This window comes from Enhydra lutris, unplaced genomic scaffold (genome assembly GCF_002288905.1).
Source record: "Enhydra lutris kenyoni isolate GAN:26980312 unplaced genomic scaffold, ASM228890v2 scaffoldscaffold3, whole genome shotgun sequence".
NCBI classification, from domain to species: Eukaryota; Metazoa; Chordata; class Mammalia; order Carnivora; family Mustelidae; genus Enhydra; species Enhydra lutris.
In genome coordinates, this window is record NW_019154087.1 from 74,517,989 (window position 1) to 74,662,167 (window position 144,179).

At 40.2% G+C, this 144,179-nt stretch overlaps 1 protein-coding gene across 2 annotated transcripts; it reads right to left on the minus strand.

Moving 5' to 3' along the window:
* Positions 1-5,082: 5,082 nt before the first annotated feature.
* On the minus strand, positions 5,083-93,504 carry LOC111154797 (PIN2/TERF1 interacting telomerase inhibitor 1). 2 transcript variants are annotated; one of them, XM_022514718.1, is made up of 7 exons: positions 88,658-88,697; positions 87,762-87,871; positions 85,982-86,074; positions 84,137-84,215; positions 69,995-70,087; positions 64,050-64,126; positions 5,083-5,806 (listed from the first exon to the last, which is right to left on the minus strand). In XM_022514718.1, exons 1-7 carry the CDS (start codon positions 88,686-88,688, stop codon positions 5,336-5,338), a joined length of 954 nt encoding a protein of 317 aa, XP_022370426.1. In that variant the 5' UTR covers positions 88,689-88,697; the 3' UTR covers positions 5,083-5,335. The 2 variants fall into 2 exon arrangements, with proteins under 2 accessions (XP_022370426.1, XP_022370434.1); XM_022514726.1 differs by lacking the exon at positions 88,658-88,697 and adding an exon at positions 93,334-93,504 and having other exon boundaries at positions 5,336-5,806.
* Between the last annotated feature and the right edge of the window lie 50,675 nt (positions 93,505-144,179).

Genomic DNA, 144,179 nt, shown 5'->3' on the forward strand with positions numbered 1-144,179 from the left:
ATAGACAAAGTTGGTAAAGTTGCAGGATAGAAAAATCAATACATAAAAACCTGCTGCATTTTTCTCCACTAATAACAAATTACCAGAAAGAGAAATTAACAAAACAATCCCATTTACAACTGCATCCAAATGAATAAAATACCTGGAAATAAATTTAACCGAAGTGAAAGGCCTGTATATTGAAAACTACAAGATGTTAATGAAAGAGAAGAAGACACAAATAAATGGAAAGATTTTCTATGTTCATAGATTGGAAGAATTAATATTATTAAAATATCCATACTACACTACCCAAAGCAATGTACAGATTCAATGCAATCCCTATCAAAAGTCCTATGGTATGCTTCATAGAAATAGAAAAAACAATTCTAAAACTTGCATGGAACCACCAAAGACTCAACAGCCAAGCAATTTTGAGAAAGAAGAACAAAGCTGGAGGCAAAACACTCCCTGATTTTAAAGTCTATTAACAAAGCGATCGTAATTAAAACTGTATGATATTGACATAAAACAGACACACAGATCAATGGAACAGAGAGCCCAGAAATAAGCCCACAGATACATGTTTAATCAATTTATGACAGGGGAGCCAAGAATATGAAATGCGGAAAGGACAGTCTCCGCAATAATTGGTACTGAAGAAACTGGATAGCCACACAGGAAAGAATGAAACTGGACTACTCTCTTACACCATACACAAAAATTAACTCAAAATGATTAAAGACTTGAGCAAAAGACCTGAAATCATAAAATTCCAGAAGAAAACATATGCAGTAGCTCCCTGACAGATCTTGGCAATGATTTTTTATATCTGATACCAAAAACTAAAAAAAACCAAACATAAACAAGTGGGACTATATCAAACTAAAAAAGCTTCTCCACAGCAAAGGAAGCCATCAACAAAATGAAAAGGCAACCTACTGAATGGGAGAAAATAATTGAAAATCATATATCTGATAAGGGGCTAATATCCCAAATATATAAAGAACTCAATGGCAACTCATACAACTCAATAGCGGGGGAAAAAAAAAAACAAAAACGAAACTAATTAAACAATAGGCAGAGGATCTGAACAGGTATTTTTCTAAAGACGACCTATAAATGGCCAACAGGTATGAAAAAAAAAATAAAATGCTTGGCATCATTAATCAGGGAAATTGGAAATCAAAATCACAATATCACCTCACACTGGTTAGAATGGCTATTATCAAAAAGACAAGAAATAACATGTTGGTGAGGAAGTGGAAGAAAAAGGAACCCTTGTGTTCTGCTGGTAGAAAGAAATATAAACTGGTGAACCACTATGGAAAACAGTATAGAAGTTCCTTAAGAAATTAAAAATATAACTATCATAAGATCCTTCACTTCCATTTCTGGGCGTTTATCTAAAGAAATAAAAACACTAATTTGAAGATATATGACCCCCCGTTTTTATTGCAGCATTACTTACAATGACTAATATAGGGAAAAAACACAATTGTCCATCAATGAATAAAAGGATAAAAAAATTTATAAATACAAATAAAAGAGTATTATTCAGCCATAAAAAGGAATAAAACTTGCCACTTACAACTACATGGATGGATCTTGAGGTCATTAGCTAAGTGAAACAAGTCAGGGAAAGGCAAACACCCTATGATCTCTCTTATATGTGGCATCTAAAACCCGTAAGGAAACAAAAAAAGAAAGAAAACAAAACCAACCTCATAGATATAGAAGACAGACTGGTGTTTGCAAGATGTGGTAGGTAGTGCAAGAAATGGGTGAACTGCTATTTTTTTTTAATAAATTGAGAATACATAAATAAAAGTAACAGTAACATGCAAAGTTAAGAGCACCAGCAACAGAAAATTTTGCTAACAACAGGTAATACTGGATGTGGTCAAGTCAAGGACCAAAAAAGGGACCACGGGTTTGTGACCAGGGTAGAGAGGGGACTGAATCATCTGGTTATCTGGGAGCAGCATTTAATCTAGCTATACAAATTAAAAGAGGCCCGCTTATAAAACAGAATTTATCTGTAAAAGGGAATTACAATAATGATTATTTTATGGGTGGTAATACACGAGTTGATTATTTAAACTGTTTGGAACAGGGCCAGGCACATAGGATTTTATATAGTAGTAATTATTATCTATTAAAATTAACCAAAAAAGGAAAAAAGGGCACTATAAGACAACATTTAGGAACCTCCTTGTTGGATAAATCTCCTGAGAACCTGCTTTACCTCTTAAAACTGAAGAAAGCACAGCAGAATACAAAATTAACATATTTCCACTTAAGATAATTTAAGGCAAAAAATAGGATTCGTACATGAACAATTTTAAAAACGTGCCTATGAAATGCAGTCCTCTAAGTCCTCCACTCAGATCCTTAGTTTCAGAAAACTAAGTATCCTGAAAAAGAGACTCTTGGGAAAAATGAAAGCTAAGGCTGTCTGGAGAAAATAAAGATTCTGTGTCCTTCAAAGCAAATGGTCACACTGTTTGCTCTTTGTTGAAGATGTGCCTTTTACTCAGGCTACCCATTTGGCCATTAAACTCATTTAGAAGTTCTTTCCGCAGCCCATTAATATAATCATCGTCATAGTCTACAGGCTCAATCTATGGAAGCTGCACTTCCCCTTTTGGTGCAATTGCCTTTGAATTCCAAAGAACGTCCCTTCAGCACCTCTGGCCTCTGGTCTTCCCAGTTGGCCCCTTCTCCCCATTTGACCTAGAAGCACCACACCTTCTTCCTAAATACCCATTTGCTTCCTCCTTCTGCACACAGTTGAGTATATTCTCCTGGCACTGATTTTTATCAGTAAGAGAAGTTAAAGTTTAATAAAAAGCAAAAAAGAAAAAGACTACATATAATAAACATACATATTTATATACATATATTATGTATTTATATATACATATGTGTGTAACATAAATATACACACATACATACATATCTGGGCTCAAGCGATCCTCCTGCCTCAGCCTCCCGAGTAGCTGGGACTACAGGCACGCGCCACCGTGCCCGGCTCCAATGAGCATCAGCACTGAGCACCTTAACCCGGCATTAGACTAACCCCAATTGGCTCCAGTTTATAGCCCTTAACACACGAAATGAGTGAGGGAGAAGCCCCACATCTATTATGAGGAACGGAGAGATGAAAGTCAGCGTCCCCTTACTCTCTGCTTGCCCCATTCCTTCAATCATAGCAAACAACACAACAGACAACAAAAAGACAACACAAAGTCAACCACAGACCCAGCTGTCCTGCCACCGGTGGGGATTTTCTCGGTCCCCAGTGACAGCCTAGGGGGACTCGAACCCACAGAGACAGCCCAGGGGGACTTGAACCCCCTGACCATCTAAGGGGACCGAGAAAATTTTATTATATAAACATATAAACATTATATGTTTATTATATGTAGTCTTTTTCTTTTTTGCATTTTATTAAACTTTAACTTCTCTTACTTAAGAAGTTAAACTTTAACTTCTCTCACTGATAAAAATCAGTATGTGTGTATATATGTATGTATGTATTTAAAAGAGAGTTCACTTTAGGTTTTATACATTCTGACTCCCTTCTGGAACCCTAATTTCATTGACAAGCTGGGACAAGCAGAGATAACTGGAGCATGTGCCCTCTGATAGAAAACTGACTTGAAAAATCTTGGGTGTTTTATTAGCCTGGACCATAGCCTGGGATTCTAAATTCTGGAAACCAAAATAAAACTGAGAAACTAGACCTCAGACTCTGAAGTCGTAAGACTTTTCTCTGTGGGATGTGTGCGTATGTGTGTGTATTTAAACAATAAGCACTCTTCAGAATCTTTAAGGGATTAAAACCAAACATTCTTCATATATTTTCTCAATCCTAAGTATCTCAAGGCCATGGTTCATATGGAATGTGTGACCACAAGAGTTAGAATCAAGGGCCACAGGTCATCAGACCACCTGGGTGTTCTAGTTCCTGCTACTCCTCAGCAATTAGGGGAAGAGCACAGAGCCTGTGAAGGCCCTCCTCTCCCTACACCTACCATCACAGGTCCCGCAGAACAGGCCAAGCAGTGGCAAACTACAAGAGTGGCATGGGGAGCAGGCAGCTAAAAGGAGGTATAAGAAAGCTGGGGGCTGAAAATAAGAAGAGAGCAGGGAAAAGGGAGTAAAAGGGGAAAAGGATGATGAAGAAGGAATAGATGAGGAGCAAAAAGAAGGCAGAGGAGGGCAAACAAGCAGGGAAACAGTAGGGCTGGACCTCCAAACTTCAAGCAAGCATTTGTTTTTCCACTGTGTCCCAAAGAGGGCATGAAGGGGTCTGAAGTCAAGCCCCACAGGAAGAGATTAACCAGCACACAGGGAGACTCGCCAGGGCGTGGTAGAAGGCAGGATAAACACAATGAGGTGATGCCATGTGCTTTGAGCAGCACAGAAAGATACTCTTTTATTATGTATGCAATGTTTATACTTTTAGGTACTTTTATAAGGCAGTCCCAATCTAGAGACTGGCTGATTTCCAGAGGAAATTACTTTCATGACCTTAGCTTCTCGGGATTTTTGAACCTCCTGAGGACCTCCTCCTCATTACAAATAAGGCAGAGCACATGACAGGGGACTATCCCCAAGCACCACCACATGGAAGCAGCTCTGACTTTCCACACTCTGTGAGGGACAGCTGGCTGAGAGGCCTCCTGGGAGACCTGGAAGATTAAGCTGTCTCCAGAGTCAGCTCACTTTGTTGTCTTGGGGAGAAGACCTCCGAATACACAGCCACCATCACTTGGTGGAAGAGAGGATATTAAAACAATCTCCCCAACCCAATCAAACTAAACCAAACAACACTCCAATCTGGGAACGTAAGCACATAATACCTGCTTGGCAAAAAATGCATGGTTGGCTATAGAACAGAAAGAACTATGTAAATCCAAACTATTGCCTCTTAATCCTTTAATTAGACTGAGTCCTTGAGAAGGAAGCACAATTCATTGTTACTGAAGGAAATCAAGAGCAAATACAGACTGTGACACACCTACACACACATGTGCCCATACACATAATGTAGCGTATTCAAATAAATATGAATAAACACTCAGGCTGAAGGGCTCATGGTCTAAAAAGAAATTTATTTGTTTATGAGAGACATGATTTGGGACAACAGAAAGTTCTCCAGGGATGTGTTGGGAAAAATGTGGTGAGAGGACGAGACTCAGCAACCCACGGGCATGTCAAAAGTTGTGCACAAACACTCTTGGGTGAACTCTGCTCTGACTTCAGACCAAAGGTGTTTGCTCACAGGGCTCTGACAGCTGAATGGCTAGAAGGCCCTGGCTCGAGGAATTTATTCGGAACCTTGCTTCTATTTCTTCTTCTTCTTCTTTGTCTTCTTCATTGGTGTGTCATGTAATATAGCTTCCACTGCTTCCTCAACTTGCTTTTGCAGCTTTTTCTTTTCTCTTCTTTTTTTGGGCTTTGGGGTAATGTCCTGGTCATCAGGGGGCCACACACAATCCTCTCCATCCTCAGCAGAAACACCAGAATTCTCATCCCGACAAGGGTCTCTGAGCTGCCATTCAGCTTGGTCTCTCTTCTTCTTGGCCTGCAGTTCGGTGTAAGTCTCCACATTTTTATCTTTTGCCTCTTTTTTTCTCTTCTTTCCCCTTTTTCTTTCAATTCGGGTCTCTGCAAGGTCAGGCCCTGTTGCTAAGACCTGTGGCTTATTCTTTAGCTCTGCCATCCGCTTGGCAAAGTACTCCTGGATGGTGAAGGCACTGGTCGTTGTAGTGGAAGACGCATTCCCATCTGGAGTGGCGGGGCTGGAATCATCATCCTAAGGTGGGGAAAAAAGTTAAAACCAATTAAGCATCAACTGTTGACTCTTCACAGCATCCCAAAGAGCTACACATGGAACTACTCACCCTAGGCAGTAGAAGACCAGGCTAAGTGCCCAGCTTCCACCTTGGCTCTGTCTCCCTTTTGGTAGAGCTCAACTGCAAAGCACAGAACAAAATGGCCAGACACTTGGTTGAATACTGTATGTATTCAAACAGACAGAAGCTAACTTCGGGCAAGTCACCTACAGGGAATTGTGAGTAAATAGCTGCTTAGCAACAATGTTATGCCTGATGACTAAGTACCCAGAAGCTCCCTTAAAAACACAGGGACACTGAAGTTCTCCAGCTTTGTGATTTTATTGGACACCTATTTCAGCTCTGTTATGGATTACACAGGTCTCTGTGCATTGACCCGGAAGCACAGATGACACAGGTATATGCTAGCCCTTCCTGTAACAGGAGCCCAATGCCAACCCAGAATCTGGTGTGTTAGGAACACCTGTCTCCTCCACAGACAGGGGTGGCCCTCCAGAAGAGAATGCACCAAGGCTGGAAGTGTAAGTGTTCCCTCTGCCACACATAAAGGGCAGGTTATCATGGGGAACCATTCTTCCCTCGGCTGGGGTAGGGGAGAAGGGAAATGGCCCCATCCTTACTCCAACATGGATTAGATACTCATGGCTGTGTTAGTCTTGTTTCCAAATGTGAAGAATTACTCACTCATAACAGCTGGCATTAAGTGAGGTTTACATTTTAATTTTAAATAAATACATTCAGCTGTAAGGCTTTAGAAGTGAGAAAATTCCTAACTTGATAGCTTGGCATAAAAAATGAAATGCTACCATCATCATATGGGTTTTGGCTGGCTGACAGGAAGAGGATGAAAATGTGTGAGAGAAAATAAGTACCTACAAGATGAAGAATATAAGGACTATGGTTTATGTAGTCAATGTTTAGAGTAACTATGCCCACAGAAACTTCTGAAATAAGCCCTTAGACAATAATGCTAAACCTGGATTTTCATAATAACCGGGCTTCTTTTCATCTTTACTTACTTGCACGGAAGAGACTGGTTGACCCTTTCATGTTGGAAGGGTAGAAAAATGGCTTTCTGAATAAATTCATTTCCAAATTAGGATTCTACAAATTTTTCTGAACTTGTCAGGCAAAGTTCTGCCTATGCAGCTAACTTTATTACAAACCAACACATATAAATGGACCTTGCATTTTCTTGACACAGAACTCAAAAACCAGCTCAGTGGAATCTACGTAGCATTCTTTTTCAAATTCCAGCAGAATCAATACTCCATCAATGAACAACTGGGTTTTAGTGGCTATTGCCTCAGAGAGCTTCATGAAAGGATACCATGCCAACAATATCACAACTTATCCAATTAACACAGACCTTATTCTACTCAGGGCTAAAAACACAAAATCGTGTGGTCAATTTTTAAATTTCAAAATGTAAACAGCAGAACGTATGGAATAAACCAACTAAGTGCTGGAACAACTTCACATGTTACCTATCAAGCATTCAATTCTGGCTGCAATCCCATCATGTAATTTTGCAAAATATTTAAAAACAGCTGCCCCAGGAGAGCAAAACAAGGTCACTTGTCTTTTTAATTCTTTAAATGTTGAAAAAGCTGAAATTCTGCATAGCAGAATGAGAAATCTTCTCAAGGTGCCCTGATGCCAGCTAATCCCAGTTTGATGGGCAAGAATGCTCTTGCCTTCCATTTAAGGTACAAAGCCACACCCAGACAGGAGACAGTCTGTGAAGGTGTCCTGTTTATGTAAAGCAGGTCTCATTTAGTTTCATGGCACTAAAAGGAGTTTATTTTATGCAGGCCAGCTCGTCTGGTGTCTGAGGAATTGAAATTTAAATTGCATCCTATGGCTCCTTACCTTGCTCACCTATGTATTACCTCCTGAATTCCTGCTTTTAACAGTTAAATCACAGGAACTAATTGCTGGCATTAATCACACTTTTAATTATTAGGAAATATAAGACTATTTTTGAGTCACTTGTTGAATTCAGCAGGCTTTTCTAATTCCAGAAAATAACTATGATCATAATCAACTCTTTATGGTGATAAGGATTTTAATAACCACGGGCCATTGCACACCAAGCTTGGCAGGGCATGGAGACAAGCAAAAGGTGCCAGCACCCAAATCATATTTATCTCAAAGAAAGTGTAGGCAAAACAATGACTTGCTGGGGAGAGCCATTTAATGCCAGGGGCAGCCACCCTCCCACATCACAGGAATGTATCTGTTTTAAAAGCCACAGAAACAGGAGTAATCAGTTGCAGATCTGACTCTTGTAAGGGCAGTGCCTAGGACTCCTACAGCATAAGCTCTTATTTTGATTTTATAAAACATAAACCTAGTTTCTTACTATAGCAATTGTCATCCCTGTATTCTATATTCTTGGCCAAGAATATGAAAAATATATACCTTTTTAAGAAAACTGTAACTTTTTTCATGTTTGGTCTTTATTTCAAAGTAAGACTGAAAAAAAGCAACAGTTGCTTCTAGTCGTTTGAAAGAGAGACAACTTGCATCTTTCCACATTTCCATTAATCACATAATACAACCTCAAAAAAAAATTTGTAATGCCACAAGTGACTTCTACTGTTTCGTAAACTTTGAGAATGCACCAATTTGCTAACAGTGTTCTAAAAACCAGCCAAATAAATGACCAATACCTTGAAAACTTCCATTTCCATACAAAATGCTACCAAGAGAGGTACAGTTCTTATTAAACATTTGATTTACGCTTAGGGATTCAGGAAACTTTTTTTTTTTTTTTTTTTGAATTCTAATCCTTGCTGTTAACTAATAAAGGTCCTTAAATGGATCCCATAGACTCTCTAAGACTGTTACCTATTATCAAGTCAAAGAAGTAGGTTAAAGGAGGTCACTTCCAAGGTGCCTTGGAGGTCTAAAACTTACTGATCTCTGAAGAGACATTTGTGCTGCCCATATCACAGAGAAGGTACAGTGAGGCAGTATAAGCAGGCAGAAGAGATGAGCTCTGTTCATAGCAAAGCACCACCCCAACTGTCAAGCCAAGATGCCACAGTGACACCAATATACATGCAGTCTACCCATGGGAAAAACATTTCTACACCACCTGTAAGAGAGCAGGCAGTCAACAAGGAGATCGAGTAATACCACTCAGAAGAGCTGAAAGAGCCAAATACTATTTTGTACTGAAGAGCTGTTAAGAATTTGTTTAAAAGAACAGACACTACATAGAGGATTAAATCAGTGAAAGCAAAAAACTGGAGTGACTATTAACTGAAGGCTAAATCTGTTTTATACCTATATCTTGAAAATCATCCCAAATACTTCTAAGAAAGGTCATAAAATCTAAAACTTTTTTCCCCATAAAGCAAATACCCACAAAGCTTTACTTAAATCTGCTATGTTTAAGCTAATTTAATTGTCTCACTAATTTACAAAGTAAAGGAAAAACAAAAAAAATTGTCTTTCACTAAGTTCAATATATAGCTTTTTTTAAAACCAAGGACATATTACTATTTTTTTCAATTTTATTTTTCCAGTGTTCCAAGATTCATTGTTTATGCACCATACCCACTGCTCCATGCAATACGTACCCTCCTTAATACCCACCACCAGGCCCTCCCAACCCCCCCACCCACCCCAAAGTCCCCTGTTTCTCAGAGTCCACAGTCTCTCATGCTTCAGCTCCCCCTCTGATTTCCCCCAGTTCACTTCTCCGTTCCTTCTCCTAATGTCCTCCATGTTATTCCTTATGCTCCACAAGTAAGTTAAACCATATGATAATCGACTCACTGCTTGACTTATTATTTCACTCAGCATAATCTCCTCCAGTCCTGTCCATGTAAAAAATGATAATAAATTCTCTTTTTGTACTTAACAATTTTGAAGGTTCTCTTTTTCTATACCTTGGCTTCAAAATCCCCACCGATCCTTCACATACCCTAAATTTGTGTTCTCCAAAGGCAGAGCGTGGGGGAAACGCTAATGATTTTACCCAACTGGAATTAAAACTGGTGGGCTTCTGGAATGAATGATGGGCAACCTCTCCCTTGGCTTTTATGCCTTCACAGCCCAAGATTCTTTAAGTCCTGGCTTGAGTGGGCCAAGACTTTTCATAGCTGCCTAGTTATGGCATGCTCAAGGAGAAATGCAGGCTTTCACTTTGGTCCAGTGACGGATACAGGTTGTAGAGTCGTCTGTGTGGGAGCTGGGCTCTGCCTGTGGAATTCCCGCAGGCTTTACGCTAACCACAGCCTCCTGTCAGTTCACGCGGTCAGGGACATGTCCGAAGTAAATGTGCATGTCCAGGACCAAGCAGGATACCTAAGACAAAGCTTTGCAAAGAAAGAGGTCCATGAACAAGGAGGGGAAATAAGGGAATAACAAAAGCAGTTTTAAAACAAACCTCTCCCTAAATTTGTAATATGTCCACTGTATTGCCTTCCTTTCTGTCAATTACTCAAAAAGACCCAAGGGTACATTTAGAGACTTGAAATCTTTTCCATGTATTTTAGAACCTACTCTTTTTAAAATATAAAGTGCAACAGTTTCTTGTGTTGTTCTGTTTCCTGAGTTAACATTGTCTGTTCTCAGAAAATCTCAGTCTTCTCATTTCTCTGAGCTTACAAAAGTACATGTTAACCAGTCAGAATGGTTAAAATCAGTAAGTCAGGAAATGACAGGTGTTGACAAGGATGCGGAGAAAGGGGAACCCTCCTATACTGTTGGTGGGAATGCAAGCTGGTACAACCACTCTGGAAAACTGTATGGAGGTTCCTCAAAAAGTTGAAAATAGAGCTACCCCATGACCCAGCAATCATGCTACTGGATATTTACCCTAAAGATATAAATGTAGGGATCCGAAGGGGCATGTGCACGTGAATGTTTATAGCAGCAATGTCCACAATAGCCAAACTGTGGAAAGAACCTAGATGTCCATCAACAGATGAACCAATAAAGATGTGGTATATACATAATGGAATACTATGCAGCCATCAAAAAGCAAAATCCTGCCATTTGCAACAATGTGGATGGAACTAGAGGGTATTACGCTAAGCGAAGTAAGTCAATCAGAGAAAGACAATTATCATATGATCTGTCTGATATGAGGAATTTGAGAGGCAGGACAGGGATCATGGGGGGTATGGAGGGAAAAATGAAACGAGATGAGATCGGGAGGGAGACAAACCATAAGAGACTCTTAATACCCCAAAACAAACTGAGGGTTGCTGGGGGGTGGGAAGAGAGAGATAGGGTGGCTGAGTGATGGACATTGGGGACGGTATATGCTATGGTGAGTGCTGTGAATTATGCAAGACTGATTAATTCACAGACCTGAATACTGAAGCAAATAATATATGTTAATAAAAAAATACACACTGTTGGGGCGCCTGGGTGGCTCAGTGGGTTGGGCCTCTGCCTTTGGCTCGGGTCATGATCTCAGGGTCCTGGGATCGAGCCCCACATCGGGCTCTCTGCTCAGTGGAGAGCCTGCTTCCCCCTCTCTCTCCGCCTGCCTCTCTGCCTCCTTGTGATCTCTGTCTGTCAAATAAATAAAAATAAAATCTTTAAAAAAAAAATACACACTGTTTTTAATTTGTAGTTAAAATAATGCAACTTTGGAGAATTTCATTTGAAATGTGAAGCAAGATACAATTAACAGGGGAAATGCATGTGCAAATTAATGGTTGTTTTCATGAGGGATTTAATCTTCATGTTCATTTAAAAGTAGGTGTTATTGTGTGTCTAAAATTTTACTGTGAGAAAATATTGGTCCTAAGTGTACAAAATAAAGAATTCATAATGTTTAAACTAAAAAAAAAAAAAATCTGACAATCAGTTTTCCCAAATGATAGCTGGGGCCTTAATTTCTACCCAAGCAATAAATATTCTGTGGGATGTAACTCAGGAGGGCCTGTTCCTCACTTCACAGAACCTCAATGGTTTAAAGCTAGAAGGTCCCTGTGGGAATGCTGCAGTCAGTCACAGAAGGAAACTTGACCCAACAAGGCCATACCTGATGTACTGAAGAAAGCAGCCACTATTTCTCAGATGCCTTCAAAATGCCAGTCACTTATTACCATAAGTCAGCCCATGTGACCCTCACAGCAACCCAAGGAAAGGAACTGTCTCCATTTTACAGAGCAAAGCGCTTAACTGCAGAAGGTCTTGGGGCCACAAGGCTGCCAGATCAAAGCCCTTTCTCTTTCCACTATGGCATCCTAACTTTTGGCCTATGTCACACAGATTCACTTGTTGCTGCTGCCATCTTCAGAAATCATCCTAATACGGAAATGTGTATCAGCTGGTCATATAACCCATGGACTAAGATCCACGCTCAACTTTGACGAGGGCAGAAGGTAACTGATGCAAAAGCTTCACGTAGAAAAAATGTCACCAAAAATAGATACTACTTTCTAAACAGAAAAAAAAAAAAACAAAAGCAAAAAAACAAACAAGCCCTTATGTAGTTTACAGTTTATATAAATAAAAAATAGCCTAAAGCCAGGCTGAAGAGGTTTATAATTGGTCAAATTAGCATGTAAATTCATTTAGCAAAGTGTGAGGGTTTTGAAGCAGGAAGTAAAAGTTGAGTCCAAACTTCCACCTAAGGTAAGACTCCCTCATGGACAGATGTCTTACAACTTCCAGCCAGACACCTCTAATACTGAAAGCGATTATTTGGGGAGGTGGGCAGTACCTCCTACTGTTAACTTGCTTTGTCTCCATTTTCTCAAAAGCAATAGTTAGATTCCAGTGGTCAAGCCTATGTATATTTGCGCCATTCTGAGGACTGGAGAATCCTAGGACCTAAACCGATCTCTGGCAGTTCTGAATTACCATTGGGATTGGGAGCAGAGGGACAGAATGGATGTAAAGGAAACAAGACCTTGCAAAGAGAGATCCTTACAACATCAATTATAATACATCACAATCATCTCAGGTGCCTGAAGGATGCCCAAAACTATACATGTCAACTTTTCTCCAGTATCCACAGAATTCTGAGTTTGTTGGGTGTTTCTCCTACATAATTCTCTCTAGAGGCTCTGCAGCTCAATGAGCTATCTGCTCAAACACCTCTGGGTTCACAGTCCTCTTTGCCTTTCAAACATGTATACTAAGGTGGATTAACAGCAAAATGCCCAAATAAAAAGGATTCTCCTTATTGTTCTCAAAAGGATGTAGTTAGTATCTTTCAGGGCAAGAAAACAGAACAGTCTGGGTTGAGAATTCAGTGAGATGTTTTGGGCAAATGCACTCTAAATATAAAATCTTAACTTACGACAGATTAGTACAGCAATGGGCTTTCAAAGGCAAAAGTCTTTCACCTCACTGGCCTCTCTCATATGTGACATCTTAAGTGACAAGATGACTGGAGCCTTTTGATTTCCATGTTAAAACACATTCTACAACAGTAATCCTTCAACTTTCCTCATTGAAAGTAAAAGTAGAGGCCCTGAGCTCGAAAGCAATGGATTTAGCAACTGGAATTATTATCTCTGATAGCTAGTGCCTGCAATGAGCAAATGCTCACTTCCTCTCTTCTCTGTCCTCAGCTTGGGCTGGATCAGTCTGTGCAAAGTTAAGAAAGCTTGGAGAGTGAGTGCTCTGAAAGAATATTTTGTATCTTTTCCAAATATTTCAGCAGGACAGTTCTGACAAACACGAATTATGTCTTGATGTACTCCTGGGATGTAGAAATTGTACCCATTCATTTTGGACAGAGGTAAAGTTATGAAGTGATTTCATCACTTACAGGATGAGGCACTGCTGGAATATGTACGCGCTACAGCCTCTGCCAACAGATGGGGCAGAATGGGCTGATGCAGTCACTCATTATGCGGGGCCTAGGATGTTCTTGTAGAGCCTTTCCACATTGTGAGGTGCATCAGCTTCTGGAAGATGGAGTGCAAAACTGCCTCCTTCAACAAGGCTGATCACTTGTGACATATCCCCTCTTGTTTACTGTCTGTGACTAGCAATTAATGAGCTACTTTTATTTTCTGATTTTGTATAATTTGCTGTGTAAGCATCTTCCCAGGGAAATGTTAAGTTCCTTGAGGGCAGAGACCATTCCTATTTCATTTATATTCAGCACACACTCTCCAGGGAGGAACAACCACATGGTAGGTGCTCAAGGAAAGCACAGAAGATACCAAACCCAAGCCGATCAAGGCTGATGCTCTCCCTACCACACACTGAGCCATAAGCTTTGTATATATTGGTAGAGATCTGTTTGCCTGCTGGGCAGGCCTAATGACTAGAAGGTGCTTGGAAGGGTAGGAAGGAGAGAGTCAGCATTTTGCAGTATACATTCTTCCCATCCAGATGAAACCATTTCCTTCTCATCAGATGCCACTGCACTTCATGGTGCACCCTGCTTCTCTAACAACTTAGAGAGATCAACCAGTTACTTCCTGTGGCCCTTAGCGATTCGGAGGAGCTCAGTCAACAGATGCACACACTTCTCCTCTGATCTGTTACTCCACATGTTACCACAGTCACCTCCCAGGAAATAAGTAAATTGGAAAAAACAACAACAAATAGGTGCTGTGTTCTATGAGAACTGTCACATGCATTCCATGGGACTAGTGGAACAGAGCAACAGAACAGCCTGGATGGGCTGAATAGCTCTTGTCATCAAAAGAAAAGGGCAGACAGCAAGAGAGTTCTAGGGCACATCAAAGGCAAAGGTAGGAGCTTATTTTAAGAAGACAAACAGCTGGATGAAAGTGCCACTATAAGCCCCTGGCTGCAAGTTGTTAAGGTTCATCCTAGGTTGTATCCTGAGCTGAAAATACAACCTGGGAAAGCCTCTTATTCTAGAGAGTCATTAGAATGGGTTTGTTTCCAAAGGTTAAGTTAAGCAGTGATCAATATTGTTAGTCAGAAAGCAGGAACTGTGCAGCCATGCCAGCATTTCTCTTCTTGCTTTCCATGTACCTTTTGTTTCCATATAATTGAAAACATTTAGTGTTTTCTTGACAAAGAGTTGTTTCTGTGCTCACAAAAAAATTTATTCAAATGTGAAATTGTGTGTGTGTGTGTGTGTGTGTGTGTGTGTGTGTGTTTTTCAAGATCTTCAACACTCACATCTGGAGATAGGCTACACACACAAAGTTTCAGTTGTAACCAGTCTTAGGGAATCTGCTTGGGAAACATAATTGCTTTTAGTATCAGAAAGCATCACAAGAGTTAAGAACAAATACAAAACTCTCCCTGACTGAAGAGAAAATCTGACTAAAATTAAAAATAAAAAAATAGAATATCGGCAGAGGTGGAGAAAACCTATAGACTCTGCGTATTGGGGGGGCAGGTGTACACACACACACAAACAGGTTCTAGGAACCCATGGCATGTATTAGAAGCACACTCTGCAGGGGCTCCAGCAGAGTACTCTCTGGAACAGCGATGACAAACTATGGCCCATGGGCCAAATCCAGCCTGCTGCTGATCTCTAAACATCTCACAAGTTAAAAAACAGGTTTACATTTTAGGGGTGCCTAAATGGCTCAGCTGGTTAAGTGTCCAACTCTTGATTTCAACTCAGGTCATGATCTCAGGGTTGTGAGACTGAGCCCTGCTTGAGATTCTCTCTCTCCCTCTGCCCCCACCCTCAATAAATAAATAAATAAATAAATAAAATCTTAAATTTTTTTTTTTTCATTTTAAATGGTTAGGGGAAATCAAAAGACTATCTTATGACTTGTGAAAATTATATGCATTTCAAATATCATTGTCCATAAATAAAGTTTTGAATTGCAACAGTAAAGAATTTGTGGAAGTTTGTTTCTCCCTAGAGAGAAATAAACATAATAGATGCTAAGTAAGTATTTGCTGAACAAATAAATTTATTATCAAATATCTGCTTTTGGAAGTATTAGATGCTCTGAAGTATACACATATACACACATATACATACAGACACATCTACATCCACATTTATACGGAACTGGGGGGCTTTGGATTTGATGGGAGTTCTTAATGTCAATCACTTGCTATCTTCCTGAATTAATGCTGGTGAATAGTAGAGAGGCTGCTAACTGCTATCTGATTTCAAGTGGCAAAGGATGGTAGACAAGGAGAAAGTCTGGTGATGAAGTGATCAGACATCAAAGAGAATTCTCAACACCCTACAAACCTACAGAGATATCTTTCTAATAATTAGGCATTAGAACTTTCTTGGAATTTATAAACTCAGACGAATAAACTGGACATCCTCAGAGAAGATAATGGAAAACTAGAAGGGACAAAATATCTCGCTCTGCACTGAACAACAGGAGAGCAATACAAATAATGCCAAATTCCTCATATGAAGGCCAATGCTAACAAAACTGTTCATGTCTTCTTTTTTTTTCTTTTGTCTTCTTTTTTTTTCTTTTGCCTCGACAGCTGCTCCAACTGCCATCCATTAAGAGAAGCCAACATAAACGTGTTTCAAAATGATGGTTCTCTATGGCAACAATTTCTCAAGTAACTGACATCAAAACTCCTGACAAAGGTCATACAGCCTCTGGGGAAAATGAGGAGAAAGAAAGAGGAGCAGGTTTCTTGCCTCCCCGAAAGGTCCTAAGGCTCAGAAGTTGCAGTGACTCATGTGACAACATTTCACAACATACTAGCCCTTAGAAGATAAACGAACCTCCTGCAAAGCTAGAAATGATCAATGTGACGTAGACACCAACTTCTTTAAATAAAGTCTAAACTTAATCCAAACTGACTATATTTTATAATTCTAGGTCAACTGGTTCTCTTTGCTATTCTCTGGAGGCAGGACAAATAGCTTTTATCCATAGTTGAAGGGTAGTCTCTGAATCTTTTTTTTTTTTAAGATTTATTTATTTATTTGACAGATACACAGAGATCACAAGTAGGCAAAGAAGCAGGCAGAGAGAAAGGGGGAAACAGGCTCCCCGCTGAGCAGAGAGCCCAATGCGGGGCTCAATCCCATGACCCTGAGATCATGACCCAAGCTGAAGGCAGAGGCTAACCCACTGAGCCACCCAGGCGCCCCTAGTCTCCAAATCTTAAAGAGCAAAAGCAGAGGCTACCTGAGAATCAGATTCTTCCATCCTTACTCCAGAAAAGACATGATAATTGCTTAGGAATCATGAAAACTCATACTCAGCTTCCTTATTATAGAAAGCACAGCATTTTTTGAAGAGTTCAGAGAACCTAGTACTTTGAAACTAGGATTAGAGGAAGAATAGTTATCTAGAATAGTCAAGATTACTTTTTTTTTTTTTAAGATTTTATTTATTTGACAGAGAAGAGACAGTGAGAGAGGGAACACAAGCAGGGGAAGTTGGGGAAGGAGAAGCAGATCCTACACTGAGCAGGGAGCCTGACGTGGAACTCGATCCCAGGACCCCGAGATCATGACCTGAGCTGAAAGCAAGATGCTTAAAGAATGAGCCACCGAGGTGCCCTCAAGATTACTTTTAAGAGAAAGGTAAATTAGGTAAATGAAGTCACTAATAAAAGAAAGTCCCTCAGTTCTTATATATTATATAAGGTTAATAACCCTTCTATACTCTTTTTAATTGACCAGAAATCAAAATAACAATTAAAAACATTTAAAAATACTTTTTAGGAGTAGATTTGGTAGGGCAAAATAATTCCATTTTTAAAGGATATTTAAGTTATTAGTAAGAGTAAATAAATAAAATTCTGAACTCGGTGAGTTACATAATGTAATAAAAGTAAATGACACAAAAATATGACTTTGAAAAGGCTCAGGTCCAATGATTTGGCCATTTTGTCCCTCATGAACAGCCACTGAGCACCTATCATTTACCTGACCATGGTTGGGATCTTGATAAGAAGCTCCCATCCCGAGGGAGACAGATTGAAAAAAATAATATCAATAAAAAAATAAGACCGGAGTAGATCTCATGTAAGTAGTCTTCCCACCACCACATCAAAAATTAAAATTAAAAAAAAATGCACTGTATATCAACCTTTTGTCTGTACTGTCATTTGCAAATATCTTCTCCCATTCCGTGGGTTGCCTCTTTGTTTTGTTGACTGTTTCCTTTGCTGTGCAGAAGCTGTTGATCTTGATGAAGGCCCAAAAGTTCATTTTTGCTTTTGTTTCCTTTGCCTTTGGAGACATATCGTGAAAGAAGTTGCTGTGGCTGATATCGAAGAGGTTACTGCCCATGTTCTCCTCTAGGATTCTGATGGATTCCTGTCTCACGTTGAAGTCTTTTATCCATTTTGAGTTTATCTTTGTGTATGGTGTAAGAGAATGGTCGAGTTTCATTCTTCTACATATAGCTGTCCAGTTTTCCCAGCACCATTTATTGAAGAGACTGTCTTTTTTCCACTGTATATTTTTTCCTGTTTTGGCGAAGATTATTTGACCATAGAGTTGAGGGTCCATATCTGGGCTCTCTACTCTGTTCCACTGGTCTATGTGTCTGTTTTTATGCCAGTACCATGCTGTCTTGGTGATCACAGCTTTGTAGTAAAGCTTGAAATCAGGTAACGTGATGCCCCCAGTTTTGTTTTTGTTTTTCAACATTTCCTTAGCGATTCGGAGTCTCTTCTGATTCCATACAAATTTTTGGATTATTTGCTCCAGCTCTTTGAAAAATACCGGTGGAATTTTGATCGGAATGGCATTAAAAGTACAGATTGCTCTAGGCAGTATAGACATTTTAACAATGTTTATTCTTCCGATCCAAGAGCATGGAATGGTCTTCCATCTTTTTGTGTCTTCTTCAATTTCTTTCATGAGCGTTCTGTAGTTCCTCCAGTACAGATCCTTTACTTCTTTGGTTAGGTTTATTCCCAGGTATCTTATGGTTCTTGGTGCTATAGTAAATGGAATCGATTCTCTAATTTCCCTTTCTGTATTTTCATTGTTAGTGTATAAGAAAGGATCTATAAAGAACTCCTCAAATTCAACACACACAAAACAGACAATCATATTAAAAAAATGGGCAGAAGATATGAACAGACACTTCTCCAATGAAGACATACAAATGGCTATCAGACACATGAAAAAATGTTCTTCATCACTAGCCATCAGGGAGATTCAAATTAAAACCACATTGAGATACCACCTTACACCAGTTAGAATGGCCAAAATTAGCAAGACAGGAAACAACATGTGTTGGAGAGGATGTGGAGAAAGGGGAACCCTCTTACACTGTTGGTGGGAATGCAAGTTGGTGCAGCCACTTTGGAAAACAGTGTGGAGATTCCTCAAGAAATTAAAAATAGAGCTTCCCTATGACCCTGCACTACTGGGTATTTACCCCAAATACTACATACAGATGTAGTGAAAAGGGCCATCTGTACCCCAATGTTCATAGCAGCAATGGCCACGGTCGCCAAACTGTGGAAAGAACCAAGATGCCCTTCAACGGACAAATGGATAAGGAAGATATGGTCCATATACACTATGGAGTATTATACCTCCATCAGAAAGGATGAATACCCAACTTTTGTAGCAACATGGACGGGACTGGAAGAGATTATGCTGAGTGAAATAAGTCAAGCAGAGAGAGTCAATTATCATATGGTTTCACTTATTTGTGGAGCATAACAAATAACATGGAGGACAAGGGGAGATGGAGAGGAGAAGGGAGTTGAGGGAAATTGGAAGGGGAGATGAACCATGAGAGACTATGGACTCTGAAAAACAATCCGAGTGTTTTGAAGGGGTAGGGGATGGGAGGTTGGGGGAACAAGGTGGTGGGTCTTAGGGAGGGCACGGATTGCATGAAGCACTGGATGTGGTGCAAAAACAATGAATACTGTTATGCTGAAAAGAAATTTAAAAAAAAATGCACTGGGAGAAACTAAATGATAGAGAAACTAAATGATAAGAAAACCAACTGCAAAACAACTCAGTTCAATAAATTGCTAACCTATTAAAGGGAGACCACAATTCTAAAGAGTTCATAGAAAATAAATTAGCCATCACGGAAATTCATATCAAAACTACAATGAGATACCACCTTACCCCAGTCAGAATGGCAAAAATTAACAAGGCAGGAAACAACAAGTGTTGGCGAGGATGTGGAGAAAGGGGAACCCTCTTACACTGTTGGCGGGAATGCAAGTTGGTACAGCCACTCTGGAAAACAGTATGGCGGTTCCTCAAAAAGTTAAAAATGGAGCTACCTTCCCACCCAGCAACTGCATTACTGGGTATTTACTCCAAAGGTACAGATGTAGTGAAAAGAAGGGACACATGCACCCCAAGGTTTATAGCAGCAATGGCCACAATAGTCAAACTGTGGAAGAAGCCGAGATGCCCTTCAACAGAGGAATGGATAAAGATGTGGTTCATATACATAATGGACTATCTATCACTCAGCCATCAGAAAGGATGAACACCCACCATTTGCATCAACATGGATGGAACTGAAGGGGATTAAGCTAAGTGAAATAAGTAAAGCAGAGAAAGACAATTATCATATGGTTTCACTCATATGTGGAACATAAAAAATAGAACAGAGCATCATGGGGGAAGGGAGGTAAAACTGAATGGGAAGAAATCAGAGAGGGAGACAAACCATGAGAGACTCTGGACACTGGGAAACAAACTGAGGGTTTCAGAGGGGAGGAGAGTGGTGGGATGGGGTAGCTGGGTGATGGGTAATAAAGAGGGCATGTGTTAGGATGAGCACTGGGTGTTACAGGTAACTAATGAATCACTGAACACTACATCAAAAACTAATGATGTACTATATGGTGGCTAACTTAACAAAAATTAATTAAAAAAAAGAAACATTATTGCTACTATTAAACATATAATCCTGTGTTATTATGCATATTAAATATATAATCTCTCAGTTTTATGTAAGCTATAATTTTTCTATTTGATAAGGAAGAATGATAATATCTTAAAAGTTTAAGTAAAAAAAAAAAAAACAAGTAATGCTGCCTCCCTACCTGCTGAGAACCCAAAAAGGTTCTGTAAAGTAAGACCTGCTTCTTGTTATTGTCCCTAACTGGCTCTGCCTCTGCGGAGATGCAGTGCCCTATACACAGTGCTTCTCAATCTGTCAGGGGTGAAGGGCCCACTGTTTTGTTCTGTTTTAAATCTCCAATCCATTGTGGACCAAGACTTTTGTAAACAGACCAAGGCTATTTATTAAGCAAAGAAAATAAAGTAAAATAGAATACAATAAAATATTAAAAATACTTAGAAAAGTGAAATTTTAAAAAAGACCTAAAAAAACACAAGTTCCAATTTATGAAATTTAATATCAAGCTACAAAAGTCCCTAAATACTTACTCTAATTTCTGTCTCCTTGTTATGGGCTGGTCTGTGGACCATACTGTGAATGGCAGTGGTATATATTGTTAGTGACCAAGGGAAAGAAAGAAAGGTACGGAGTTCAACATAGTGCAAGTAGCAATCACCCAAGTGTCAAAAATATTTGACTCACATCTGACAGAATATGTTATCTTGGACAAGTCACTGGCCTTTTGCACCTCAAAGTGAATTATTTGCAAAACATGAAAGTAGGGCTACTCAATGACTTTTCTCCAACACAGCTTTGCACTGTGTGCTGTTCTCCAAATGAAATCTTAAACAGAGGCCAACATGTAACACACCAGAACTGTGGTAGAGGTGGGTTAGGGGAACCCAAAGCTCCTGTCTTAAACCTCCTTTCCCCTGGTAAGGCTCCTGAAGCATCTCTAGAAACTTTGAGGGCTCTATGTGGAGTTGGAAAAAAGACAGCTATGTTTTTTAAGATCTATTACAATTCTAACATTCTATCATGCTATAGCCTTGATAAATTTCACAGCACTCAGAGTCAGGAGACTAAGAAGCTTTCAAGAATACAACCAGGCCTTTACTATTATATAATAACCACAATTCTTAAAGTTGTCATTAACGTTTATAATTCCAGCAACTGGCTGTCGGAAGTGTCCAGTGAACAATTTCTTCCAAAATTGGTAACAAAGCATCAAGCCTGGCCTCCTTAATGCTGTAAAGTCTTGCAAACTGGGTCCTGAGGATCTAGAATATTCAGAATGATGTCATTCTTCCTGCTTCACCTGGTGAGGTTCCAAAGAGGACCCAGAGGGGAGATGGTGATGCCCAGACCCACATCACCAGTGTCCTTGCAGACTATTTCACGAGAAGCGAAGCATCACCTTCTCACAAGCCATGGCCATGCTCTAACCCAAAGGAAGGTTCCTTTTCATCCTATTTTCGTTACATTACAGGATGAAGATCTGGGAGAGAATGTTATGTTTTCCTGGCAGGAGAGAGGGTTAGAAGGAAAAACGAGCGAAAAACGAGCCAATATTTCACTCTTCTCTTCCAAAACTGGGCCATGTGTATGTCAATTTCTTATTATCACAAAAGCTCTCAAAACCATTTGCTTGATCTGTCAACAAACAAAAAGCCAAATCTAATCCTTTCAGTCCAAACCTACGCCCTGGCAAAAGTCTAACTAAACAAAACAGTCCAGTGACTTAACAACTCTTGGGTTATTTTGGTAGTTCTTCCCTTTACCCCCCCCCACTTCTTTTTCTTTTCTTCTTCTTTATTATGAGTGTCTTATTATAAATTGGGTTTGTGAACTATAAGACAATATAAATTTTTACTGTACTAAAACAACTTTCAAGAAAGCAATGACCCACTTTCTCCTTTCTGGCTCTTACAGAAAGTAGAGGCAGGCCCCCAAACCCTGTTTGAAGTCCTTGCTGCCAGGAGATGGTCGGTTTATGTCTCTTGTCCTAGGACAGGAAAAGGATGCACTCTCGGCACTGTGTGCTAGGGAGAGATAAGGCCAGAGATTTCTGTCCTCAGCACCTTATCAGCTTTTCCTGCTACTTTCCAGAGCAGACAGCACCATGACTGGCAATAAACTAAACTAGTCTAAGGGGTGTGTGTGTGTGTCTGTGTGTGAGTGTGTGTGTGTAGCTTGAGATTGGTGGGGGGAGGTAGGAAGGGGTATAAAATGAGGAAAAGAGATGAGGTTTTTAATATATCTTAAAATGGTTTGGTCCAAATAAAGTTGCCCTTCTCCCTCACCCCCCAAAGACATTTGTTTTCGATCTCTTTCTGCTAAAACTGCCATTAACAGGGATAAAAGCTTTTATAAGAACTTCCTTTCTGGTTGGAATGCACTACCACTTTCCTTGCTTTGAGCCCTGCCCCTAACTGCCGTATGCTACTGGCTTCTGGGCACGTAGCACAAGACCCATCTGCTGTCTATGCTCTGACGGGGGCCTATAAACCACAGACTGCAGAGAGAATGTTTTCTTGGGGCACATGTGTCACATTGAGACAACTGGTGTTTTCTGTGGCCAATTCCACTTCCATCTTGCAGAGGAGGAAGCAAAGCTGTGAGAGACTCCTCCAAATACAGAAGGATATCACTGGTAGCCTCTTTCATTCTGCAACAAATCACACCTGTAAATCCAAAAAGGCTTCTATGCTTTAGAAATCCCGGTCTTTTTCCAGCTGGGGAACACAGACAGCTGCGGGGGAAGAATCTAGACTAAGCAGGGAAATTTAAAATTAGTTATGGCCTTAGTTATTTCTAATGAACTCATACAGAAGTTTTACATATTTAGCAGTCTTCTTTTTAAAACTTTTACCATGGAAATTTCCAAACATAGAAAAGCTGAGAAAACAGTAAAATGAACCCAGTAATATCCAATACTGAGCTTTAACCATTATCAACACAAAACCATTACAAACTCTACTGCCATTAATTCAAAGCAAACCAAAGGTATCATGTATTTTCATCTACAAGTGTTTTAGTATGTGTGTCTACAAGGTAACAGCTCTAAGAAAAATCCATACCTAGAATACTATTATCACATAAAAAGATTAACAGAAATTGTTTAACATCACTAAATATCTAGCCCATATTCACATTGGTTTAATTGTCTTTTAATTCTTTTATTAATTTCAATTCAATTTATAATTGTCTTTTATTTCTTATTACAGTTCATTTGAATCAGTTTCCAAATAAGGTCCATGTATATATTGTGATTAGTTGGTAGGTCTCTTGTCTTTTAGGCTATTCATTCTCATTCTCTCTTTTGCTTTTTCAATTTCTTACTGATGAAACCAAGGCATTTGTGCTACTGAGTTCTCTCAGAATCTGAATTTTGCTGAATGGATCCCTGTGGTTAAGATGTCCCTGTCTCATAGATGTCCTGTAAAGTTAAATCTAGAGGCAGCTTTGTTTTCCAATGTAATACTCCTCCAATACAGCATGTTGCTTTATGAAAAAGTGGGATGGATTCATGGTTAAATAAGCTTGGGAAACAAGCCTATGCTATTCCTCCCTTTGATTCATAAAGCACACTGTCATCTGAGATATCTAGTAGTTGTTAAACTTCAGAACTTACCAAAGTTATTTCACTTTGGAACCCTTTTTGGCATAAAATTCATTGACACCCCACGGAATTAGTGTTCTGCTGAACCTGCTTTAAGAAGGTGTGTTTACACAGATACTGCCATGGTCTGGATAAGATGAGTAGTTCTTCTGATTAAATCTTAGAGCTAAATCTTTGATTTCCCTTGTCTAAGGGGGCAGGCTTTTCCCAATGAACCATACATTTTATGCAAAACTGGCAGACACCTGGAAGGGAAGTGACAAGAAGACCAGACATTCTGTCATGAACAACCAGCTTGCTAGGTGACTTTGGGAAGAGAGGTTAGCTCTTCTCCAGATACCCCATTATTGACATGTAACTATCCATTCCCAGGCTTAGTAAAAAATATCACTTCTCCATCTTGTAATGGAAGGTGATAGAGGAATAACATGTCCTAAATCATACAAGTATGTATGTATCAAGTTTTAAGACTACCTATACTCTAATCATTTTCTTTATAGAACTATGTGCAAGCATTAAGAGCTATATGTTCTGACCAATCAGATAATCTGGGTGAAGAAAGATCTTAGAACCAGGTTCCACTTAAAAGTTTGTGCAGAGTTCAAACTACAGAATAATTAGTAATTTCTAATATAATTAAGAGGGTAAAAATGGAGAACATAATCAAGAATCAATGAACATATAAAAAAATTCATATTTAAGAAAGTAATTCCTGGTGCACCTGGGCGGCTCAGTGGGTTAAGCCTCTGCCTTTGGCTCAGGTCATGATTTCAGGGTCCTGGGATTGAGCCCTACATCGGGTTATCTGCTCAGCAGGGCGCCTGCTTCCCCGCCACCCCCCCAACCCCTGCCTGCTGCTCTGTCTACTTGTGATCTCTCTCTCTGTCAAATAAATAAATAAAATCTTAAAAAAAAAAAAAAAAGAAACCAATTCCTAAAAACAAAATGAAATAAATACATGTGAATATCTACGCAGAACGGAATTCCAAATGACCTTAAAACACCATAATTTGACTGTACATATCCTAATGGGATTCACCCTAAGGAAAAAAAGAAATGGTAAAACAACAAAAAACACTTCAGCCTTTTTTTCTTTTCTTTTTCTCTGGATAAGTTATCGGTGTTCTTCTCTAACTATCATGTAGTTGGGATGGAAAATGTAATGGGAAATAAACAAATAAATAAAATAATAGTATAATGCTTTTATTTCTAGAATCCATAGATTCTAAGAATTCTTACTGTGGGCAAATAAAGATAAAAGATTAATAATGTTAAGTCCTATGGTCTTGAATTTGAACCAGTAAAATGAATATAAACTCATAATTTATTTTATTATTTAAAAAATACAGTTTGGGAGCCTGGGTAGCTCAGTTAAGTGTCTGCCTTCAGCTCTGGTCCTGATCTCAGGATCCTGGGATCGAGTCCCACACAGGACTCCCCGCTCAGTGGGAATCCTACTTCTCTCCCTCCCTCTGCTGCTCCCCCTGCTTGTGTACATGTTCTCTCTCTCTTTCTCTCTGTCAAATAAATAAAATCTTTTAAAAATATATAGTTCTATCTATGCAATAAGGGCTAGGAACAAAGACCAACCTAATGGCAATGAGCAAACCTACTGCCCAGACTGTGGTCTCCAAACATTATTTACCACCAAAAGGAATAGGGAGAAATGGATGACTCCAAGTCTGAGGCAGCAAACTTATATAGTAAGCCTGGAAAATCTCTTCCTAAGAAGGAATGATCAAATACCATTATAGGGTCATGTCAAAAGAATTCAGGAACCAACCTGAAGAGGTTTCCACTGGGCAAAGATGGAAAATCTGATCATTAAAAAAATAAATGCAACACACTGAAACACAACAGATGTATTTTACTCCATGAGTGATACAAAAAAGGAAAACTCATTGGTCACTTTCAGACAATGCTAGAGAATCTATTCTATTTAAAAACTGGTAAATAAAGGAAACAAATAAAATATCTATTATTTATTTATTACCTCAGGGTAAACAGATATGTGGAAATTTTTATTCTAAATTTCATTCTAAAATTGAAGGAAAAAAAAAAAGAACAAGATATGGAGGGAATCCACAGACTGAAAGAAACTTAAAAGCCAAAATTTGGGGCTTCTGGGTGGCGCAGTCAGTTAAGCATCTGCCTTCTGCTCAGGTCATGATCTCAGGGCCCAGGATGGATCACAGTCCAGTCCTGAGTCAGGGTTCCCTGCTCAGTGGGGAGTCTTCTTCTCCCTTTCTTTCTGCCCCTCCCCCTCCACACTCCTGCTAACTCTCGCTCTCTCTCATAAATAAAATCTTAAAAAAAAAACCAAAAAACAAAATCGGTATCATTCTGAAAACTGAAACTGAACACTTACTGATGATGGTACACAATTATCATCAGCTTTTATAGAATAACGGTCTTGGAATCGTACATTTTTAAAAAGTCCTTTAACCTTTAGACATATAAGCTCAGTACTGAAGTATTTATGGATAAAATGTTATGAGTTCAGGGATTTATTTCAAAGTAACACAGAGAGGATAAGTGTCTGAGGTATTTGCCTCTCTCTATCCATTTTCACAGGCTAGCCATATCAGTATGCTAGCTGTCCCCTAAAAGGCCCTTTGCTTTTTCAAGGATCTGTGTCTTTGTGGAGATGTCTCTTCTCTCCTCCTTGCGAGGCCTTTCAACTTAGCCAACTATGACTCCTTTAAAACTCTATACATGTGTTACCTTCTTTAATCTCTGCAAGCTGAATTCATCACTACATCACATATGTCCCCAGCAATCAATGCTTTTGCTCCAGTTGATTGTGTAAACCTTGATTTACCAACTAGACTCTGAGTAGGGACTGTGTCTTACTCATTTAATCATTGGTCATGTGACAATGCTACTGGGCGACAAGGACAAATACCCGAGTTAAATAGAAGAAGGAACTGGAAGTCTCAAGCAGGGGAAGTACTTAAGAAGAAAACCATTAAAATAGTATCTTTTAGAAGAAAAATGATGAAATAATGAGAGATTATTACACTGAAGGAGTCACAAATAAGACTCTAGGCTGAGCCTGATTTATAGTTTCAAAGCACAGATACACAGAAACAGGCTCTGCTTATGGCTTACTCGGAACTCACAGACATCCAATTTTATCTATTTACTTTAAGAAAGTGCCAAGGTATCAGTTCTAGATCTTTATAAGGAAAAAGGAGTCTAAAATAAAATGAAACCAAATAATGTGCTATGTATCATGATTAATCCAATTCCAAGTAACTGGGATCCATTAAAAAATAAAGTAATATGAATGCTACGCTTTTACCTCCCTAACAACATATTTATTCCCTTAAAAGGGAGGAAGGGATGGGATGAGCATAAGGATGATAATCCAAAATTAAATGATTTTTTTTTCTTACCGTGAGAGAGAGACAGACAGGCAGTAACCTCTTTGACCTCAGCCACATCAACTTCTTACTAGACTAGTCTCCAAAGGCAAGATAAACAAAGGCAAAAATGAACTATTCGGATTTCACCAAGATAAAAAGCTTTTGCACAGCAAAGGTCAACCAAACCAAAAAGACAACCTATAGAATGGGAGAAGATTTTTATAAATGTCTTATCAGATAAAGGGCTAGTACCCAGTGAATGGATAAAGATGTGGTATACATATACAATGGAATATTACTCAGCCATCAATGACAAATGAAATCCTACCATTTGCAACAATGTGGACAGAACTGGAAGGTATTAAGCTAAGAAAAATAAGTCAATTGGAGAAAGACAATTGTACGATCTCACTCATGTGGAATTGAAGAAACAAAACAGAGATCATAGGGGAAGGGAGGGAAAAATAAAAAAATATGAAATCAGAGAGGGAGATAAACCATAAGAGACTTTTAACTATAGGAAACAAACAGGGTTGCTGGAAGGGAAGAGGGTGGGGGGAATGCAGTGACTGGGTGACAGGCATTATGGAAGGCATGTGACATAATGAGCATTGGGTATTATATACAACTGATGAATCGCTGAACTCTACATCTAAAGCTAATAACACACTATAAGTTAATTAATTGAACTTAAATAAAATAAAATAAAATTTAATAAAGAGAGAGTGTACATGCATGCATGAGTAGAGGCAGGAAGCAGGGAGGAGCAGGGGGAGAGGGAGAGAATCTTAAGCAGGTTCTGCACTCAGTGTGGAACCTGATGCAGAGCTTAATCTCAAGGCACTGGGATCATGACCTGAGCCAAAATCAAGAGCTGGATGCTTAACCAACTGAGCCACTTAGGCACCCCAAAATTAAATGGCTGATTTAACTAAGTGAAGTGTCAATATTTAACTTTAAAAAATACACCATATGAGCAAATTACGTCAAGCAGAGAAAGTCAATTATCATATGGTTTCACTTGCTTGTGGAACATATGGAATAGCATGGAGGACATTAGGAGAAGGAAAGGAAAAATAAAGGGGGGGAAATCGGAGGGGGAGACAAACCGTGAGAGACCATGGACTCTGAGAAAAAAAAACAGAGGGTTTCAGAGGGGAGGAGGTGGGGGGAATGGGTTGACCCAGTGATGGGTATTAAGCAGGGCACGGATTGCACGGGCACTGGGTGTTATACACAAACAATGAATCTTGGAACATTATATCAAAAACTGTACTGTATGGTGGCATACATAATAAAAAAAAATACAGCATAAATTTAAAAAGATTTTCTGAGGATCACACAGTAAACAGGCACACAATTTCCAATCTGGAACTTCAACTTTGGAATAAGGATTAGGTAAATATCTAAAGCTCACACTCTATTTATAAGGTTTACTGATTCGCAGAAATAAAACTAACTTAACTGATTTCCAGAGTCTGCTCAGCAATTTTCTATAATTTAAAGCTACCTTCCTTTTAGAAAGGGTGTTGATATGAATGTTCAGATTTTACTTAAGTTAAGTAGCTTCCTCAGGTTGGCTTTCTTGTTTGTAGAAATAGAAACCCCAACAAATCTAGGTTATGGAAATCAAGACATAAAATAAATGTAAACACTTATTAAAAAGTGATTTGGAATCCAGGCTCACAAAATGCTTCATGACCAGTCAAGTAGAACTGAGAACCTCCATATGATTTTAAGAATTGGAATGAATTACAGAAGTCCTGGATGTCGGGGGGCAGAAGCGACTGGAGACTGGCTCTCATTACTACTACTACTCTTCTTGAAACAACTCTGATGCAGAAAAGATAAACCTGTCAAAGAACAGCTGACAAACATTTCAGCCTTGTGCTGTTTGCAGAGACTGAGTGCCACTCGAAGAAATAAACCTCTGAGTGAACTTCCTAGAGGTTCAGTTGGCTTCAGATAAGAATTAACAGAACCCTGACAATCAGAAAGACCTACCAGCACTATGATTCCTAATAAACACAGAGAACTTACAATTTAAATCTTAGGGAAGAAAAAAATAATTATTTGGAAAATTCCCGTAAAGGTTAAAATTCCCTTTAGGTTAAAGACTGAGTTTTAAACAGAATTTTCTGGTTGTTATAAAGCAGCTCCAACCGAATTACATAAGATTACAATTTAATGACTGATAAGCATCAAAAAACATGCTAAACTACACTTAGAGAGCTATTAGTGAGATCCTACTAATTTAAGGTTGGGTTTAAGCCTCTCACATTATCTCTATGGAAGGACTGGCCTAGCAAATTAACAAATAAGAATCTTCCTTTAGCATTTAGTTTAGAACCAAAGTCTATAAAAGAAAAGATTCTTAGTTCATCCGATGGTATTTCAGTGGTAAGTTATCCAAACAACATAATTAGAAAATAGCTTGAATTACAAAGAATTCCCAAGGCTAAGGGAAATACTTAAATTACTTAAAAGAAAGACTTTCAGGTAGCTTCAAGCAATTTAGTAAGGCTCATTTATATGCAAACATTTGCTGTACTAATTTACAATTAGTTCTTATCAAATAAGCAGTTTTCCCCCCTCTTTTGGCACAACGGCTCTTCAACTCCAAATTTCAACAAGAAATATAAGAAAATGTTGAATGTAAATACTTTTCACAACACTGAACAAACTAGGTGTTGAAAGACCCATTTCCAAGTACCTAATATAGAATGTACGTTGCTTGTGTATGTGCATCTCCATCTATACTCACATGCACCCTGTGCAAGGCTGGACTAATGCATTATCGTAAAGGAACACAAACAATGCAGAGTGACTACTTCCTTCCTCCTTAGCTAGACAAGTATTTAGACCAGTTGCCAGGCACATCAAATTCCAGATGGTAGAATTAGTTACCTAAAAAGATTCTGGGCCATGCTTACTAATAGATTAAGAGATTTTCTATGGCTAACGTGGCAGGACTAGAACAGAGTAAGTAGAAAGATAAGGCTGTCCATTTTATCACTGATGGCGCACAGATCTCACGTGAAATGAGATGTTCGGATTATACTTAGTAGTAAAGTAGCTTCCCCAGGACAGCTTTTCTGTTTGTAGAAACAGAAACCCCACCAAGTCTAGGTTATTGAAGTCAGGACCGAAGTTTAAGCATTTGTTAAAATGCTATTTGGAGTTCATGATCCTAGTCATTTTTTCCCCATTTTCATTCATCCAAAATGCCTTGTAATGCTATAGAGTAATCCTTTGTCACTTGTTCCTTTGTCAATATAGTCATTAAAAGTAATTAGACAGATGAATTTGTTGATGGTCAGAGAAACCTAATATTTTCTCAGTTTTTCTTGTTTTGTAGTAACTAACCATGTAAGTTTGTGATAGCCTGGTGGGAGGGGATGAATAAATTAGGTAAAATTTATCATGTGCCATCATGGGAAGAGCCTTAAACTGTAGGTGACTTTCTTGAGGCAGTTAAATCTGGTAATTAGCAGCCAGGCCTGAGTCTGTGAATGGGATAGACACTTTCTGAAGTCAATGAAAATGTGAAAAAGCCCTGATGCCATTGCTTACTCTTCTTACCTAGTCTGTTCTGTGACATCTGTTTCTTCAACACCAAGTAGCTTATTCATCACTGGTAAACAGGGGAAATAAAATGTGGAAGCTGTGTGATTCTTCCTAGGTCAGGGGAAGCAGGACTGTTTGGGCAGAATCACATCCCTAGAAGGAAAGGGAAAAACCCCCAAACCTCAAACCTCTCAATTTGGCTGTTGTGCCGGCAGGATCCATTCAGTTTTATTTTTAGGAAGTTAAACTGAGCACAGGTAACGAATGCTATGCTGTGCCCCCTAATCCAGCTGAACAGACTGAAGGGTCTGTTCCCCGAGGAGCTGAACACTCTCAGCTGTCAGTCCTTTCTGGGAATAGCCACCTGTCCTAAAGTCACGCTCCCATTCCTAGGGGACAGGGAGGCTAGACCCAGTGACTGGTTAATGCAGGGCTATAAAACCCAGCTTCTGCCAAATACGTAGGGTGGCTTTGAAGAGGCCCCTGTGGAGTCAGCTGAGGACTTGTGACTATATTATAGCAGGCCAACTTCTCTCCTTGCCAATCCTGCTTCCTCCCTCTTTGCACCCCCTCCCACCCAAGGTAGTAGTCCTGAAAACACCTCCCAACATACTTCCTACCTGCTAATTAGCATCCATTTTTAGAGTCTGCTTCCCCCAACAGATCTGCAACAACACTGGCATCCAGGGCTCTCTCTGCAAAGAGCTCTCTGCTGGTAGCAGACTGCATGTCACTGTGTCCACCAGAATGGCAGCCCACAGCTCAGAGCTCCACTTCCATCCTTAGTAGCCAATGTATTCATTCAATATTGTTTTTGAACATCTTTAAGATTCCCTAAGTAGTCTCTCTGGTCTGAGTGAATTATCTCATGAGCCAATAATTACTGTGTGTGTGTGTGTGTGGTGTGTGTGTGTGTGTGTGTGTAAGAGAGAAAAAGAGGTGGTAGGGGGAGGTAAGCAACATGTGTGTTCTTGGTTACAAAACTGAAGAGATTTTAGCAGTCTACCTCTTACCTGATTTTTTCCCATAAGCTCTGTTGTTCTTAATGTGGAATTTGCAAAATGAGATATTTTTCATGAATACATATCTTCTGTTACAGCAGAAATGACTAGGGGTGCCTGGGTGGCTCAGTTAGTTGTCTGCCCTCAGCTCAGGTCATGATCCCAAAGTCCTGGGATCCCATTGCCAAGGTCAGGCTGCCGGCTCCCTCTGCCCCTCTCCCTGCTTGTGCTGTCACTCTCGAATAAATAATGTCTTAAAAAAAGAAATGCCTATAATTGATGTGATATTTTATATTATTTATATTGGACATTATTATTTTGGAAGAACTTACAATACTAACTGCTGCCTATCAGATCACACTGTAAATTATATAAGGCAGGAACCATATACCTGGTCAAGAGCCACACAAGGAAAATTAATGACAAAAGCGGGTCCAGCAGGGATAGTAATTTATCCCTTACTATAATTTATCCTTACAATATATTGTAAAATGATCCAGTGTAGCATTTCTTTAAAAAAATGAATGTATTATTAAAAAAAAAAAAGTGAATGTATTAAAGGATACTATAAAGATAAAATCAACAACATCCACAATATGGAAAATTCTGTAAGACAAGGAACCCAAGGTTTCTTCAATAATAAATTTTAAGGAAAAAAGAAGAAATGGGAACTTATAGGTTAAGAGAGTAAAAGACATTATCAATCAATTATAATATATAGATCTTGTTAGAATCCTAATTCAAACACACACGTGCAAACTAAAAAACTGTAACACAGCTGGGGAAATGTGAACGCTAACTGGATTTGATGACATCAGGAACTGCGGTTAATTTTTTGAAGATATGATGGTACTGTGGTTGTGTGTTTAAGAGTCCTTATCTTTTAAAAAAAAAGTCCTTATCTTTTAGAGATGTATAATGAAATGCTAAAATAAGATACTAAGATAAAATGATATGATGGCTAGGAATTGCTTCAGTAACTGGGGAGAGAGTGGAGAACGACTGACGCAAGACTGGCTATGAACTCATCACTGTTAAGCTGGGAATGGGTACGTAGGAACTCTTATTACTTGACTTTTATTACATTTTAAGTTTTCCACAATACAATGTTTTTAAAAGTGCATGTACATCTGCCAGTATATAAGGAGAATTTTTCCTGGAGTGCAGTAAGAAACCCAAGGCATCTGTGCATAAGTGAAAGTGATCACTAACTAGCTGGCCTAATTGATGCTGGCAGTTCCATTATCCTAAGAGAAATCATCGCGGACTCCCACCAAAGAAACAAGGCCGAGGGGAACCCAACCAAGGCAGCAAGGTAATCCCATCTGTGCGCTGACTCAGACGGGAACAGAGAAGCCAGCAAAGCGATGTGTTTCCCATATGAGATCATGGATTGGCCACCAGCAGCCGCTACTAATGTTAGAACAGGGTTTTTCCCTGTAAGAGTCACAATTCCTCTAGCTAGCATAACAGGAACTGATTCTAACAGGAATATTATGTAATACCAGGGGCCTGAAGAGACTGGGAAAAGCAGGATGAGGGGTAGAGAAGAGCGACAGGATGAAGGTGGAGGCAGGAATGGAAAAGTCTCTCAGGGGCCCTTAAAGGGATCAACCCCAGGACAATTCCTGCTGCCTCAGCCCTTCTAGCCAGTTCTTTCCCTCGATTACCAGGCAACTTACAGGCATCAGAACATGACAAGGGAATCAAGAACCTTGTCTTCACAAAGAATGAACAGGATTAAGGAGATGTTCGGTAAAGAAAAGAATAATGGGCCAACCAAATGGGCGGCATGCTGGGCAAGCTCCCTTTCACTGTAGAGAGAGCAGCGGTCAAGAGGGGAGCATTTTAGGAATGCAGCCAATCAGCAGAGAACTCATAAGCAACACACTTCAAAGGCTTAGTGGCAGAGCTAACAATGCAAGCTCCTAACAAGATGGTAAGTGTGAATTTTTAAGAGGTCATAACACAGTACGTACATTATGATCCTGCTTCTAAGATAGCCAGGAAACGCCAGACACTATTACTACCAAACCCACTTGCCTCCACATGCCAAGATTTTCACTACTGTTATCCCTGGGTATCTGGATCACGGGTTTTTTGCCTCCTTCTTAGTGCATATCTGTAGGCAATAATTTTTCTGTAGTGACTATTAACTGCTTCCACAATAAAAAATCATTTGAAATTTACACACAAATGCAAACAGGAAAAAACCTACAAGTTTAGCACCTGGAGGGTGCGTTCCTCCAGGAAGATCATTTAGGTCAGACTGCTGTCCTGTCCAAGAGGCAGGTGAACTAGTCATAGGGGGTGGCATTTTCGGAGCTCCCTATGCCACTAGCTCCATGCTCTTTCCCTCATCTCTTTCACTTTCAGATGGTCCTAATGCCTCTCTCAAGGTCCTTCCCCTGTTAAACCACACCAGCTTGTGTCTATAGGAATTTTAGTAAGGCCAAATGAAAAAGCCTTCTGTCACATGTAGTGATAGGAGAAAGTAGCCAAATGAGAATAAGGAAGCTTACAGAAAGACAAGGTTCAAGGGGAGAATGGGTTCTGGCAGATGTGGTTGGGTCCATGAGAAAAGTCAAGTAAGAAACTCATGGTATCAAATGAAGTGTGAAAAAACTAGTTAATAGTAATGGCAATGAAATGATAGGGAAGAACGTATTGTGAGTGGAAACGAAGTAAAGGTGTGACCCCAAGGAAAGCCCAGGGTGGCGCATACATTTTGCTAGCTAATGTTTCATTACTGATCAGTTGCTACAGACTTGCTCTTCCCTTGGATCTTTCCAAATTGCAAAAAAAAAATCACAACCCCCGGCCCCAAGCTTCAAATCTCTCCGTTATTTCCAAATGCATGCAGAGACTATAGTCTAAGCTCCTAGCATGTGTCCCACTAGGGTTCTCCAGGAATTTACAACCACCTTCCAACACCCGGTCCAAAGGTCAAAACTAATTTACAGGGAGACTTTCTTTTCTTTTGATACCAAGCCCCTCAATAGTGGTTTCCAGCCCTTTTTGATGGAGCATGCATTGCCAATAATATGTATACAGCATCTGAGGGTAATGCATGCAGTTGCTTGCGGGCAGCAGCTGCAGGAGACAAGCCCAGGGACAGCAGCTACTCCAGCCCCCCGCCCCATGCCTCCCCCCACTCCAAGGGCTCAGGGGATCAGTATGTCGGCACACCTGCAATTCATTCATGAAACACTGACGACAGAACTTGGCCTCAGAAATAAGCCGGCTGGTGAAATCGCTTGTAAAACTACAATCAGAATTGAGGCTTCAGTGCAAAGGTGGAAACATACTATATTCTTCTAAAGGGATCAGTGGAGTATTTCTGTTTGGGGAGCCCCAGCTCCTGTCTTTGTGGTTACCCTTGCTATGCCTAGGAAATCTGTTGGTCCTGTTCCAGTAAGAGTCTGGCTTAGCAGCTACAAGAAAAGCAAGACTGGTCATGGGCTCTCTCCAGCACTGACCAGGGCAGAAGGACTTGTACTGGCCTGGGATACTGTTGTAGTCTCTGCTTGGGCTCCCTGGTGGAAGTCCTCTTCTAGCTGAAAGCAGCTAGGTTTTGGAAGACCTGTGGCTCTCAGAACAAACTCTTTCAATCTCAATCTCTACCCAGAGATGCCATTTACACCTTGCCTGGTGTAGGGAGAAACTCCTGGCCAGCGTTTCCCCTTTCTTCCCTTCTCTCAATCAGAATAAACAAGAGATAGTAATGAAGCTTATTTATATTGTATCATATTCTGAGTCTGAGTCTCTGAATAAAGGTCCACTTATTTAGAGAGCTGGACAACCAGTTTCTAATCAGAGTAGCACATCTGCCACACAACTCAGCTCGTGCCTCACCTCCTAATGCCCTCTCCCTGCATTCTACAGCTCTCCCTGCTTTCTTTCAACTTCGTGTTTGCACATGTTGCTACTTCTGCTTGAAAAACCTTCCTTGTCTCTTCTCTTACTAACCCATTTGTCCTTGATGGATAAGCTAGGACAACACCAGGGAACTACCACCTCCAGGAAGAGGGAGCCCACGTGTGCACCTCTAGCACAAGTTACGAAACTGCACTGAAATGATAAATCACGTCTCTCTTCCAGGCCACTGTGAGCTCCATGGGAGGCTGCACCAGGTTTTGTCTTCCCAACCCATTGTTTTGAAGAGTGCCCAGCACACTGCAGGTGCTCAAGAACTGCCTATGGAATTCATGAACGAGGTAAAGCAGATTTATAGTGAAAAGAAAATCTTGGTGACTGAGTTCATGAGACATTGGCAAATGGTATGCCCTATGCAGACCACAGGAACTCAGGTAAGGTTTAATGATATTTTTGGGATCTTCAGATTAACAGTTGTATTGACAGGTGAATGTAGTAGAAAAAAAAAAAGGAAGTAGTTGAGGGACGTGATGGCTTTAATGTTGTGATGTATGGTTCACAGTATATACAACTCAGAATTGAAACAAATGGCATTCAAATAAATCTGTATCTGTAAGTATATATATCATAAATCGTGTATCATATATGGTATGATTATAGCTTCAAACTGTATTAATTACTAACGTGTAAGTTGTACTCTATACAGTTTTAATATGTAATATGCATGATTAAACAAGATAAGCCATTATAGTATTTGAGACTCCAATCATACAGCCCATTTTAGGTATTGCTTAGCCTTTTCCCCTATCAAGCATCTCTCATTGCCGTGTGGAAGCAGATTCTCCATTCACACTCGAGTTCTGTTTCACACCATCTTCTTCCCACTTCCATGTATTTGCCAAGTCACACTCTCTAGATTGTTCCACAGCAGACTATTCCCCAACCCTTGTTAACATCTATTGAGTGTGTACTATGTGTCAGTACTTGCTAGGGATGGATATCTTAGCCTTGAGGAGCTTCTAGAAGCCTAAGTTTGAGGTAATTCCTGCCCTCAAATCTTCTATGAGTGTCTGCATTCCTTAAACTACTTTAAATAACATTTTATCTAGAGAATCCTTCTATTTGCTGGTCCACCAAAAATAAGCAAATTATTATTTATGGCACAAGACTTTTCTGAGCCAAGAGTTGTTTTCCTGAGCTTTGTTTGTTCAAATGTTTTGACCTAGACACTTATGTCCCCACTGAAAAGCTTCAAATGGGCTCATGCTTAAGGAAGAATACATGTGTCCAGTAGAATGGAGGCACTTGTTTTAATTTTTATTACGAAAGGTTATTAATTTCAATAATAAAACAAAAAGGACTCTACTTTCCAAAATAAAAGTAGAGTGTGTTTATAAGTCATTTAGCCTCAGGGATATCTGTCAAACCAATATGAACACAGTTAATATTGTTATAACAAATCATGATAATGTGAGTCACTTATGAGCATTTTAGTGTATTCCTTATTGCCTGCAGAGATTTAACTTAAGATAAACGTAAAACAAATATTATTGCAAGGAGTATCTATTAACAGATTCAAACAAGAGGCAAAAATAATTCAGTTGGGGTGTGTGAAAGCTATGCTGCCTAGAATAGCTTTCACATAAGAGGACAACTACACTCAAAGATTTACCAATGGTTTTAAATTTGAACAAGTGTAAACTGTTAAAAAATCAATTTGCTAATTGCTTAGCAGTTGTCATTAACATAATAACTACTAATTTTTCTCTTCAAAAATGAGAATGCTATGGGAAGGCAACAAAGGGTTATTTCCAGGAATGGGCTCTCAGAAGAACCAAAATATTAATGCCCATTCACTGGTAATTTAACATCAACTAAAATCCGTAATTACAAGTATATTTTAAAATATATAGATCTTAGGGGTGCCTGGGTTGCTCAGTTGGTTTAGTGGCTGCCTTTGGCTTGGGTTGTGATCTCAGGGTCCTGGGATTGAGACCCATGTCAGGGAGTCTGCTTCTCCCTCCCCCTGCTTGGGCTCTAATAAATAAATAAAAAATCTCTTAAAAAACTAAAAAAAAAAAAAAAATTATATAGATCCTATAAACATTCACAAACACTTCCACTAACCTATGAAGAAAGCAACTTTTGTTTTCTCACAAAAAGCAGCTTTATTACATACTGGCTGAAGGCTGAAATAGTATTACAGCCATACCTTGTTTCCCTGTATTTCACTTTACCCTACTTCACAGGTACTGTATTTTCTATAAATTAAAGGTCTGTGGCAACCCTGTGGAACAAATCTATGGGTGCCATTTTTCCAAAAGCATTTACTCACTTCATGTCTCTGAGTGTCACATTTTGGTAATTCTTACCATATTTCAAACATTTTCATTATTTGTTATGTTGATCTGGAATCAGTGATTACAACTCATTGAAAGCTCAGATGATTGTTAGCATTTTTTAGCAATAAAATATTTTTTTAATTAAGGTATGTACGTTTTTCTTAGACAATGCTATTGTACACTTAACAGACTACACTATAATGTAAACATAACTTTTATACCTACTGGGAAACCAAAAAACTCATTTGACATGGTTTATAATGATATTTGATTTACTGTGGTTATCTTCAACCAAAGCCTTAATATCCCTGAGGTATGCCCATACAAAGTAAAAAGGACCACACTTTTTGCTTGTTATTACTTTTAAATGAGAAGAAAATGGATGACTTCAGATCATACTTTTAGGATTTAAAACTAAAAACTGAGTGCATAAATATTTTTAAGGTAATTTGTTTTTAGTGACCTCGGATACATAGAGTGCTCTGAATTCTTCCCAGGAACAGAAAGACCATTTATCTATTGTATTTATTCAGGGTAAGCTTCCTTGTCCATGTCAGAATGGGAAATTTAACATCACTGAAGAAGAGAAATGGTGATAAAGGAAGTAGAAGGCAGAAATTAACACATCATATGTTCCTGAATATTCACACAGGGTAAATGTTAATGTTTTGTCTAGAAAGTGGGCATTCATTTAGAGAATCAGAAAATAAAACTCAAAAGTATCTTGATTTTACAAGTGCAAAATTCCAAGATGAATTCACTCAACAACACAAATAACTTGGGCTGGGTGACAGTGCTAATATCAAAGTAAGAAAATTCACCAGACCTGTGTGACTAAGGCCTATCAAACCTCCACCCCAGCCAATTAAGTTCACAGAATTTCTCTAACTTGGCCACCGACCAAGGACTTGGCTCATTCCCATGCTGTCTTTCTTAGCTGCTATAATCAATGAGGCAGAAAAGGTCCTTTCTAAAAGTGCCAACAAAAATTTTCAGCAATCAGTGTCACCTCAAGTAAAAACAAAGTCTTTACTTTGTAACTTCATGACTTACTTTATAGTCACTGCTTTTAACAAAAAAGCAAAACAAACAAACAAAACAAACAAACAAAAAAAACCCCCCAAGACTCTTAAAGCTACTTTATTACCCTAAACAGGTAAAGTTAAAATGAACATGTTCTCACTTTTTAAAATCTACTCTATGGTAGGGAGTTCCACATATTATGACAGTCACCAAAAATCAACAAAAAAGCCCTTATTTATTCACAAACATCATTTGCATCTTTTTCATGCTGCCTAAGCAGTCGTTCCCTTTCAACTGAACACAGAATTTGTATGGGTAAAAAAAACAGCAACTGCTTTCATTGCCTGAGGTATTTAAATCCTCAACAGAAGACAGTAAAGGTATGTCATAATGGGAATTGGCTAAGGACTTTGGATGCTAAGTGGTGAAAGAGCTCTGAAATTTGGAGAACTAGTGGGTTCAAGTGAGAATGAGACAAGATTTCTAGGGTTACAGATAATGATGGTGAGAAAAAGCACATTCATTAAGTGCTAAATGCATGGAAGTAACTTGTCTGCTCACATAAGAAAGGCTTCTTAGGAACCGCAGGGAAAAACCAGGTAGCAGGGCAAGGAGTGCTTCCTCTGAAGTCAAAGACCCCAGGCAGGCAAACGGCACAAGTATCCTCTGGGCGTAATGGAGCTTAAAGATCTTTTGATTTGGTTAACTTCAGAGTGGGGATAATCTGTAACAATCTGATGCATTATATCTTTTATACTTTGTATTCCAGCCTCCATCATAGTGTCTGTCACTTGGCCATCATATCAAGTTTCAGAGAGTAGAATGGGAAAAAGAATGACAGTAATTCTCTATTATATTGATGATTCAGTTAGCTAGGCATGTCTCTACTTTGCTTTTCTATTTGTTTTGTTTTGTTCTGGTAAGACATTTTCCTTAAAACCATAAAATGTTTAAGACACAGGGAGACCAAGAAAACTAACTTGTTGACTTCTGATAGGTTTTAAAAACTCATTATTCTACCTAAATTTTTAATTGGTAATTTCTTCTCTTAGTGACCTAGAGCAGCTTTCCTAAATGTGTTCTAAGAGATATAAACAGGTAGTTTTTCAAAAGAAGGGTCCACAGTCCAATAAGTAACAGAAGCTTTGGAGATGTACCATATTCATTACCACATAGAAGTCTCTAAAAGGATGCAGTTTAAACAAACAGTTACATAATTATATGTTCAATCTATTGTTTCCCAAGTGTGTTTGAACACATGACATGACAACCATCAGCCCCCACCCCTCCTTCCCCCACAACATCTATTAATACCATCTCCTGTTCCATGGAACACCTCTGGAAAACCCTGCCCTACAGCAATGCTGAGAGAATTAATCAGAAGAAAGAGTACCACAACTTGAACTGAAGCTGATCCAGTCCCAGTCTCCCTAACCCAGCTGAGGCCCACCTAATCAATTTGCAACATAGTAAAGCAAAACAACCGCAAGAATGCTGCTGAGCTATACTCAAAAAGACCTGGTTTTTGAACATAGTCGTGACACTTACAAGTTACTTACTTAACCTCTCTGAATCTTCCTCGTATTTAATACCTGTCTTGTGTATCTCTTAGGTTTGGTGCTTAATAGTGAACAATGTTGAGACTGTCCTCTCTACACCAAAATGATGATTATTGTTGAACCACTTTCTGTCTAATAAAAAAGCTCCAGTTTAACACTACAGACCTTCTGCATTTAACTCAGGTTTGAGGTCAAACCTGCCAGGCAGAGCTTGAAGCAGCCTACAGTGGAGCTCTACTGATCTTCATTAAAGTTCTGAACACATGTTTTATGACTTATAGGAGGTCATAAAAATATAGCTGTTAAACAGCTTTCAGAAGATAAACATGGTCTAAATCATGCAGGTTACTGCAGTTTGGGGAATATTAATAAATCATTATTTTATTCACAAAAAGAGAACTTCTGGATCAAAGATTTAGAAAAAAATCTAAGCACAGACACCTAGGAAAAGGGACACCTGGAATTCACTTTTATTTCTAGTGTTTCATCATCATGACAAAAAGCTCCCCAAACCATCTTTTGATATTTTCCAGTATATGCATTTAAACAAACAGCATATAAAATAGTCATAGAAAGAAATTCATAGTAATTTCTTTAAACATTTGGTCACTTAGTCAGTAGGAAATGGTAAAATAGCAATTAATGTCCTTTCAGTTTCTGATGGAGAAAAAAAATATGCATTAATATGATATGCATTGGATTATGTCAGAAAAATGTCAGTCATCTTAATAATGCAATGAAGTATAAAGTTCTAAATGATGAATTAAGTCAAAACAACAACTGCTATTTTTATTTAATAAGAAATAAAAGCAAGTAATTTTAGGGAAAGAAAAGTGTATTTACCTTGACTTTTCAGGTATAAAAGCTACACTAGAAGGGAAGAATAGATCAAGTGAGACAGAATCCATTTTGGATTTGTCCTTCTGAGTGCTTCTGAGATCATTGCAAGTGATGTGCTTCTGAGATCACTGCAGACACAGACAGACTTTCTTTGAATAACCCAGTCAGCCAAAATTTCGGAAAAGTTAACTGAACTTCTCCTAGAGTACATCTGACCACGGTATGGCTTGTTAAGTGCCCACAAAAATGTGTTTGTGTGTGTGCATGTATTGTTGAAATACAAAGAGAAGCATAATCCCCTGCCTCAAGAAGTTACCACTTAAAGTTGAATTTCATGCCCTCCCAAATCCATTTGCCTTTAACTGGAAACAACTCAGAATGAATTATTGTGGCTACATACTACTTTTACCAGTTTTTAACCAGCACATGGTTAAAAAGCCAATGCATACTTTCACTCAGTATATATAAAGGTAATACAAAATGGAAATTATTAAAGAAGAGAAAAATATATAATTTCTTGTTATAAATCAAGCTTGCAGCTAGGACTCCTGATTGACCAAAGCCAATCAGGCAATTCAAAAGCTGTATCGGTGGGTATTTCGAAAAAGTCCTTTGGCAGTAAGCTGGTTAAAACTAAAATCCCTCCATAGTCCCATCAATTGTTTTTGTTAAGTCTTTCAAAAAGGGAAAGCCACCCTTTCTAACTTCTTAGAAGTAAATTCTTTTGAGTCTAAGACCTAGTCAGTGTTTTTGAAACTGCACACCACAGTCACCTGGGGCTCGTTGAAAATGCCTATTTCTAGAGTCCAGCCAGCCAGAGCCTACAGTAAGCATTTTTGACAAGCTCACCAGGTGATTCTTCTGCCTAACAATTTAAGAACTGGAGGCAGTGAATAAATTACTGCTCAGTAGCTCCTCCTAGTGTCAGCTTTTCAGAAAATACTCCAGTTTCCCCAAATTGGGTGTAAGAAGCAATTACAGTAGTGCTCCCTTAATTGTGGCTACTTCCAAGACCCTCCCCCCAGGGGATGCCTGAAACTGCAGAGTACCAAACCCTGAATATATATGTTTTTTTCATATACCTATGATAAAGTTTTATTTATAAATTAGGTACCGTAAGAGATTAACAATAATAATTAGGAATAAAACATAACAATTTTAACAATATACCACAATAAAAGTTATGTAAATGTGGTCCCTCTCTCCTTTGCTCTCCAAAATATCTTACTGTACTGTACTCACCCTTCTTCTTATGAGGATGTGAGATGCTAAAATGCCTACGTGATAAGATAAAGGGAGGAGGATGTGTGACAAAAGCACTGTGACATAGCAGTAGGCTCCTGGTGACCCTCTGAAGATCCATCATAAGGAGGATCATCTCCTCTGGAACTGCAGTTGAGCATGGATAACTGAAGCCATGGAAAGCAAAGCCAAAGGGGAGGACTACTGTATTTCATATCAGAACAGCAATCAATCACCACCCAAATCTTTAGTTACCAGTGGTCAACCCGGATCAAGTCCCACATCGGGCTCCCTGTTCAGTGGGGAATCTGCTTCTGCCTCTCCCTCTGCCCCTTCGCTAGTATGCTCTCTCTCTCTCTCTCTCAAGTGAATAAATACAATCTTAAAAAAAAAAAAAAAGTTATGTTCACTCCTTGAAGTGTTTTGATGTTGCTGCTTTTACATTACAAGACAACCAGTCCCCTTCAGGCTCCAGAGGCCTGGCAGTTGCTGGGGAGATGATGAACAGACATGTCTGCTCCTGTTTCATTTTTCTCCAGCCTGGCTCTGGCTCATTCACCTTATTCTGCCTTCGATAGCTGCCAGAAAAGATTTCGGTTCTTTTCCCAACCAAATCTGTCTGGCTCATGAAAGCCCATGTTTGATAAGGTCTGAAATGCACAGGTGATGAGCCTAACCTGGAGCAAGTGTGCAGGCAAGGATGCAGCCGCTCAGGCCAAAGCTGGGTGGGTAGCAACACCAAGAGCTAATCCTACTCGCTAGGGTGCAGTGGACATAAAACATGGCGTCTGCAGGCACCTGAGTGAGGATGCACGGCATCTGAGCAAGCAGCCATGGGCCATGAGAAGAGTCAGCCAGCAGGAGAGAAGAGAACAACATTTAAGGACTATGGATTTGAACATGGATCTTAGGAACTTTCCTGGGCAAAGTAGGTTTTTATCCGAGTTAGAATGACTTCGGATGAAGCTGAACAGGAAACTTACTCTGAATTAGGGTCAAGGTTATTCCTTGCTGGGCAATTTGTCACTAACTGCCTCCTGAGGTTCAGAGAGATTAAATTCCTGCCTCAGGCCACATGAGTCACAAGAGCCTAGGCAAGACTGAGACCCAAGTATGCATACAGCCTGTACTCTTCCCACCATCCTACACTGTTTTTGCATCTGTTACTTCTGTTCTTTAAGATTTTTGTCCTTCTTGGTTTGGATTTAAATTACATTTTTCTATTGACATTGTCACTTACACAAAGTGAGACCCTAGATGCAGGAACATTACCTAATAAGAGTCTGACATACAGAACATGGTATGGATCTTTCTTAGGGTTTAACAAAAGCTTTAACACTCCATATGTATACACGCATCTGTCCAATTTAAGAGTGACTTGTTGCTCAACTGTACTGACACAATCAGATATTACTGCAGGGTTTTAGCCAATGTTCATAATAATTACTTAGTGATTCTTTTATTGAGAGTGCTGTTCTGAGTAAACTGGGTTTTTCTTGGTCATGGTTAACTAAAACAATAAAGTGGAGTTTATCTACATGATCTGGTTGAGAAAAAAGTACAAATTCCTAGTGTGACACCAGTCTTAAAAAGAAAAGGACACTACTCTTTTCTCTGTGCTTTCCCACAGCCTCCAACCACAGCACCTGACCAAAGTGCTGGCGTACAGGACCCATGTATCTGAGTAAGTGGACAATGACTCTGGCCCAACTCTCCTTTCTGCACAAGCAAACCCTAAGTTTGTAAAGACAGCCAGCCAGCTCCTTATTGGATCCCTGGCGTACATCTCTTCAGCTCTACATTTTATTGTGTCAAGCTCAGCGAGATACATATAAATACATGTCATGTATGTAGTCGTACTAAAAAAAGGGAATCCTGGAACATATCAACACATAAGAGAATTCACAGATGAATCATGCCTCATCCTGCAGAGAGCAAAGAACGGTGAGAGGAAATAAAGAAATGTAATGGGTTTCCATTGGTAGATTACAGAATTGCCCCTTAAACTCTATCTTTCATATAGTAGAGTAGGGGAAAATAAGCAGGATCCCGGTATTTGCTTGGACTTATTTCCTATCCTTTCAAAGACAACTGGACTCTTTACATCTGCTTTATGACTTAATGAGTCTCACAGTGCTATCATCCAAGTTATTTTACCCATCATTTCTGGGTGAAGCAGAAGCCCAGAGCAGGTGAGTGGCCAGGTAAATGGTGTGATGCCTTTATCCAGAAGTTAAGGCTGGAATTCTCTCAGCCCAGCCCTTTGCTGGTCAAGCTCAGACTCTATGGACCTTAGTATCCTTTTCTTAAAGTCAAAAGGAGAACCAGGTAGTCTCTTTCAGTTCTAAACTTTTCCACTTGTCCAAAGTCACACTGAGGATGAAGTGACAGAATTGGGACTTTTACTGGTACTGTGGTTTTAAAACAATCAATACTCACTGAACTATGCTAAACCAGTTCTAATGAAATGGAACATCTGTTATCATTGTAACCTCCCGTTCTGAATGCTATGTGCTTGGAATCAGTATCTCAAGAATCCCAACAGCTAGACCAATAAGTTTGTCTAAAAGATAAGGCACATCTATCACTGAGCATAGATACCATCATATTCCCATGAGAGATTCTGATGGTCACAGACTGAAAGTGGTAAAGAAAACATCATATCATGTACCAAGAGCCACTGAAATGCGGCCAACTTATGGCGCTGTTCCTCCAATGTGAAAGGGAAGTAGAAGATATTCTATATGCCTTACAAGTCACAACTGTCTCCTACCAATAAACTGAAAAATGTACATGGAAGAGAAAAGAGCCCAAAGACTTCCAAGTAATGAACAAATAAAAAGGCAGCTTAGGAGATAGAGGAGGGAAGAAAGAAGATTTAGAGTAATTAAGAAACTCCTTGGAACAAGTCATAAATCCCTTAACAATGATGCTCTGAGCATCCTGCTTCTCCAGAACAAATAGAATGATTTCAGGAATAAGCTCACGGAGTTGACAACAGGCTGATGAGACAAACCTCTGTGACTTACACAAAGTGAGTTACTCACACACTAAAGACAATTCCCTCAGAACTCCTCATTACACACATACACACACAACTCCTCATTACACACACAAGGATAAAACTTTACTCTATGAAAACAACTTTCAACCATGGAAAACTGATTAAATTTGGATATTCCAGATCTGGAATAGCTTTGCATTCCACTCCTTCATTCCATAAAACAACCACTTTTTGAACCTGACCCCATTCTGGGACTGCTATCTCTTGCCAGAACCCAAATGATGATGTAAACCTATTAGTGACCCTGTATTACTAAATCTTCCTTCCAGATCTAGATTTCCCAAGCACTCACGAGTAGACAGATGATAGTGGACCCAGGAGGAATCAAGTACTCTGTCTCCACATCTCATTCTCTGTCCCATGCAATTGGGATGATGAACCATACATAACCATACATAAGGAATATGGCAGACCCATAGGTGTGGGAAGATGAAGTGCTCAAAGAACAAGGAACTTATATTCTGTGAGAGACTCAAACTAATCATTATCTTTCATCCACTTTTATTCTGTCTCTCTGCTGGCTTCCATCCCTGATTTCTATTAATATTAATATAGATGACAAGAAGACTTATTGAAAGGACTTGAGGAAGAAGTAAACTAGGACATAGGACAAAAATAAACTGGGCACTAACAACTTTGCACTTGAAGGATGACCCTGACATTCTTAACCTACTATACAAAATAATTACACCACTCTTTGAGCAAAGCTAAATAAATGTTAAATAATATTATAATTAGGAGATTCTTTACCAAATTTTAGGTTGTGAAAACTTTTAATTATATACACAATCAGTGGACCCCCAATATTATTATCAACAATTAACAAGGTTTGCCACATTGCTACATCATTTCTTTAATCTTCGTGTATGTACTTCTAAGCAAATTCTGGATAATGAGTCATTTCACTCCTCCTTCTTTCTAGATGTCTAAAAAATAAGGAAATTTTCTTACATAATCACAATGTCATTAGCACATCTACCAAAACTGACAATAATCCTTTGACATCATCTAATACACAATCCACAATCAGATTCCTCAATTGTCTCATGTGAATCGTCTTATGGTTCAAATGAGGTCCCACAGCAGGCTTACATATTATGTCTAGTGACTTCTATCCCTTAGAGTCTTTCTATCTACAGTCTCTTTCCACCTGACAATCCCATTTGTTTTTTCATACCACTGACTTACTGCAGAAATTGGGTCAGTTGTCTTAAACAAATTTTCACATTATGGATTTTTATTTGCTTCCTCAGAAGGTCATTAAGCTTGTACCACCAAACACTGTATTTTTTGAGCGAAAGTTACTTCTAGAGACCCGAAAAGATTTTACTTTAAAGCCAAGAATACTTCCTAGATTCATATGCATATGTCAGGTACACACAAGTTCTGATTGTTCTACTTTTAGCAGTACTAAGATTGATCAGTGATAGTAAGTTCTTTTTTAGCACTGGAAAATAATTTCTGGTGTTGAAAGAGATTTCCACAGATTACCATGGAAGTGAATTTTAAGTAACTCTTAATAAAGTGGATAATGAGTAAGGTTGTTATGAGTAACCAGAAACTTAAAACAGTCCTTATATAAAGTCATCAATTAAGAAGCAGGAAAATTAACCTGCAATTAAAACAATACACTTGATTCCCATGAATATTATAAAAGTTCTATCTACCGACCCACTGAATTATACCAACTAACTCACAGTTACCTAGTTTCCTAATGAGCAACTACTAAAGACGCTGAGCTAGTGCCGATGAAGTGACAGTCATGGCCTCTGCCTCAGGTAGAATAGCAAGACATATTCTATTAAAAGGATAATAAAAGAGATTACAAACTAAGAGCATACAGTGACAGCAAACTCAGACAAATGCAGAGTTCAGTGAAGGGAAAGACCATCGTAGGAAACCCTTTCAGGAAGATGTTACTCCCTTGAGGACAGCGATTCTTGTCTGTTTTGCTTACTGCTGCATTACCAATGTCTAGAAAAGTGCCCAGCAAAGAGGCATTTAATAACAATCTGACTGAATACATGAATGAGCCAGGACTTAAAATACCAATGCTTGTTCGACTAAACAACTGTCCTTCTCTCCCTACTTCAATGGCGGGAGGCTAGACTTGAGCTGCACTGGAAGACTCAGGCAGAGTGGACAAGGCAAGGGCAGTGAAAGCGGAGCCAATGGTGTGGGGAAACAAAGATGTGAGAAGACAAAGAATGTCTGGAGCTGACTGAGACAGTCCTGGTGATCTCATTTTGAATCAGCAGGCATTAGCTCCTAGACACAGACCAGGCCAGTTGGTAGAGGGCCTAGTATACAAGGCTAAGGACAGTGCATTTGTTAGACACAGGAATGATTGGAGCAGGGCAGTGATGTTACACAAGAGAGAGTTCATGAATATAGGTAAGAGAATACCCTGAAAATAGGAAAAACTAGGGTCAGGCAGACCAGTTAGGAAAGTAATTCAATGGTAATAACAACTGGTAGTAATAATGGCCATGATTTTGGTAAAATGGAAAAGCAGGATGAATGCCATAGGTATTAAAAATATAAATAAAATCAACAAGAGTTGTTGATGATCTGACTGGACATGAAGGTCAAAGGAGAGAAAGAAATCAAAGATCATACTCAAGTTCATTATCCAACTATGCTGGGCAAATACAACATATAGTGATGGAAAAGGTATTGGCGTGTTTACTTTGTTTACCCTACAACGCTGGGTACATTTAATCTACTCGTCATCATTTTCACAAGAAGTGATCCCACCAGTACTTCAATCTAAAACTCAGGACCAGAGAAAGGTAAGGCTTGGCTCAAAGTCACAAAAGCAATTACCAACAGATCTAAAGACCTAAATGGAGATCTTCTCTTGTCCCTCAGTCCATTACTCTTTCCATTTTGACATCATAGCTAGTTTCCATTAATCTTTCTCAATAGTACAATTATAATTTCTAAGAAAGGCAAACCTGTCAGGAGGTGATGCCTGTCTCTCCTGGCAGAACACCTTGCATTCTTTTGGTGGGAGATGAAAATGGGAGTCAGGGGCAAGATGTCTAACCTACGCCTTCCTACAATGTGTGGAGAAAACATAAAATAGATCTAGCTTGCTGGCTACAGGAATAACACCCAAAAGGCTTCCATGTCAGGGTGTTAATAACATGTATGTCTGGAGGCTCAGGGTACTTTCTGCAATCCACTCACACATTTGTATACAATAAATTAGGAATTACATATTTCCATGATATATAGTTGTCTAAAGTAAACTGAGAAACTCAGCAAATTACCCATGCTTAACCAGTAAGAACCAACACTAGAGCTGAAAGAGGGGTGAAGAAAAATATGCCACTTTCTTCACTTCAAAAGGGGGACAGGCTTCTTCAGTCTTCCTCAGGCATATATTCTGAAGGCTGTAATAGGAGATAGTCATGAGGGGGAGGAGAAAGAGTGAAGTGGAGGAGAAAGTCCACATGAGAGACCAGGGATAATGTAAAATTTAGAATATTTCCAGGCCAATCTTATCTAAATGTACCTTATAAGGAAGTAAATCTTGAGGAGCAAATAAGTTTTTGTTTGTTTGTTTGTTGTTTTAAAACACAAATAATGCTAGGGCCAGGAGTTGAAAACAATCCCCACCCCTATCCCACCCCTGGCCCAAGTCTTTTGAGATAAAATAGTTTACATTTGAAATTAATGGATGAAAGAAAGGGTTGTTAAATTTCCAAACAATTTTTCTTCTGATGTGAAAGGGTTCCATCTTAATATTTCTGACCTCTTCTTTAGTGTTGATTTGGCCAATATCCCTGTGTGTTAGGCCCTATCCACTTATAGAATGGAAAACAAGGGCTATTTTTCTCTCTAAAATAAAAATGTGTAAGAAAACAAAGGGTTTAGTCTCTGGAAAGACCAACCTTGAGAAGTTCTGCCAGGTAGGACCAAGTTGCAGCTGGAGGGCAAGGCAGCCAGAGTATGCATGCAATGTCCTCCTCACCCCATCCATCACCAGAACCCAGGCCCTGTTCCCCAAGCAACAGTGCCTTTCTAGAGAAACTGAGCCTCACTGAAGGAAAGCAGTGGTGCCTGTGCAAACAGAGCTTCCAATTGGTGGGCTACCAACGGACTCAAGTAAGAGTCAGACAGCAAAGGGACATCAGACTACGGGGAAAATCTCCAACATGAAAGAAACCAAAACCAAAAGGAAAAATGAGCTCAGAAGAAGAGAAAAACCACCAGGAGCTCTCATAAAATACTGTGCTCAGAGATAAATGTATCCATGAAACAAGAATAGGGGGGTACTGAAAAATAAACAAAAAGGAACAATCGGATCATGAGAAATAGCTCTTGGAAATTAAAAATATGAGGGCAAAACTTAAAATTTTAATAGGGAAAAAAAAAAAACCACAAAAATTTTTAGTAGAAAGACTGGAAGAAAAAATATCAAGAAAATATCTCCAAAAGTAGAAGAAAGATATAGAAAAATAGAAGACAAAAGATGAAAAAAATCCAAGGGATAATTCAAGATGCTCACTGTGTAATAGTGACCTCTAAAGAAAACAGAGGAAAAAAATACCAAAGAATGGATAAAAAGGTTAAATTTCCAGGACTGGTAGAAGGACATGGATCTTCGCACTGGAAGATATGTCAAGTACCTAGTGAATAAAAATACCCAACCAATCACACTTCCATGAGAATTTAGAAATCCAAGGATAAAAAGATCCTAAAAACTCCTAAAGACAAGACAAAGAAAACAGATCTATGTAAAGGACTGAAATAAAAACAGCAGGAATGGAAATCAGAAGGGACCTTCAAAATCCTGCAAAGAAAATGGTTTTCAGCCCAGAATGCTACAACCCACCCAATCTGCCATGGTATTAGGATAGAGATTTTGAGAACTGTACTCCTTCTCAGAAAGCTGGCAAAAGATGAAGGGGGACAGAAGAGGTAATGGGAGCAGAGCACAGGGGAAAGTCTGGGATGCCAGTGACAGAGCAAACCAAACAGCCAGTCAGGGTGATGAGGAAGAAGGGGGTCCTAGGAGGGCAATCCCTGGGGAGAAAACTGCACTGATTAGCTGGTGTGCTCAACATGGCAGAAAGTTGGATATTAAAAGGTTACTAGGGGGTACAGAAAAAATTACATGGACACGCCCTTTGTTCCCCACCAGAAAACAATGCAAAATTATAAAAGGCAATGTACACTTATAAAAGAAATTAGAGTATACTATTTGGCTTGGCAAGGAACAATATTTACATAGTCATGAAAATGTAGATACCAAATACCAAATTAGTAATTATGTCAGTACTTTGAGTGGTAAGAAGGCCTAACCTACCAAAACAGAAGTTCAGATGATGTTAAAAAAAAAAAAAAAAAAAAAATTAACGCATCAAGAGTGTCAATGTAAGATATTTTAAAATATGAAAATAAGTACCAGATAATTTTAAAAGAACCGGAGCACTTGGGAGGTGAAACAGCATGGGATGTGATGGAAGAATGTTGCTTTTCTTTAGAAGCCGATGAGGGCAACTTAATTTTTAAAATCAGTATGCATCTATTACTTTGATTAAAAAATAATAACAGACATTCAGTGAGTACTCACTATCACTGCATGCCAGGGACTATTTCAAATGCTTTACAGGTGACCTCATTTAATCTCCAATCTAACAATTCTTTTAGGTAATAAATACTATTATTATCCCATTTTAAAGATGAGGAAATTAAAGCAGATAGGGGTTGGGTCATTGGCCCAGAAGCTCACTGCTAGCAACTTGATGGAGCCAGGATTCAAATTTAGGCAGTGTGGACCAGAATCTGGAGATCTTACTAACTTCTGACGAAGCCAAGAAAATGTAATTCCATAAATTATTTTGGAAAAAGCAGATTTTCACCTATCAATAAACGTAGACAGTCATAACCAATCAGACTAACAGACATGAGTAAGTGGAAAGCATTTCTTTTCTCATATCTAAAATCCTATATTTTTCTATCAACAATAAAAAAACGTAGCCCAAACAGCAAGAGCAGCAGAAAAGAAAAAGTTGGAAAAAATTGCAGTCACACAAAGTATAGTTAAAAAATGACTAAGTTTCCTTGATATATGAATTTGCTGGAAAACCATTTATCAACAGCCTGTTTCTCTCTACCAGAGTCCCTCAAGCCGAGAGCCATGTCATTCCCCTTTGACTGATTAATTAGCCAATCAGGGGACATTTTTCATTGTGAGGCATGATGGTTTATTCCAGCTAATGTTTGGTCTCTAATGGCGACATATTAAAGCCAACTCGGCTATTTTAGCCCTGTGGAGTGACCAAAAGAAAGGGATAGAAGATAAATCAAAAGAGCTCCCTTCAGTTTTCCTTCAGTCCTTAACAAAACCCCCAAGGAGCAAATGGCTGGAGGAAAGATCCTCTACCAATAAAAGAAAAAAACAAAGAAAAGAAAGGTAGAAACGCCTTCAAGCCAAGGGGATCCTTTCCTGTGTCTGAGGAGCAATAATTTATCCTCTGTTGATTAACAGACCACTGATAGAATAGGCACTAAAAAGTCAATATCTAGCTCTTCTTCCTTTTATCAAAAGCTGTGCTCAATAGAAAATCTAGCTCGGCAATGCTTCTTACTCACTTGGAATGATTTCACCACTGAATTAGAAGAGGCCAAGAGTAACCTGATCTTGGGCACTCTTCACACTACGATCGCACTCCAGTCAGGCAGTTGCCCATTGTGGTGCAAGTTCTCCAAGCTTCTCTTCCATCCCTATGCCTGTGACAGGCACCAAAGCACAAAGATCTTTGTATAAGTTCAAATATCAGAGGAATACAAGTTCCCAAAGAAGAGAGATGTGAATATTCACATACCCAGGAAACAGGAAGCACTTCTCAAATATGTATAGTATACTGCCTAGCCCGTTCAGCAACATTATTCTAAGCAGCTACTCCTTGCTACCCAATTCCACACTTATGTACATAAAACTAACTGGCTTTCTCACCTCCAACTAGGCCAAAGATTACAAATTAGCAGTTATGTCAAATGAGATCACAAACATGTTTTACTTGTCTGGAACAAGATCTACCACCACCACTGATTTCAACATCATCATTATCTTATAAATCTTGGGAACTTTTAGGCAGGATATCAATTTTCCTGATTCCCTGTCATCTTAAAATTAGACTACTTACATACACATTTACAGTCAGATACCTGGACTCCATGGACATTTGAGACCCAGGATAAGCTGGCAAATAGAAAGAAAAGGCATAGAAAAGAAGATGTACCAAGTTATGTAACAAGTTACATCTTCTTTACAATACCTTGTCCATTCAGAGACTCTTGCCCTTTGTACCAAGATCAATCATCAGTTCTCTGTAGATTTTTCTCGCATCATGGTAAAAATTAATGGTTCTCTAGTCTGTTTCCACAATGTTTAAAACATACTTCAATAACTGAGTTCAATTCAATAAAAACTTTACTGAGAGCCTACTTCATGCAAGGCATGGTTCTAGATGCTATATCGAGTACAAAAATTCCTGCCCTCATGGGGCTTCCAAACCACTGAGGAAAGACGGTAAACAAACAATTCAATGTATTGGGTGGCAGTAACTGCTATGGAGAAGAATAAAGCAAAGGAAACGGTATAAGAGTGTCAAGGTTTTTGTTTTGTTGTTATTGTTTGTGTTTTCAATTATACATAGGGTAACATTTGTACAAAAGTGTGAAAGAGGCAGGGGTAGGCCATTCCACACAGAGGAGCCACCAAGTACTTAAACTTGGGGTGGGAGCAGTCCTGAAATACTAGAGGAACAGCAAGGAAGCCAGTGTGATGAGGGCAGAGCAGTTACCAAATACCCAGAAGATGAGGTAGGGCAGTAGTGAGTGTGTGTCTATGTATATATGAGAAAGAGAGAGAGAGAGAGAAAGAGATAGGGTGGGGGTGGGTGGGTATGACATACAGAATTCTAAGCCATTGTAAAAATTTGCTTTTTGCAAGGTTTTGAAGACAGTAGTGACATGATCTCAATTACATTTTCCAAAGATCACTCAAGTTGCTATAGAGAAATACACTGTAGAAAAGACTCTTACACTTTCCTAAAGAATCTGTTACATTACATTCAAGATATTTCTATAACTGTGTCCTCTAGCAGAGGACCATGAATTCCATGAAGGGGGCCAAGTCCTACTGTCTTTGCAGCTTTAGCAATCAGAGCAATCATCAGGACACACCACATAAATTTTTATAACCTTTTAAGTTTCTCCAGCTTTTCCATTATTAAATAAATGCCAACCAACTATGTTTACTGTGGAAGAAGTAAGAAATCAGAACTGTACATAACCTGTAAAAGGATATCTTTTGTGTCTGGCTTCAAAAGTATTAACAGAAGGAAAGATTGTACTAGGTACAAAATATCACTTTGGTTCAAATTCAATATCCTTGGTAAACTATTCACTATTTTGTCCTTTCATACCTCCAAGTATGTTATGTTGCTCAGATGAACTTCAGTGAAAGAAAAGGGGAGGGTAATGGTCTCCTGGTGCTTCCTAAATGGATTGTCCCTCAATTTTCTTAGATGGCATTTAATTCCACTTGTAAATCTCTCCATGCGTTAAATTTTCTATGACCTAAGTATCTGAACTGTCCACTCCCTGTCTGAGGAACATTTTTTATATCTAAATCTCTGAAACTCACATTAAAACTCTGTTTTCCCTTGCTACTGTTAATGGAATCAGACTAATTTCCATTGTGATGACAAAAACAGTCCTGCTTGGTGCAGTGGCATAAACTGGATGATCTGAAGAGTCTACTTGTCCTTGAGATCCTATTATCTTTCCATAAACAGACTCTAACAGTACTAAAACACTGTAAATCTTTGGGGAACAGGGATAGCATCAAATACATTTTGAAACTTATTAAATTCAGTACCATCATCTCCATGAATACTCAATACATGTTGATGATGATAAAGAGGTTTTATCTCAGTTTTCGCTCATTTATTTTAAAGCAATGAATTCTTTACACACTGAACAAATGCCAATACATCTACCCCAAATTGTATAGGACATCACATTAGAAGGAAGATAACTGCTTTAGTTATTACTCATAATAAATACCAATTCTTAAAAATTGATATGCTAAGAAATCCACTATAATTGCTGTAATGGCAAAATGGCAACAAAAAGCCTCCTTGCTGGAAGACTATAAAAGGGAGGATTTAGGGCACCTAGGTGACTCAGTCGGTTAAGTGTCTGACACTTGATTTCAGCTCAGGTCATAATCTCAGGGTCGTTAAGACTGAGACCTGCACTGGGCTCTATACTGGGCGTGAAGCCTGCTTACGAGTCTCTCTCTGCCCCACTCCCACCCAGGACACACGTTAAAAAAAGAAAAAAAAAAAAGGAAAGGAATTATTGGCAATGAGTAAGTTTACACAGTACATTTATATTAACAAATATTGCTCAGCATGTGACTATGCACACATGGATTAAAATTTTCTCATTACTATGTTAAGTTTATTATTCACCAGCTTAAATTTGAGTGTGTTACCAATTATAATGATGACAGCGATCTTAGCAGCAGCAACTAAGGTATGTTGGGCACTTACTGCATGCTAGAGAATTGCTAAGGCTTAGCTTAATTCTTGTTAGATAATTTATTACCCCATTTTATGACTGAAGAAGCTAAGCTTTGAGAGGTTAAGTAACTTGCCCCAAATCAGTCTTCACACTACCCATGGGCTCAAAAACAGGCTTATCAAATTCTTACAGTGCCTGCTCTCAATGCCATACTCCACTGAATGAGCCTCCCATTAGAAGAAGCGAGAGAAATAGAACAATTCATTAGATGACATGATTTCCTCATTCCACTGGTTAAGACATCTACCAGGTTCACCAATGCACAATCACAGAGCCAGAGAATGACAGCTCCTTAGAGAGCCATTTCAGTTATCTAGGTAACAAACCACTGCAAAACTTAGCAGCCTAAAACAACAATCCTTTCATTATCATACACTACTTCTGTGGGTCAGCAATTTAAGAAAGAGCTTGGCAGGGTGGGGCTCTGGCCCCAGGTTTCCCTAATGTGGCTATGATCAAAAAGTGATTAGAGCTGGCATAGCAATGGGTTGGCCTGGACCTCTTTCTCTTCACAGTCGTGGGAACCTTTCCACATGTTTCATCCAACAGTACTAGTTCTTTTTTACAAAGCATAATAAACAAATCTGTTTTTTTTTTTTTTTTAAAGAATATTGGTAAAACCATCTGGACATTCAAAGTCAGGATTTCTCTTTAGGCAAGGCAGGGTTGTTTTTTTTTTTTTTTTTTTTTTTTTTTTTCCCTTCTTCTCTTTTTATTGTATTATTTTAGTCACCATACAATACATCATTGGGTTTTGATGCAGTGTTCCCAGATTCATTGTTTGTGTATAACACCCAGTGAATTGCCGATTTGCTAGTTCCTGTATATAACCTGCACCTCCAGATACTTTCGTTCCCAATGCCCATCTCTGAACACACTCTTAAAATATGGCACCCAGGCCTCAAAGAATAGTTCAAATACAGTCACCAGTGCAGAAAATGAGCAAAACACCTGTTGCCTTCAGCATGCAGGCACAAGCGTTCTGATACAGCCCAGGCCTGTATGTGGGATAGCTGCCGTACTTACATACTCTGGCTTATGTAAAGCTGAGGTCAGGTTACAAATCCTTGCCTCTAAATTAATTCTCATCTAACTGCTATCAAATGAGATCTTTCCAGGATTAAATGAGACTTTACACATCTTCATAAAATTTCATCTATTTAGTTTTGGTTAAATAAAGTGTTTTCCAGTTTAGGGAGATTATTTTGAATCTTGATCCTGTTATCAGTGGTCAAGGGGCGCCTGGGTGACTCAGTGGGTTAAGCCTCTGCCTTCGGCTCAGGTCATGATCCCGGGGTCCTGGGATTGAGCCCCGCATCAGGCTCTCTGCTCAGCAGGGAGCCTGCTTCCCTTCCTCTCTCTCTGCCTGCCTCTCTGCCTACTTGTGTTCTCTCTGTGTCAAATAAATAAATAAATAAAAATCTCTGTTATCAGTGGTCAAAATGATGATGAGAATTATGGAAGTCATCAGAGCTGGCAAAAAAACTCCAAACTTTAGACCTAATTAAATATATTATTTGGCTTGTTTGTGGGCTTAGTTTAAATTTATCACTAACTAAACGGTTCTTCATTAGAAGACTGCTTTAGCAAATACTAGGCTGGGAAAGCTGTGTAGCTTTTGAATCCTGATGCCCAGATCTGGGGTAAGAAGGGGGAGGCAGAATGACAGAGGCTGTAGGAAGGGGGAGAGGTTTAAATTTAAGAGTTCACATCTGGTAAACCATTTACAAAACTCAACCTAATTCATGAATATAGGTTATTAACATGAACATTTGGAACAAAGGAGGAGTAGCTTTGATTCAAGGACATTTCAAGCAAAAATTTTAAAAAAGGACTCTTCTTTTCCCAATGATCTTCCCTTATGAGGTAATAAGGGCAGTTTAGATTTTAATAGTTATATAATACTTCACTGTACTAATAAAAGCATATTTTATGTAATGATATTCTATTTGGTATTTCAGAAAATACATTTAGATTCTATAGAGTGTATATTTTTGATATCATTAATAAAGTTATAACTGTAAAACAAAACAAAACAAAAAAAAGTAAGGGCAGTTTATAGAGCTAAAACAATGGTCAAAATATCCCATGAACTCAACTAGCCAAAAGAGAAGGGTTTGCTTAGAAGTGTAGGTTCAGATTTGACAATCAGTCAGAAATGGAAAAGAAAGGAGATTCATGATAACTGACAAGAAAGGAACATAAATCATGCTTTGGTTCAAAAAGCAAAAGCCCTCAGGTTATTCAAGCAAAGTAATCATTAACTGGGGTATATAAGAGCATATAAGAAATACAAGGTTTCTAATTCAATCATGTTACAGAGGTGAAGAAATTGACAATTATTTTGCCAAGAGCCTATGTCAGAAACCTGCTGTTGAGAGAAACAAAGTAGGAATGCTGGTAACACAGTCTTAATCCTTGATATGGTTTAGGAGTATTTTCTGTAGTGATAAGGCTGAATCAGGAAACAAGCTGGATAGAGGAAGGAAACTGCAAAAGTGGGGGGAGGGAAAAAAATGAAAGAAGCAAAAAAAAAAAAAAAAGGGAGTATCAGGAAGTTCAACAAGATAGGAACTAATGGAATTTGTTTTTCAGTGTCTCCAACTCCAACTTGCACATCAAGTGAGAAAAGATACACACACATACACTCTTGTATCTATAACTCCTGGCAGGCACTGGCCAGCACAAGTACCTGCTGCAGGTCTGGGGGCCCTAGTAATTTCAGTTCAATATGTTTGATCATTTCTTTGTCTCCACAGGAAGTGCATACATCTCCAATTTAGGTGAACTCCAATCCAGAGTTATTATCTCCTTAGTACAAAGATGATGGGGAAAGGAAATGAAGGACTTGGAAATTAAAAATGTACAACCAACCATTCCCACACAGAGCAGTGTGTTAAAAGTTTTCTGAGTAATTGGTAGTTTGTGATGATCTTTCACTATTTAAGCAAGTAGTTCTGAATAGCCAGATTCAGATAGGGCACCAGTGCCTCTAGATAGTCTCTGTGGCTGGAGAAAATACTGAGCACCAAGAAAGTCAGAGAATAGTTCCTAGAGACAGGAAGGCTCTGTTCCTCTACAAAATACAAAGTTCACTCCTACTACCCTCACAAAGAAAATTTCCATTTTAAGTGATTTTTTTAAGGAAGAGATTTATTTTTATTTTAATTAATATTTTAAAAGATTTTATTTATTTATTTCACAGAGAGACAGCTAGAGAGGGAACACAAGTAGGGGGAATGGGAGAAGGAGAAGCAGGCTCCTCCGCTGAGCAGGGAGCCTAACATGGGGCTCCATCCCAGGACTCTGGGATCATGAGCTGAGCAGAAGGCAGAAGCTTAATGACTAGGCCATCCAGGTGACCCTTATTTTTTTATATTCATATTTATATTTATATTTTTGTTTTTTTATTTACTTAGCACAGTCCTAGATTTTGATGATTATTTTCAGATCAAGAACTCTCTGGAAAATCTGATACAAGTTTTGGACTTACATATCCATACCTACATGTACATATACCCACAAATTCTGCATGCAATTTAGAGGAGTTTACCAACCAACTATAATGAATGTACCCTGACATACTGCCCAAGGAGCTCTCCTATACTGACACATGATAATTACATCACTTTATACATATACATCACTTTATAAGTTATGTATACTTCTGAAATTTCTAAAGTAAATGACTTAATCGTTGTATCTGGACTTGAAAAACATCAAACAACCTGATTTTTTACAAGGCATTTTCTAAAGATGTGTAAGATAAAAGACATAAAACCCAGCAGAAGACATAAAATCTAGCAGGCATTAAGTGCCCAAGGTAGATCATGGAAACTATGATCAGGCCTTAAAACCTTGGTACTGATCATTACTGATGTGAGCTGACTCAGCATGTAACTATGCGAGATCAAGTGGTTCATACATATAATATTCAATTTTGAATTAGACAATTCTGTTGACAGCAGCATCTGCTGAAGTCAGGGATGTGTGGGGGAGGGGGTGACTATAACTGAGGTAGTATGAGGGAAATGCTTGTGTTGAAGGTACAGTTCTGTAATTAACTGAGACAGTGGTTATAGAATCCACAAATGTCATAAAGTGGCACAGAACTACACACATGGATTGCTAGCAGTGTCAATTTCCTGGCTTTCATCTTGTGTGATAGTTATGTCAGATGTAACTACTGGGATAACTGGGTGAAGGGTACAAGCAACCCCTCTGCACTATCTTTGCAACTTCCTATACATCTGTAATTACTTCAAAATAAAAAGATTTAAAGCAAAAAAAGGTCAAAAAAATCTGTTATTAATCAAGGGCTGCAGCTATTAGGTATAAATGTATTCAGATTCTTCAAATCCTATGAGACTAGAAAATGCACACGTTAACACAGCATCTATGCTTCAGAAACTCAAGCTAAGTCTTTCTTAATTCAGTTCCAACAGCAAAATAAAATTGTTCCCAAAGCTGGCCCAGGCATTTGTAATCTGCTTCCTGAACCTATCAGAGTTCAGTTCTGCCTGAAGGCAAGGTAGTGATTTTGAAAGCTGAACCACTATTTTCAGCAAAATGAGAATATAAAAGTCAACCAGTTTCCCACAAAGTGATGATAAAATATTAACTACTTATGCCTTTGACAAAATCTCAAAGAAAACTTCTAAGGCATAACTAAGATCATTTAAATGTAGATATTTATTTATTTATTTATTTGCAAGAAAGTTGACCTATGGTACAGGGGAAAGGACAATGACTCTGGAGTCAGAGGGACCTGGACTTAAATCCCATTTGTACCACCTTGGACCTTCATAACAAATCCTTCTGAGCATTGGTTCCCTCACTGCTAAAAAGGTGATAATGCCTCCTTCACAGAACTGTTGGGGACAAATGAAATACTATCTGAACTGGCCAGCACCGTGTCTGGCACAGATGCTTTATAAGGTTGTAGTTTCTTTTCTGTCATTACAACAGTCAGGGGTTGTAGAAATTAGTAAGTTCGGCTTTAACTTGAGAGGTTGGATGTCACCCAAACAAGATGTGGTCAATGTCCAAGGTTCTTTAAATCTCGATGCAAAGACAAGATCAGTATCAGCTCCTTATCCAGAGCACCCACAGAGAATACCTATGCTAGCATTCAATACTGCCATGATGTCTGAGATTCTTCCGGTATCTGACCTCCAGGAGCACCTTTACCTTGGCAATGCCAACTACAAATTCAGGCCAATGTTGCTATGGGGGTCAAGGGAGTAAAAATAAAGTGATACTCCTTCCAACTGCAACCAGGAGCCAAAAGAGGTGGTATTTCAAACAAATCTGATCAAAGGCCTCCTGCCCTTGGCTATAAGGACTGTTGTAACTAACACGATAAGGTTTCATAGCAACAATTTATTCAGGGAAGGTACAGGTGTGCCTCAATGAGAGCTAACTCTCTATGTGAAAATCGACACACATCTAAAACAAATTTAAAAGTGACTCTGCTTTACAGGGAGAAGTAAACCAAGAAACAGCCTCTCAACTACGGAGAACAAACTGATGGTGAGCACCAGGATAGGGGTGTGGGGGTAGATGGGTGAAATAGGTGATGGGGATCAAGGACTGCTCTGTGATAAGCACCAGGTATTGTATGGAAGTGTTAAATCACTATATTGTACACCTGAAACTGCTAGTACACTGTATACTAACTGGAATTAAAATAAAAACTTAAAAAAAAAAGGGACTCTGCTTTACAGTAATATTTTTTTCCTTGGTGTCTTAAAAATGTGATTAGGTTTCAATACCCTCCCATCTTATATATACGTGTAGCTATGTATTAGATGTAAAATACCACAGAGGCCCTGTCGACTTATGCAGGGCACGCAGCAGTGTGACCAGCAGCATTAGCATCACCTGGGAGCTTCTCAGAAACGCAGACTCTTGGGCCCCACCCCATCCTCAAGAACTGGAATCTGCAGTTTAACACAATTTCCAGATGATCTGCGTACGTATTAAGATTTCAGAAGCTCTGTCCTAGGCAGTATTCGTAACCCTAAAGCCAGAAGCTCTCCCAAATGTTACATAACAGGGCTTCCACTAGTGGCTCTCAATCCTCACTCCTAATAGTCACCCAAGTCATCTGGGTAGGCTTTATTTTAAATTAAAAGTATTTTTATTCTTCTCTTTTTAATACCTATTTCTGGACCCTGACTCCAAATTTGGATTTAACTGGGCTGGGCTGGCACCCTGGCATTAGCATTTTTCTTAAAGCTCCTTAAGTGACTGAGTGGAAGTGCTGCTGAGGACCACTGCTACAGACCACGCACTGCACCCTGATATAACACTGCCTCACCAAACAATCAGGATTTCAAATGCATCTACAAGAGGAAAACCTTAAGCCAGAGTGAGAGATTAAGAAGTGCCTGGATATAAATCTTAAACAACAAAACACAGTATTATATCAAGGCTGGTCTTCTCCACACCAACTACACTGAAATAGACTTTCCCTGGGCTAGTACCAGGGAATTGTTGCCGAAGATCCTCAAGTACAGGCTCACAGCAACATGGTCATGAATGACTACACCACCAAAAAGCCAAGAAGTGCTGGATAGTGTTGAAAAGTTTCATGGCACCTAACATCAGGACTTACTGACAGACATCTGTCAGAGGATTAGAAACCTCTAATCTCCTGAAACAAAAAGCTTTCCTGTGCTTACCACTTTAGTTTTTTTAAAGTTCTACCAAAAGCCCATAAATAATACTTCCTTCCCTCATCTGTTCAACTGTAAAATTTCAAAGAGAGTACTAGAAAAGACCAGGGTCGCAGGCAGTAGGGGCTGGCAGCAGGGAGAAAAAAGAGGGTCAAGTAATCCAAGAATGCAAGGATTTGGAAATGCCAGCACAGTGGGAATGCAAGATTGAGAGAGCTGGAAGAGTAAGGTTATCATCAGAAATCCAGTATGGACTATGGGGCTGATGCAAAGGTGCAAGGTGTGCCAAGGGAGAGGGTAGCTAGGGCAGAGTGGAGGTGATAGAACATCCTTGAGGATACTGAAATTACTGAGGATGATCAAAGGAGAGTGACTCAAGAGAAACACTCAGGTAACACAGATGCAAAGTCTTGAGTGAACAAGGCAGAGGGCCTGATCCAATTCAGGTTATGCAGTAACCACTGAAGGGGAGAGATGTAACCAGAAATAGCGCTGTCTGATGATCCTCAGCTCTTCCAACAGCCTCTCCATGAATGCAGCATCCAGTGTGGCCTGATGTCAGAACACCTCCTCCCTAATGACCCATCTGCTTTTGACATGACTCAGCAGAGACCTACAGACACCACCCCTCGGTGAGCCAATGGGGCCCAGGCCTGCATCCTCAGTCTTTACCACTGAAGGTGCAGGGGCAGAAAAAGTGCTGAAAGATGGAATTTTCTCCCAACCCGCAGAGGAAATCACCAAGCACAATCCCTAATAAGTATAGTCTTCGAAAATAATATTAAGTAACAAACAGCTACTGCCCTGGAAAAATTCCCATAGCTCTGGAGAAATATCAGAAATAAATTACACAAGTGTTTTTTTGTTCTATCATCATCAAGGGCCTTGGCTAGGAGCCAATAAAGAAACTATAAGGAGGACATATCGGATTAGTTGAGTAATAGCTATAGCAACCATATTACAGATTTTTGGAGACAACACCAATTTTAAATTTTTATCTCTTTATATCCAGAAACCCATATTTCAAAACTTCAGTTTTGAAATCCAAGCCCAGAACTGTCTCTTACTTTCGAAATGGCACAAAAAACTTTGTGCTGTATTATACAGTCCAATGACCTAATGAAGACTCTGAATTATGGACTCATTCCATTTAGGGTACAGTTTAGTCACCCTACTCCTATCTAATTTTGAAATAAACATTGTACAATGGAGGAAATACAAAACCAAATTCCTTACAGACTCTCCATGATGATGCAACTTTCAAAATGCTTTTTAAAGGTAACAGGCCAGAATAGGACTACATAAATGATATCGTCCCTCCCCAAGCCATTAGCCCAAACAATTATGCAGTCCAAGCAGAGCAAACAAAACCGATGCAAGCAACCACCCTCTCTTCTGGCATGGGAGAGACATTTTTCCCTTTGAGTATACCAGGAAAGGCATTCCTCCCGAGTTTACTCCAGTCCTCACACAAGGGAAAAAGCAGGTAACACATATTCTTTCTCAGAATCCTTGTAAAGCATATTATCTTCCAACTATTATTATTAAAAGGATCATATTTAGCCTTTGTATAAAGCCTCTCAAAGCTTTTTTGGTAGGTTTATCTAAAAAGTACTACCAGTAATAGATTTAAATAGTTCTACTTAATCGCAAAAAATCAAGCGGTGTTGAAACGAACATATATCAACTGTATGTGGCTTAATACCTCAGGAGTCTTCTTACTCTGTCTTTTCCCAAAAATGCAGTCAAGATCTGTTTTGCTCCGAGATGATAGATCCTTCCCTAGAAAAACAACATGATGCCTTTCAGTAATACCATCCTTTCTAAAATAAGGAGTATGAATATAAACTATGACAATCCTGAAAACAAAATGGGTTTTGGAAAAGAAACAATTTTATAAGCTACTGACTTTCTGTCTCCCTTTCACAGACTACAACTCCTTAATTAAACATAAAATTAATTAAAAAATCCCTTATAAATCAAGTGTTTTAGAAGCAGAACCCCTGACATTCTCTTATTTGTAGAAGCAACTAAGAGCACGTAACACGAGAGGAAAATAATTTTAAAGCAAGCTCTTCTACTGGTATGACTTCAAGGTATAATATCTGGGTCTCTGGGTTCCCCATTTATAAAAGAATTATCATTTATTCTAAGGAGACGTGAGTTACTTAGGATTATGAAATGCAGACAAAAACGCTGCTAGCTACATAGCTTTGAAAACACACATGAATGAGGGCACACTGTATTTGACACATAGGAGCTCTATAATTAACTGAATGAATGAAAATTTAAGAATATATGCAAATAGCTATATTAGGATGAAAGGATTTCAGATTTTTCTCTTTAAAATGTTCTTTACTATTACAGCTCTACCATCTTTAAGTAAAAGGATACATAGTAAGAGCAGGAAATTTAATGGCTTCTGGCAAAGCACTACCCGAAGGGTCTACAACTCTTATTAAAAACACTGAACTCTTTCACTTAATTTCAAACCCACAAACCAACTAATTTAAAATTCACTTCTTTGGAATTTCCACTTCTACCAAAAATACTCTGTGAGCAGTCAACCAAATCTATTCCCATTTATCAACCACATGGTAAATGCATTTTAGAAAAGTAACTGCTACATGTAAAGTCTTGAGGCTCTGGGGGAGTGAGGCTCCGGGTCAGACACAGGAATGTGTGTTCTGAGTAGGAAGCCTGAGTTCCAATGTCACAGACTCACTCGTCTTCTTAGTTCCTGTAGCAAACTCACTTGGCAACGTAATGGCATGACCCAGAAGGTTCTAGTTCACTGACTATCACTGGGGCATTCAAATATGATATTGCTCAGTGACTCCATGAAATTAAAAAACAAAACACCCTTAGATTTAATGCAAAGTGAGGCACCATAACCAGCTTCATAGGCAACAGTACTAGATTCAATGGTCTAATCAGTACGACCTGTTCCTATCAGGGACATGGTCTTCTGTGGCTCTGTGCTACTCTCTCCTTTCTCCCTGAGCTAGAAACAAAGCTTTTCTGTTTCTGATTATTAAGCAGACCCAGACAACAGATCCTAAAGGAAACTTCCTCAAGAATAAAACGAAACATATCTCACATAGGAACTCAGAAAATGAACCTGAAAAGTGGGGAATAAAATTGGTCATGGTGGGGAGAAGTGGGAAAACCCTTAGGAGGTCTAGAGATCTATTCTTAGCTTTGTCATCAGCATAACACCATTTTGCACTGCTGAGCACATTCAGGATGGCAGTTTCTATTTCAGAAAAAGGAGTTATGCTTAGTTCAAAATATGTATCGGCCATCTTTCCCTAACCTGTCTTCTGGAATGGAACAGATACCCTCAAAGAAATGCAAATTAAGATCTTTTAGGGACGTTGGAGGGATTTAGAAAGGGAGGGTACATGCAAGATCGCAATTCTAGGACAGATGTCAAACTATGAACGCGCAGAGATTGAAAACAAATCTAAACATTACAGGAAAAACTGCCAAGCTGGTAGAGACAGTAAGCTGTACCAAAGAAGATGCAAGTGTTTCTAAGGTTTTGGTGATAGGTTCTTATATCAGAAATTTTTATCCTTTAGCAAAGTTCACTTAAGTAAGTGTAGAAACCAGGATTGTTACAGGCCTTGCTCTGGATTTGATCTGGAAAACAAAACACAGAGAAGAATTAAGAGTCAGAGACCAATGGAAAGGAGCTTAAAGATAGATCAAAATGTGAAGACAGAATTGGTACTGAAACAGTTGTTAGTTAATGATCCTGGTTGAATAGTTTATGAATTTTATAAAATCATGGCCACTTTTAAATAAAATATATAAATACTAAAACTGAGTTTGAAAGCTTACTGGTTTCAGTTCTAAATTAAGGTCAAATGACAGCAAATACTGTTGAAAAACTTAGATGTTAGGGAAAATGACAATCAAAAGCTCAACAGAATAAGAACTTACGTTATCTGTCTGGGTTTGGTTCATCTACCTTTCAGTCTTCCATTGGCCGTAACACGGCTTCCAGTAGCCAAGCTGATGTAACTATGTCCATAAAAGGATAAGCAGGTACTTTCAGAGAAGAGTTCTTTATGATCTTTTTAGCTGTTTTTCTAACAGTCATGATTATCCAGTCCATCAGAGTGGCAAAGAAAGGAGGAAGGTTACCACTGTGGCCAGATATACCCATGATGCCGAGAAGTCCACATGGGAAGCAAATGAAATTACAAAAAACAAGAATTAAAGAAGCACAGAGATCTGGAACTTCTTAATTTAAGGGCAAAAGTCTTATAGAACCCAACAAGTTCTTGGGAAAATACGGTATTATAGCACCGTATTAAAACAAAGCCTGAAAAAAAAAACCCTGAGCTTTCTACTGGGAGTAAAGGGGTGAGGGCCAGGAAATGCATGGTAGGTGAAATAGGTTTTGTTAAAATTAAAAACAGAAACAAAAACAAAACAAAACAAAAAAACCAACCCACTTCAGGTGTATGTAGTTAGCCTCACTTACTTGGAAAATTCATTTGCATATCACCAGTCATGAAGAATACAACACATACTGTATCTTGATTTTTGTTTTTGACAAAAATACATGGGACCAATAATAAGCCGGGAACAGAAGATAATGGTGGTGGCACTGAAAGGTGATGTCAGAGCACCAGGCAAGCTGCAGGGCTTAGAGTGGGGTTTGAAATAAGTGAGACCCTCACAACCAATAAGACAGCCAGAATTTTTTCACAGCCTGCAGTGGTGCTAATTTATATTTAAATGGCAAAAGAATCCAAAGAGGAAACTAGACACCCATGACTAGCAGAGTCCCTTGCCATGGTGGGGCAGGGTTTGTGGGGGAATGTACTAAGAGTAATACAGTCTGTGCATCCAGCCTAGGGAGCCAGCCACCAGGACATGTGCTGTCCAGGCAGTTTCCTCGTTTAAGAAGCAAATACTGCCAACGGTCATGTGAGTAAGAAGTCTGAGGAAAATCACTAGGATGAAGCTGCGCAACCACAGTTCATGCCCCCTTATTTCTTCCACCCACTGCCCAACTGAGGGGAGGAAGAGAGGAATACTCTCCTGATAACTCTGCACTGTGTAGGTGAAAAACTTTAAAAATGTTTTTGTGGAGTTTGATCTTTTCCTCTCCACAGATGCGCCTCAACAAACATTTTTTGAATTGCAAGAAACTGCATGGAAGTTGGGCTTTTAAACAAATATGGATGATACAAACTTTTGAATTAGAAAATAAGTTGTTTCAAATTCAAATCATAAGTCTGGGACTCTAGAAAGGAGTAAGTATGTATCTCAATGAAAATGATATAGCCAATATTTAGGCAGTAGCAAATTTTTATAATGCTATTTGCTACCGGAATCTCACACTTTTAAAGTCAAATTTTTGTCCTCGTTCTTCCCATGTAAAATGTCATCTTCCCATGTTTTAGTCTCTGGATCACAGGCAGGAGTTACAGCATGAATCATCCTCATTGAATAAGCAAATTAGTTAGGCTCACTAAGAGCCTACCGAGGGCTAAAAAGCTTATCAAACATTATGCTGAACAATCAAAAGTTCCATAAAATGGGTCATTTCTGAAAAGTCATAAAATGCAACCTACTTTAGAACTCAATAATGACTTAAAAATCTTTCCTCATGTTTAATAGCGGAAGCGGAGTCTGGAAGAAGGTCAGTGCTAAAGTGATCTGTGCGAGAGGGTAATGCAGCACCCGGGATCCCTGTGATCTAAGATCATCCACCTTAGGGATGACTCAGAGTTTATCATTCACATCCAGGGACAACTGCTCTACATGGAAAGACTTCTTTTATTAAATGAAAGAACTCTAAGATATGCTTTCATCGTGGCTTGTTAAGATGGATAGTAAATAATGACTTTCTTCATTACCTGGATTTCTGCCTCTTTTTCCCACCTTTTCTACTCATTCCCCAATCTGCATTTCCTCTATTTTCCCACTTAATCTCCTCCGCTTCCTTCCTGACAATATATCTTGAACCCTCTTCCCTGTATACCAAAGCCCCCTTCTCCCCAAGCAAGGCTAATACTAAGAAATCAGTAAACCTCATTCCAAGAAATTGAAGGCACAACACACCAAGCAGTTTGACAGGATCACCTGGCAGGGGAGTGGCTTAACTAGAAATAGAAAGCAGATACAGCCATCCATCAGATTAAAGTAGATTACAGAGGATTATCCCGGCTGCAGCAAATGGTTTAGGTGAAATCATGCGTGTAGTCAGGCACTAAAGGAAAACTAGATTTGCTAACTTGAAAGTTTCAAAGGCTGCCCTACCATCTAAAAGCTACAGGCCGTTTTTAATGTCATCAATTTGTTCAGCATCTTTCTGCTATATCTTTCTTTTCCTTTAGGTTCTAATGAAAAAAGACTGGTTATAAAGTGGCAATTTAGCCTCCCCTCAGAATGACTGAGGAGCCAGCAGGGACTGTCTTCTGTTCTGCAGCAGGTCAGGAGTGGAGACAAATCCTGATTAGAGACCACATAGGAAAACAACAAAGAAGGTTCCAGCTTGAGAAAAGAAGAGGGCATAACACGAAGAGCCACAGAAAAACCACACCAGCTGGGAGAAAGAAGCAGGAAGCGTCCATCTCTCCTTGTACACATTCCTGAAGCTATTCGGCTACTGACTCCATTTAGCTCTGCCACAGGCTCCCACTTAAATCAAACCCAGACCTACCTTTCTGGGTGCTACCCCCAAATGAGAACCACCATTAATAGCTAGAGTAGTGGAAATTCTAGCTCCCACTGCTATTCAACTTCTAGGAGTCAGGGAATTCCCAATCATGACAACTAGACTAAAGCAAAGGGATATGTGTTTCCCAGCAGGTAGAAAAGTACATTCAATCTCCCATAGGAAGAGCCAACATATGGTAACTAGACTAGCACAACAGGATTACATTCACATTTATACCTTAAGTATAGTACATAATAAATAGGCTTCTGTATCTGGAAAGTGTACTTAATGCACAATATTGTTCTATGGGAAAATACTTGGGGGAGTTGAAGGCTAGTTAAATTGTTTCTTACCAATACAAGACTGCCACCTCGTGGTTACACCGTACAACTGCACTTGCAATTGGCGGCAGTACTGGGAAGGGAGCGGGAGGAGATGATGGAGGACCTTAGGACTCACTCACTACCCAGTTCTCAAATACATTTTCTAAAGCTACTTTGCAATGACCATGGAACGCCTATGTTAACATTCCATGCAATGCCAGAATGGCTTGGAATAATGCAACTCAGTTTGGGAGTGAGATTTCTCAAAAACAAGAAATGTAACCAAAAATGTTGAACAACATATTAAAATTATTTTCTGACCTAGCCACATAAAGTCTCTTTTCTCCTCTTCACAGCAGATTGACTCCCACTTCCAGCTTTGTCAAAGGACTTGCACATAGTCTAAAGTCGAGTGTGGGGTCCCACCTCAGAGCTAATGAATCTGCACTTTAAACAGATCTCTAGGTGATTCACAATAAATGTTGAAACTTGAGCACTGCTTTAGATCAAACCAGTCAGGCCATCCATACTTGTCCATTTTGCATATAAAACAAGAAATAATGTTGCTGAAAGCTAAAAATCCTTTAAGAAACCTAGTGTGAACATAGAGATTTCAGCAACAAATAAAGAAATGCTTAATTTTACCTTTTGTGAATTTCATATAGTGAACACGGTTTTTGGAGATTTTAGACTTTTCTTCAAGGCTGAAAGTCTTCTTTTCTTTGTTGTCTGAGGAGTCTTAAAAATAGAATGAAAAGCATACATTAAACTCTCTCTCTGTAATCCATCCTCATTTATTCTCTTACAAATACAAGGTCTGATTTAAATGAAATCTTTAGGAGCCCTATCATTTATTATTGAACCCAAATCAAACGATTAGAAATATTCTTCTTAAACTGTGTACTATGAATCAGGCAAGACCATTCACACAGAATTTGTAAAATCCTCAAGGAAGAGAACCAAAAACTTGTGTTCACACAAAACCTACATATGAATGTAATAGTAGCCTTATTTATCATAGTTAAATACTGGAAATAACCTGGAATTCCTTCAATGGGTGAATGGCTAAGCAAAGTCTGGTATATCCTTATACTGAAACACTACTCCACAACAAAAAGGAACAACTTGGATGGTCCTCGAGGGCATTGTACTTAGTGAAAAAAGTCAATCTGCACAAGATATGTTCCAATTATATAACATTCTCAAAAGTGACAAAACTATACAGTTAGAGAAAACATTAATGGTTTCCAGGGGACAGGGATGAAAGGGAAGTGTTGGAAGGGGAGTGTGAGTATGAAGAGGCAGCAAGAGGCAGCTCTTCTGTGGTAATGAAACAATCCTGTATCTTAAGTGTGGTGATGATTACATGATTTTATACATGTGATAAAATTCCATTGAGCTACACACACACACACACACACACACACACAAACACACGCGCGCGCACGCACGCGCGCGCAAGAAGGCTAAAAAAAAATGGTGAAACGTTAATAAGGTCTGTGGTCTGAATCAACAGTCTACCAAGTGTCCTGGTTTTGATGTTATTTTATAGCTATATTAGATGTCACCACCGGGGAAAAGTGGGTGAATGGTACTTAGGACTCTTTGTAGTACTATTTTTGCAATTTCCTTTACATCTATAATTGTTTCAAAATAAAAAGTTATTTTAAAAAGCCAATAAAAGGGCGTGCCTGAGTGGCTCAGTGGGTTAAAGCCTCTGCCTTCGGCTCAGGTCATGATCCCAGCCTGGGATCGAGCCCCGCATCGGGCTCTCTGCTCAGCGGGGAGCCTGCTTCCTCCTCTCTCTCTCTGCCTGCCTCTCTACTTGTGATCTCTGTCTGTCAAATAAATAAATAAAATCTTTAAAAAAAATAAAAATAAAAAAAATAAAAAGCCAATAAAGGAAGGTTAAATGATAATCAAAAAACAGAGCAGACATGATAATCACGTAGTGTGAAGAAGCAGAGCTGGCACTGAGCCATCACCTCAAACACCAGATTTCAGAGGAGACTCACCTTAAGGACAAAAATAACAAAAATAAATCATCGAGGAATAAACTCATGTTCATTCCTTTGATAAAAGAGGAAAATGTGAGCGTTGCCTAAAGTAGTCCCTTGCCTAAAATATCAGAGCAAGTAAATCTGGGGTTAGAGTCATTATAGGATAGTCACTAGCTGTCCATATTCTCTCATCCTTATCTATGTGTAGAGGTCATGCAGCAGAATATCACAGAAACAGAACATCATAGGGAGAAAGAGCCTGAATTTTCCTATACTTATGTTATAAAGAACTACAGATATGAAGTTAGAGAAGGGAAAGGAAATTTTCACCTTGATACCAGAGCAAAACCAGCACATGTCCAATAAACATGTTATGTCAGTTAGCTGTAATCCTTTTCATAAATTAACAATTTTAAAAACGAAGTATGGATTATAAAGTAAGGCTCCAAAGGATATAAAGACAGATGTTTCAAGGTTTCAGACAATCTCCAGCATGAGAGTTAATTATATAATCAACATGAAAACTTCTCTTCTGCACTTCTCAAGAGAGCCTGGGGTTTTTTTTCAGACATCCCCAAGTAAATTTTTCTCATCTTTTGGGGGTCAAACACTTCTCAAGGTACATAATATTCTCAGTTTTGATGTTCCAAACACAAATCACTTACAAAGTGCTTAGATAATAGCTTAGATAATAGCTATTATCAACTGAAGTCTTATTAAACAGGAAGCACTGAACTAAGAGCTTTCTATGGAGTCTTATATTTCATTTTACAATCACCCTACAAAGTAGCTGCCAGGATGATTAAACTTACTTCACAAATGGACCCTGAAGTACAGAGGGATTAAATAAGGCACATCTAGGAGGTGACTATGAAGGGATCCAAAGCCAGGTGGATATGAGTGATAGTCCACATTCTTACCCACTACTGTGTCCCCAACAGAGCTGCTCTTGCACTTCAGAGGATGTTAAACATCTCCAGGGGAGCTTTCCCATCTGCCAAGGACACAGACTTCCCACAGTACATGGAGCATAGATAAATCTAAGGGGAAATCAGTCTTTATCTACTAGTCCCTATGCATTCTTTTCCAAAACTGCTCTGGTTCTGAGTGCATGCAGCAGCAATCTGGCTCTCCTTCTCCACTTCTCCCAGGTGTCCTTCCCTCACTTTATGAGAGAGGCACAACTCTTCTCTTACCAGAGATAAATAAGGCACAAGCCAAGGTACTAGGAAGCGCCCTTTAATCAAAGCAGCAAAACCAGCTCCACCCCACACCAATCTGTCTCATCCAGAGGTATACTTCCAAAAAGCTTTTACTGTAATAATAATTATCAAAATTTATAACACGTTTCCCAGCTTTATTAACTGTAATCTACTGATATAATGACAACACAATCCACAGGAAAAATATTTACACCTAAAACCTTGGGGTTACTAGAAATAAACCAAAAATTTATATGTATTTGTTTGGGGGCAGAGAAATAGGATAGGATGATGAATTCTAAAAAGTGTAAGCAAAAAAGGACATGTTAACATAAAATGCTATGGGGTATAAATGCTATGCGGTATCTGTTTCAGAAGAAAGGGAACTACAAAAAATAATAGTTCTGACTACTAAATACCAGAGCAATTTGATATCCGTTGTCCCATATTTAGAAATATAGTAATCTTCCCAATATGCCAGAAATTATATCCTTTGCAACTACTTAAAGCCATGATTAAAAGATCTTACAGATGTTGCTCTAAAAAATGTGAGAGAGGGTATAGTGGTTTTCAAAATATATACCAAAAAACCCTTGAAGATCCCTGTCCTAAAAAGGAGATCAGTATCCCAGTTTATTTTCATAAATCTTTAAAATCAAAAAGGGCAAAATATCTGATGGAAGTAACAAACATTTCCTAAAACCACCAAAAAGCAAAGTTGAGTCTGGTAGTACTAGTTAGTAAAATAATTCCTAAAAATGAAACTTTAAAAAATATACTAAGTTTTATATCCCATTAAAAAAAATGAGCGTTATTTCTAGAATCTTTGTGATATTCTAAGAAAAGGACAGTATGGAATAACTGCATACTGTGTAGATTTGTAAAGTCTTAAGGAGCTAAAAATATAATGTTGGAAAAAATAAGTTACTAGTTTATTGTGCCATCTGCTTTTCAGCTTTAACACAAGTAATACAACCAAAAATGCACTTGGATGAAGACATAATGTATTTACCAAGGATGACATGGCAGAAAAATAATCTACTAGTTCTCTAGGTCCATTTCCTCGTCAGGTTTTCCCTTAAAGGAATATTCTAAAGGCTTTTCGTACTGGGAGTGACAGTTAGCAAGGTCTGGTTTCTGCTGAGCCGCTCCGTCCCTGTTGCAAGGATACGAGCACCCTCTAGTGGTCTCGAGGTAAACTTAATCTACAGGTCAGTGACTCTCCAGGGGTCTTGTACTTGTCTTATGCACAAGAGTCAGGCTGCAAGGATGAACCTGAGGAGGGGGCAGCATGAGGACAAGGAACTACCACTTGGAAGCTGTTATGCACTCACTACCTTCCTGACAAATAATACAGGGTTCCCTGGGGACACCTTAAACATTTCACTGACTGTACTTCTGGGAATACAACATGAAGACCTGACTATACCAACTGTGGTCAGCCTAAGCAATTAGCACAAGGAACAAAGTGGAAAACTCTGTCCCAAACCAGAGTTTTCACAACTATGATGACATTTCTCAGAGAAGAGTAATCGTAATACCGTCAAAGAGAAAAAGTAACTTTCTAGCTATCACTGTCAAATCTCAAAAGCAAACTGCTCAAAAATCTGCTTTCTTTTTAGTACCTACCTACACAAATGAATCTCATGGCTCCTTTCTATATGGAATCTTGAAGCTGATAATTTCTTGATGACCCTATCACCTAAGAAGTTAGAGTTTTCTCCAATCCAATACATCAAAGAGAAAATTATGATACCAAACAAGGTGTGAAGTCAACTCATTTTCCCTCATCAAGAATGAACTGTGGATGCCTCTAAGAAAGCAAGTCCTAACTCAAAAGCTTCTGCCTCCACGACTATGGTCATGCAAAGCCAGCTCAAGATTGTCTGACACCCTAATTGCGTCATTGAACCTGTGTAGGAAAAGTTATTGCCATTTATATATCACCAGATATTAATTAAGGTAGAAATTGATCCCTGATATTCAAATTGCTTCAGATTACTTTTTAGTTAACCTTCACTACAGGTTTAATATGCCATAAATTACTTAATAAGTCTACCAGAGAGGGACCCATGTAATTTTCAGATTTCTTTTATTGAGAAAAATATCGTATATCTATGGAATATCTGAAGTCTGTACAGTTAGTTATAAAGCAACCTCTCCCCCTGCCCCCACCCACCACTTCCTGGATTAGAAAATAGAACACTGCCTATATAGAGAAGCATCCAGCATCTGTGTCTCTTCCTCCTAGAACAGGGTTTCTCAACCCCTAAACTACTGACATTTGAGGATGAATAATTGTTTGTTTGGGGAGGGAGGAGCATAGCTCTGCTGGGTACTATAGGATGTTTGCTGCATTTCTGGTCTCCACTAGACAAAAGTAACATCTCCCCAGCTCTGACAATCAAAAATGTCTCCAGACATTGCCAAATGTCCCATGAGGGGCAAAATAGCCCCCTCATGAGAACCACTGTCCTAACGGCAACTATTATCCTGACTTTTGTGACAATCACCCTTGATTTGGTTTTAACCATTTACTTTGGGGAGGGGAGTGGGAGAGTAAGAGCCACAGAAAGTACATAAAATATAATGTTCACAAATAACTTACATAATTGCCAACCAGAAAAAAACAAAACAGCAACAGAACCCTACTATCACCCCAGAAGTGTGCCATGGGCCCCTTCTTAATCCCAACCTCTTTCCTCTCCCCAAAGGTCATCACTATTGTGACTTTCATAGTAATCACTTCCTTGTGTTTTAAAATAATTTGACCACCCCAGTATGGTACCTAAATATCAGATTTTTGCCTGCCTTCTGAACTTCTATGCAAGTGGAATCATATTGGATGTTATCTTTGTGTTTCACTTCTTTCAGTCAACGTTAAATTAATGAGATCCCTCTACGCCATGGAACAACCAATAGCTTATGGGCCAAATCCGACCTGCCACTTGCTTTTGTAAATAACATTCCACGAGAACACAGCCATGTCCATTTATTTATGTATTGTATATTGTTGATTTCACACTCCAAGAGCCAAGTTGAGTAGTCATGAGAGAGACCCTATGGTCTACAAAATATTTCTTTCTGGCCCTTTACAGAAAAAGTTTGCTAACTCCTGCTTTGGACTCTTGCATGTAACTATACTTCATTTCTTTGCATTTACAAACACAGCAGTTTACTTATCCATTCTACTGTTTAAAGATATTTGGGTTAATTCAAGTATGGGGATACTGCAGTTAATAAGTATTCTTTCCTTCTGACTGAAGTGCATCCTTTAATATTTCCTTTATTGAAGGTCTACTAGTGGGAAAGCTTTGTCTGAAAACTTATTTTCTGAAAACTTATCCACTTTCTTGAAAAATATATTTGCTGAGTGTAAAATTCTAGGTTGACAGTTATACTTCCCTTAATATATTACTCCAATGTCTTTTGGTTTCCACTGTTAAGAACTCTGCTTTCATTTATAACTGTTGTTTCTTTGAAGATAATCAGTATATTTTCTCTGGCTGCATTAACAATCTTCTGTCTTTTGTGTGCATGCCTGTGTGTGTGTGATATTCTGCTACAATGTTACACTGTTACATCTGTTATTACATTTGCAAGTGAAGATCTTTTTTAAATGTAATCTGCTTAGATTCATTAAGTTTCTTGACTCTGTGGACTTGTTTTATCACTGATTCTAGACAGTCTTCAGCCCTTATCCCCTTAGATACTGCCTGTTTCCCATTCTCTCTCTTCTTTGTGCCGAACTTCTTTTAGATACTAGACCTTCTTACTTTATCTTCCATCTAAACTTCTGTTTCTTTTTTTTTTTTTTAAGATTTTATTTATTTATTTGACAGAGAGAGAAATCACAAGTAAGCAGAGAGGCAGGTAGAGAGAGAGGGAGAAGCAGGCTGCCCGCTGAACAGAGAGCCCGATGCGGGGCTCGATCCCAGGACCCTGAGATCATGACCTGAGCCGAAGGCAGAGGCTTAACCCACTGAGCCAACCAGGCGCCCCTAAACTTCTATTTCTTATTCCCCATCTTTTCCTCTTCCATAGCTACATTCTGGATAACAGTCTTCTACAGTCTTCTAGTCTTTTTTATAGACTTTCTTGAACTGTGTCAACTGTTATTAGACCCAATACCACACTTAGTATCCAAGCTTATGTGTGCTAGAAACCAGCCACAGTCATCAATAATACAAACTTAGCAAAACGTGATAGGAAAGAAAAAGCTTAGGAAACAAAGAGCTTTAGATAAATTTTCAAAGAAAATCCTTACCACCCAAAGCCTTTGCTTACTCTCTCTCAATTATTCGGGAACTGAAAGAGTTGGGGGATCAACTTATTTTGGTATTTGTTTCATTTCTTTTGCACTAGATTTTAAGTTTCTTCAGAGAAAGGAATATGTCTTTTTACCTATTTCTATAACCACAGTCTTCAAACAACACCATCAAGATAGTGAAAAGACAACCCACACAACTGGAGAAAACATTTGCAAATCATATATCTGATAAGGAACTGGTACTTGAATATATAAAAAATTTTACTAAACAACAATAAAAACACATAGCCCAATTAAACATTGAACAAAGGATCTGAATAGCTATTTTTCTAAAGAAGACATACAAATGACCAATAAACATACAACAAAATGGCGAACATCTTCAGCTGACTGGAAATGCAAATCAAAAGCACACATAGATATTACTTTGTAGCTGCTAGCATGGCTATAATCAAAAAGACAATAACAAGTGTTGGCAAAGATGAAGAGAAATTAAAATCCTCATACACTGCTGGTGGGAATGTAAAAGGGTGTAGCTGCTTTGGAAAGCAGTGTGGCAGTTACTCAAAAAGTAAAACATGGAGGGCCGCCTGGGTGGCTGCTCAGTTGGTTGAGTGTATGCCCTCAGCTCAGGTCATGGTCTCAGGGTCCTAGGATCAAGCCCCACATCAGGCTCCCTGAGCAGGGAACCTGCTTCTCTCTCTCCCCAAGTTTGTACTTAGTCGCTCTCTCTCCCAAATAAATAAACAAATTTAAAAAGTTAAACATGCAGTAACCAACTCACCCAACAATTCCACTCTACATATATACCCCAGAAAAATGAAAATAAAGGCCACAGTCCACACTAACACTGACAGTGTTCATAACTGCATTATTTATAACAGACAAAAAAGTGGAAACAACCTAAATGCCCATGAATGGGCATTCAACTAACGAATGGATAAATCATGGTATATTTATAAAATGGAGTATCATTTGGCAAAAAAGGAATGGACTACTGACACATGCTACCACAAGGATGAACCCTGAAAACATGCTAAGTTAACGAAATCAGCCCAAGAGACCATATGTTGTGGAATTCCATTTATATGAGATATCCAGAATAGGCAAATCTTTAGAGATAGAAAGTAAATCAGCAGTTGTCTACGGCGGCTGCAGGGTTCATGGGGATGACTGCCACTAGATACAGAGTTTCTTTCAGAGGTGATGAAATGTTTTAAAACTGGTTCTGGTGAAAATCCTGTGAATATACTAAAAGTCACTGAATTGTACATTATAAATGGGTAAATTATATGGCATGTGAATTATATCTCAACAAAGCTGTTAAAACACAAACACATACAGACACATCAAGTCCTTGCCCCAGTTCCCTCCAGAATCTTAGCTGGTTCTTTTGGGTTTTATTTCTTTCATATTTCTAAATAATACCTTTATACTGCTATACCTTACCAATTTCCTGCTGACTTCCAAAAATGGCACTGAGGAACAGGATGTAATTTTCAACTGGCAGGAAATATGAACCTGGCTGAGAAAATGCATAAATGCTAACTGGGGGAACAGTGTTCTAGAGACGGAGAGACTAGTGCAAAATCCTAAGGCAGGAGGATGCTTGATATATTCATAAGCCAGCACAGGAGTCAGTGGCTAAGATGAAATGGGTAAGAAGGGGAGTAGCAAGAGATGAGATCAGAAAGGGGAAAAGGTCCATATAACGTAAGGGTGCAAGGCCAGTGAAAGGACTTTGGCTTTTATTTTGAATGAAAAGGAGGCAAGAAGGGCAAGGAGGTGCTGGTGGTGGTGGTGGTCTGATCATGAGCAGCACAGACTTACACTTTGAAAGAATCAGTCTGTCTGTTATGCTGAAGGAGAAAGAGCAATTGAGGGCAGTAGCTCCCCACCAAGGGCATTTTGCTAAGGGGCCATCTGGCAATGTCTGCAGGTACTTCTGGTTGCCATAAATGGGGAGGGGGGACAGCAGAAGGTTCTAGGGGCATTTAGCAGGTAGAGGTCAGGAATGCTACTATCATTCTAAAATGCATCAGACATGCCTCACAGCAAAGAATTACCTAGCCCAAAACATCAGTAGTGCCATGGCTGAGAAAACCAGCTTTAGAGGCTATTACAAATAATCTAAACAAGAAATAATAGTTGCTGAGGCCATGCTAGCCACTGCACAGGTGACATGAAGCAGGAAGGGTCCGGATATATTCTAAAGGTAGAACCAACGTTTCCTAGTGGACACAGGTACTTGGCTTCAACAGCTACAAGGAGAGAACTGACATCAACTGAAATGGGGAAGACAGGGTAAATGGTTTGACGGGTGGGGAAGCAGTCAGAACTTGAGTTTGAGTATGTTAAGTTTGAGAAATTGATAGTTGATGACACCCCAAATGAAGATACTGAGTTGGGGGTTCATTACAAGTCTGGAGTTTAGGGGAGAGGTGAGAAATCTGGCAATTGTCACCAACATCCCAGCCATCGTTTGTTGTATCCAGCCATGATGTAATAAGGAATTGGTGTAGCTAAAAGATGAGAGAGGCCCCAGGACCGAACTGCAGGACACCAGACATGATAAGGCTGGGATAAGAGAATCCCAATAAAGATTAAGGAGGAGTGGCCAGTGAAGTGGGAAGAAAACCAGGAGATGATGGGGTCTGAGAAGCCACAGGAAACAAGTGATTCAAGGAGGAGTGAACATCTGTGCCACACGTGAAGTAAGATGAGGATTAAAAAATGCCCACTGGATTTAGGAACATGGAAATCACTGGTGACTTTGGCAAGACAGTTTCTGTGGAGCAGTAAGGCAAAGTCCAACTAAAGTGGGTTTAAAAGAGATAGGAGGAAGATTCCCTGTCTTCTGCCCAGGAAAGGGTAAGTGCTATGGGTCATGCCCCTCTACTATGAACAATGGGAAAACAAAAGATATGAAACAATTCATCACACACTGGACAACAGGCAGCACAGGAATGTCATCCTTGACAGAGAGGCAACAAAAGATGTGAGCCCTAGGGCTGCCCCAGCTTTCTGTCAAGAGGCAATTACTGGAAATGTCATAAGGTGGGGAGGGGAGCTCACCCAGCACGTGGGGGTCTTACTAAAATGAAAACATATGTCCACACAAAGATGTATACACAAATGTTCATAGACGCCTTTGGGTATAGTAAGCAAAAACTGGAAACCCAAATATCCAACACCAGGTGAATGCATAAACAAATTATGGCATACTCATACAATGGCATACTATCCAGGAATGAAATGAACTACTGATAAATGCAACATGGATAAATCTCAGAATCGTGCTGAGAAAAACAAGCCAGGCAGAAAAGGAAATACAAACCTAATCTCTATGGAGAGATCAGCCGTTGTTTTGGGCCAGAGAATGAAGTGGGAGGGTGGGGTGTGGGGAGGAGCAGGGTGCTGACTGGGAAGGGACCCAAGATAATTCTTTGTAATGATGAAAATTTCTTTATCAAGGTTATTACAAGTACAAAGATATATACATTGGTCAAAACTCATGGAACTGTACCCTCAAAAATGGGTACATTGTATTATATATAAATTATACCTCAATGAAGTTTATTTTAATATTCTAGGCAGACTGCTTCTTCTAGTAATAGTGAAGTGGCTCATTTCAACAATCTCTCTTACCAAGAAAACTACAACGAAATATTGGGTGGGTAGGGGGGATGGCTCAAAGACATTACCGTGGAGCAAAGCGGACAATTATAGTACCAATTAAGGATAAGGAGATCCAGAGAAGTGAGTCTGATGTTTGGGCCTCCCCCTCCCCGCACCCCTGTGAAGTAGCAACTCTAGAAGAGGCAAAAGAGAAGAAGAGCAACGAAGCAGACCATCTGAGACTTGCTCAAGCATTTTATAAGATTTTAAAAAGAGAGACTAGGAGAACTGAAATCAATTTGTATAGAAAATCAGAGTTTTGTGGCAAAGGAGAGCAGAAGCATCAGGAAGTGCTGGTAAGTGAGGTAAATGGGCTCCAGAAACCGTTTTAAAATTAGTTTTAAACAATTTTTTGAGTAGGACATAACACATGTGGTATAGTCATGAAGGTACAAAAGGACTACAATAAAAGCTAAGCCTTCCTGGCATCTTCTCTTCCCCAGTCACTCAGCTCCCTCCCTAGAGGGAACTACTCTTACCAGTTTCTTCAGTATTTTTCTGCAGATATTTTATGTATATAAAATACATACAGAATAGATATTTGGGAGCTATTCTACGCATATCAACTTCAGCACCACTGATATTTAGGGCCAGATAAATCTTTGTCATCAGGGGCCATCCCTGTGCACTATAGAATATTAAACAGCGTTGCTGGCCTCTATCTATACTAGATGCCAGAAGCACCCTGCCCCCATTTTTTGTTTTTTGTGACAACCAAAAATGTTTCCAGACATTGCCAAAATCACCCCCAGATGAAAGCCACTGATATATACCCAACCCACACACATGCATTTCCTCTCTATATTTTTCTACAAAGGCATGCCATACATATGGTTTTTCATCTTCCTTTTTTCACCTTATAATAACTGAAGATGATCCATCAGTTGTATAAGGATCTCACATTTTATTTCTATCTTACTGCCAACAAGTACAGCTATTTATTATCTTAAGAGCATTCTATTTTTTTTTACCTAGGGAGAAAGCACACTATTGCCTTTGATTTCATTAATGACAACTAGAAATAGCCTAAGTATCAAGCCCAAATCCATCCACCTATAAGTATCACTCTTTCTCGGTGACACTATATCCTAATTACTAAAAATAATCAGAGGAAATATTCTACTTTGGAGTTCTAGCTCTACAAATAACAACAATAATAAAGATTATAGCAGCTAATACTCATTAAGTACCCACCATGGGTTAGGCAGTGTTCAAAGTACTTTAGTTATAGCAATATATTTAATTCTTACAATCACCTTCTGAGGATGGTAGTATTATTTCCCCTCCACCAAGAATGAAGAGACAGAGATGTTCAATAATTTACTCAAGGTCACACAAGCAGCATTGCAATAAATCTTCCCAGAGTTGGAATCACACTATAATTTTACCAATTATCAGTATATCCTGCTAGCTACCCCCTAAGCAGGGATTGTCCCGTATAATTACATATCCTCATGTCTAACTTGGGATCCAGCACACAGCTCAACAAAGTTTGCTGAACTTGGCTAATTTTTAATTTTATTCCACAAAGTTCTTCCTCCTTCCATTTAACAAACCTCTTTTGACAGTTTACTACAAGCCAAATATTGTGCACAGAGAACAGAAAGAAATTCCTTATAAAAATGTTTGCAGAATACAACTGCACAACAAAAAAACCCAATTCAAAAAGGGGCAAAGGAATTGAAGACATCTTTCCAAAGACACAGAAACAGCCATCAAGTATATGAAAGGATGTTGAACATAACTAGTCACTAGGGAAATGCAAATCAAAAGCATAATGAGGTATCACCTCACACCCATCAGGATGTCTGCTATCAAAAAAACAAAACAAAACAAAACAAAACAAAACAAAAGCAAACCACACGAAATCAAAAACCCAGAAAATAACAAGTGCTGGCAAGAATATGGAAAAACTGGAAGCCTTGTGCACTGTTGCTGTGAATGTTAAAATGGTGTAGCCATTACAGAAAATACTATGGCAGTTCCTCAAAAATTTAAAAATAGAATCTCATTATCATGAGATTCAGCAGTCCCACTTCTAGATATACACCAAAAAGAACTGAAAGCAGGGACTTGAAGAGACATTTATACATTCATGTTCATAGCAGCATTATTCACAATACTAAAGAAGTACAACCTAAGTGTCCATTGAAGGATGAATGATAAAAAAAATGTGGTCTATATATACAATGAAACACTACTGAGCCTTAAACATGGATGAACCTTGACAACATTATGTTAAGGAAAATAATCCAGACATAAAAGGACAGATACTCTGTGATTCCACTTATATGAGGTATAAAGAGTAGTCAAACTGAGAGACCAAAAGTCTCTCAATGGCTTGAGAGAGAGAAGAATAGGGAGTTAGCATTCAACGGGGAAAGAGTTTCAGTTTTATTTTTTTATTTATTTTTTTTTAAGATTTTTATTTATTTATTTGACAGAGATCACAAGTAGGCAGAGAGGCAGGCAGAGAGAGGGAGGAAGCAGGCTCCCTGCTGAGCAGAGAGCCCAATGCGGGGCTTGATCCCAGGACTCTGGGATCATGACCTGAGCTGAAGGCAGAGGCTTTAACCCACTGAGCCACCCAGGTGCCCCAGAGTTTCAGTTTTATAAGATGAAGGGTTTTATGGATGGATGGTGTGGTGGTTGCACAACAGTGTACACTGATCTGTATACTTAAAAATGGTTAAAATAGTTAATTTTATGTTATGTATATTTTACCACTATTTTAAAAAATCTGCTTGCAAAAGAGCTAACAGTCTAGATTTCTTCAATGAATATCCAGCACAATTAACTGAAGTTACATCCTTGCCTTCCAAAGAGCCATGTGACCAAAACAGTCCCTTAAACTCTAAAATTAGACCAAAGGCCTTTAAGTTTGAGGACTATACCATCCATGCCCTTCCCCTCAACAGCATTTTCTTTCTGTTAATTTAATATGGAATGTCCAATATTCAATTGTTTCATTTCCAGTTCCCAGGCCTTGGATATACAATTTCTAGTACTGAGCCATTGTAACAAATTTTACTATATACCTGAGCATTTTGAATTTCTGACATATATTCAAAATACAATAAATTTCACTAGGTAGAATCAATACAAAAAAGGTTTTTCTATTAAGCCTTTGCCAGCTGCTGGTTTGTGGTCCCACTTGGTGTTTATTGCTTTGTATTTTTTTTTCTTGTTTTGTATTTTAAAAACAAGTTTTTGGTTGCTAAAGTGGAGGGGGGTGGGAGGGATGGGGTGGCTGGGTAATGGACATTGGGGAAGGTATGTGCTATGGTGAAAAAATAGATAAATAAATAAAATAAAAAGAAAATAAAACAAACAAAAAACAACAATAACAACAACAACAACAACAACAACAAAACAAGTTTTTAGTCGCACACAAGGATCCCTGGAAAGATCACCTGACTGTAAACTGAATGGATTTATCTTGTCATTCTCAAACTCTTACAGGGAAAAAATGGTGAAAGCACCATTAAAATGCATACAGAAATGACTATTTATAATAGCTTCAATTAATTTTCAGATATATTATGCTTATTGTAAAAAGAGTTAATAAAAATGTTTTAAATTAAGACATTATGTCTTCTATAGATCGAATGGATAACAAAGCAAAGATTTTTCCTACCTGTTATTTCCTGCCCATGGCAAGTGTTCAGCTCAGCCAGAAGCTGGTTAAAATCATCCTGATGAGCAATCCAGTTATCCTGAAAATACCCGAAAAATCAATTAAAGGCAAGCCTGCAGTTTACATATACCAGTTGAGATAAAATATATTTTGGAATCAAGGAAATCTGGTTGTTAATATGAAATTTAAAAGTTTCATCAAAATATTATGTTATAAATTTGAATGAAGAAATAATATAAATTTGAAAAGTAATTTAGCTATATTAATATGAAAAACAGACTTTGGGGCATCTGGGTGGTTCAGCTGGTTAAGAATCCAACTCTCGATTTCGGCTCAGGTCATGTATGATCTCAGGGTTGTGAAACTGAGCCCCATGAAGGGCTCCCCACTCAGTGGGGAGTCTGCTTGAGACTTTCTCTCTCCCTCTCTCTCAAATAAACAAATAAATCTTTTAAAAAATTCAAAATTCAGAAGTTTTTTTAAAAAATGGGCTTCTTGGAAGCTTAACTCCTGATTTCAAATGTGGATAACTAATCAACTGCCCACTTATAATCAAATTATCAACAGGCAACCTCTGTGCTAAGTATTAAAATAAAGCAAAATAAAATTTTATTTTTCTCTCACTGTGGGCGTAGGTCGAAGGAAAAAAGCAGTGACAGACTTCAGGGCTCTCTTCTTGGCTCATCTGCATCTAAAATATCTTGCCCAATTCTATTTGCTCGCATCAAACCCAATTTTGCAAAATAACCGTGAGGAAAGGAGTAGGAAAGACTCTCAAGTTCCCTGGATCAGTCAGCACCTCGTAAGGTGGTGCTAATATGTTCATGCTAACAAAAACAATTGGACTTTAAAAGAGAATGGGCCTCTCCAAAACAATCTGAACCAATGGGAAACAAGGCATCAGTGTAGAATTTGCCTCATACATAGTTTTTAAGAATGCTAAAGGTTAAGGCATAATAAATTAGGTTTACTGGGCAAATTCCTAAAAAATTAAGTCTATCCATACATCTATCTCTCAACAATTACCTTCAAAAACCAACATCATATAAACTCTTTCTTTAGTGGTTTACAATTTTAGCTGTTAGTCCAGAAAATGTTAGCTACTCTAGTCTATCACTCAACAAGATTACTACTTCGAGTCCACTACTCACTATATTGAATAAAAATAGTTTGGTTTACCTAAAGTAGTTCTCCTGATTTCCTATCAGATTCTGTTAACCGTAAAAATTTAAGAACAAAGCTTTCAGCTTAGACACTTTCTAAGGTAAACAGTAATACTGAAAATGAAAAGCATGATGGGCCATTAATTTTTAATTATGGTGTTATATTTTCAAAGCACTGGTATTTAAGGGGAAATGTGAATAAATTCAGCCGCTGAATACCAGCAGTCAGAAATCAACAACTGGACATAAAAAGGTCACAACTTTCTTGCCGAAAAAACTTTTAGTTTCTTTCTGAAACCAAACACCACTGCCTTTTAATAATGTAAGCAAATGTCGGAACAAAGGTAAAGATGAAAATGCCCTTCTGTACTGAAATGAGTACAGAATTATAAATATTCTTTAAAAAGTATATATTTTTTTAAAGTTTAACAATAAAGCTAATTTGGATCTCTTAGACATAAGCAAGTAAAGAATCCCATAAGGACAATAAGGCCAAGGTGAAGGCACTGATGTGATGAAGAGACAGCTTAGTTATGGGCTCTTTAGTTAACCACAGCATGAAGGATACACACTTGAATAGCTGAACACTGAACAATTTGATTGGATTAAAATGTTTATATTTCTAAAAAAAAAAAAAGCAAATCATGCAAGGAAAACCCCCAGTAGATACACTGTTGCTCACTTCATTATTGATTGTAGCTCCAAGTCCCAGGTGGTTATTTTTAACTTGAACTTTAATATGATCTGTGGCTCCTTGCTCCTGAGCCCCTAAACCCTGTGGAGATCAACAGAAAAATGTTAGCATTCTTATCAAGTATCAAGACAAATCGCATCTTTCCTCCTTTATCACCCATTCGATTAATAAATATCCAGGAGTGAGGCAATATCCTTACCCTCAAAAAGGACATAATCTAATGGATTCTTACAAAGTATGTCTGTAATACCAATACATTCACAATAATGAATACTACTCCTTCAAACTGACAAACACTCCACCACAACGAAGAACAGGTCTTTTCATGATGCTCAAAATCAGAGTACTACCACCAAACCAAAGGAAGCCCATTAGAGATACTGCAAATCTACGGTTCTCTCCATTAAATAATTTTATAAAACAACACTGAGAAAGTAGGAAGAGGAGACACCAAGTCCCCTGCATTAATTAACACTCATGTAAGGTCCCAGAGAAGTTGGCATACTAAGAAACTAAAAGGTAACCAGCATAGTTCCAGGTAAGTGGATTAAGAGAAAGTAAGATGATAAAAGGAGATAAACCTCACAGGACCTTGGAAATTATGGTAGGAATTTGGATTTAATTTTTTAAAACAATGGGAAACCACTGAACTTCTATGCAAGGGAATGTCATGATCTAATTTCTGTACTTTAGAAGGTATTGTGACTGTTTGGCAAATGGCCCAGAGGTAGAAAAGAGGGAGGGGAGGGAAGCAGCTGTGAGGCTGCAGCAGTGATCAGGGAAAGAGATGACTACGGTCTATGGCTTAAGACAGAGTCCTGGGGGAAGAAGAGTAATGACTGGGGAGGTGAGAAATCAAAGAGGTAGAGGAACTAAGCATGCCCATTTGCAAAAATGGGGAAGATCTGAGAAGGAAAAGACTAGAGCGAGCGGGGCCGGGGGGTGGATCAAGAATTTTATTAAAAAAAGATAAACTTGAGACACTCAAGTGGAAATGTCAAGCAGGCTGGTAAATTTACAAATGTGAAGCTCAGAGGACATTTCTGGATCAGATATAGAAAAGCATTCAGAATTCAGACAACTCCCAAGCATGGTCCGGAATGAGAGAGCTCACCCGAGCAGAGTACAGAAAAAGCCTGGGGCTGAACCTTGAGGAGCTCCAAAGCTCCAAAGCCTGGAAGAGGAAGAGCCAGCAACACATTTAGGAGTGGCCAGTGAGAGAGAAGGAAAAAAGAGAGAGGAGTGTAGTATGTGGAAGCCAAGACAAAAGTATTTCAAGAATAGTCAATTATGCCCAATGCTGCTAAGGGACTAAGTAATGTGAGAACAAAAAAGGATCCACTGGATTTGTCAACAAGGTCATTAAAGACCTCCATAAGAACCATTTAAACACAAAGAAATCAGTAGAAATCCTATTACAGTTGGGAATAAATGGAGTGTAAGGAAAATGAAAAAATGTGTATTCTAAGCTATAAAGGGAAAGAAAATATTACTCTAAGCAATATAAAATCCTGATGGATTTAAGTATGATTCTAAGTGCAGCTAATTAAAAGGTGCAATTTCTGAAAGATACCAATCACGGCAGTTTAAGCGATAAAGAGAACTGACATCTGTGTTCAATTCTAACTTTATCATTACAATTTAGTTATTTCTCCAAAATCAGTTATTGATCTAAAACATAAATTTCTCCCAGTCTTCAAAGAAAGATGCATCCTCCTGATTGGCCTTTTTGCATGGCTCCAATTTGTTTTGTTCTTTTCCACTGTACCTTTCCTTTAGACCACCCCATCTTCTCTAGCATCCTCTGGCCAAACTTAGAATCATCATTGCTCCACGCAGTGTTTCTTGGATCCACAGACCACTTCTGCTTCCGCCGACCTGGAAATGGCAAAGTATCTCATCAGTTTACCTTTTACACCTGGAAAATACTACACAAATACACACAAAACCTATTACATACACACATGCTTGCAAAAAATCTGACAAATGATATGTTTTATTAGATACAGATATTGGATTCAGCAGCAGATGAAATCTCAGATTAGAACACTTACCCTGTTTTTCCCAATAACTGTATATTCTCAATATACAAACTGGCCTAGGAATAACAAAGTTCCCTCCGTATATGACAAACAGAAATACATTATATGCCATCACCTGGCCTCCCAGACTCAGATAAAGGCAGCAGCTGAAAGCACCTGTCTTCATGGGCATTGCCACCAGGAGCAGCCAGCACTCCAGCTTCCTTGCTGTACAGTACGGACCAAATACTCTCCATGCATTATACTCCATTTGCACAGTAACCCAGTGAGGATGGGTATTCTGATCTCCATTTTTCAGATGAGGAAATCTGAGGCTTAGAGAAAGAAATGTGCCTAATGCCCCCAAGCAAAAATCAGAGCCTCTATACAAACCAAGGTTCAACCGTTGTCAAAGCTTATACTCTTAATCCAGTCATGATGATCTTGGGGAGGTCAACTGTACCCTTCACACACGTGATTTATAGATACTCTTAGAGCCTATACTATATATAATATTGTATACAATATATCATATATACTACATGATACTATAGATCCTTTGTCATTCAAATACCCTAAAGCCACATGACCCCTTCTCTGAACTTCCAGTATAAGTTATCTGCTTTTCTGGCATTTAACTTACATTCTTCTGTATTGCAGCCATTTACATCCATCACTGATGTTTTCTTTTTTCTTTTTTTTTTTTTTTCCTGAGGTTTTCTATTAGACCATCATCTCCTTATGGCTCATATTGGTGTGATTCTTTTTTATGTTTCATTGAAAGAAGTAGAAAACACTGCGCCCATAGCAAGTGCTCAGTAAACATGTGAATGAATGTATGAGTGAATTTGAAGAAAGAAAGGAAAAAAGGAGAAATGAGGAAAGGAAGAAAGGAAGGAAGGAATACAATTAAGGGAACTGCTTTGAATCTCGTCATATTAAGAATTTTTTAATGCATATCAATAACAGTGTTAGGAACTCAAATTTATCACTGTAGGTTTTTTTTTAAAGATTTTATTTATTTATTTGAGAGAGCGAGAGAGAGCAAGACAGTGTACTCCTGTGCGCACACAAGAGAGGGCAGGGGCGGCATTCCGGGATGATGACCTGAGCCGAAGGCAGATGCTTAATTGCCCCATCACTGTAAGGAAAATTACTGCAGAGATAGAGAACCTCAAAAGTTCACAAAACAAGAACACGAACCCCAAAGTAAATTGTGGCCAAGTGAGAAATTTGCAGGTCAAATGTCATTATTATTCACCTATGGCAGCAACCAAAGTACAGTATCTCACTATCAACAAGAGCCTGTAACTTTGTCCATCTTTTTGTTCCTTCCTTCCTTTTTCCCTCACTCCACCCCCTCTTTCTTTAGGAATGGCAGACTGCCATGTGCAGCAACCCTCTTTAGATGAGTTTGGAGTCTTGACTACCCTACATCCTCCTACAACGAACCTTGAGAGCTTGTTCAGAGGTTCCAAACAATTTCCTCTGCTAATAAACAACATGCTAGATAATGAGCTTCGTTAACCAGTGTTCTGTGAGGCTGTTTACTGGTGTGTGCGTCAGAACTCATGTCTCTATTCAGTGCTTGCCAGGGTGTTCGGAATGGGGCTTATAGGAAGGGGACATTTTTGAGAATGAACAAGGCCACTCTTTGCAATAAAAACTAAAACAGTTTATGTTACATATGTGTATACAGCAGACTAGAGGCCTTATACGAAAGATCCCCAAGGTCAGTTTCTTTTCCTTGCAGAAATGTCAGGTATCCTCAAACAATGGAGTAGGACAGGGTTTACCCAATGAGGATGTTAAAGGGGGGAGGTCCCATTAAAATAAAAAAGGGCAACAATGGGTGAAACAAAATTTAACAGTGTTCCATATTACAGGCTTTCCCAGAATGTTTAATGTGCAGATGTGTAGCTCCTCCCAGGGCAAAGCAGGAATGCCATGTTTCCCAAATTTATTTGATCAGAACCTTACTTCCTAGAAACACTCTCTGGCTCTAGTGCTGTAGAAGTTTCCAGGTTTGGGAAATCCTGGCAAGGAAAAGACTATTACTGGTCTGTTCAGATTGGATCAAGGTTTGTTATTCTTATTACACTGTTACTCTGTGCTTAGAAGTCAGCTTTGCTAACCCTGTGTGCAAAACAGAACATAGCATGCCTCACTCCTATCCTTTGAAAGGCTTGCTTATAAAGTTGGCATCTTGGCTGGGAACTTGGGTTTCAGGAGGGTTCCTGGCATTCTCAGAATTGATGAAGGATTCACCATGCCTGTTTATACAAACAATATGGCTTATACTAAATGCCTGGCTTTCCTTCTGGGAGTCTGGAATTCGGCACATGCCAAGCAGAGCCTGCCTACATGACCAGCCCCCAGTAAACATGACACCAGGCCCTAACTTCCCTGGTTTGCAACAGTATACAAGTGCTGTCACAACACGTACTGGCGCAATTAAGCATGTCCTGTGTAACCACACTGAAAGGGAACTCTGGAAGCTTGTGTCTGGTTTCCCTTGGACTTAGCTCCAGATATCTTTTCCATTTGCTGATTTCATTCTGTATCCTTTAGCTGTAATAAATCTTAGCCATGGCTGAGTACAACTTTCTGCTGAGTCCTGTATCTTGAATTCGAGCAAATCACTAAATCTGGGATGGTCTTGGGGATGCCTGACAACATGTGGAACAGTAGTGTAAGAGTAGAATACCCTGAATCTGCAGAATCACTACTTGGGATGATGTGTTTAACTATCCTCTAGCAGGGACTCCTCCTATTTAAAGATTTAACTGTAGATGGTTCCATCAGGATACTTTTGCAGTAGCCCCAATAAACAACCTCCATACAACAGCTGTAACAGACTTCACTTTTCAATCACTCCATGCCTAATGCCACCTGGCTTATGCCGGGATTCAGCTTACTCTGAAAAGTGTGTTGCGTTCCAACAGTAATGGGACAGAAGTTTTGTCTTTTTTTTCTTTTTCAAAGGACATTTCAAGATATTCAAGAGCTCAAAATATACCATCCATGTACCATATATTGTTTTTAAAAAAATTCAAGATACATTCAAAATTAAGGAAACTGCAATATTAAATCTTAATGACATGAACATTAAAATCCATTAACCATAGTGTGACTTGACTACAAATATGATGACTGGAAGTACCAAAAACTGGTCTTAAGAAAGAAAGAATCTATGAAAAAAGTAATAACTTGATAAAAATCCAGGTCTGAAACTCCAGATGATGTAAAGACTGGGAAGTGAGATCAACAAATTAAATTCTTGTCTTACATAGGGGGAGGTTTATGTAATCTAGATTTCTTGTCTTGCATAAGGGAGACCCAAGAAAATAACACTTGATAATTACAAGAACATTAAATAAAAATATTTCTGAGAAACAAAAAGAAAACTTCTAGGTTTTAAAAATAGGGTAAGTGCCTATGGCAAAAAGAAAAGAAAACAAAGTATAGTCCATATGGCAAGGGAAAACAGAGGAAACAGCATGCCTAATGAATTGAAAATTTTCACTAATGTTAAGTGAGGGAGAAAACAAAACTGTACCTATAGAATTACTCCAATTTTATAAACTATCAGAAAAAAAATAATTGCAAGGGACTGAAATTATGAGACTAGGCCTTTTCATTGCTCTTATTTTCTTACTTCTAAAATAAGAACACCAGTCCTGGGGTGCCTGGGAGGCTTAGCTGGTTGAGCATCTGACTCTTGGTTCTGGCTCAGGTCATGATCTCAGTGTCCCAAGCGCTCTGCACTCAGTGGGTAGTATGCTTGAGGTTCTCTCCCTCTCCCTTCCCTAAAATAAATAAACAAATCTTTATAAAAAATAAAATAAGAACACCAGTCCTAAAAATCCAATCACAAGGGATGCCAAAGGCATAAACTTAGCAAGTTATTTTAAAAGATAACAAAATATATTATCATGGAAAAGATGTGAAAAATTGGAGTCACGGTGGGGAGAGAACTGAAATATTCCTTGAAATCTTGCAATTTGAATTACTGATGTCTACAAACAGCATTTCACACCTGTATAACAAGCATTTCCTACTCTGAAATGTTTTCATGTTTACCATCTCATTGATTTTTTTTAAGCCAACCTAGAAATGAAGATAATAAAATAAATTTTTTAATAGCCCTGCAGAAACTGATCATGGAAAGAGACAAATGAACAGCAGAGCCAGGGCTAATGTGCATGCTGAATTAAGCTAAGTCACAGAAAATAAATCAGAAGAGATCCTAGCAGCCCTAGTTTCACAAATGAAGAAACAGAGCCCATACAGTCAGTCTAAAACATATTCTTCAAAAACAACAGGAAACTGCTGGCTCAGTGACAAAAAGGTAAAGACACAGAGATAACTAGATCGAATTTCTCACTTTCTAGCTCCACCACTCAGGGCAAATTATTTTCCTCTAAACCTGGATTTTAGCCCTGTAAAACTGGAACGGTGCCTTATCCCTTACGTTGTGTCCTCCCATTCTCCCACCTTCTTAGATAAGAGGATGCCGACAGCACTTATTTCATAGAATACCCGTGTGGCTGCTGTCGCTCTGTTAAAACCAGCTGTTCCTGTTCATGGCACACTACACACTTTTCATGCCCAAAGCACGACTGCCATCTGGTGGCAGGCACCCTTAGCTACAGATACCGCTCAGAAGTCAGCCTCTGAAGAGAGGGAATTAAGGAACTTCACAAAGTGAAGATAAATGTCAAAGGCAAACTGAAGTTGGATGCGGCGCTGCAGCCAACACATCTGTCATGCAAGAATGTTAACAATGCCAACTAAATCGAAAACGCCAGTCTTACTTAGAATCACTCATTAGTCCTGCATCCTCTAAAAAAGGCTAATTTCTTGTGTTTGATGCTTCTAAACCCCTTGCTTTTCTTTCTCTGGGTTCAATAAATCTTCGAGAACGGGATTTCACTGCCTGAAGAGATTCTGCTGGCCCAACCGCCTCTTTTTAACCAGAAGAGGCCAAGGCCCGACGAAGTGAAGGAACAGCTCAGGGTTTGCCCGGTCCGCGTCCTGGCTCCCATTCGAACCACCGCGCGTGGGCCCAGATCTGAGCGTAGGGACAAGAGTCCCACGTGGACACTCGCAGTCTCTTTCACTAGTAGACCGGTAGCTAACTTCCGGGAAAGGCTGGGCTGGGAATCTCCGCGGCAGGCAGGGCGAGCCGAACCCGGCTTCCCCGTTCCCCGGCATCCCCCGCCGCCCCCCCGCTGCGCGCCGGCGACCCGCACCCCGCGCCACTCGGTCCGGCCGGGCGGGTCACCTGGAACCTTCACCCACGCGCCCTCCACTCACGCTCAGCCAGCATCGACATGTCGAGAACCTGGGGCGCCTCGAGAGTCCGGACCTGAGCGGTGGCGGCTACCGACCTACCAGCGGCTACCGAGCTACCAGCTCGCGGCAAAGTTAAAACCACGGGACTCGCAAACCAGGTGGACAGGAGCCGCCAGGGCGCGTGCTGGTGACGTCAGTGAGGTGCGACCGGCCCTCGACCACGTGGGGGCGAGTGGGCGGGACGCGGAGGTTCTAGGGGCGGGGCGAAGGAGTTCTGGGAGGGGAGGGAGCGCTGACGCCGTGGGGAAGAGGTCGGAGGTCTTCGAATCTAAAGCCGGTGGACAGAAGGGTATGGGTTCATTCCTTGAGCAAGTTCCTGTACTAAATGATTGGCTATACTTAAACCCTTTCTGAGAGTGGGTGCCACAGGGCAAGCGCTCAGTGGGGTTACCTGTATCATGCTCAGTATTGATTTCTAAATGTCAAGCATGGTTTCCGGAAATAAAACAGGAACTCTGCCCTCTGTTAGCTCACAGTCTCGGGGGAAAGAGATATGTAAACAACAGCCTTTAGGGCTGTCAGCGTTTTAAAACGGTGTGTATGAGGAGTTTGACAAACTCTCCCGGAGGGCAAGACCTTGCATTGTGGTGTCCTACCTCTCTTAATGTCCTACCTCTGCCCTATGAGAGAGACAAATAGGTCAAGTAGCTATATATCTTCCTATCTATCTGTGGGATCCCAAGTTAAGATAATGAATGTGGCAAAAATTTTGTCTCTAACATGATGTCTTCAACAAGACTAAGTTGTTTTGTTTCTTCTCTTATAACGTGCATTCTGGAACTTTGCCTTTATCGTAATCATCTCTCTATCCATACCAACACCTAGCAAAATAATTTGAGTATGGCAGGGGCTCTATAGCCATTTGTGAATATTAACGGAAGTGTCTCAGTCTCCAGGGGAGTTCTAATGAAATTCTGGTGATGAGACTCTTAGATAGAAAGGACATCTTCTTGTACATGTGACTCTCCAGCAAACTTCAGGTGATAGTATAGATAGAAGTCTTTCCGCTCATAAGTAGAACATAAAGAGAGTGGTCAGGTACCACAAAAAGCTGTATGAAGGACTAGATTCCTGTTCTAGATGAATTTGCCCTTTAATGAGGAGTCAGACAAGCAAAGTTAACTTCTCTAGTTTCATAAAAATCAGAAAAAAAGAAACAAAAGCAGTAGTTACTGCTATTGGTGAATACCCAGGAGCTGGGGGAATTGAGGAGAGGCAAAATTAATGGAATATTTATACCTAAGTCAGGGAGCCCATACATTGTGCCACGGAGAACAAGATGAAGGTAGGGAGTTGGACTCTAAGTTGGACTTAGAAAGGCAGGGTCACCCAGATCTTTGGATAATTAGTTGATCTGTTTGATGAGACCAGAGAAAATAAAAGGTAGTTACATGAGTGTGGACAATAGTGAATTGAAAAGAAAGTAAAAATTTTCAAGCACCACATTTGTTGGTATGTGATTGTAGGAAGACCCTTTTGTCTTTTGGATGGTCAGAAAGATTGAGACAAGTTTGTAACACTGTTGCCATGGTCCAGGTGATAAATGGTCAAAACTAAACTAAGATTGTCAAGTGCGGCAGTGAATGGCAAGGATTGGTTGTGCGTTGTGATTTGGTGAGCTGCCTTTCCTGGAAATGTTCAGTCAGAGGCTGCAAAAGAATCCTAGAGAAGGTATTCTGCATTTGGGTGAGTGCAGGATAGACTAATGGTGTCCTAGGTTTGTTCCAACTCCAGCATTTCTTGTGCCTATGGAGAAAAAAAAAAACTATAAGGATTATCTATTGAAAAAAAAAAACTACTGTCAGGTGTTTGGTTTTAGAAAAATATATAGAATCCTATTTATATGTTTTAAGTTGTCAGCTGGGAATGAATATTGTGCTTTTAAAAATAAGGTGATTCAATATAAGACATTCAGTTTTATTCTTCAGTCTCTTTCTTGGCAGACCCTCTCAGAGCAGTGCTTCTCAACCTTTAATGTGCATGTGAATCATCTGAAGATTTTATTAAGCTGCAGTTTCTGGTTCAGCAGATCTAGGATAGGACCAGTAATTCTGCATTTCTAACAAGCTTCCAAGGATGTGGGTGCTGATGATCCACAGACTTTACTTTGTGCAGCAGGCCATCAAACAACCAAAGGTATAAATGAACCTGTGGTTAAAATACACTTTTTTTCTGTTCAATAAAAGTACTTTATGAAGAACACCTTTAGGTAAGGCTGACAAATGCTTTCAGTATAGTCCAAAGACCTGAACCTAAGAGGTACTTGGGTTTGACTTAGTTCCCTGCCTTCAGGCAAGCAAAGACCAAGATCAGAGACGGATGATTGCTACTTCTTTTCTTTAGCTCTGGCAAATCACAATCAGTCCTCCTCCCCTTGCCCCGCCACTGCACACACATACAATTAGAAAAGCTCATTACACATTCTTTACAATTGCAAAAAAGAATTCTCATATGTTGTACTATATCTTTACACTATATGTCAGATATATCACTAAAATTTTTTAAATATTTTTTAAAGTTTTTATTTTATTTTATTTATTTGACAGAGAGAGAGAGAGAGAGAGATCACAAGTAGGCAGAGAGGCAGGCAGAGGGGGAGGGGGGAAGCAAGCTTCCCGCTGAGCAGAAAGCCCAATGGGGGCTCGATCCCAGGACCCTGAGATCATGACCTGAGCCGAAGGCAGACGCCTAACCCACTGAGCCACCCAAGCGCCCCATCACTAAAATTTTTATCTTTAAAAGATATAGAACTGAATCTTGCTGGTTAAACTTAGCTCATTCCTAAGAGGCACCAGGCCAAAACAGTGCAGGGAGGGGTGGGGAGCAGAAAACATGATAGAGTCTAAATTCTGCTACCAGCTTGCAGTGTGATCTTGGGCAAGTCATTCACCTCTTTTGGTATCACTGGTCCAATCATGAAAAAAGAATGATCACTGAGATTATTTCCAGGTCTGAAAGACTCATAAAATTAATCTGAAAAGGATAAGTGAAATGAGCATTAAAAGGAATAAAATATAACATTAAGGAGCTGAGATTTTGAAGCCAGACTTCCTAGGTTCAAATCTTAACTCTGTCACTTACTAGCTTTGGTAATCTACTGTGTATTTTGGTCAGATTACCTTACCTTCTCCTTCCTCTATTAAGAGGAATAATGAGATGGTATATATCAAGTGCTTAAAATGGCATGTGGCACATAGAAAGCACTCAATACAGTACTCAATAAAGTGCTGTTATAATTTTAAAGGAAATAGAGGTTAGAATGGTTTTTAATAGATATTTATTGTTTCAGACATTGTGCTCACTGCTGGAGTTACAAAGGTGAACAAAACAGCATGACCCCTATCCTCATTGAATTTGCAGAGAAGACAAACATTAATCAAATAACCACATACATAAATATAAAATGAGATCTGAGATAAATGCTGGAGAGAGACAGACATGAGGCTAGGACAGAGTATAAGAGGGGATTTAACTTAGGAAAATTCAAGAAAGCTTCCTTAAGGAAGTGAGAATTGTACAGTACACAGGAGGCCAAAGTCTCCACTGTCCTCTCCAAACTGAACCCAGAGAGTCTGGAACTTGAACAAACCTGGTGACTAACATCTGTAAGCAGTCAGTGGCCAATGTCTTCATCATCTGTGACCACATGTACACGGTCAGCAGCTACTCATCACCTGATGCCAGCTTTGCCTTTGGCATGGGCATGAGGCACAGCAAGGCCCTCACCATCTCACTCATGAACCATACAGCAGCCTGGTTGACTACAAGCCACTGGAGAAGAAGCTCTTTGCTTGGGACAACTTCAACATGGTCACCTATGACATCAGGCGGTCCAAGATGTGAAAAGCCTACCATATCTGGAAGGGCAACAGCAGGTGATGCTTAGGGCTCCTGAAGGGAGAGCCAGCCAGCCAAAGCCCATGCTGCTTTTGTCTGCTTTTTAAGCTTTCATTATTAATCCAGAACAACCGATGTCCGTTATCACCATATCTGACTGTGTGGAAATAGCTGTTTGGGGGATTTAGAGAGTTTCACCACAGATATTCTTTTCTTCTTTCAACTTTTTGTTTGTTTGTTTATTCGACAGATTGAGAGAAAGCGCACAAGCAGGAGGAGTGGCAGGCAAAGGGAGAGGGAGAAGCAGGCCTCCCGAGGAGCAGGGAGCCCAACGCGGGGCCTGATCCCAGGACCCCAGAACCATGACCCGAGCTGAAGGCAGTCACCCAACTAACTGAGCCACCCAAAATAGTTCAAGTTTTGTGGTATTGCTGGGCAAATCTATAATGCATAGTAGTCTCTTCATGAAAACCACAAGGCTTTTTATAAAAGGCCCTCACTGGCTAAAGAGGGTATGTTTGGGGGATAAGAGTTTGGGCAAAACAGCTTGCCCCATGTGGCATCCAGGGTCATCCCCTGCATGTTGCCTGGTTACCATAACCCACAATGAAAAACAGCACTTCTAGAAGAAGAGTTTCAACTCTGTGGCTGATACTGAACCCATGTCTAGTTGGCTTCTAATGTGTCATGTATGTCCAGCGGCTATTACATAAACTTTGCCCTGTGAAATAAAGTGATCTTATATACCATCCTCTTTGGAAAAAAGGAAGTGAGAAGTGAATTAAAACATAGCCTCTTCCAGGACTTGATATGGCTGAATGCAGAGCAAGGGAAAGAATTGAGTAAGGGCCAGTTCTTACAAGACCTTATAGGTCATAATAAGGATTTGGGTCTTTGTCTTAAGAGCTATGGGAAGCCATTGAAGAATTTTTAAGTAGGGGAGTAACACACGTTATAGTTTCTAAAAGGTCCCTAGAGCTATTGTAGGGACAGAACAAACTGAAGGGAGAAAGGTGTTTATAGAGAGTTCAATTATCAGGCAATTGTAGTTAAGGTGAAAAATGAAGGGGGTTGTTAAAGTGATGATGAGTTGTTGGATTCAAAAGACTTTTAGAAGGTAAGGTCAATGAGAATTGACTATAACCTGGATATTTTGGAGTTGAGAGAGAGAAATTTGTCAAGAATAATCTCAAAATATCTGTAACTGAAATAGTGGCATTTGGAGGATGATGGTGATCAGCTGAACTAGTCAGTCTTCCTCTTGGCAGTTTGAGCTAGGAAGTAGAAAGAAGCAGCAAGGCAGTAGAGATAGGTGTATAAAGTACATTTTTAAAGTTTTATTTTAACTTTGTTAAACTTTGTTTTAAAGTTTGTGATGATTCCACTTTGAAAGGAAGGAAAGGGTAGTAGAGGGAGAGAAGTTTCAATGAAAGAAGAAATTTCTACAGAACATGCTTATAATTATCTCTCCCTGGTGAAAGAGAAGTAAAAGTCACACTGACTCCTGGCAGCCATTCTTTTTATTGTTTATTTTCTAAGCATTTAGAATAGAAGTAAAATAAACCTACCCTATGACCCAGCAATTCCACCCCTTTGTATTTACTCAAGAGAAATGAAATGAAAAGAAATGAAAGCTTATTTTCACAAAAACACTTGTACAAGAATGTTCATTGAGACTTTATTCATAATAGTTAATTATTATCTATTAACTATTAATTATAATTAATAATAATTATTATTAATTTTAGTGATCAGCACCTGGCAAATGGATAAATGAATTGGCACATTCCTACAACAGAATACTAAGCAGTGAGGACAAACAAACCACGGAAACACAATGACATTTAAATTTTTTTAAAATTTTTTGTTAACATATAATGTATTATTAGCCCCAGGGGTACAGGTCTGTGAATTGCCAGGTTCACAGCACTCACCATAGCACATACCTTCCCCAATGTCCATAACCCAACCACCCTCTCCCTACCCCCCTCCCCCCAGCAACCCTCAGTTTGTTTTGTGAGATTAAGAGTCTCATGGTTTATCTCCCTCCCAATCCCATCTTGTTTCATTTTTTCTTTCCCTACCCCCCAAGCCCCCCACGTTGCCTTTCAGATTCTTCGTATCAAGGAGATTATATGATAATTGTCTTTCTCTGATTGACTTATTTCACTCAGCATAATACCCTCTAGTTCCATCCACACCATTGCAAATGGCAAGATTCATTTCTTTTGATGGCTGCATAGTATTCCATTGCATATATATACCACTTTTTCTTTATCCATTCATCTGTTGATGGACACCTAGGTTCTTTCCATAGTTCGGCTATTGTGGACATTGCTGCTATAAACTTTTGGGTGCACGTGCCCCTTCAGATCAGTACATTTGTATCTTTAGGGTAAATACCCAGTAGTGAAATTGCTGGGTTATAGGGTAGCTCTATTTTCAACTTTTTGAGGAAACTCCATGCTGTTTTCCAGAGTGGTTGCACCAGCTTGCATTCCCACCAATAGTGTAGGAGGGTTCCCCTTTCTCCGCATCCTCGACAGCATCTGTCATTTCCTGACTTGTTAATTTTAGCCATTCTGACTTGTGTGAGGTAGTATCTCATTGTGGTTTTGATTTGTATTTCCCCGATGCCCAGTGATGTGGAGCACTTCTTCATTTGTCTGTTGGCCATCTGGATGTCTTCTTTGCGGAAATGTCTGTTCATGTCCTCTGCCCATTTCTTGATTGGATTATTTGTTCTTTGGGTGTTAAGTTTGATAAGCTCTTTATAGATTTTGGATACTAGCCCTTTATCTGATATGTGGTTTGCAAATATCTTCTCCCATTCTGTCAGTTGTCTTTTGGTTTTGTTAACTGTTTCCTTTGCTGTGCAAAAGCTTTTGATCTTGATGAAGTCCCAGTAGTTCATTTTTGCCCTTGCTTCCCTTGCTTTTGGCGATGTTCCTAGGAAGAAGTTGCTGTGGTTGAGGTCGAAGAGGTTGCTGCCTGTGTTTTCCTCAAGGATTTTGAGGGATTCCTTTCTCACATTGAGGTCCGTCATCCATTTTGAGTCTATTCTTGTGTGTGGTGTAAGGAAATAGTCCAATTTCATTTTTCTGTATGTGGCTGTCCAATTTTCCCAACATCATTTGTTGAAGAGACTGTCTTTTTTCCATTGGACATTCTTTCCTGCCTTGTCGAAGATTAGTTGACCATAGAGTTGAAGGTATATTTCTGGGTTCTCTATTCTATTCCATTGATCTATGTGTCTGGTTTTTTTTTTGCCAGTACCATACTGTCTTGATGATGACAGCTTTGTAATAGAGCTTGAAGTCTGGAATTGTGATGCCACCAACTTTGGCTTTCTTTTTCAACATTCCTCTGGCTATTTGAGGTCTTTCCTGGTTCCATATAGATTTTAGGATTATTTGTTCCATTTCTTTGAAAAAAATGGATGGTATTTTGATAGGGATTGCATTAAATGTGTAGATTGCTTTAGGTAGCATAGACATTTTAACAATATTAGGTCTTCCAATCCATGAGCATAGAATATTTTTCCATTTCTTTGTGTCTTCCTCAATTTCTTTCATGAGTACTTTATAGTTTTCTAAGTACAGATTCTTTGCCTCTTTGGTTAGGTTTATTCCTAGGTATCTCATGGTTTTGGGTGCAATTGTAAATGAGATTGACTCCTTAATAATAATTGGTGTATAGAAATGCAATTGATTTCTGTGCATTGATTTTTACTGAATTCCCATACAAGTTCTAACAGATTTCGAATGGAGTCTTTTGGGTTTTCCACATAAAGTAACATATCATCTGCAAAGAGTGATAGTTTGACTTCTTCTTTGCTGATTTGGATGCCTTTAATTTCCTTTTGTCGTCTGGTTGCTGAAGCTAGGACTTCTAGTACTAAGTTGAATAGCAGTGGTGATAGTGGATATCCCTGCCCTGTTCCTGACCTTGGTGGAAAAGCTCACACAATGACATTTAATGCGTTTGGCAAACCATGGCCTACAGCCTGGCTAACTGTGTTTATAAACAAAGTTTTATTGGAACAGCCAGGCCCACTCGTTTATCTTTTGTTGGGCTGTTTTCTGGCTACATCAGCAGAGTTAGGTAGTTTCAAGAGATAGGTCCCAAAGGCTAAAATATTTACCACCTAAAAATATTAAGAGAAAATTTGCTGTCCTCTGAATTAATCTCAAAAACATGGTGCTCAATGAAAGAAGTAAATACTCTGTGATTCCATCTGTTATGAAATTCTAGAAGGGCAAAACAAATCGAGGTGTGAAAAAATCAGAACAGCTGTTGCCTCTGGGGGAGTGGAGCACATATTGACTGGGAAGGGTCACAGGGAAACTCAGGGGTGATGATGGCGTCATAGATTTTGATAACCATTTGGATTACACAGTTCAATGCCCTTTGGGGGGGGAACTGAGAGGTGTTCTCTTGTGATTTGTACATTTTATTGTGTAGACATGGAAAACACTGTTAGCAAACGTTGAAACTTAAGTAACAACATTTATGCCGAACTATTTAGGGGAACATGTTCTGATGTCTGTGATTTCCTCTGAAATGCCCCCCAAATAGGTGGGATTAATGGATAGAGAGAGGATAAATGTGTGAATGTGTGATACAACAAATGTAGTAAAATTGCAGTGGACATTCTTGCAGCTTCATCTCATGCTGGAAATTTCTCATAATAGAATGTTGGGGACAAAAAACAATACTGGCAATGTGTAAGATCAGGATGTTTTCATTTACACAAATACAAGAGCTCAAAGATAATATTGTACCAACCTCTAAATAAGATAGAGTAACAAATCCAATAGTAGATAGACCCTCACTCCTTTTACAGGGTTTTATGGAGAAATGACCCATTAAAAACAATTCCCTTCTTCTTCTAGAACAAACTTGCTGGGCGTGCATGGCCCCATCTTGATGGCCGAGAGCTAGAAGTTGGGCCTGTGGTCATGAAGGAAGTTGTTGTAGTATCCTTTCTGTTCAGATGATGCTCACATATATACCTCAACATTTGACTTTTTCTTGGATGGTTATCCAGTACAGGCAAGTTTTGACTGAAGAAGACTCACCCACATTGCCTCTGCTTTCAGCCATAGCCACATGAATAGAGGGAGTGAGAGGAATGTCCTCACAATGCTAGGGTCCTGTCATGGGATCACAACCAAAAGAATGGGTGTCATTGTCATCTCTGTTCTCAAACCCTTAATGTAAAGTGTTCTCAGTTTGGTTGAAAGTCAGGTGACTTGAATGATCCAGGCCAGAAACCATTCTGTACAACAGAAGCAGCAAGATGATGTACAAAGAGGAGGAATATGGAGATTGTGAGGGGTGAGGCTTGTTAAGGTGGGGCATCACTGGGAATATTCATAGCTTCTGTTGATGTGCTGGAGCTGCTCTGGTTCTGAGCAATTCTCATTCCTTCACTTCCTGCAAAGTCCAATTATTTGTCTTCTTTTTCCTCCCTTGGTCAATTTAGCTGAGCACCCTGTTATTACCTGGTGGTTTTCTCATAATACATTTTCTATTATTTGAGGTAACCCAAATGAGTGTTGGTTCTTATCACCAAAAAGAAGAAGAAGAAGAGGGAAAGAAAAAAATAACGCACATGGGGAGATGCTTACCAAGTTGTACCCACATCTGGTCATCCATAGTTCATGTCATTCCTGTAAGTTTTTTTCTTTTAAGATTTTCTTTATTTATTTGATAGAGAGAGAGAGAGAGAGAGAGAGCACAAGCAGGGAGAGTGGCAGGCAGAAGAAGAAGGAGAAGCAGGCTCCCCACTGAGCAGAGAGCCCAATATGGGGCTCCCCAGATCATGACCTGAGCAGAAAGCAGACACTTATCTGACTGAGCCTCCCGGGTGCCCCATAATTTCAGTAATTTTAAAAAATATGTACCGAGGGGCACTTGGATGGCTCAGTAGCTCTGCACTCAGCGTGAAGTCTGCTTCAGATTCTCTCTGCCTCTCTCTCGCAAATAAATAAATAAAGCTTAATGTACAAAATAAAAGCCTAAAGGACAATAATACCTGCATCATTAAGGTCATTTCTTGTTAAGGTTATTGTTATTTTTTGATTTTCCAAATACTTTTTAAGGTTTTCTCCTGGTTATGGTTCATATGTTCCTGCTTCTTCACACACCTGATGACTTTTTATGCCATGACAAGAATTCTGTGCTATATTATTGTGTGTTGGAGGATTTGTATTCCTTTAAATATTTTGTTCTGGGGTAGGTTAGGTTTTTTGGGAACAATTTGATCTTTTCAAGACTTTCTCTTAATTTCTCTTAGGTGGCACCCACTAGTCTTTTAGTTTAGGTGTAATCTGGTCCCATGACTGAGGCAAGACTCTTCTGAGGATTCTATTAATCCTCCATGTGTTAGGAGTTCTTCCTGCTCAGGAAACTCAGGTTGTTCTTGGCTCTGTGTAAGCTCTGGGGATTTTTCTGCCTGTTTTTCTTGGGTAATTCCTGTACATGGATCCGTCGCTCAGTGCTTACTGGAAAACTGGAGGGGTCCCCACTGATGGCATATGAGGCCTTCAGTATAGTTATCTTTTCTCCAAACACAGCCCTGTGGATTCTAGCTACCTTGATCTGTGTCTCCTCAGCTCTGTGAGACCTCTGGGTTCTGTTGGGGTGCTCCCTACCCATATACAGCCTGGAAACTCTTGCCAGGCAGGAAACAGGGTCAGTCAGAGGGCTCACATTCTTTATGTCCCATCTCTCAAGAGAAGGGGGTGGGCACAGTTGTCACTGCCTGCTGTTCAATATTTGAAAACCAGTGTTTCATAACTTTTTTTTTAAGGTTGCTGATCACTTCACTTTATTTTTTTATTTTTTAAAGATTTTTTTAAAAATTAAAATTAATTTTAATTTTAATTTTTTTAAATTTTTTAAATTTATTTTCAGCGTAACAGTATTCATTGTTTTTGCACCACACCCAGTGCTCCATGCAATCCGTGCTCTCTCCAATACCCACCACCTGGTTCCCCCAACCTCCCACCCCCCGCCCCTTCAAAACCCTCAGATTGTTTTTCAGAGTTCATAGTCTCTCCTGGTTCACCTCCCCTTCCAATTTCCCTCAACTCCCTTCTCCTCTCTAACTCCCCTTGTCCTCCATGCTATTTGTTATGCTCCAAAAATAAGTGAACCATATGATAATTGACTCTCTCTGCTTGACTTATTTCACTCAGCATAATCTCTTCCAGTTCCATCCATGTTGCTACAAAAGTTGGGTATTCATCCTTTCTGATGGAGGCATAATACTCCATAGTGTTTCATAACTTTTGTCCAGTTTTGTGTTGTTCAAGATGGAGGGATAGATCCAGTCCCTGTTACTCCATTATGGCTGGAAGCAGAGGTTCCTAATACTTTCTAAATATTTCAAGTTTTCTACAATTTATATACCAGCTATGTATACCCGCAAAAGTCAAGTCTTTAAAAAAAATTATCCTATACAGTAGCAAGCAAGTTAGAACAATGAAAGTTTGAAGCCAACAAACCAGATTTTACATTCAAATCAATTATTCATCAGTGAAGACCGATAAGCCTAAAATGGCATGATGTAGAAAATGAGATATCATGTGCTCTAAATGACTTCTATCACAAGAACAAAAACCAAAAACCACCCACCACCACCACCGCCACCAAAACCAAACTGTGAACATTTCAAAGAGTGTTCTGAATTTCCATAGAACTGTATATTGTGGCAGTTGACGTGGGGGAGCCTGGAAGCAGGCTGACAGAAATAGCTCTGTTTTCTCATTTATTTAAAGCTAATTCTGCCATAGAACGTCACCATGGGCCTGTGCTCCACCCTTCCTCCACCAGCCTTTGGGGATATTTCTCCTGAGGAGGACCAACAGAGCACAGAGAGTCTGTTTTGTCAGTTATCAGGGAAGCTGCATCTAATATAAACTCCCCTGAGTGTGCCAATCCAGTGGCTCTTACCGAAAGAATGGAAGACTCATCCCCTTCCTGGAGGGTGTCTCCCACAGTCCTGCCTTAGCCTGCCTCAGGCCACATGAGGAACACAAGGTGAGAAGCACCTCCCCACTCTAAGATCCAAGATACCAGAAATGGTTGGTTGATGAGACATCTTCCTGAGAATTATCTACCCATTCCCTGGCAGGGGAAGGGGGTAGGGGTAGGGGCCGGAGGAATCCTGTTTTGCTACGTTATTCCTCCTGTAATCTGCTCTAAATGCAACCTGCTTTCTGTGGCCTGTGGCTTCTGAGTCAGGAGAATGTCAGTGAGCCAAGAGCTGTGCGAAGGGAAGGCTCTCTCTATTGATCCCAGTCCAGAAATGCCTTCTGGCTTCCTGGCAACAGTGCTGGTCTGAGACCCCGCCTCTGTTTATACTTCCTATCAAAATGTTAGGACTTCAAGCTTTAGCCTTCACAAAATCTGTGAAGCTCAACAGTGGAAAATCACAGCCAAAGATCAAATGCACACAGTGATGTCAAAAGAAAAAAAAAAAATCTGGATTTCCTCACTGTCTTACAATTTTTTTCTTTATTGTCTTTGATTAGCCTTCTCTAGCTTTGCGTGAGGGGGTGACACTTTAGTTTCTCATATCTTGAGATGTTTTCACGGTTGCAGGTAGTTGGGTGATGGGGATGGGTGTAGGGAGATGCCTGTTAAGGGAATGAATAGATAGAAAGGGTGGGAGTTGGGTTGATGCAAAGGGATGCGTGGTGGCCAACTTAGTCAATGCTTGAGAGGGTTTCCAGACTGAGCTGCTAGCTGAGACCTGCACATCCCCTCACTCACTCACCCCCATGTTTGGCCTGTCCTGAGAGTGGGAAAGCATTCTCTTAGGCAGGGACCATGGCAGTTACAAGTGGAGATTCTGGAATCTCCTGAGGAGGTTTCCCAAGCCCCATTCTTACCTCTCCCTGACTACTTCTAAAATCTTCTTTCTGGCTTCTGCTGCTTTCTAGGTAAGCAGTCCACAGTCTACGGAGCTCAGCTGGTGTAGTCTGCCCTCCCTGTGGTGATTTTCTTTGGTACAGTAATTAATAGAGTGAGTTCCAAAGTTAGAGGGTTCAAATCTAGCTCTGACATCTGCAAGTTATGTCCTCTCTCTGACTCATCTGCTATCCCAGGAGGTTACTGTGAGAATTAATGTAGAAATCATACCAGGATGTCTAGTGAGCTGTAACCCCAAGTGACTGCTACTGTTTGCCCTGAGAATTATAGGAAGTTCTTGGGGCTGAATCTGCCCCTTCCTTTTCCTTCATGTCCGTGTCCCTCTTTCATCTTTTTCTGCTATTTACCAGTTACTCACCCTGGGCTGGCTACTAAATGTTCTGTGCCCTGTTTGTTAAGGACAATAACAATGCCTTCCTCAAAGGGTTGTGATGCTGGTTAAATGGAGCCATTTAACGGAATGTCCAAAATGAAGTCCTCATGTAGTTTAAGACAACACCTGATGTGGAGAGAAAACTAAAGAGATGGCTGTTTATACTGGAGTGAATGCAGTTTTGTTTTTTAACTGCACACCAAAGCCGCCATCTTGGTCTATCCAGTAGCGATCTAGTGTGGGTAACAGGTGAGAGAGTTCCCTGGGGGTGGCAGCTGTCTTTGGATCCAGAATCCCATAGAATCTTAGACCTGTTAAGCCACTAGGTGGGGTCACTGCTGATTGAAGAGATGAAGAGGAGGCTGTAATCTTGGAAATCTAAGGAAATCTCTAGAAGTCCTTTTGACTTACACAAAGTTAATTCACATTTAGTCCCTTTAAAAATCTTTGTTATGAGGGTGTCTGGGTGGCTCAGTTGGTTAAACATCTGCCTTTGGCTCAGGTCATGATCCCAGTGTCCTGGGATCAAGTGCCACATCGGGCTCCCCGCTCAGTGGAAAAGCCTGCTTCTCTCTCTCTGCTGCTCCCCCTGCTTTTGTGCTCTCTCTCTCTCTCTGTCAAATAAATAAACAAAATCTTTTTAAAAAGCTTTGTTATAAGAGATATTAAGTAATATCATTTGCAATATTATAGGCACTCCATTTTTTAAATCCCACTTTTTTTTTTAAAGATTTTATTTATTTATTTGACAGAGAGAGATCACAAGTAAGCAGAAAGGCAGGCAGAGAGAGAGAGAGAGGAGGAAGCAGGCTCCCCGCTGAGCAGAGAGCCTGATGCGGGGCTCGATTCCAGGACCCTGGGATCATGACCCGAGCTGAAGGCAGAGGCTTAACCCATTGAGCCACCCAGGTGCCCCTAAATCCCACTTTTAAAAATAAGAAAGTATATCTAATAGTCTATGTATACATACATAAGCAGTTAGCATATGTATGGAGAAACTTGAGACTGTATTCCAAACTGTTAGTATTGGCATCTTCAGTGGAGCAGGAAAGGAATTATGGGAAACTTTTTCTTTTCTGCAATATATATTTTTATATTGTCAGAACTTTTAAATAGTAATAACATATTTTTCCTTATTATGTCAGAATAATTTAAATATATTTGTCCCATGTATTAATATGTGAAAAGGGATGTGCATGCTCCTTTTAAAAGTATTATCTGTATGTGAAATAGATGTAAATATTTTGCCTAGAAACTTAAGTCCACCTTATCCCCTCCATCCAAGGCATGCTAGGAACCCATTATAGGCACAGGTGACAGAAGTTTGTACATGTTTTGGAAAACGCTGGACACATTCAGCATTTTCCTGAGGCAGAAACATGGGAATGGGAACCATTGAATAACATCCAGCTGACTGGGGTCGGGGGTCCACTTGGACACCGCTGCCCCTAATACACACTGTCTCTTCCAGGCAGCTCTGCCCTGCCACCAATCCATGTCACTTCCTGTTCCCACAGCTTTGTTTCTCATGATGTCCCAGCTCCCACTGCCAAATTTGTCTCCTATAGGCCTCTAGGTTCCAACTTCTTGACCCTGGTTTGACTTTCTCTTTTTATTTGTTTGTTTGTTTGTTTTCTGGCCCTCGTCTCTTGATTGCCTTGCCTGTCCCAGATGTTCAGACACTGTGACCACCTTTCTAGGTCCGTTTGGGCAGCTCTGCCTGGCATTGGCCTATGACACAACTCTGGAAATTCCCAGATATCTGAGGGGGAGATCTGAAGAAGTTAACATGGCTTTGAAACTCCCTTAAATACACAAATACACAACTGTGTATTTGCAGGCAAACCAGCCATCTATGGCCTTGGTTTTTAGGTTCATCCAAGATGTTGCATGTATCAACAGTCTGTACCTTTTTAATTGCTGAGCAGGATTCCAAGGTATAAGTGTAGTACTGTTTTAACCATTCATCTGTTGAAGGATATCTGGGCTATTTCATTTTTGGACCACTACTACAAACATCCCTGTACAGGTTTTCATGTAAACCTAAATATCCATTATCCTTGAAATAAATGCCCAAGAGCACAATTACTGAGTCATCATGTAATTGCACATTTAGATTTGTAAGAAACTGACAAAATGTTTTCCAGAGTAGCGGTACCATTTCACTTCCCATCCATAATGTATGAGTGATCTAGTTTCTCAGCATCTTCCCCAGCATTTGCTGTTGTCACTATTCAGGGTGGTTTAGTGATATCACGAGGTTTTAATTTGCATTTCCTTGATGGCTAATGATGTTGAACACCTTTTCATGTGTTTATGGACCACATGTATGTCCCCTTTGCAGAAATAGCTGTTTGGGTCTTTTACCCATATTTAACTATTTCTAAAAAATTAACTCTGTAGAAAGTCCAGTGGTACGAATCACAAAGTCCTAGGAAGCACTATTTTACATTTGTTAGAGCTTGTGAAGGGTTAAGGAGAGGTTCAAGAAGATATGTACTGTGCCCTGCCCTTCAACTTCTTCCTACATAAGACAATTAAAAATACACTAAACTGATGGGGTACAGGTTTCAAGATACCAATTGGACCACATTTTCTAGTGTTCAGGGTCACCATGTTTGGTGAAAGTCCCTTGTCCTACATAGATGTGGCTTTCTTTCTGGTAGCAGAAGGAACAGCCCGAGCCAGAGTTGTCTCTCTAGGGTGGGCTTACCCATCTTGCTTTCTCTGTCTTCGTCTCTGCATGTGGCAGCCTTGTAGATCTTCAGCCAGCTGGGGAAGGTGTTACACTGAAGGCAGAGAAGAAGACTCACTTCAAGGCAGGGGCTCCAATAATTTTTACTGAGCATGGTTCCCTGGGTTAAACACCACATTCGCAGGTAATAACGAAGTGCAGTTAGAAGAACCTCATTCAGTGCTCTCAGGATCTTGCTTGGGCCACTTTCTTTTTCATGGAGCTGTTGACCCTTCAAAGTCAAACTCAGCATGGGGAGGCCAAAGCCAAAGCCAGTGAGTGATGAAAGCAGTACCTACTGATGAGATTTGGCTTCTAATGGGGGATAAGGTTGACAAACTCTATTCCCTTGGGCACCCAGGCTGGGTGAGTCCTAACTCTTCTAATGTGTTCCCAGAGTGAGGACGTTGTGATACCTTGCTAACGTCACCAGTAACCTCCTTCCAAAACCCTAAGGCCTTCTCCGGGTCTTGCTGCACTCCCTCTCCATCACTGCCTGACATTCACTACGTGTTTTCTTTGTTATATTCTGCTTTCCCCACATTTTATTTTCTCCCCCTATGCTACCATTTCTCACTCCTCCAGATGTCTAACATTAGCTATTACCTCAGGTCCTTGTCTGGTGTTCTCCTCTTCTCCCTATAGTCTCATTCCCTTCTAGGGCTCATTCTTTTTCAGGACTTCAGACACCTCTCCTTTTAGATGTCACCCAAGAGGACTTCCCTTCTGGACTTCGAGCTTTTTTCATGTCCACTGCAGCCTTTGCCTTGCCATGAGTATGCCTCCATTGTTTTTTTCTTTTTCCTTTTTTTTTTTTAAAAGATTTTATTTATTTATTTGTCAGAGAGACAGATCACAAGTAGGCAGAGAGAGAGGAGGAAGCAGGTTCCCCGCTGAGCAGAGAGCCTGATGCGGGGCTCGATCCCAGGACCCTGAGATTATAACCTGAGCCGAAGGCAGAGGCTTAACCCACTGAGCCACCCAGGCGTCCTCCATTGTTTTTTCTGCCCCATGGGCTCTTCTTCCTGGTTTCCTGTTCCTAATACTGGCAAATCCACAGTCAACTATGGATTTATAAATGATAAAGAAGTAGTAGTAACTGATGTAATAGTTGTGATCATGATTCTCTGTTTAACCCAGTCATCTAATGCCTTAGCTAAAACCCAAGTATTTTTCATCCTAAACTTTTCCTTCTCCTTGGGTCAGGGATCCCATATGGTTTTACCCCTTGTCTGTATAACAAAACCCAGATGAATGTTGAGTTCAAAACAAGAGGGCATGTGGGAGTTTTTCATTTGGACAAGAACTGACTTTGGCATAGTTCCAAGATTTGTCTCTAGCTTTTTCTAAGAATAAAAGCTAAGGGGGAGAGAGTCTAATGGATGGGAAGGAAGGACTGCTGGGGTATAAGCTGAACTAGTGCTGAACTCAGCATATTTTTACATTCAAATAATGCAGGAAAGAGGACTGGATGGTAAAGGAAGAGGATTGGAGAAGAAGTTTCCATGGTACAAGAGAGAGCTACACTACCCACATAGGTGCTCCATTGAGCAAGGAGTATTAACTCTCCTTATTCAGAGTAATGTAGGGGTGGGTCTCTTTGGCATCCTTCATGTCTCTGGTCGTGCAGCTGAATAGGTTTTCTTTTCCTTGTCTTCTTTCCCCAAATCCATCAGCTTTTGCTTACCTTTACCTCAGTGAGCCCCAGGGATCTGGTAAAGGCAGAATGTCTATTCCAGGGGAGAAGGAAGACAACAAGGGACCATCTCTAATCACATCCTTATGTAGGAAAAGTAAAGCACAGAGTAGGTGGTGACTCTCCTGCATGACTTAGTGACTTCACGGACAGAGCCAAATCTAAACACGCACAAATTGCTCCTGAAACTGTAGCCTCTGAAACAATGGTTTCTGGCCATTAGACTTTGTGACTTTTCATCCTTATTAGTTGGTTCTAACTCTATGATGAAATGGGGAGGTGACAAACATTAAGTTTTCTTTCTAGGCCTCAATCTCCATAATATATTTTAGAAAACATAAGCAAATAGCAAACCCACAAAAACCCAGCTTTAAGCAATTGATCTTCTAGCTTCCTATATTTACTTTTTGTTATTTTAATTTTATTTTTGGAATGTATTTCTTCCTTCATCAGGAAAACTTGAGGTGGCATGCAAAAATACATAGGCCACAGATATTTTAAAAATATGAAGAAATCCGATCAAAGGGAGAAAATATAGGTAGGAGAAATAAGATAAGTCAAGGATAAAGTTAATGTATAGAAATATGTACCATGAACTTGAGCTAAAGGTCCAAAGTGGCTTTGAGCTTTGAGCTTGTAGCCACCAGCACAAAAAAGGAAAATATTATATAATATTTGATATCAAATATAATATTTGATATATAATATTATATAATATTAAATGATAGTAACAGTGGCTAGCATTTTATTAAGTGTCACCATGTGGTGTCAAAGATAAACAAAGCTGGACAATATTTAAAGTGGTTGAGACAAACTTCAGTCAGCTATATGTGCACTAGGGAAAAGAGTCCATCCAGCATGAACTGAACTCAACTTTGACTTGTACAGAGGTGACCAGACATTTTAAAGGGAGAATGAGGGCATACAGAGGAAGATTAGAGGGGTCTCAATAGAGTCAAGCAAGTGAAAAATTACAAAAAGCAGGAAGGAGTTTGGCCCATGTGAAACCCATCTGGGTTTGCTAACTGATGTGTACCCAAGTTAGGCTCTTCCCCTCCCACAGAGGCTGGGAGACAGGGCCCCATCTTCAGGTATAGCCTGAAACAAACAGTAAATTGTTTTGGCAACCCTGAGTTTACTCAGGCAGGCTCTTTAAGAGGGGGACTAGGGTCATCCCGGAGATGTAGACTTGAGTTATTAGGAACTATGTTAATATTTTGTTTACGTCTTTGTAGGCCAAGGTTGAAGCCCAGTGGATGAGAGGGCTCAGGGGAACCTGGCTACAGTTTGGTCAAGGAAAGAATCTTTGTCAGGAGCAGGCATTATTCCACATTTTTTTTTTACAAGTATTATCCCATTTATTGCTCACAACATCTCTGCAAAGTGGATGATGTTGTTGTCCCTACTTTACAGATGAGAAAACTGAGGTACAGAGATATTAACAAGTTTATATGGACAGTAAGGGCCAAGAATTAAATCTAGGCATCCTGATAGCTGAAACTAATATTTTAATAATTAATTATTGGTATTATAAGGATAGGACTGCCTCTGTGGATTTGGGGTCTCACCTAAAAGGTGAGATTACTTACTGCATCAGTCACCAGAGAGTAGAATCATGTGTCTCAGAGGAAACAGAAGAAGGGCAGAGAAACTTTAGAAACACTGTCCAGGGGATTCAGCTCTCTTGGCCTTATCCAAAAAGTTGGCAAACTCTTGATAAGGGAGCTTGTGGGAGGGGGATGGCCTATAGGAAGACGTCCTCTGCATGGAGCCAGGCCAGGAACCAAGAAATGAGGGCTTCATGTGTGGTGTCTAGAGGCCATGCCACTCTGCTAGGACTAGATCTGAAATAGCTCAGATCATGTGCAGAATGCAGTGGTGAGGGATAGAACATAGGGACTCAGTTCTTTGTAGTTTATTGTCTGATGGTTATTTGTTTCCCTTTCACTCTTACCTGATATTTAGTAAAGACATTTGGAAAGCAAATCTGGGGACTACCCCTCACCAAGTAGGAGAATCAGGTAGGAGGAAAAAAAGCCCACTTGGGAGTCTAGGCTCTAAGCAGAACTTAAATTCCAGAGACAAATATGTTTTCTTGAAGTCATCCAACATCATTTTGTGATTCTGGGCTCTTGGTTCATAGTCTATAAGGAACAGCTGCTCCCAGATAACAAATAGAAAATGAAAAATTTCCCCAGTGTTTTTCTTCCTTCTCTCTGTTGATGTTTATGTGTTATTTCCAGACAGGGGGCAAAACACAGCAGATTTTCTGTATTGCTAGTGCGGTTTCTAAAATTCCTCCCTCTTCCCCCAAAAGAAAGGGTGCCTGAGTGGCTCAATTGATTAAGTGTCTGACTCCTGATTTTGGCTCAGGTCATGGTCTCCGGGTTGTGAGACTGAGCCCTGCATTGGGCTCCCCGCTGGGTATGGAGCCTTCTCAAGATTCTCTCCCTCTCTCTCTAATAATAATAATAATAATATTCCTCCCCTAAGGCCCAAGGCCCTTCCTCTTCAGAAGAACATAGATGGGAAGAGTTTGCATTAATAAGACGAGAATATAATTCAAATAGTGTTGGGGGTTTTCAGTGTACATATAAATATTGTTACTATTACTTTGTAGTCTACATTTTTCCTAAGCATTGTATCATGTGTCCTTTAGAAGGAGCCTCCTAAACCACTGTCCCTCTTTGTGCAGGAGACCAGACCAGTTCACAATAGCCAGAAGTCATGCAGACTGATGTCTGATCTGACAATTCAGTGCTGAGATTAGTGCTCCCTTTCCAACATCTGAGGAGGGGATTGCAGAGGGGATCTGAGAATCAGCTCTGTCCCAGGTAGCCCAGTATGTTTACAAAAGATTCTGGGGCCCCCCTTCCTCTGCATGTGTCTCTTCTCTGCCCATTGCAAGGCTCACATTTCTGCCATCCCTGTGTATGCGGGTGGGAGGTAGGAAGAGAGGTTTTTTTTCCTAAAGGTGCTGCATCAACCTGTGTGCTTCCTTGGCTTGATATATATCAAGTGAGGGGATGGTGTGTGGGTCTGCCTCACTCAAGAAGTCATTAGAAGAGGACTATGAGTTTATTTTAATGAATATACCCCTGAACCCATTCTGCACCAGACCAAAAAAACAAAAAACAAAAAACAAAAAAACCCAAAAACAAAAAACAAAAAACTCTCCTAAGGTTGGAGAGTACCCCAAGGCAAGGAAACAGCTGGAGGTCTATTCTCAGATGTCTGTTAGTCACAGAGTTTTAGGGGACCCAAGCCACCTGAATTTCTTTTCCACTGTCAGACTGCCCAAGTCTGACATAGGGAGGATGAAGGATTCCACCCCCAGTGTCATGGATGATCTCTCTATTCTTGTGGTACTGAAGGGAGGAAATCAGGTCAGCTGTGAGAGGAGAGTAAGCAAAAGAAGGGTCCAGAAAGAAGAAAGCGAGGTTGAAAGATGAGGGACAGGACAGGACACAGAGGAAGGATAGCTCAACTTCTCCCTCTTTTGGCTTTAGAAGAGTTTGTCTAAATAGACCTCTGTAGCCCTTGACCAGATGCCTGGGTCCAGGAAGTAGGGTATCATGCACGCATGTATCTCTGTGTGTCTGTGTGTCTGTGTGTGGCCAGCAAGTGTGAACTTGACAGCAGTTCAATAAGCTATGGGGATTGTTTGCAGTAGCCTTTCACCCAACTCCAACTGCCAGAGACCAAGGCAGTCCAAACTTCTCTTTACAAATTAAGGAGAAAAGAGGGTCCAGAATCACAAATCCCCAACTACAAGTACACATTGGTACATACACATGAAATTCTGGACTCATGTGCCTCAAGGGCAAATTCCCCACATACCTGCAAAGGGTCTTCTGTGTTGTCTTTGATGAGCTGGGTTAGCAAAGCAGATCAACTCGATTTAGAAAGGATTTTAGTTTAAGTTAATAAGCGCCTACCACATCCTTTCCTCAGAACCCAGGCTCTCTTAAAACAGCTAAGTTCTCTGCAAGCTAAAGATCAGCAGTCAGTCTAATGGGAGTTTTGGAAAAGAGCGTTGGAAAGAAATGGTTGGGAAAGGGCTTTCTATGTCTTTCCTGGTAGATGAATCTTCATAGGGCTCAAGAGCTGCTTATTTCATATAATTGGCAACTGATCTTTTCTAAATGTTTTAGGACTTAAAATAACCCATTAATGAATCTCCTGTATAGGACACATAGATGCTCCCAGAAGAAGAGGCTGAGATGGAGTGGGGGTGAATAAGGAATCAAAGGGAGGTTCCTTGACTCACCGGCCGGAGTTGCTTTCCTCTGATGTATTCTTGCTGGCTGAGATAAGCTTCCACTCAGGAAGCCTAAGCCAGAGAGGAGGGGCACAAAAAAGGCAAGTGTAGAAACTTGTAGGCTTAAAAATGTGGGGGCGGAGGGAGGGAATGGAGAGAATGGGGATGCAGAAGGAGATCAATCACATGGCTGTTTGTTGAGAATGTCCATCTCTCTTCCTGGAGTCCTAGACATACCTCCCAGAATCCTAGACATAAAATCTCTCTATTTCTCTCTTCTCAGAGGAGTCCCACACTGAGCCAAACTTTTACTGGGAAGAAAGGGCTGATAGATTCCTTTCAAGTAGTGTTTCTGTCCTCCCAGACGATACCTTATAAAATTAGAACATGTTCAAATATAGAGAGAAGAATAGAAATTAATATTGTAAGGCTCATGGAATTACCACCCCCTTTGCCAAATATGCTTGGGAAAAGTTTTCAATGAAGCCCTTTGGATGCAATTGCATTTGGCACCTCTTCCCTTTTTCTCCAGGTTTCCCCTCTCCTGCTTCCACCTGTCTTCACCTGTGCCCACCTTCTCTCCTACCCTCCAGTAAAGAGCCTGGAATGAGTACAGTTGGATTCAATTTTGTATTTATAAGCCCTAAGGAATTATATACTAAGGAAGCAAGAAGAAACCATTTGGTTGGTTGTCAGTGGGGTTTTTTTGAAGGTAATGTGCCCCAGGGATTCATTTACAGAATATCTAGTGCAAGGTACTGGAGGAAAGAAAGTGTTGTATCCAGAAAATCTAACCCAGAGGTTTTGTTTCTTCCCAACCCTCATTCCCCAACACTTTTAACACTGAATTTTCTCCATAGATGCTTCTCATCTTACCTGCTCTGGGTTTTCCCCTATCTGGTCCCTATCCTCACCTTTGATTGCTAGCCTGTATTCAGGCTCTATGAGCAAGTAGTGGCATCTCTGTGGAGCTCCATACATGCAGAGATGTGTGTCAGTATATCAGGAGGCAGTTAGTTGATGTCTGGAGGGCCCACCAATTTACCTTCTCATTTCCTCTGTAAAGTCTCTTCCACTCTTGGGGGGTCTCCAGCTGCTGCCAAGGAGACTTTGGTTGAGTCTGTCTACGGCCATAGAGTCCGAGGTAACGCTCAGCTCACATTGATGCCAATAAGCCCCCAGAATTTTCTACTCCACGATTATCTGCCCCTTCCTGACCATGAATAAAGGAAAAGTCACACACACATATGTTATTAAAATGAACTGTTTATATTATCTCAGTTGAGTCAATACATTATAATGTATTAAAATGGAAAGGTACAAAATTGAAATAAATACTTTCTGATTCATGTATAAATCTTTTTTTTTTGTCAAGATGACTTTTATCGTCAGTACATGTCACAAGAAAACATTTAAAATGACACTGAAACAATCATTTAAATCATGGTGCATGGAGGAAAAAGGTAAAGAAAACAACTTTTGGCTTGTTTTGGCATGAGACCTTGATACAATTTGGGTTCCCCAAAACCATGTGAAGGGTGGTAAAATAGAAATGCTCAAAACTGACTTAAAAAAATAAACAGGCTTTACAAAAACCCTCTTTTTGATAAACCCAGCCACTTCTCTACATGGTCTGCACTTACAGTAAATACATTCATTATTGTCCATGGGAAGACAGCAACTGCCTTTCGTTTTAAAGAGCTTGGTGGAGAGGCTGATGAAATACACTGCAGCTGAAGGTGAGTAGAATGTTCAGGAGAACACAAAGTCTAGATGGTCTTCAGGAACAGCACTGAGAATGTTGGGGTGTGGAGGGTCTCTGGAACAAGAGGTGGAGGGGAGGGAACGTGAGGAGTCCAGATCTGAAGCAAAGCCAAGTCTGAAGGACAGCCATGGTTGCCAGCAGTTAAAGTATGGTGCGGGGATCTCTCCCCGTCTGAGCAGTTCTGGGTTTGTCTTTAGTTTGGGTACGTTCCTGTTTCAGCAGAGGCTAACCCAGTGCTTTGGAGACAGGGCTGGGACTCTTTTCAGGCACAGCAGCACTGGGGAGACAGGGACAGGTGTAGGAGTTAACAATGAATGCCTACAAAGGGGCTTTCTCTTCTGGTTCTGACTGCTTCTTAGGTGGTCGTTAAGGCAATAAGGACTTTAGCAAACTAGAAGTTAAGGGCAGCTAAATTCAGCCAGATTGAAGGTAAACAAAAGGTGAGAAGGAGTCCCTTTCTCCTCAGCTACCTTCCCCCCAAGCACAGGAGGCCTCAGCTCCTGAAGCTCTGAATTTACAGTACACAGTAGCAGAGGGCATGCCCTTTGGAAGGCTCCATGGAAAAGTAGGCTTATCCCTGACTTGGGGCATTTTATTTTCCAGATTCTCTTTCTTGAAGTTCTTTCAGGAGGCTACGCTCACCCAGCAATCAAGTGAAAAGTGGGAAGCACCAAGGTTTATGCATTTAGGGTAAGTCCTTGGCTATAGACTGTCTCTGGCCCATCTCAACGACCTTGAACATCATATGTCCTAGAAAGGCAGGCCTGACACTCGCATGCTTCAGGGAGACCTGTGCTCACCTGGAGAACAGGACTAGCCTTTCAGTGTTCAGGAATATTTCCCCCGCAACCAATTGAATGACAGCTACAAAGTCCATGAAGTGTGAGATCCTTGGAAGGTGTGTGAGCCCATGGGTGGGTCCTTAGGAGAGTAATAGACGCTCCTTGGAATCCACTCACAGAGAGATGTACAGAAGACTGGACAGAACAGATGCAAGGATCTTTTCCTTTCTTCTTGTTTTGGAGTAAAGGAAATGGACCTTGAAATGCTATGGCAAGGATAAACCTTGAAAGCTGCCTGCCATTCTGAGCAGCTTCTGGCAAGATGCTGGGTGATCAGACTATTGAGACCCTGGAATTCAAGAACTGTTCTCAAGCAGTTGCTAAAAGGTACAACCACTTACTCCAGAAAATGAATCACATGCGGTCTCAGTGAACAAGACAGGTAGGTACCTCCTCATCCTGTAGAGCGAGATTGCAGTCTAACGCAGGGGCTCTTCAGGAGATGCCTGAGGCCTGAGGATGCGATGTCTTGGACCCAATGGTTGTGCTGTAATTACTGAAGACCACCTGTACAGGGGGCATTCATGGGGACAAGATGTTCAGAAAGAGAAATGCTGGTTGTAATGGTCAACCATCAGGGGACTAAGCTCTGCCTGACCTTTCTCTGGTAGACGCTGTCTTGTTTTGTTCCTAAGAAAAGTGGGCAACATTTCATCCAGGAATCCAGGGATCATGACAAATCTGTAAGGAAGCAAACGTGATCATCAAGCTGTGGGAGTACAGATGAAACAAGATTGGCCATGAATTGATCATTTCTGAATTTGACTGGTAGGTCTGTAGGACTTCCCTGAACAATTTGACTCTAATATGTGCTTAAATATATGGTTTGAAATTATCCACAATACAAAACAAGTCCCCTTGGAAATTATCTAGCTGAATCCTTCATTTTAAAGGTAGAATCCAGTGGTTAAATGCCCAAAGTCACATAAGGAATTAATGCAGAGCCAGTATTAGAATCCTGCCCTCTCTCTGCAGGGATTAGGATATTTTGGTTAGCTTTACGTGCTTAAATAAATGTCGTATTCTTCAGCTCTGCTCTTACTACCTTGAAAAGCAGATGGATGTCTTCAAAACTCCTGCCAAATAGCCTTAAGAACATATTAACGACAGAAGTACCCTTCTCTTATGAAGCCCCAGGGGGGAGTTTTCTTTGAAGGCTCTCTTCAGCCCCAACATTTCAAAGGGAAACCCTCCACCTTAATGTTTGATAGCACAAAGCAGTCACTGTAGCCCCTTCTTCTTGGAGGAGCCACCACCAAGAAAGAACTGAATGTTCTTCCTGGGCCTCTGGCAGCATTCCGTTTCCTTTAGAACCTGATTGAAGGCTTGGTGGGGGGAAGGGAGCATCACATTTATGACAGGCATACAGTTGGAAAGGGCCCGAATGGTAGCCATTTAAAGAAATAAATTTCTATAAAAATCTTCAGGTCGGGGTACTTGATCTCTTTAGAGAAACAGCACTATAATCTAATTGGAGTCAAAGACATCTCCGTTGAATAAGAATAAGACTTTTAAGAACTAGAGGCTGGGAGAAAGGAAGGCAGGACTCACTGGGCCCTTCTCAGTGATGACATTGATAGGGAACCAAGGGGCTTCAGTAGTAAACCGTATACTTTATTTTGCAAATTAAAATATAAATATTCTAGATACATCCTTGTAAGTTTACGGGGACAAACCTCAAAGAGTCCTCCCAAAGGAAAACAGACGAGATAAGCCGGGTGCTTCCAAGCTCCTATAAATGGGAAGGTGAGGTGAGAAAATCTCTAGAAGAATGACACCCAAGGAAGTCCCTGGGCCCACTCTTTTGCACAAGAAAAGCACACTTGTTTCTGGTAGCTTGGCTGAGATAAAAGTTAGCAGAGAGGGGCCTAGCTGGCTCAGTTGGTGGAGCATGCAACTTTTGACCTTAGGGTTATGAGTTCAAGCTCCATGTTGGGCAAAGAGCTTACTTAAAAAAATAAAATAAAAAATAAAACAAGTTAGCAGAGAGAGGTGCATATTTAAAAAAAAAATATTATGAAGACTTGCTTGGATTAAGATATTGTGGACTTCCTGAAACACATAGCCAAAGGCAACTATAAAATGTTTTCTTTCAGAGATCAAATGCCCTGGGAATAGAAGAGATCCAAGAAAGTCAGAATGGCTGGGCAAGAGATGGGGTGGCTGGGTGGATGGGGAGATTACTCTGATTGTTTAGAAAAATGTATTCTAGCAAGAGGCACAGTAGGGCAGTTTATAGATTAAGCTTCTGCTGTTTTTATTCTCATTGCTCTTCCTTGCCCCTCAAAAATATATGTAAATAAGATGTCAGCTCATTTTTTCATTCAAAATCCTAACTCTCTTGATTTACAGAAAGGTAAACTTGGAGAGGGAATGTGTATAAGTGTGAGTTCACCATGCCTGCCATCATGAAAAAATAAACTCTTCTCTTTACCAGAGATTTATATAAAGGATGAAAGCATGGGAAATATCTGAACTTCACAAATTAAAAGACAGACTCTGAGCTACTGGTTATAAGTCAGAGAGGGAAGAAAGAGCATCTCAATGTGGGATCTGATTCTGGCTCTGCACATTTCTAGCTGTGTTTCTTTTGGAAAACTACTTCATCTCTCTGTGGGTTTCAATCTCCTCTTCTGTACAGGGAGGAGATTGAGCCTCACTGACATTCATTGTCTGTGGATCTAGAGAACTGATTATTAGTCTGCAATAGATATGAGGTAGGGGCTGAATTCTAGGATCAAGAAATTCTCTACTAGCTTTGCCTCAAAGGGAACAAACCTTGTTTGTAGGGATGGTGAATAAATTTTCTAACAGGTTCCTGGGACTCCTGGCTAATGTCATGGTGGGAGGAGGTTTGGGGGAGAGAAGTTCAACCCCTGCACAAGGCCTGCATGTTCACGCCACTCCCTCTGACAAATTCTGGTCTTGGAACAGCCAGGCAGGAAAAGAGCAGTACTGGCTACATCTCTGTGGAGTCCTGCCCCTTTCCAGTCAACCTTGACTCTTGAGGGAAAGTAGCATGTGCTATTCAAACCTCATGAAAATTTCAATATATTTTGAAAGATGCCTGCTACCAATGGTCAGTAACGAGATCAATCCTCATGGTCACATACATTGCAGCAGGTTGAAATGCCCATGACAAGATGCTTATGAAGTGTTTGAGCTCTGAGGTCTTCCCTCTGAGGAGTGAGAAAAGTAGTACTCGTTTTTTGCCTGGTCGGCTGTCAAGATTGACATTTCACCGCAGAGCCAAGAAGCCCAAAGACCTTAGAGGAATGGCTATGTCTCCAGATCTGAGGAGGAAGGGAAGGCCCATTTGGAGACAGGTTGCATCTGTCTGCCAAGAAACCAGTGTCTGCAAAACCACAGATAATGGAAATACAGGTGCTTCTAATACAACCATGTGTGCTGGTTCCCAGCAGTGGGAGTGGGGTATCAGAGTTTTGGTTAGGAAAAATAGAAGATGGCAAACTCCTTGTATGCCCTGGTGAAAACAAGCCCATGGATTCCGGTTGGACTCAAGAAAAGGGAAGACTCAAGGGAACAGAAGCTTGGTGGCATTCACCAGAAATACTGCCTACCAATCCTGTCTCCTTCCAAGCTGCACAGGAGCCACCTAGCTGAAGAGAAAACTTTGGATGCCAGGATAACCACAGCCTGGAACAGCTTTTGACTTTATAAAAGATGAGTCTTTCTCACCAAGCAGGCCCAGATGCTCTGAGGAGGAGAAAGGATGTTGCAAGCGTGGTCTCTGAACACACAGCAATTTGGATCTCTTAGGTAGTTAAAGACCCATTCTTGCTCTAAATGCACTGAAGACTCAAGAAAGTGTAGTTGCCTCCCCTCCCCCAAAGTTCAGTACTTTGTCATCTTACATATGGTGAAACTGAGGCACAAGGAAGGACAAAGAATTCTGCATCTCTCCTATTGATCTAGAGACATACCTGGGAGAAAAACCCAGGACCTCTGTCTCAAAATCCATCAAAATCTGCCGCTGCCTTTCTGCTTACTTCGCAGTTAAAGTCTGTCTGCCTGTCTCTTGATAATATATTATATGTACTATTATGTATAAAATATAAATAATTCTCAGATTCCTACTTAACTTCCTGTTCTCCTCTCCTTTATATAACTACATTGCAGGGGGGAGGGTAGAAAAAGAAAGATGTTCCATGAGGAGGGAAAAACACAGTACTGCTCAAAGGAATAGACTTCTGGAAGGAGAGATGACAGGCTTTGTCTACGGGGCCAGGGATGCTTCAGATCTGGACTGTACAGCAAATTAAATGAAACAGAACTCAACAGAAACCGGCGATGTAGACAACTGTGCCAGACGAAGTGAACTTCCACAACCTGGTTTTAAGGAACAGCAAATACAATAGAGATAGATAGATACACTATGCTGAATCTTGAATACTAAAACAAGTTATAAATAGAAGTATGCTAAATTAAAGACGGACATCATAGGGAATAGTCTGGTCAACAACCAATCACCATTAGAATCAAAAAGTAAACCGGCCTTTTCACTGGGTACCTCCACAACGTTTCTCAATGCACTAAGTACATTTTAACCATGCAAAAATACACAAACATCTTAACTAGGTTGTTTTTTTTTTTTTTTGTAAAAAAAATCAAACACCAACATTATGCATTTTTGTTAATTATATTGGTTAAAGTTACAGCCAGTGGCTGCCAAATATCAGATACATCATATACATATTTTTATACAGAATCTGGACAACACAACATTACACATTAGAGAGAGAAAGAGAGAAAAAGAGAAAGAGATTATTTGTTCCTTTGTGGGTTTGTTGTTGTTGTTCAGTAAAGAAATAAAATAAAATATGAGAAGCAATGCTAAGAAGGAAAACACTTCAACAAGTCAGGAATACAGAGGGAGAATTGCTAATCAGAAATACAGGAGGAAAAGAGTTCATAGTTAGGTCTGTGTTTAGAATTTTCTTCACTAAGAAACAAAAGAGCACAACAGGTGTATTGGTTTGGAAAAGCAGAAAGAGCGATAACATCATGCTGTCTGGTTCCCAGCACGTTTCCAGCAAGAAGAAAAAAATCATAATCACAAATTAATTTTGCAAGTTTTGTTTTCAAAAATGTCCTCCCTTACCCAGGAAGCTGGGTAGTGCAGGGGTGGGGGCAGCTCAGTTTCGAGAGTCCTTGGCAAAGATTTGGCCAAGACCATTGGCCTGAAATTAGTTGGAGATATGAGCTGTCTGTGGAAATTCACTCAATGAAATGCGACGTCGGCTTGCTCCAGTCTAGGCAAGGTTTCTCGTTGCTAGCCAGTGATCTGGCAGAGGAAGGACACACCCTCATGACAGGTTCTGCTAGCCAGGCCCCGTCCTGCCCCTGAAACATTTGGTGTCAACACAATCCTAAGAATTCAACCTGGAAAGAAACAAGACCTTGAACACAAGCTATGGAAGCACTATCGTGGTCACGGTTAGATACAAAAATGTGAAAATTCAGATGTAATCAAAAATACAAAATTAGTTTCAATAAGATTTGCTTTTTTTTTTTAAACCATTACAGTGCAAGGTTTTTCAAATTACAGTAAAAGTTATGTGTCTGCTTACAGTAACTAGAGTAAGTAGCTGATTTTGTTCTGCTAGAATCAGAGGTCCCTGATAAGTGAGAATGCACCAATCTGAAATCAACCCAGCACAAGAAATGGATATCAACATAAACACAGTTAACTACGGTCTTTACCCCTTCGAATAGTAACAAAGGAATGGTGTTGTTTGCACAACTCATTAACATGAAATTCTTCCTCCATTAATAATAATAATGATAATAATAATAATAGACAGATGGTATTAAAATTCCAACAGAAACAGGACTGGAAATCTGGGGCTGAAGGGTGGAGCATCTGAAGGGAGTTTCCCACGTCACTGAGCTTTCCCATTGTAGTTAAAAATTTAAAAAATTGTTTTAACATTAGCATCACTGGGCAATGCTGCTTTGTGCTTCAGCTCCCCTGTCCCAGGGAAAGGGAGTGGCACCACCTCACAGGATCAAAGGAAACCACAATGGAGTCATGCCTCACTGTGCCATCAAGAATCACTCCCCCACCCCCAGGAAAGAAAATAGAACTTTCTGGTTAAAACAGGTGCTGGGGTGGGGTGGGGGCAAAAGGGAGGGCAGGGACAAAGGAGTAAAAGAGTAGCCCTCATCAAGACCATTGTACCTGTTAGAGCCTCGTGTTCTGGAAAGGAAGAGCAGGAAAGAGTCAAGAATCCCAAATTACATGGAAGAAAAAGATCCACCATTTCCCCAGAGCCTTGCCTTTGGGAATGGGCATGTGACTAAAAGAGAGCATATGTGGCTAAATGAACTGATCTGGTGATAGTCTTCATGTTCATGTCGTGGGCAGAAGGAAAAGCAAGGGTGACTGAGGAATTGTCCTCTTTTGAGATTTGTAGAGCCTAGAAGTCCAGGATGAGTTAGGAGATGCAAGACACACTAGAAGTTTTCAAGGAGCCCTTCTTTCTGTGTCCAAGAGAAAGGGGCAGATGTTTTGCAACCTTGGGCATGGCCATGGGTCCAGAAGCCTTTGGAGGCCACACAACACTCCTCTTCTTCATGTGGCCCCTCTCTAGCCTCATCCTGGTGCCCACACCCATGAAAATCACTCTTTGACTTACTTGACTGGCCCTTTCCTTGGAGGATCTGAGTTCCTCTGAACAGTATATGGCAAAATCTGGGTATGTTGAAATTAACAGGGGATTATTTTAGGCACTGAAAGGCATATTTTTTAGGGCCTGGAATCTGCCAGTCCAGTGTAAGTTGTGGGCAGCACCCTCTCATCTCCTGTGGGATGTGACCATGTACTTGGGTCCACCTGCCTCACACAAGTGACCTGCACAGGAGAGCAAACCCTTTACTCACAGCCACAACCTGAGAAAGGGAAGAAACACAAATTCCTCTGCCATGTTAGAAAGTTTCTCTCCCTTTGAAATAGAGTGTGAGGTGCTGTGAGACTTAAAAACATTCAAAAATTTGGTTTACAATCTGGCCATTGGAGGACATTTGGGCTTCCTCTACAAATTTCACTACATTCCTCAAGGAGAAAAGACAGTTCTGGCAGACATCACTTCCATATTGTTCTGGTTCCCACTCTCATGGCTGGAGGTGGACAGCCTCAGCACGTGGCTTCCTACAGCATGGTTTGTTCTTCCCCAGGGAGTTGTAGAATCAGGAAGAACCTGGGTGTGTGTGTGTGTGTCCATCACCTGTTGCAGAAGCTATTCCCAATTTCTCATCCCTTTAGCCATATGAAATCCTGCACCTTTCCAGGCTTCCTAATCTCATTTCCTAGCTAGCTTTCCCAGAGTTCAGAATCTATCCTGGACCTAATTGAACAAAGCAATTGCCCTGGAAACATTCTCTGTGCTCCCCATCCAGCTCTGACTCAAAATGCTGCCCGACGCCTGGTCCTCTGGGGTACCAGAGGTGGTGGGTGTCAAAGGAGCCCTCTGCTCACTGCTCTGGGTGCCACCAGGTGGTTCCTTCCAAGTCAGCTAAGGTCTACAGGGATCACTGACCATGGGTCTCCGTCAAATGGAGGATTTTGAAAAGGTGCAAGCTGCTTTGCCCGATTGGCCTTACAAACACCTACATTCTTCTTGAAATAATCCCCAAAGCTCTGTCTTTCTCTAAATGGTGTGTTTCTGATCTGATGGTTGGTGGTTGAAATAACATTTGAGGATATGTGATCACAGATTTATTAACATGAATGAAGCATCAGAATGAAGTTAGGGAATAATATGATAGGTTATATGCCTTAGATGCTTAAGAAATGTACTAAGATTCCTCTGTGCTAAGCTCCTGTTGCTGTCCACAGGCAAATGTGAAGCCCAGTGAAAATGTCCCCAAAGGTGGACTGTGATGCCCCCATTTTTGGTAGCTGGGACTATTTAATACTATTTACTACTAATAATGGAGCTGCATCTGGCTGAAAGAGATCCCCAGGAATGCTGTTTTGGAGAGCAGGCACATTTAGTCTGGGGACATTGGTGAAAAGTGGACTGCTCCTCTCCTACCTCCCAGGGTGATGGGAATTAGACATCATTGACTGGGGTATCACATCCCCAGATCAGGTCCTCACTTTCTTATAATAGTGTGACCTTGGGCAGCCTAACTTCTCAGAACCTGTTTCATCGACTAAGAGTCCTTCCCTAACTTCCCTGATGTACATCACTTTCAAGTCTCCAGATCAAGGCTGACATGATTACGGGTGAAACAACCTGCTTTCTTTTTCTAAATCAGTCTATCTCAAGGAAAGAGGAATCATCTCATGATTCTCCTCTCTGTCTCTTCTTTCTGGTCAAGTCACTTTTCCTAAGACAGCATTGTATTTGAGAAGAGATTCCAGTGATCTTACAAGAGAAATCTGCTAAAAATGGCTGTCAAGGGAGCTAATATATTGGTACATGCTGGGGGTTACTTTCAGAGAGAAGAGGGGAAGAAGAGGGGACATATTGTATTCAGGTCCTAAATCCAGGGTGTACCGTCCATGAGAAATGCTTACCAGTCTGTCAGAAAGATGGATGCAAGCAGGGACCTCACAGTGCTCTATGTCATTACCTCTCCCCTTGTGCTCAGAGAGCTGTATCTGGGCTCATCACTTTCAGTCTTATCTTTCAGCCCTTGATGTACAGGCTTTAGCTCCTCAATCAGACTGTGAATTGCTTAAGGACAGGATCTAGTCAAATGCCTGGGCTATTTGCTGGGTGAATGATGAGTGAATAAGAAGACTAAATTAGTGAGTGCAATGAAGAGACTGAGTGCGAGCTTGTGAGTCTACCTGGGCCCTATGTTCTCAAGGGAGGAGATCTCCTTCAACGTCAGGAAGGATTGCTTCAGTTTTGGGAACAGACGTGAGGCAAAGCAAGATCTTCACAAGCTTCCTAAAGTAAAGTTAGAGTCAGTGTTCCCCCAGTTCTTCAGGTCAGTCAGTTTGGAGCAGCAACTCTTACTAGATGCAAACTGTTGCTGTTTGCTTTCTTTTTAGCACCTTGGGCTCCAAAAAATAATGGTACCACTCAATGCCCTGATTTCTTTTCTACAACATGTATGGATCCTGCCCAAAGAGCCTCCTGGGAACAATCAGATGAACACCGATTGACTTAAAAAGCAAATTTTTGTAGTATATATTTTAGGCACTTTTTTTTTAACAGGGAAAATCACTGGAAATCAGGGAAAGGGTTTCTTCTCCGTATGTTAGACATAAGATAATTCCTCAAAGCCCTGTTCTTAAGCCATCTCAATATGAGTGGTTCATGCACTGGTCAAGCTGCTGTAGGCCCAGACAAATGTGCCAAGTAGGCACATTTGTTCAAGTAGGCAACAGGAAGAAAAGGAAGGTAAGACACCCTCACCAATTTAAGCCACGGGACACACGGTCAGATGGGATAGAAAAAGCAGGGGACTTTTAATCAAGACACCTGAACCTACCTCATGGTTTTGTCATTAATTAAAGAAAGTTGGGCAACATATTCAATCCACTAAGTCTCATATTCCTTCTCCGGGAAATAAAGTTCTATATTAAATCTCCCTGGATGATTAAGGTACTATGAAAAATAAGTTAGATAAGCTAAATAAAAATACATAGGAAAGCACTGAGCAATGTTCCTGGTATGAGTAAAACTAAGATGAATGACAGTTTGGACAACACATTCTTGAGCAGATGACAGGAGTGTGAGGTACATGGGAGCCAGTGGGTGTCTGGACATCACCCTCACACAGCCTGGGCCACATAGGCAGTCAGGTTCAGCAAAGTCACAACTAGTGGTGGGAGGTAAAGGAAATACTCAAAATTTACTATCTTGAAGTTAAAAATGACTTGTGCAAAATGGAAGCTCCCCTTTTCTGAATGGATACTGGGCTGATACTCTTAGTCTATAGGCCCAGGAATGCAAGACCTCACTATCCCACCTGCTCTGAAGAGATTCTGGGTCATGGATTGGCAACAACAGAGTTATTTTATGGAGGTTCAAGAGAGAATAACTATAATGAACTGGACTAACGGAATGAGGGGTTTCCAACTGGCAGGCCAAGCTTGTTTATTCTATTAACCAGTTCTGATGTTCAGAACAGCTACCCCCTCCATTTCCACTGAGACATGCTGAGAGTCTGAGGTCTTTATAAAAGGCCAGGCCACTCTTTGAACGGGAAATATGAATTCCAGGAATGGACCCATCTGTGGGTAAATTCTCATGCTTGCTGTGCTTCTTTGTACCTTGCATTGCTCATCCAATGTCTAAATGTTTATTATTATTTTTTTAATCTCAGAACATGAAGTTAAGATGAACAAATGGTGGGACAATCTGTGTAGGGCTGAGGGAATTAGGTGTCACTGGGGAAGGGTCAGAGAAACCCGAATTTTTCTTGGCCTCCTTGTCCATCTATATTCTCTTTATGGTGTCTGAAAAGGTCCAGAATCACTGCAGTCATTATAGAAGAAACTAGGTATTTGCCCAGATTCCAAAGTTTCAATCTCCCATTAGGGTATGCTATGCCCATAGTGACCAGCCCCTAGGCTGCTACAATTAGTACCCAGAGCTTCCTGAGGTCTGCAGAGCTTGACTAGCTATGAGAAGCTGCAGTGGTCTCAAATATTCTGGAAGGTTGGTGAGACTGGGGTTAAACTGAAACCTTATTAAAAAAATAAAGGTTCTTCTGTGTCTCTTGAGAAGTTTTGGGTTTTAAGAAATTCCATGCATGGAGTGCCTGGGTGGCTCAGTTGTTAAGTGTCTGCCTTGGGCTCAGGTCATGATCCCAGGGTCCTGGGATCAAGCCCCACATCGGTCTCCTTGCTCAGCGGGAAGCGTGCTTCTCCCTCTCCCACTCCCCCTGCTTGTGTTCCGTCTCACTGTGTCTCTCTCTGTCAAATAAATAAATAAAAATCTTAGAAAAAAAAAAAAAGAAATTCCATTCGTTATCCAAGACTTCCTTCCCTTTGGCCTTAAAAACTCAGTGGTTCCAGTCATCAAACCGGAACAGTCAATTGAAACTTTCCAATGCTCTCATTTACCCTCACCAATAGAGATATCCAAATGACCCCCACTTTAAAGCTTCATTCCTCCTGGCTTCTACATGTGAGAAGGACTATACAATGGGTTTAATACACACCAAAGCTGCAGGGAACGAAATTTTGAGCCAAGGCATCAACATATTCGAGCACCCACAGCCCTGCTGCAGGGGGTCCGGTGAAGCCTTGGAAGAGGCAGAGAGGTTATTCAGAAGGGGGAGCCATTCTCTGGATCACATTACCAATCAAAGAGAAACTGGTTGTAGTTTGAAGGACCATTCTTTCAACAAAATTGGGTGAAGCGTAACAGAGAGTGAATGTTAATGTTAACAGATAGTATGGTTTGAATATAAGTTTCTGGAAATCATCTTGCTTTCTTATAAGAAAGCAATCAGTGTGAATTAATAATGTAGCATGACTCTAATAAGCATGGCCATCTTCGTGCATCCAATGGATCCTTCAAAACCCAACTCAAATGCCACTCTTTGTAAACCTTCTCTTATACCTCTATCTGGAAGTATTGCCTCCTGTTTTAGATGCCCATAATATCTCTCTTAGGTTTTTATTTCTCACTGTATTATGGTTACTTATGTACATCTCTTGCCTCATATTTAATTCCTTGGGGTTTGTTTTATCTTTAGAGCCCCTCCAGTTCTAGCTCTGCACTAGACATAGTAGGTGTTCAGTAAATATTTGGTAGCCAAGGGAATGATTAAGTTTAAAGAGGGAATACTGATCTGGTGGGAAAGCTCCAGTGGGATAAAATAAATCCATTATCTGCCACCTTGTTTTTGCAAAAAGGATCAGTGCATGGCAAAACCAGTGTTCTGAGAATTCCAAGGTCAAAGAGTCTCTACCACTACTATATCACACCTTGAATTCAGGTGTCATTTATATCACGCAACTTCCTGTGTATCATTTGCCACATCCTACTGAAATATACCTCCTGCCTCTGATTTCTAAGTTCCTCAAGCATAGAAGTTGTTCCTGTCTTTAAGCAGGGCACCCAGAAAGCAGTTAGGGAGTCAGAAGCAGATTTCAAATTGAAGATTTCTCAGCAAGTTCAAGACCAATTAACAACCATGAACAGGACTGAAAGCCTCTCTGTCTAGAATAATCACATCCCAAGGCAGGTCAGGGGGAGCAGAGAAACATCCAGAATAGTAGCAATGAAAGAAAGATCACAGCCTCCTCACGGCAAGATGAAAACTTCCCACGACAGCCTTACAACAACAGTCAAGCTCCCAAATTAACTCACCTTGCAGAGACCTGGTCTCTGTTTAGAAAAGAAAGAGGAGAAAATAAAATACCTTTCCACAATGAGGTGAGGTTCATTACCCTTTTCTCGGTCCCATGCTGGCTCTGACATGTCTGGAATTCCCTCTCAACAAAGGGAGTTTTGCTCATGAGTCAGCAGTGGGGCACTACATGGACGAAACGGGGTCGTCTGGGTCAGAGGTCATGTCATGCCTTCTACTAGGGTTATTTTAGAGTTTGGTTCACTCAGATCCTTTCCCTATAAGAAAAAGTTTAAACCTAGTGCTTAGAGCCACCAACATGTATACCTAAAAAGACTCTACTTCTGATGCAGCAAGAAGTTCCTTCTGTTCCCTCTGAAATCTCCTAGTTACCTGTGTCTTGGTAGTGATTTGGAGGTGTAATACGTAGGTGGAACCAAATGTGGAAATGGCCCAGAACCCGCATGGAGAGAGAAGTCGGCCCAGTATTCAAACTTCAGAAGGGTCTCCAGTAAACAGGGTGTCCCTGGTGGGAAAACTGGGGACCCTGAGGTGCTCGAAAGATGGAGCAAAAATAGGATGGTGTACAGAATTTCCTGTTGGCTCTGGGTGGGCTGGAGTGTGATGGTACAAGAAATAATCCCACAGAAACCCACCTAAAAACAGGCTCCTCTGAATCTGCCATAGTTATTTCACCAAAAGAGCAGGGAATAATAAGAATTGTGCTTTCTAGTCCCTAAAAAAAAAATCAAAACATTTCTTTAAACATTTAATTATTTCAAAAGGAATCTCGGAATCTGGGGAAGCTCAGTGAGATGGTAAATTCCTCAGAATCAAAAACTAACTTTGGAAGCATATTGTCATTGTGCCTGTGTGTGTGTGTTGTGTGTGTTTTTGAGTGACTATATCATATATTCTCACTCACCTACTTATAGGTATATATATATATAAATATATATTTATCATTAGATTTTCCTCCCTTCAAATCAACACCAGTGTGTTCCACCTTCAGTACATATATATTATCTGATTTCCAATTCATAAGCAGACCATTTATACCATAAAAAGAGAGAAATAGCTGAGAATAGGCAAAGTATAACTTAACCAGAATTGTTTTAAATGCTGGTTCAGCACTGGTAAAGAACAAAGCCAACCTCCCCAAATACAAGCTGAAATGTCTGTTATTAATACACGTTCACAGTTCTTTTTTTAAGATCATCAGAAGAAAAAAGGGAGAAAAAGGACATATTATGAAATTGAATCTTAAGTCTTTTCCTTTTTTGTAGTCGTTATATGGAGTTTAAGGGAAAACTTGCCATTTGTAGAAATGATACTCCCTCTTCAATTACTTCTTCCTAGCTTTCCCTAGAGCTAGGGTTTATAATAAAACATGTATAGTTTTGCTGATTTTTCATTTTTTAAGGATATTTCACTCTAACTTACAGATCTTTTTTTGTCCCATTTAAAACATATTTAATGACTTTGAGAAACGTCTTACATATTTTGGCAAATGTAACAAAAAAAACAAGGGTTGTTGGACCATACAAAGTATCTAGGGCTCACAACCTAGATGTGCTTAGCTTAAGGAAAATAATTGTGTTTAAACACGTAGAAAAAGGGAATCAGTTGCAGACAATCCACCTTGCGTTTTCTACTTAAGATTCTTTCACCCTGTACTGTAATTGGTAAAGATTCTTCTGAAGAATTGGAGTCTTTATGGCATCGCTGGCTTGTAGACTATAAATGTTTCCAAATCACCATCCCTCTTAACACATGGTATGGAAAGAGAGTTCCAGAAAGTTTAGAGAAGATGCAAGTGCTGGGCACAGGGTAATTCACCACCAACTAGCACAACACATGAAATCAAACTGGAGAAAATGGCAAAATCAAAAAGTCAAAAGCAGCCAGATCAGACGAGAATGCTAGGGATTTAGTGAGTACCATATTCCATGCCAAGAAATTGAATTTTTTTTATAAGAAAAAAGAGAGAAAAAAAAAGTTGGACATAAAGCAATATTGAAAGCTTCAAAAAGTCAAAGCCAAACCAATGTTTCCTTTTTCCCCCTATGCACAAACCTTTTGTTCTAAACCCAATGGCATTGAAATCAATAATTTTATCTGGAAGATTCAAGTCTGCAGAGACGCTTCCCTTCCATTTGTTCACTTGAATCCACAGAAATAAAGCACCTTTGGAACCAAGAGTTGTTCAAGAATCCTAGTGTCTTATTCAATGTGTCAGAAAAGTACAGTTAAAATAATTAGAATAATTCATCAAATGACAAACGTAATTATATTGACTCTAGTGAATAGGCAAAAGGGCTCCCCAGGACAATTCACAACTAAGAAGATAGAGCACAATAAAAGGCTATGACATTTCATGAATATTCTGTGTTATAGCTTTGAACTTTATTGCAAAGCAAAAAATATATATTTTTATATATATATATTTTTATCTACATTTCACCTCTGACATTGTACACAACACGAAAGCACAGAAAACCAAAAAAATCATAATGAGGTAGATACATAACACTTACAGATGGAAGAGACTAAAGAGTTTAAATTTGGCTTAATACTGTGGTCACCAATGTATGCATTTTCAACACAGCAGCAAGCATTGATTCACAGGGCAAGAAGCCCAGTGATCTCAAACCCAAAAATAAGCCCCATTAAAAAATACCTGCTTCAAAATGAGAAAAAAAAAATTTTTTTTAAGTCAGGGAATCAGATGTGTTCGATTGCAAACCCTGGTGAAATTAAAAAAAAAAAAAAGTTTTTTGTTTTGCTTTTGTGCCGGGGGGGGGAATATAATTTTCACCTATCCAGTTAGGAGTAACCTGTCCCATAAGGGTTCTTCTGTGTATTCCTGCTGGGTGGGTTTGGGGCAGCCTCAGGAGCTTTGTACCTGGCTATTATAGTAAGGGAACAGAGTTTCTTCCTTTTCCCTGGGGTATTGCTGACCTCTGCAGCCACAGTGGTGGGGACCACTAGGCTTTGGGGGCCCTTGAAACATGCCTGGAGAGGGCTGGAAGTCAATTTAGCTATGAAGTCTCTGGTATAGCTCTCTACCTTCCTGGGATCATGTGCTCTCCCAGCGGTTGAGGCAAGGAGCACTGATGGCTTTGGGACACTAAGATCACCCCATTCTTCTCATCACCAACTTATAGCCTTTCCAGTGGTAAGCTGAGCAGGCCATCTTCAGCCTCGATTTTAATTATGAATGCATTTTCACTGTAAAATGCAATGTCAGGCAGTGGTGGCCACTGCAGAGACCAACTCCTTCCTTGTCCAATGTCTTGAATGGAAGGAGGATGGAGCAAAGAGAAGGGACCAGGAGAGGACACTTGGCTGGTGGAGGCAGTGGCTGGGAGAGCAGAGCAATGAAATAACCAATCAAGGAAGGGGCAGCTCAGGCAAGCGCAGATGGCCAATGGAGAGCTCAGGGGGTCCAACTAGAAAGCCAAGGAGTGACTTGGGTTTGTTGACAGTGCCTAGAAGACCCTGGAGACCCTAGAGGGAATGTGAGAGAAGCAAGGCCCAGAGACATTGACGGGGTTAAAAGTGGAATTGACTTAAACTGCCTTGGATTGTCTAATTGTCATTTTTACTCCAGACATGATCTGCTTTTGGTAGGATTTGCTCTGCTGGGAAATAGCTGGAAACAGCTGCAGGACCGGTGAGCCTCAGGCAAAGAGAGGATACAGAGGGAGCCCAGAGGAATGCTTGGTTAAACTGGGGATAATGGCAGGATGGGCGCAGGAACTGATAAGCAGCCACCTGGGCGAGAAGAGTGTCTCACGAGCAAAGTGTACCTCAGGGGAAGCTTGAAGTTGTCCTATGTTGGGCAGGGCCATGCACTGTTCTCCAGAAGCCTGAGTGTTATTGGTACTGTCCATGTTTGTGAATCATCTCCCCTGCTGGACCATCTTTCCTCTTTTGTCTTTCCAGTGCCTACCACAGGGCCTGCCACATAGAGGGCAATGTCAAGGTTGAATTGCATTTTTGGAATATGCAACAAGAGATGGTTTGGAGAAGAAGAGAGAGTGTCCACAGGGTTATAGGTGTTTCGAGGACCTTAGATTCCTCCTCAAGGCAGTACCAGGATCATACTCCTGCCTTCCTAGATGCATCTCAAGTGAAGACTCACACTTGAATTCTGAACATAAAACACCATAGTGAGAGGAAATAATACAGTATCAGGGCCAGTAGGAAAGGAACTGAACACAATTCATCTGAATATGTGTCAAAACTGAGGTCGCAGTGAAGCTGGGCAACTGCCTATGTCCTGGCTGGGCTGGAAGTCGGGAGGCAGGGTGTGCCATCCATCTTGAGCACTTAATTCCAGAAGGCAAAGACAAAGTGGGCTTGCAACCATCACTCTCAAGTGATTCCTAGGCTTACCTTGCAGGAGTTCCCGGGCAAGGCAAGGCCCTGGGCACTTCCAAAGATCCCAGAGGTCCCTAATCCAAACACTAGATGGATCTCCGTCCCCTCAGAGATGCAAAGCAAAAGGAATCCGTCTGGATGGCAACAGGCAGCATTCAAGTAATTATAAATGGGGACTCTCTGACTACCCAGCTTTCAATAGTGAATGAAGGCAAGGAGATTTTTTTTCCCCCCTTGGAGGTCCTGGAGAAGAAGTTTGATATCTTTTTGTCCATGACTGTGAGGATGAGCAAAAATTAGGTGGTGTCTGAATCTCCATCAAACCCTGAGATTCCGTTGTTCCTCTATGCTCTGAAGAAGCTCCAGCTCTGCTCGAGGACTGAGGGATTTTTCTTTGTGTATAATTGCTGGGACTATGGCAGGATTAGGGGTGTGTGTGTGCATGTGTGTGTGTTTGTGTGTGAATATTTGTGCACATGGGTATGCTGAGAGGCTACCCAGTAGGCACTACACTGACATAATTAAAAGCAAACATGTTGGGACGCCTGGGTGGCTCAGTTGGTTAAGCAGCTGCCTTTGGATCAGGTCATGATCCCAGCGTCCTGGGATCGAGTCCCACATCGGGCTCCTTGCTCATCAGGGAGCCTGCTTCTCCCTCTGCCTCTGCCTGCCATTCTGTCTGCCTGTGCTTGCTCTCTCTCCCTTTCTCTCTCTGACAAATAAATAAATAAAATCTTTAAAAAAAAAAAAAAAGCAAACGTGTTAAAGGCTGAGGCTGACTCAGAGAAAGAATAAGGTTCATCTCTCCCTTCCCCCTAACTCTCTAATCTGTGCTTTCTTGCCCACTTCCTGTCCCTTGTGCTCTTCCTCTTTCATGTATAGTTTTTCTCCCCTAATCAGCTCACATGACAGGGAAAAATCACTTTTTTAAGCCTAACAATTGGATGTTGGTGATTTCACTCCCTTTCTTATGCATTCACAGTGTCTCCCAATGGCTGATCATCCCAAATCCAAATTTATGAGTTCAGTTGTCAAGACTTTCAGCAGATACATTTATCTGTGTTGTTATTTTATGACCTTTATGGTTCAGATATATCACAGAGCTCACCACTCTCACCTCTGTGTTTCAGATGTGGGAAAACTGAGGCTCACAGAAGGCAAGCTACTGGCCCAGGAGTGATTGGTATAAAAGCCAAATGCAGGTTCCCAGGCTGCTTCTTCTTCCCCACCTCCCACCCCCGGCCTTCCCCTGGCCTGGTGCAGGGGGCTTCTTACCATGCCTGGCCTAGAATTGCTCTTACTCTCTACCAGATCATAGTCCCTGTCTTCAAAAACCTACTCCAAATTTACCCTGTGAAGCTTGAATTTCTGAATTTGCCCTAAAACCAACTGTTCAATCCTTCTCACATGTCCTTGGAGAAAATATCCACTTATCTGGAAATCATCTCACCTTTTAAGACCACACACACAAAAGCAACAACAACAAAACCTACAGAAAGAAGACACAGAGGTTCTCAGGCCAACCAGAAAAGATATCCCAAAGTGCTTCTTGGAAGGCTCCAGTTCCATGGAAGTGTTCAAGGACTTATACCAAAGAGGTCATGCTCAGGGTGACCTGTGGGACACAGGCATCCTTTTTCGTGAGAATACTTTATTGCATAAATCGTCACTACACTTGTAAGTGCCCTAAAACCTCCTGCACTCTCTTACCCTCTCTGGCCATCCTCAAGAAAACAAAAATGCCAAATCTGCCTTCATCCCAGCTCATCCTTTCTGGGTTCTCTGGAGCTACCTGGCCTTTATGAGCTGTTGGGACAGGGCACTAGGGGGGCCTGGACCTTGCAGAAGAGTGGGATCATATCTCCAGGCCTGACCCCAGCTCTACCCCTCTGACCTCAAAATCCTGTGCAGTCGTGGGGGCTCTCCAAGCCTCAGTTTCCTCATTTGTAAAATGGGTCAGAGTTTCTTACCTTGTGAGATTATTGCAAAGACTCAGCTTTGATCATTGTATGAAGGCACCTGGGACAGAGCCTTACACCTCACTGGCACTCAATCAAAGATACCAAAAATCTCAGTTCTCCTGTCCTCCCCAAAGTGCTCTGCTCCATCATGGACGACGTCACCTGCACCAGGTTACATTGGACTTGCTCTGACACCCCGACATTCCTGAGACTCCAGTTAATACTAAATACTTCTTTCTTCTAAAGGAACTGTTCCCTCCCCCTACCCCCACCCACCCATAAAAGGAAACACAACTTCTCTGGTGCGACTTCTTCAGAATCAGCCAGTCTGAGAGAGCTTGGAGCTGTACCTGATTTCTCTGACTCTGGCATTTGGAACTCTAAAGCTATGGGGCCCACAGGGTCTCAGGTGCCAATCAATGGCAAGAATCCACCAAACAAAGGGTCAGTTCACACAACCCAGCAGGCCCTGTCCACTCTGATGGAGAAGATTTTCCTCAACAAAGGTCCTATTGTGCTGCAAATGAATTGTCAGGCTTCAGGACAGGCATGTTCCCAGGGTGTAGATTTGTGGTGGAAACTCAATAATGCTACAGCCTTCAGAGGTGGCCATGTCCCTTCCCAGGGAGGCAGGTTGTCACAGCCCTAAAATTGGTATTGGACACTCTGCTTCGGTCCTGGTCAAGGAGCAGGGGATCTAGAACACATCCATCCTTTAGCTCCTCTTCATTTTGCCCTGAGCTCTGAACCTCATGGAAGATCTGCAGCCTCTGGATCCCTGAGATCATCTCAGGGCCTGAGCACCAATGGACAGGCCAGAGAAGAGTGGGGTCATGGGGCTGGACCTCGACAACCTCTGAAAAACCCCCTTCCCCTCCCCAGCCACAGTTTGGGGAGGATGAGGAGTTGAAAAATCACATGGTGTTCTGGAATTGATTCCCTTGATATTTTCTGAGCTGTAAAGAAAAACTGACTTCTGGGGAAGAGTCCTTGGTCTGTGCATGCAGGACCATACCCCATGATAGGCCTGAAGTTCTCCAGAATACTACCTTCGAGGGTAAGAGGCCCCCTTTTCAGGAGGAGAAAGAAAGAATGAGTGATCCATTTCAGGGAGAGTCTTAGCAAGGTGTGACCTATGGAACAGGACAAAAGCAAAGGAACAGCACTTCATGAAGATCCCCTGAGTAGCTAAGAGTAGGTGTAGGAATGAGAAGGCAGGTGATGAGGCCCACAGAGAAAATGCATTCTTGTCAAAGGACTAACTTCCTTTTTCCCTCCAAAGGAATTCTGTCTGAGCTCACAACCAACGTGGACTGGAAGCGTGGTGTGCTGGAGCAGTTAGGCAGTATCAGAATTTATCTTTTCAAACTGTCTCAGATGGTTTAGCCACCTTGTTTGTGCAAGATTTGTAAACCATGTGCAAAACTCAGGCTTGTGCAGACGACCAAAGGAGTTAAGGAGCTGCCTTCTGCTCGCAGGGCTTCCCCTGCCTGATTTGTGCTTTGTCTAACCCCATCATCTCTCTTCTTCCCAGCAGCTCTTTTTAAAGCCTGGTGAAGGCAAGCGAGGCCAGATTGGCTCCAGGGCAGAACCTGTCGGTCTCCCTATCCTGAGCGCCCCTTTCAAATAACTCTAAAGGGCATGCAGCCTCAGGGATGATTTCCTGCATGCTTTTGATGCTGGGCTCTTGAAGATACTCTTTATATCTAATTTTCAAAATGAAAGCAGGTGCAGTAAACCCACTAGGCAAGTTGCAGTTGGTGGCTGGCATGAGAGAAGAGGTCTTAGCAGAAAGTGGTGCAAAGGTAGGGAGGTGGGATTTGGCACTGCTTAGAGCACACAGAGTCGATGGGAAGGAGGCAGTTGGCATAAAGTGAAGCTAGAAAATAGTTACCCTCTGAGGATAGGTTACTCCAGGTAGATGACCACAAATAAGGAAACAAAAACACCTGGGTCAAATCCTTCCCAGAGTATGCCAGCTCCCTGCCAGGGTCTGTATTCAGGACCAAGGTTGTAGGTGCTGATTTAGCTGAAGGTCCTTGTCACTCCCCCACCCCTCAACCCCAGAGGTCACATGCTCATTGTTCCACTTAAGCCAAATTTTTTTTTCTTGCCATAAGTCAACACATCCCCAAAACGTATCCTATAAAAGTAGACTTTATAAAGAAAGTAAATATTTTGAATCAAGAAGAGGATGAAAACAAGTTGTAAACATGTAACTAAAACATAAAAATGCACATCAGTCCACTTACAGAAACAAACAGGGTTACGTCGAATCGTTTAAGAGGAAAGCAAAGGAAAACTCTTCTCAGGAGCTCTTAAATTTAGGAAAAGAATCACTGTAGCATGCTCACCTTGAACCAGGAATTGGATATTGTGGTTCTTGTACAAAGGGAAATCTGTGAGGGAGATGGAGGTCCGAGGTGAAGGAGGGAGGAAGATTGCATAGTTGTGAAACAGTGGCTTCTCATCAAGGTGAACAAGTGCGTCCTCTGATAAAATAGCAATTGATTTTTTTTTTCTGTTCATTTCCGTTCACGGTATTTTTCTCTGTCCACCAAACATGTCATACATTGACACATATACAGTACACACACACACACAAACGCTAAACACCTGAATAACACAGCCATACTTGAAAACAAACCCTTACCACTTGTTCCGTGCAAAGTTTGTATCCACTGATCCCCTTGTGCTACATCCTGACAATATTTCTCATCAAAATTCATCTTTCAGATTATTTCTTACTTTAGCAAGGAAAGAGGTGGGTGACAACGGGGTGGGGGAGGGGGGTCCTTGAGGAAAGCACCGGAAATGGTTCTATATTCTCACTGAACTTCTGTGGCAATGCCTCACATTTTGGTTAGGGGCTCACTCGTTTTTAAGAGATAGGAAAAACCAACTGCCTCTTTTATTTATTTTTTTTAAGCTTTCTTGAGGTAAACATCATTTGCTAACCTCTTAGGCACCAGACACGTTTTACAGTGCCATCAAGAAACTTTACAATTAAGGAGGAAATAACACAAAAGTGTAACATTGATGCTCAAGGACATTTAGAAAGCACGTCTACATTTTAATTCATTTCCCCTTCATCTCATTTGGCCAACTCCTTCTAGTTACATATAGAGCAGAACTGAAAAATGATTAATTGCCTATATCATACTGGGCATCCCTTATCCCAACCCACTGTAAACCTCTCTTGCTCACATACTAAAAGCTGTGAGTCAACTGAAAAAATAAAATAAAGATGAACAGACTTTACGTTTTTTTCATCCTTTCTATCTGCCTCGAGCATATATAAATATATATATATATACACATACACACACAGATATATATATATATATAGATATATATATGATAGTTTACATTAATATAGGAAATAGCAGAGGTCTTTTAGTTACATTTTATACAGAACCACTGCATCTTATCTTTTTTTCTATGCTCTCTCTCTTTTTGGATAAACAATTGGCTATAACAATCTATAGTAAGGCTTCACAGAAAGAATTCTGCATGTTTTTTTTTTTTCTCTAAGAACCAAAGTTTATAAAATGAGGTTTGATTCTAGCACCTTATACAGTATTAGTGATGTTGTTCCCTTGGGAGAAATTAGCACTACCCAACAACTCAGGTGAATCTCAATCGGTTACACAGTTCTCAAAGGTATTGCAGAAGGGAGGTCAGACAACATAGCAGAGATGGAGGAGCAAGAGGGAAACAAAACCAAACCCCAAGATTAAAGTTTGAGCAATGTACAACAAAATCTTTAAAGCATGTCAAGTTGCCATCTCCAAATTAATAATGACTTCGTGTTTCAGTGCCACCAATGAATCCTTTTAGGTTATCCTTCCCCATGAGGTCAGGAATTATTACGATGTCCGTTTTAGATGGGGAGACTGAGTCTGGGGGACATACACAGGTCATGGAGGAAACTGTCTGGGTTAACAAACAGGGTCAGGGATGCCCAGCCTCTAGTCCCTTATTCCCAAACTATTCCTCATCACCTTTAATTGATGAGTTGAGATTTTGGAAAAGCATCTTAGTGGCCACTGATAAGGAAGCAAAACAAGCAAACAATTTTTTTTTTTTTTTAAATATCAGCACCAAAGGAAGTTCAAAAGAAGCTGCTCTTCACTCCCTTATCAAACATCCCATGTTACAGAGACAGCAACTTTCACAAGAAGGGAGAAGCCAACTTGTCACAGGAGTAACCCATCTCTTTTGTGGATGCCCTTGCCCAAAGTCCAAACACTCCACAGAGCTGTTAGTTACAGTTGAGTAGCATTGATTTTTGCAGAGGAATGATCAACTCCCACCAAAGCTGCATCAGAACCTCAGTTATATAATTATATAACTATAGTGATATCTCTATCTCTATATATCTATTTATATATGTATACATTACAGTCTTTTACTGCACTGGCACATGATACCAAGGAATAGTACTGGCATTACTGTTTGCTGCAAGTGGCCACCTTGACTGGAGTTACATGAGAGAGAAGCACCACAAGAAAAGGCACCACAAGGTTTCAAGAAGTTAAATTGTTTGTTGTCACCACCCTAACCTTGCCATGGTGGGGAAACAGAAACATCTTTCATCTTCAGCAAGGACCCTGGAACAACGGATTCCAAAATTATCCTGACCCATGCACATCTGTCCATTTCAACTCCGCAGGGAGACAGGGAAGAAAGAGCCCAGCATGGTTTGTTCTACTGCAATTTCTTTTTGGCTACTAGAATAGGAAAACATTTTCATTTTTAAAAAGAAAAGGATGGGGAGGCTCAGATGTTGGATACTAAGCCATCCAAAAAGTGCGAAAAAGGACAAAAGTCTTGTCCTAAGGAAAGTCCTGCATGGAAATCTGTCTCTCTAGTATAGTTCCTTGGTGGCAATGCATTAGGGAAAAAGAAAGAGAGAGAATGACAGAATGACATCCATAGGCACCATTAGCCACAATTAGCACCGGGTCTAGATTGAGGAGGACAGATAGATGTCCAAGTCTGTCCACAGAGCTGAGAACCATGAGTGTTGGCTTAGAACCAACATTACCTCATCCTTGTAGCCTGGCCAAGAAAACAGGAAGTCATTGGCCCTTTGGAGCACCAAGAGTCACGTGTGCCACTGATGAACCAGGAAAGGAGATGAGGCAGCCAAGGACTGCACAGTGGATGATAAATTGCATTTTTATTTTTATTAGTTACCTGCCGGCCTTGAAATATCCCCTTCCATTTCTCATTCTAGGTAGGGGAACACCTCCACATGGGAACAGAGAACCTGTATTTGTTGCAGGAAATGCTGAACATGGGGTGAGGGGTGCAGAGCTCCCCTCACCAACCAGTTTCCTTCCCTAGCTCCTGGTCTGGGTCAAAAGAGTGGAAGTCCACAGGCCATGCTGGTGTGATCTGCAAGGCTCCTAGGATTTGCTGTCTAAGCCCATGGTGACAGGATGGAGAGGCTTGTGACCAGGATCATGATGGCTCGCTGCAGGGACCCCTCTTCCCAAACTCTGGTCAATGCTCCAGCTGAACACAGGAGGCTCCCTGCGGATTGGGAGGAGGGTGGTGAAGGTACTGACCAGACATCTCTGTGGCATACTTCTTTGAATTATTGCTTTTCCTTCTGGTTTCTTGAGCTGGGAGTTTTCAAGCTTAAGGTTTTGTTTTGTTTTTTAATTGTGATGATAACCTATACTAAAAATGATACTCTCATTTCAGTGCGAGGAAAAATACAATATTCCTACCGCTATGCAGCAGCAATCTGAATTACTTTTCCAAAGCTACTTTTGGGGCATGGACAATTGGCAAACAAAACCTCTGCCAGAGGAGTCCTCCATTTGCAAAGGATCTCCTCTGGAACCTTCATGGGACAGAGAAAAGTCACCAGGTTATACCGCCTACCCTGGCCCCTTCCACCACACCTCCTTCATTGCTGTTACCACCCATGTACCTCCTGCCATAACAGACTCGGCTGTTTGGGAGTCTCTGCCCATGATTTTAGGAGAATGCTTTCTGTCCATTTCTTTTCTTCCCAGGGTTCCCAGAACTTCCTCCTAGACAGGAAATGTAACACTGGCCTCCAAGCCCCTGCTTCTCTACTGACCTAAGGTCACGACTGTCATGACCACAATCCCAACAACCACAACTGGTGGAGTCTAGATGGGAAAGCGCAATTCCAAGCTTCTAGGACAGGGAAGGTGAACTCTCCCAGCCTTTCTCTTCAGCAACTGCAGCTGCTGTCAGCTACCAGAGATGGCAGAGAGGAAGCAAATCCAAATCTGTCATTATAATCTGCCCAATAAATGAGAACAGGTGGAAGGCACAACCTGTTGCTGACCAGGCAAACAGAAGCATTGGTTTGTGGCCCTGGGCAAGGGAAATATTGACAGGCTCAACTCAGAAGCGGCTTCCTCCAAAGGTCTTCCCTATTTTCTCAGTCAACCACTCCGTCTGCTGGACTCTTGCAGGATTTGCTTTGTGCCTCTATGTATTTATCATGCTCTGCCTTCCACTAGATTTCTTTGAGTTTCTCGCAGAGTCATAGTGATCAGAGTGTTTGGAGATGAAAGAAACATTTTGGAAACAGAGAAATTGATGACTAGAGAAGCTAAATAATTGGTCCAAGGTCACACAGTGTCGGGCCAGAGCTCAGATTTCCTGATTTCCTATTGAAAGTCTTTATACTATCCAGGTGTGATAGGTGGAGATGTCATTCTTAGCCTCTATACCTTCCAAATTTTTATTCAATACTTTTGCATCACCCATGGGCAAGGACCGTGTTTTGCATGTAATAGGTGCTCAGTTGAAGGAAATTAAATCTTTTTTTTTTTAATAAAAGCTTCTTTTTCCATTGAAGGGGTGCGTTAATTATGTAGCATATGTCATCAGCCAAATGCCGGTGGGCTCTCACTGACCTGTAATGCAGATTTTTCATATAAGCCATACCTAGATACACCACGTGGGTCAGGTGTGATAGAGGACAAAGGTCCCTCCTAGGCTTCCCCCTCACCTTATTTGGTTAAGCTACTTCCAAACAATCCTTTCTCTGGAGAGACAGGGACTAGAAATAGGCTCATTTGTATTCCCTTAGGTTGAAAATCTGGTCGACAGCAGGTGGCATAGACCTGTATGTTTGGGAAGCTCAGCTGATAGGTCTAATCCTTAGCCTATAGTTCACTATAAATTATTTTTAACAACAGCAAGGAGTTAAGGAAGACATAGTCTGAGTTTTGGAAGCTATATTCTATTCACACAGCTGCTGCTTGGAACAGAAAAAAAGGGAAAAGGAAATATTTGCCTCTAGATACAAGGGTAAGTCTCATGTGGGTGACTAAAGTTCCGACAGAAAACTCCCCATCTCGTTGGAATGGACAGAGAGGGACTAGGGAACATAGCATCAGCTTGGAATTGCCAAGTTCCAGAACTTTCCTTTTATGGATGCATCCCAGATGCATTTTTTGGTTCAGTGGGGGGAAATTACTGGAATGTCAAAATTAAGCATGTTTATGACTTTGCTTCCTTTAATTCTTCAAATACACACACAAGCCAGTTTTTCAGGCATGGCTAATGCTCAGAGTAAATAGAAGCAACAAGAATATTTTGTAGCCTTCTAGGGAAAATGACAAATTTTATGCACTCAAAGCTTTGAATTACTTGAGAATTTCAATAGTGTTGCTCCTTAACGTGTCAGTTAGCAGTGTCACCAGCTTTTATCGGGTTAAAATTGG

Excerpts from the sequence above, each read along its gene's own strand:
- LOC111154797 (XM_022514718.1), bottom strand. The coding sequence starts at position 88,688 with ATGGATGTAAATGGCTGCAATACAGAAGAAT. Across the intron at positions 64,127-69,994 it reads CTATATGAAATTCACAAAAG|GGAAGGATCTATCATCTCGG; the intron begins GTAAAATTAAGC and ends TTGTTTTTCTAG. Across the intron at positions 5,807-64,049 it reads AGAGTAAGAAGACTCCTGAG|GATGATGATTCCAGCCCCGC; the intron begins GTATTAAGCCAC and ends TCCCCACCTTAG.